The 144179-nt window shown below is 39.0% G+C and overlaps 3 protein-coding genes and 1 long non-coding RNA gene across 8 annotated transcripts in view; 3 read left to right on the top strand and 1 right to left on the bottom strand.

Moving 5' to 3' along the window:
- Window positions 1-28728, top strand: part of LOC120797123 (calcium/calmodulin-dependent protein kinase type II delta chain) — a 113363-nt gene extending 84635 nt beyond the window's left edge. For 2 of the 5 annotated variants that reach the window (XM_040140432.1, XM_040140431.1), the window contains exons 10-18: window positions 1450-1544; window positions 2771-2893; window positions 3124-3207; window positions 3458-3500; window positions 6405-6442; window positions 16590-16638; window positions 24472-24547; window positions 24650-24744; window positions 26366-28728. In XM_040140432.1, coding sequence (XP_039996366.1) covers window positions 1450-1544; window positions 2771-2893; window positions 3124-3207; window positions 3458-3500; window positions 6405-6442; window positions 16590-16638; window positions 24472-24547; window positions 24650-24744; window positions 26366-26598 — 836 coding nt within the window. In that variant the 3' untranslated portion in view covers window positions 26599-28728. Of the gene's footprint in view, window positions 1-1449; window positions 1545-2770; window positions 2894-3123; window positions 3208-3457; window positions 3501-6401; window positions 6443-13131; window positions 13192-15216; window positions 15262-16589; window positions 16639-24187; window positions 24209-24471; window positions 24548-24649; window positions 24745-26365 lie in introns of all 5 variants that reach the window. The other 3 variants (XM_040140433.1, XM_040140429.1, XM_040140430.1) reach the window with 3 other exon arrangements.
- LOC120797126 lies at window positions 18803-19664 on the top strand. Its single transcript, XM_040140437.1, has one exon. The coding sequence runs from the start codon at window positions 18954-18956 to the stop codon at window positions 19644-19646; it is 693 nt and encodes a 230-aa protein (XP_039996371.1). The 5' UTR covers window positions 18803-18953; the 3' UTR covers window positions 19647-19664.
- Window positions 28729-29889: 1161 nt separating the features above from the next.
- On the bottom strand, window positions 29890-121338 carry ank2b (ankyrin 2b, neuronal). The gene is given in 51 exon segments (XM_040140906.1): window positions 29890-32547; window positions 34063-34154; window positions 34417-34605; window positions 36592-36756; window positions 36915-36998; window positions 37639-37731; window positions 39186-40160; window positions 56456-56516; window positions 56949-57183; window positions 57334-57483; window positions 57606-57737; window positions 57892-57969; window positions 58512-59498; window positions 59501-63148; window positions 65862-65883; window positions 66201-66233; window positions 66942-67064; window positions 67216-67341; window positions 68098-68326; window positions 68415-68511; window positions 68604-68808; window positions 69915-70126; window positions 70228-70382; window positions 74308-74532; window positions 76069-76107; window positions 77544-77647; window positions 78693-78780; window positions 79420-79431; window positions 80021-80162; window positions 83055-83127; window positions 83365-83463; window positions 83543-83641; window positions 84297-84395; window positions 84601-84699; window positions 85130-85327; window positions 87012-87110; window positions 87644-87742; window positions 90373-90570; window positions 90700-90798; window positions 90993-91091; window positions 91946-92044; window positions 92293-92490; window positions 93572-93670; window positions 93930-94028; window positions 95427-95525; window positions 102700-102885; window positions 104090-104188; window positions 104410-104508; window positions 109087-109185; window positions 116912-117013; window positions 121086-121338. Coding segments are annotated over 51 exon segments (11502 nt in total). The 5' UTR covers window positions 121230-121338; the 3' UTR covers window positions 29890-32330.
- Window positions 92429-95689, top strand: LOC120797338. Its single transcript, XR_005708498.1, has 3 exons — window positions 92429-92533; window positions 92753-92776; window positions 95435-95689. It is a non-coding gene; the product is annotated as an uncharacterized LOC120797338 (long non-coding RNA).
- Window positions 121339-144179: the final 22841 nt, after the last annotated feature.

Here is a 144179-nt window from a genome sequence, read left to right as displayed (position 1 = left end):
TGGATTTAGAAGTGTTGGTTGGCCTTTTTGGAACTTACAGAACCAGAGCCAGACTAGCTTTTAATTAAAAAAATAACTCACGTGTTCCGTTTCAGCAAGCACCTTACCTTTATCTACAGTTTTTACACCTGTGGTGTCAAATTCAAATAGTTAATGAATTTTCCATACAGCAGTGTAAGACATGGCCAGTTGTGCCTATACGCTTTTGAATTTGCATTTGGACAGATCACCACAGATTGTATATTTAATCTTGTCTCCATATTCCAACAGTAGTTGAATGTCGCATAAAGAGTGCCAGCCCTAAAGTCTGGATGTCATTTCATTTTCTTAACTTAAATGGAAATATTGAGTATTGATAAAGTATAAATTGGTATGTTAGTTTTACAAGCAGTCATGGAACGTCTAATACACCTATATTCAAACTACGACACCTGGTTACAAAATGATACTCAGTTAATGTACTTGTAATGTCTTTTCAAATGACTTTCAAACTCAGATTTTAGATTAATATCTCATTCAGTACTTCCTGCTGTGGTGTGTGTGTGTGTGTGTGTGTGTGTGTGTGTGTGTGTGTGTGTGTGTGTGTGTGTGTGTGTGTGTGTGTGTGTGTGTGTGTGTGTGTGTGTGTGTGTGTGTGTGTGTGTGTGTTAAGGTCATAGGCTACTTTTGGAGAGAAATTAAAGGCCAGATAACTGGGAGACGGCTTGTCCAATAGGGGACAAAAGCCATGTCCCCAATCGGGAAAAAGCTGATCTTTTTGGTCAGTGGTTATGGTTAAGGAAAGTCTCCAGGAAGTGAAGTCTATGTAATGTCCTCAAAAGTGACGAAGGTCAGCGTGTGTGTGTGTGTGTGTGTGTGTGTGTGTGTGTGTGTGTGTGTGTGTGTGTGTGTGTGTGTGTGTGTTGGTGAGCGTGCGCTGCTCTCTAGTTCCTGTACCACAGAGGAGTACAGAGCGCTCCAACCTCTTGAATTAATTATTGCTGATGCTAATTACACACATCTCTGATGGGCTGGGCCACCCGGGCCTGAGATGTCAAACATACACACACTGTCTAAAAACACAGTTGTGTGTCTTTCTACACACCTTCGCTGACTCACTGAGTCCACAGAAACAATGGCTGGTGTGTTGTGTTTGTGGTCAGACCGTCTCATTGTCAGATACAGGGCCTTTCATCTTTTCCTGGCAGGCAGCCAGCCAATCGAAACCCACCATCCCTGGTAACACCAGCAAATTCTCAGGCACTTGGTTTGTGTCTGTTACCACAGTCTATTTAGACATCATATATTTGTCTTTATTTCTCTTTCTTTATTCCTCACTTTATAGACTGTTGGTACAAAGTTAAGGTTTTGATAATTGGGTCATTAAATATGTTTGTTCTTGGAGTGTCTACTTTAAAATGTATTATTGTCAAGTTTAAGTGTGACTGTAAGATGTGTGTGTGTGTGCAGGGGTGATCCTCTACATTCTCCTGGTGGGATATCCACCATTTTGGGATGAAGACCAGCACAGACTCTACCAGCAGATTAAAGCTGGAGCTTATGATGTGAGTTTTACAGTAACAGTCTCTCTCTCATTATATATTATTGAATAAAACATAATACAGTTTCAGTAGGAAAAAAGATAAATACAAGAATCACAACAAGTCAAATATCTTAAACAGTACAAGATAAAGAATATAGATGAAATAATTTTATTTTCAGTGTTTAAGTATTTTTGCACATAACCAACACAGTACCCTAAAACTAGATAACAGAAATAAAGCAGGTGTGACAGGTCAAAAAGCATCGAGGTTTACCTTGGCTTCTTATTAACAAGGGTTTTAGAAACCGAGTGCTTCTGTATAGCTGCATTTCAGAGCCAAGTTAGGCTGATTTGATGTTATCCTGATGGTCTTTTGTATTGATAAGAGGGTCTTAAGTTAGTGAGTCTGAGGACAAGCTGACAAAAGGGACAAGTTTTCTTCCTGACATTTTAAAGCTAGGTAGTGAAGGGAAGTCTCTCTTTATTTCTGACATCCTCTAAGTTGTCTTAATCAGTGATTTTTTTGTTTTTAAACTACAACACTGTATTTAGCCTCTGCATTTATATACTGTATCTCTATAGAACGTGATGGCAAGAGGATGAATGTACAATTCATTTATGAAGTGTTGTGTTGTCATATGCAGATTTGATTGATGAAATTGGTGTAAAGCGCTGGGAACCAGCAACTCTGTTTACATGAACATGTATAACAGTTAAAAAAAAAAACTTTTTCCATCAGTGTGTGATTGCACCAAAGACACATTGGGGATGTGATACCTTGTCACAAACACACACACAACTTGTTTGAAAATGTTTGATATCAATGCCAATACAATATGTGAATTTTGGAACTGATATCAAAACTACTTATTCTGGTAGCTTAAAGGTACCCTATGGAGTTTTTGACCACTATTACTTTTGTCAGACCTCAAGTGGGTTGGCACTCAAAAGCTTTTGAGGGTCAATACCTGGCCCTAGCCCTGAGTACTTTAAAATGGTTGTTGGATGTTAAAGAAAGACACCTGCACTAGCCTTTATAAGAGAAAGAAAACACCTCTTAATTGTTTCAGTCCAAGTGAATGAGTTGAAACAGTGTGTATGTTAGTCAACATAAAGAATGGTAGAACTTGATGTACATTAATCTTACTAAATCATATGTAGACATAACACAGGAATGAGATGCATATTAACACTGTAAATGGTTGGTGGGACATTATAAATGTTTCTGTGACATCTTTCTTCAAACAGTTCCCTTCCCCGGAGTGGGACACAGTGACTCCAGAGGCAAAAGACCTGATCAACAAGATGCTGACCATTAATCCAGCCAAGAGAGTCACTGCCACAGACGCCCTCAAACACCCCTGGATCTGCGTATGTCTCAGACACCCACTCGCATACACTCATAGTTGAGATCCAGGATGTCCTATAGGACGTGCTCATTTCACATCCACTTTTTTGCAATCAACACTGAATCAAGGCACTCTGCTTCTAACAAAAAACTGCTAGTGAACACACCTTTTACTCAATAGTTTTTGATGCAGCTCACACATTGTACTTCACATGAGTTCAGCTAACACCAAACACCATCTTTGTGTTTACAGCAACGCTCCACTGTGGCGTCCATGATGCACAGACAGGAGACTGTGGAGTGCCTGAAGAAATTCAACGCTAGAAGAAAACTCAAGGTAAGTCGTACAGGTGCTACTTTACAAAATGGGTCAATCCCTGTTTTTTTCCCTAGGACAGAATACTTCAATTGCTGCATTATTGAAGAAGTTAAGAGATTAACTCTTATTTTCCTAAACCCTGGTCCAACGTAGCTGATAAAGGCTCCAAAAATCTGTCCAACCCAGGCACCAGAATGTCTAATTATTAACCTTTCAGCTTGTGTAAACATAGTACTCTGTTTTTCTGTGTCAATTTCTCTCTCCATAGGGTGCTATCCTGACTACTATGCTTGCCACTCGTAACTTCTCAGGTAGGACTGAACCAGTTATAATGACAAGTGACAGCTAATGGTCACATTTCTTACCGGCCCTGCTTCAACTATTGACCTGTTACAAGACAGTCCCACATGCTGTGCTTTTCGAAAAAAAGACCGTGACTGATGAGTTTTTTTCCTTGACGCCTCTTTAACTCTGTCTTTATTATATATTTACTTATTGTTTAAGATGCTGTTCTTTTAAGTGCAGCAGTTTTTCAAATGTCCTGGCCTTTAGAACCCATTAAGCTCCATCTGTCCTATCTTATCAGTTGGTATTACTAGAGACTGAATGACCAGATAGATCGATAAAGTGCCATCTTCAGGCCCCTTTAAAGGGCAAAACATTCCAACTGAGTCTAACAGTTGTTTTTCTTTATTGTTTCTCTACTGACTGTTTCTCTTTATGAAAAATGTCAGGCAAGCTTATATTTTTTCATTCATGTTCATTTTATTTATTGTTATCTCTAAACTGTCAGTTTCTAGTCTTAAATCAATATTAGTGCTTAGTATCAGTGTAAACATGCCCTTAGTGTTTACTTTTGTCTTTCTTCCTTCCCCCTCTTGTGTGGTAACTCATGTGTAAGGTAAGAGTCCTTGGTGTAGATGACACTTTTTCCACAGTGTCAAACTACACAGGTTTGGTTCTGAGGCATGTCATATCTACTAAAAGCACCAGTATAGGGCTTTCAGCTGACAGAGTGCATCCATTGGTGGCCATATTGGAGGAAAAGGGCTTCAGCCATCAAGAACTGAGAACATTTCTTATTGTCAAACACTAACATTTCTGATTTGCAACATGATCAGCAACTATTGCTACATTAACATCTGCAATGGTTTTTATGAATATGGATCCAAGTCTTTACATTTTATGAATATAGGCCAGATATTTTCATATTTCAATTTACAGAACATAACAGACCTCAAAACTTGCAATTTAATACTTTTGAAAAAAATTAATTGTTATAGGTATATGTATAGATTTATATGTACAGGTATTTACTTGCATAATATATGTTACGTAAAATTTGGATAGTAATCACTCATGTATATGTAATTAATGACTATGGACCCGAGATTTACATATTTCAATTGAATTTTTTACATACATAGTAAATATATATATGTAATTTTTCAACATAGAACTAAGATTGACACCTTTCAAGTGATAGTGAAAACGTGTTATCCTCAAACAGTGCAATTCAGTATTTAATTTGTAATATGTGTACATACATTCTGTGCACACCTGTATAACTTACTATATAGTTGTTATCGTGTACATCTGTATAATGTTATATTGTAATGTTATAGGTATAGACTACTTGTATAAATGTAGGCCCAGATCTATATATCTACATACTACATACTCAAGATTTTTTATATTTCAGGTAATAGATAAAAAACACAACAATCACAAATTACAAATAAACACACAGTTTACACAGTAAATTATTACCCGGGTATATATATTATTACACAAGTGTTTTATTTATACATTTGTATGATCATTTGGATGATAATTTATCTGTATATAATACATTTTATATAGTAATTTTGTTATATGTATAGACTACTGCTACATTAAACCTGGCAACATGTTTTATTAGGCCCAAACTATATATTTTATTAATTTCTTGCCATAAAAGTTACATATTTGGATTGATAGAAAAAAAAACATAACCATCACCACTCACAATGTTCTTAGATGTTAAGATTTAATTAGAATAATTTAGCTCCATAAATTATGTCATGCATATAAAATGTGATTCTTACTGATCTGTTAAAACTTGATGATGTGGTAATGCAGAGGCTTAAATAAGGATCTTTGTTCGTTGCTGTGAATTCCTTGTAATTCTTCTGTAAATCTAAGTCAGTTTTTCAGTTACTGAGATTTACAAAAACCAACGGTAATCGAACTGGTTGATCACATTTACCATGTACCAGGAAATCCTCCTGAGATCACTCTTGTGCCATTTTTTTCTGGCAGTGAACACCTATCTCCTTAAAGGGTCTAGCATTTGAACATTCCTAACTTTGGCGAACCCAAAAAGACACAAATAAAAACACATGCTGGTTTTGATTCATGGCTATGGCTAAAGAAAACAGTTTAGAAACACCTCCACCTAATGAGATCATTTTGTTTGAGCTCTACAGCTCAGATATTACAGTACCATATACTGTACCTATACCTTTTAACATTTTCCTCCAGTATGGCTGCGAATAGATCCTTGATGTCACTGAAAAGCCGCTATCAGTTAATAAACATGCACATGTCTATGGTTTGAAAAATCACTCCTGCCAATAAAAACCCTCACTGTCATAGAAGATGCACACAACTGTGACACCCCTGTTCTGCTTTTCCTGCCACTAAGAATCATCTTCTCTGTGTCTCTGACTGTCCTTGCATGTTGACTGGAAAGTTGGTGGTCATTCATTGGCCAACAAACCTGAGGAAACAATCACCTCTCACATGATCTCAGCTCACTCTTTCTTCTTCAATTCATAGGTTTTTATGTAGTGTGTATGAGATAAAACACAAGTTCTTGAGTGAAAGTGCGCAGAGAAAGAAAGAGAAGCTAAAGAGCTCTGTTTCCTGGACACTGATGTGCTGACTGCTCAGCGCTGCTACCAGTGTCTCCTATAATGTTGTCAGAGGAATCTAATTGCATGTTACAGACTAATGATTCAGTAAGTTTTATGTCATCTCCTTGCTTAATTTGCATTTTTCTCTTCTAACTCCAATTCTAACAGGGCCCACTTCGAGGTTGCTAGTAATTGGCCAGCCTTGAATAGACATTAGTGCATGTGTGTGTGTGTGTGCGTGCGCGTGTGTACGTGTGTAAGTTGTCATTCCAGCTGGCCACTGATTTCCTTCCATTGTTCTCTTTTTCTCAACAGCAGCCAAGAGCCTGCTGAACAAAAAACCGGATGGTGTCAAAGTAAGTTCAGCTTCCATTTCACTTCTTCACTGCTTTCATTTCTTGTACAAAAAGCTTAGATGTCCTGTACTGTTGTTCTATATACTATGGTATGGTATTATCCCCCTGCGCCTCAGGAGGTTTGGCTTTATTTTAAGTGTTTAAGTTCCTCGAATGCTATAGCATTTTCAGTGAACCAAAGCAATGCTACTGCCTTGGTTAAAAATAAAAGCATGAGTTGCATCAGGGAAATTAGTCTTTCCAAAGTGGGTATGACGTACAGTATTTTCCAATAATGATCCCCCTCTGCATTGTCAATCTTTGTTAGAGAAGGAGGAGCATCTGTTGTCTGAGCTGAGGAAAATGTTGGAAACTAATAAGTGATGATTAAATTATGATTCAAGGGTGGGAGATGGGTTTCATTTCTCTGTCATTCTCCAATTAGCTGCCAGAAGATGAAACTCCTCTATTGACACCATCAAGGAGAGTGTGTGTGTGTGTGTGTGTGTGTGTGTGTGTGTGTGTGTGTGTGTGTGTGTGTGTGTGTGTGTGTGTGTGTGTGTGTGTGTGTACATGTTTTCTGTAGTTGTGTGGACAAGTTTTGGTTTGTAACCATTGTTGTGAGGACATTTTGGTCGATCCTCACAACTTCAAAGGGCCGTTTGAGGGTTAAGACTTGATTTTAGGGTTCAGGTTAGAAATAGGCTTAGGCTGGGGTTAGGCATTTATTTGTGAAGGTTAAGTTAAGGGGCTAGGAAATGCATTACGTCAATGAATGTCCTCACAACTAACTAAGACTATGTGTGTGTGTGTGTGTGTGTGTGTGCGCGCGCGTGCACTCCTCCGCTTTCCACCCTCTACCTCTAAATCTGTCATTCAATTTCACCCTTGTTTAGGATGTTGATTAGCAAGACATTCTCTCTCCCTCTTTCCCCCAACCCTATCATCTCGAGTTTTTTCCTTAAAGGGTTAGTTCACTCAACACACAAAAAAAGTCTCACTAACCGTAGTGGTCCCTAATAATGTGAACATATTCAGTTTTATGGTAGAGTTTTTGAAAAATATGAGCCTGTGAAAATCCTGCCACTAACCTGTTATGATAGAGGTGAGTGGTAGTTTGTTTTTGGTGACTAAAGCTCTGAACACTCAACAGCAACATAGGTTTCCAGAAACAATTATCTGGTTGCAATAGATTAATCCACAGTCCTCAGTGTGGACAGTTTTTATTGGGACTATTTGTGCTGTAGAAAACAGTATCAAATATCTGATCAAAGCAGATTTAATTTATGTGATTTAAAGGTAGAGTAAGCAATTCTAATCTAATACATTTTTTGTCAAATTCGATGAATATGTCCTCATGGTCCACTAGCTGTCTGTTTGTGTGCTGAAAAAAAGCCAGTGTTCCGATAATTCCAGCCAATCAGCACCTAGGGACGATCATTCTCATGCACAGGAGGGCGAATGGGATAAAAGGGGGCAGTGGGAGCAAGAGAGACAGTAATTCCTGCACATGTTAAGTGCTGTGTAACAGAGGAAGAGAGACAGCCGATTAACAGCCTAAAAGGGGAAGGTCTGAGGAACATTAATTGAAAAAGAAGGGCTACGATCAGGCGAGTGGGAAGACGTATTAACTTGAAGCTTTCCAGGGGTGGAGCCTGCACGGTTGAACTGGGAAAGAAATTCAACCCCGGACTTATCTGCTGGGAGCAGCACACACCCTGAATGACAAGCGCACAGAGGATGCTAGTAAATAGACTGATGGGCTGGTAAAAACTTTAAAGCTTTATGGATTTTGTAAAGGTCCACCCGCCCATGGGTATTTGTCCTAGTAGTCCGGATGGCCAGTCCAACTATGGTGGAGAGATCTCCGAGAGTTGAAAGGCATGAAGACGGATGCGGACGTTGCTCTGTTTCTGCTTAACAGATGTGTCAAACGTAGTTTTGCTATGTGTCACAGAGCCAATGGTTCAGTATTGTTTTCGTCCTGTTTGCTGTTGTATGTGACAGCTAATCCCAAATGGTTAGTTAGCAAGCAGGTACTGGTGTCACATTTGTTTGTCCCATAACGTTAAATCACTTGCCCATGGACATGAAGACTGAAGGTGGGGGTGTATTTGTTTGGCCGTTGAATTCAAATATCAAAAGTCTTTCTCCAGAATCACTTACTCCGTCTTTAAGGACACATCATCTGCACATTTATTGAGCTTAAAGTATGTAAATGTACTTAGGTATCACATAATACAAAGTAACAATGGGGACAAGAAAGGGAGAGAAATTGAGAAATGCTAATACCCCTTAAGATTACATGAGGTTATTTAAAGCTGCTTTCAGTAATCATTGGCCACTGGGGGGGCAGAACTTCAGAACAAGCTGACAGACAAACAGCCTTGAAGTTGTTCTGTTAGCATGCTTGGCTACCAGTCTACCTACTCATCCAGCTACGTTAGCATTCATTGTAAGTCATGTTTCTCTCCATCTGATAAATTTAACTCCAATATTCACACTCCTTTCAGCTCTGTTTTGGTCTCCAGCAACTCCTTTAAAAATATCTGGCTCTTTAGCTGCTAAATGTTCCACTATGTTCACCAGCTGGTCTCTAACTGTGTCCATTTGACTTTTTGCTGCTGAGCAGGTAGTATACTGTGGGTTTATCAGAGCTTTTTGACAAAAGAAGCAAAGGTGGAAGCAAAGTTGATGAGAGTGGTGAGATTTTACTTTTCAGTCAGTATGTTGTGAAACCAAAACAATGAGCTAAAAAGCTCAGTAGAGCTGCAAAATAATTTTCTGAATTATTCTGATTTTTCTTGGACTGCCTCTCTTTCAAAGTTTCATGTTGATTTTATTTCCGGTTCTTAGGTATTTCCAGTTGTAACACATTTCCTTTTTATTCAAGCCTGTCTGAATGACTAATGTGTTTTTCTTTTTCTGTTGATGAGTTCCTGTTGTTGGCAGTCTTTTTGTTTTTTTTGTAATTTCAGTCATGCTAATTACTGTTCACCAAATCACTGTTACTGCTTTCAAATGTGTCTGTTTATTAACTGAATTTGGGGTTAATCATTACTTTATGTTATCAACTAGCAATAAAAATGCTAAAGTGATTTTTCAGTCCACTATTGATCACCTATTTAATGGAATTATGTGGGCTTATCTGATACAGTCTGTCATTTTGTTCATCTTCTTATAGCATATGAGCCTCTGCAAAAGTCACTTTGTCTGCATTTTTCTGGGTTGTCTAAATACCTTATTTGAATGGAAAATAAGGTTTGGAAATATGGAAATATGCATGCGAGTGTGTGTGTGTGTGTGTGTGTGTGTGTGTGTGTGTGTGTGTGTGTGTATCTGTCTGTGTAAGTGTGGGTTGTACGGTCAGACATAGGTTAATTTTCTATCTTGTTGTGTTGTGGCTGCTCAATGTAGAAAAGGAGGACGGACAGTACAGAACATTTGAGGGTAGGCCTGAGCTTGCTCCTGCTTGTTAGCAAGACACGTACCGTTGGTAGTTAACAGAAGAAAACCCCCTGTATTTAAATTCTACCACAATGCTGTATAATGCTAAAAGCTGGGGAGGCACTGCATGACTGAACGGACAGTGAAAACATCCCACACCTATTTAGTATGGAGAGAAGTTCCTCTTACCCTGAAAGCTCCTCTTTCAAGGTATCGCATTAATAATTAAAAAGTTTAAAACCTTTTTTCAGTGACAGGTCAAAATTTTCTGATTGGAGTGGGATCTGGTTTGGGGGGAGGGTGTTGGCTAGGATTCATGATTTATGCAATTTTTTATTTATTTATTTATTTAAACCCTTGCTACAACCCTGGATCGGATATTGTTAAAGAGCAACAATCATATTAGTTGGCCAGCTAGCTGTCACTCTGCACACACAGATGTTGAGCTGATCAGCTGATAGTCTGTGAGATGGGACAATGAATGACAAGTGGTCTGAGGTCAGTCTTAAAATTAAACTTTTACCAAAGTCAGAAGCAATGACATCAGTCCCTCCTTTTGTCAAAGGTATTTAATCATTATGAATTTAAGGCATTTACTTACTTAAAAGAACATATTCTTAAAATAACTTCTAGTGCAGCATCTATATCAATCTCAGCATCCATTAACAGTTTTAACAAAGAGTGATGCATATTGATGCTTTGTCATTGGGTCTTTTATTGGGTATACCAATGGTATGCCTTTACCCACAAAGTATAGGCTTACTGGTCTGAATGGCATCTTATTATAAATAACCAGTGCAGGAGCTCAGTTATAGTTATAGTTATAAATAGTTTCTTAAGTTAAGAGTCATATAGTGTGTCCCCAGGCTTATAACAACCATTAGAGATATTAAAGGCTCTAGATTTCTTTTTTTCAGGATTGAAACTTTTTTCAGCATAGTACAAAATAGACAATATCAAAATCTGACCCTTCTCCTTGTACCTTCTGTTCAGGAGTAAAATAGAACTATAGTGGTCATCTTGTTATAGTAATACAGGTAAAACAGTGCTAACGCTTTACAATCATAGCATACTCCTAGTAGATTTTTAGCACATCTGATTGAAGCCACTGATTCATTTCCTTTTCCTCTGTTGACTGGTGTTAACTGGCATGCATTTGTAACTGACCATGTCTATGTGCACACTTTACAAGTCTAGGTTTGTGAAATGGACTGGAGGTTACATAGTGTTTTCAATGGCTACACAATGTCCTGACCTCCAGCTCACACCCCAGTGAGGGCTTTACTCCAGGATGGACCTCTTCAGATTTTCCAACAACACATGTACCCACTCAAGAAAACCAATGTGAAGAATTTTACAGTGCGCCATGACTCACTCAGCTATTGACAAAAACTTCTAGACTTCATCTAGAAGAACGACAATATATCGACACTTAAGTTTATCAGTTATTAGCTGTATCTTTTCTCCAGAGGTGAACAAAAAAAAAAGGAGCAGGAGTTCCCACAGCTTACTAACACGTTTTGAGTTAGTCGACATTTGCACAAACTGTAAAAAAGAAAAATGGGTTTCCATACCATGGTTACTTTCCAGAACAAAGCATAATTATGTTACAATGTGCTGTTCTGGCCTAAATATAGAACAGCACATTGTAACAGTACATCTCTCTCTTTCTCTTTTGTTGTACTTAATGTGTATATGTTCTGTTTCAGTTTGTATTTGTTTGTCTAAATTATAATGAATAAACTGTAAATTAAAAAAAAAAAAACATAACAAACAAGTAACACAGTAACAATCTGTAAATATATTTCAGTCTGTTTGTTTTAAATTAAGCTGTTTGACCTGCTTAATTCTATAGGCAGTATGTATGATAACCTATAGCCTACTAGTATTTCACATAATATTTCTACCATCTTAAACTGTAGCATTAACCCGTGAATTGGCGTCTTCACCGACTATGTTCAACTTTCTCATAAGCAGCAGTGACGCAGATAGCATTAGCAGCAGAAACAAAAGAGAGAGAGACTGTTGAATGCCTAATGACTTACTGTAGGTCTTGTCTATGAATTTGACAAAAGTGTGATGGCAATCAGTTCACCACTTTGGTCCAGTCAGAAATCTCTATAAATATGGATGGATTCCCATTTAATTTAGTACAGACTTTTGATCACAAAGGTTGAATCCTAACTTTTTCTGTGACTCTACAGCTTTTCATTTGAGCTCATTAAAATTTTCATTTATCACGTGAAACATCAACACTTCCACTTCCAAATACCTCCACAACTAATGACATTCCCATCAGCCTCAGGTGTAGTTTGTGTTTAGTGTATATTAGCTAATGCTAGCATGCTAACATGCTAAACTAAGATGGAAAATATGGTAAACATTACTTTTTATAAATCAGCATTTAGTATTGTCATTATGAGCATGTCAGCATATTGATGTTATTAATTAGCTGAAAGCACCACTGTGCCAAGGCTTCACGGCGCTACTAGCATGGCTTTACAGTAGATTCTTAGTCTTATCAAAGTGTAATATCTGAGACAAATATATTCAGGCCATATGGCATGTAATCCCCTGAAACGTTACATCATGGATCCTCTGCTAGTTCATAAACCCACAAGATCAAATGAGAAATTCAGTGTAATTTCATGTGCCACAATAGAGAAGCAGACATTAAGCATCAGTATCTTGGGAAATACCGTATTATCTCAGGTGCCTTATCCAGGTCTCACAGACATAAGAAGCGTCATCAGAGTCAGCAGGATATGGCAACTAGACAACAGAATAACATACTTGGATTTTACTGTGTTACATGCAATAAGCAGCACTCAGTAGAGAAGTCAGTGCAGAGTTTTATCTAATTCATTATTCTTCTACAGAGTAAATGGGTCACTTTTTTCACTCCAGACTGTCTGTCTGCCAGTCTCCATCTAATTCTGTAAGCAGACAGGCCTCTGATAAGAATGCTCCAACTTGATTTATTAACTCGTCCCTTTATAAAGTGTGGTGAATTTTTTTTTTTTTTGGTAAACCATTGAGTGTGAGTAAAGGTGGTTTATTTGCTTACCCTGTTGAAACTAAAAAATGCTGAAGTTTTCTGTGATGGATGTATCATAGAGATTTGACTCCCTGACAGGCACCCGTGTGCACAGTGTTCCACTTTTCCCTCTACAGCAGCTACTTGTGTTAGTGTTTGGACACTAAGCCTTGTCACTTCTGCCCTGTCCCGTCTGTCTACCTGTCTGTCCACTCTGTCCCTCCAGATCAACAACAAGGCCAATGTGGTCACCAGCCCCAAAGAGCCTGTCCCCACTCCTTCTCTGGTACACTGTCTGCCTGCCTTGCTGCCTGTGTGTTTGCATGACTGTCTGTCTGGCTGACTATCCATCTGTCCATACTTGCAGTGAGATCTGTCCTGATTACACAGCTCTGTTGAATTCCACACCTTTCTCACTTTATTGTTGATGGTGATTGTATTTTTCCCCCAATAAAGCTTAAGAACCACAGTTGTCTTCAGTGGATGTATAACATGAGCTGTCTACAGGCACTTCTGGTTTGCTTTATTGCATTGCCACATTGCTGTACATGGGCTTCTCCTTTGTTGTTGATGATGCCTGTAATGGCAATACTGGGGCCATTGCATGTCAGCTGTGGCTAATATACTGTTGCCACAGGTCAAGCCTTTGTTGTCAACTAAACTGGAGACAACACTGGCTTGTTATTGGGCTGAGACTTGTAGAGGTCCAAAGTTGGAGGAGCCACTTGTTTTTGAAGTATTTTGTACTGTTGTAAATATCCATTTCAAAATTTCTAATAATAAACTCAATAACTCAGAATTTGAAGGTGAATTGAATAGATTTCTACAAAGCATAATCTGTTGCTTGCACTCACTGTTAGCACAGCATGTCACAGAAATTAAGCTTAGCGTCTAGATGTTTCGCATTATTGGAAATTCTTTGAATAGTTTTGTTTTTGTTTGTACAAAAGATAAAACAAAAATGATGCCAACTTCATTAGTGTGTGTTAAGTACATAGCTGTAGCTGGAGATGATTAGCCTATCTTAGCATAAAGACTAGAAGCAGGGAGAAAGTTTAAAAAAAAAAATAAATAAATTCCTGGTAACACATTTACAGCCCAGTAATTGACATTATATTTTGTTTCTTTAGTCCATACACAAATGGAAATGTAAAGTTGTCAAAGGGAGTTAGCCAGGTTTGGTACCATTTGTGAGGCTATCACAAAAGTTTCTGGGTTGATGGATAAACTGTAGTTTGTCAAGACTTTCTGTTTGTGTACAGATTGAACAAAGGAGATAAAGTAGATTAATTGGTGAGCTGACACAGACATGAGTTTGATATCAATTTTCTCCTCTCACTGTTGGAAAAAAAAGCAAATAAGTGCATGTCCCAAAATGTTGATGAACTTTTCCTTCAAACATTTAGGTCTGTACCACTGATTCACCCAACAGGGTTCCATACCTATCTAAACCTAGGAAATGCCTATCAGCTAAACAGTACAGTACAACACAAAGCAATAATCATTGTTTACGCAGGAAATGATCAAGACCTTTACTTCTGGAACCCTGGTCCTGGGACTGTGCGCTTCTGTCAGAAAACATGACCATCACTGAGACAGTTCATCTGCAAAACAACCAGCCTTATTCTTAAGGGGCTTTAGTCAATAGATGTCATGTTACACATGTCATCTAGGACACAGTGATACAGCACCAGTGTACAGCAAACAGTTTTGCAATAGCAAGTACTGTACTTGTGAGTGGTAAATTCATCCTGACAACGTGCTTCTGTTACCTTTCGGATTTCTTTAAACTTTTTAGAGTTGTATAGATTTTCGTTTGATGTAACTGTAAAGTTGTATATAATTGGTCAAATATCTGCCTTACATCAAAACCTTTCCTGGTTGTTTTTAGCTTTAGAAAAAATGTTTTTATTCTATTGCTGTTTGCCAGAAAAGGCAATTATGAAGTCTATTAGCATGGTCTCTGTGTTTGATGTAGGTTTATTGTCATCTTGTCAGTGCTTGGTAAAAATTGATCATCGGTGGTGAAAGACTTGATATTCTTTACTCGATGTTCAGGGACTTGTCACAACTTATAACATCCCATCTGTCTGTAACAGTCTTGCAGTATGCTGTAGTGATTCTGTTTTTAGTACCAAATCAGTACCCCCCCCCCCCCCCCCATGGCAAATATGTCAGTTTCCCGTACTTCCTTTACCACTTTTATTTTTTTCTTTTTCTTTCTTGCAAAACACTGTGTCAAACTTTCTTCCTAACTAACTTTTTTTTTCTGCACGGACCTCTCTTTATACTGTTCGCCCTCTCAAATCAGGAGCCTCAAACCACTGTTATCCACAACCCAGCTGACGGAAACAAGGTATATGGCTGATCAGATACTATTCTGAGGCTGTAGTTTGCTGCTGACATGTGCGCCATTTAGAGTAGATCCTTAATTTTGCTTCTAAAATGTTTGTGTGCCAGTGGATGTTCTTGACACTCTACATGTCAAATGAAAAAGCAAGGGACTATGGATTCTGTCAAATATTGCATGCTGTTATTAACTGTTGCACGTTATTCTTTAGCTAAATTTTGGTCATCTATTTTTACAGTTTGTTGTATTGCTTACTATTCTGGATATCTATACGACTGTCATGCAAGATCTTCAGATATTTCAGAAACAAAAGAGTGAGTGTGATCTTGTGCTGTCATTGTCATTATAACATCATAGTCAGTTGTACAATTGTGTGACAAAGGGATTATGCATGCTGCTGGAACATAACAAAGACCGTGTAATACTGTGGATACCAAAGCTGTTCCAAGCCAAATCCTTAACAGAATAGCCCCAAGTCCATCTACTGTGTCTACGTGATTTGCTTGTGCAGATGTGTGGAACTACATTATAATGTATAATCCTTAAGAAGGAAAATTTATGCATGCTTGTATTTTTTTTTCTTTGTGCAGTGACATGATGGTGTTGTAGCTCATAATGTAGTATAATGTGCTTTTTGTGCATAGAGTGTTGTACAATCATACATGAGAACTGTGCAGCTGTTTGCTTAATTCACCACTTTTACCAAAATTCAGTTTGTTTTTTTGTTTTGTGCGTGCGTGCGTTTTTTTTTTTTGTTGAATCAGATATTTGTTCATCCACAAGGAACATTGTACAAGTAATGTGTCATGCAACACAAGATATCAATTTGTCATCATTACTGTCAACACTGTACAATGTTCTCTCTAAAGATTTTTTAACTCCATTACATTCAATGAAAGTATAGTGGTTCAAACCCAAATTGGCTATTTGGCTTTTCATCAGGTACCTCTGTACCAGATATCACCGTACAGTTTTCAGACTCCGCACCTGGACAAGAGAGAAGTGCATCTGTTTTTCACACTGAATAATAAGATGTTATTCACTAAGTTATCTACTCAGAACTGAGAACATGGCAGTGTTTCTAAAATTAAACATCCATTTCAGTTTACAGACCAACTTCCAGGTCGACTTTGACTTACTGTACTTAATGTAGTAGTTCTGACTAGAAAGTGAGAACTACTAGTCTGAACCCAAGTTAACAGGTGCTGAAGCAGATGAATGAACACTGGGGAGTACTGATCTCAGTGGAACTCAAATATCCTGTGTCCTCAGCTTGTTCGTGCTTTTATGTCTGGCTGGTTATACTCACAGGTCTTTTATTTGTTGTTTGACAGGAGTCCAGTGAGAGTGCCAACACTACCATCGAGGATGAGGACGTAAGAGGTAGGGAGTTTCAGACTAACGAATACCATCCACCCTTCTGTTAGCAGGATTACTCCCGTGCAACACATTCAAATTCTATCTTCTAAACTTTTAAACAAGTGCTGCCTTTTAAATTTTTACTTCAGAGTTTAAGGTCACCTTTTTTTTTTCTTTGGGTGACTGGCTCATATTATTACTAGCTTTGGGCTAACCATGTTTTTGACAGCACTCTGCTGCATGAATGCATTGCATGTCGTATTATTCATTTTCTTCAACTGTCAGTTTCATTTCTCATGGTCCATATTGCTTCATTTTGCATGTAATGGCAAGTACCATGTATTTAAACCATGGCTGGACTGACCTACTGGGGGCCTTGCTGTGGGCCCCTATAGACCCTCTATTTGTGTTAATTTATTTCAGTCAGCGAACTTACATGGTGAACTCATGAAATGGATTATTTTGTGAATGGAAAACATCTACAGCATTGGTATTATGAACCCAGATTTTGACCTCATTGCCTCCCACATGAAAACCTCATGTGGGACCAAGACCCTCAGGGCCTGAAAGCACCCATATGTACCCATTTTTGGGGCCCTAGGGCAGGTACTCACTTGGCCCAGTTGTTATTCCAGCCTTAACTTGACTCACTTTTGAACAGCTGACTAGAACCCTTTCTACTCACAAGAAGTGCAAACTTGCAATATTTGTAATTGTATTGTGAGATACTTTTTACTAAATGGCATGTCTCTAGATTAACACCTATATTGTAAACAGCTAGATGATCAGGCAGATATTTAGAATACCGCTGAGTAGCTAACAATCTGCAGAGTGCACAAGTTTCAATCATCACTACTCAGGTTTTAATTCGATGGCAAGATATCAAAACTGCAACCAAAATAGCCTTCAGGCAGAGTTTAGGACTGCCATGTTGGCTGCAGTCTCGATGAACTATAGGAAGTGGCCACAAAGCGGAAGAATAAGCAGACAGACACCTGATCCCCAGCAGATCAAAGGCTGTAGTTAATCAACTAGTAGCAAAACAACAGAAGAATAAAAACAAAAAGAAAGAAGGGGCAGGACCTTTGAGCTTCCATTCAGGGAAGTGAATATTTTAGACATCTTTTCTCATTGTCTGAAGGCTGTGATTGATTTGTGATTGTGTCTCTGTGTCTTCTGACCTTTGATAGAACGGAGAATCTGTCAGACAAATTAGATTTGAAATTTTCCACATTATTAACATTTTACAAAGCGGTTTGTCATTTTAGCATTTTGTCATTCCTGGGGCTCCTCATGTTCATTTCCTTCTCTGCAGTATGTGTGTGCCAGCATATGTGCGTCCATACTTCCAGTAAATACACAGACCCATTAAGGGACATGCAAGGGCCCTTTGTAATGGCCTCCATTGTTATTCATGGTGGTCATGTCGTCGTTCCTCAGTGCTCCAGTAACCTTATTTAGCGAAGCTTTGAAATTGCTCTACTTACGTTAGTGTTCAGTAGCGTGTGTTTTGTTTCTTCAAAAGATTACCATTTTCTGTTCACTTCTTTCCGCTCTTATTTTTTTCACATCCTACTGTAATACAGCTGTTCCTCTGTGTTGCATTAGTGCTCTTTCAGCCTACGGGGAGGTTTAGAAATCTTTGTGAAATTAGGGGAAGAATTTAAGACATCATTTGTGTGTTTTTTTTTTTTTTTAAAGTGTTCCCTTCGTGGAGAAGTTATCAGTGATAAGATAAGTGCAGGAATTGCTATGAGGGCAAATACTTTATCCTGTTTCTTGAATATAATTCATTTGCACCTACATTTATGATAGATGGTTGGTGGCTATGTCCTAAGAATGTCTAATTTCCTCCACACTAAATAGATTTAGTAAAGTGGCTAGCTTCTTCTCTTTGGGAACTTGGTTGAAAGGTGAAATGATGACCTTCATAGAGAGGAAGTATTTGATTGATGAAGGATTGGAAAATATGCTAAATATGCTTTTTTTTTTTTTTTTTTTTTTTGTTCCTTTGGGGGCAGATGAACTAAACAACAAGCTGAAAACACAACGTTTTCTGCATGGTAACAAATGATTAAGATGATAATATGTCTATTATATGATAATAAATAGCTTGTTCTCCTGCCCCCAAGTGGCCAAAAATTCAATTCATGCTGATTTAATAGTGGTGATAGGGGATGTAACCAGACCTTATTGCTGCATGTAGCACTGTAGAAGTTGTGAGTCTGAGCTAAGCTATTATAAATACATTCCTATAGACCTCTCTCTGTACTGAAACTGATGTAAATCTTTTCATAACTCTTTCCGAAACTGTTGGACTGATCCTTTAATACTTACCTATGAGGCTCCTGTATCTTCAACACTCACCTGAGGAAAGGGATCATCTCACATCACTGTTATTCTGTTCACCTGAACATTTTCACTCCGTCCAAACTGATTTGTTCTCAGCTGGTGAAGGAATTGATCTCTTTGAGCGACTTGTCATTTCCTGCTTGCTTTTCATGTATTCTTCATTTCATGTTTTCCTTTTCTCCATTTCATTTTTCCTCTCATTCCTATTGTGTCCATACGCCGATCTACATTTCCTTCCATCCTCCGATCCATTCATCTCAGCACAACCTCCATCCTCCAGTCCCCAAATCTACCACCTGAAGCACTTAGACCACTCCTCATCTCGACCCCATTCCTCCTCCTCCTCTTCCTCCTCCTCCTCCTCCTCCTCCTCCTGCTGGTACTCTCCTAGCATTTGGCCCAGTGGTGAGGAGTGCTGCCAGTACATCCAGTGGGCACTGGTGGCTGCCTACTTGCTTCTCTTCTTCACATCTTCCTTTCTGGTCTGTTTCTCTGACCATCCTACCATATGCCAATGTGGCCCCCATCACACCCCCACGCAGGGGCCCAGCCCCCAGCATGGGGCACCCCTGCCCAGCAAGGGCCCCACCGACTCCCAGTGTAAGTTCCATTTCCCAGGGGGAAGCTGTGAGCTTCAGCTCCTTCTGATATACAATATAAGCAATATTCACATGAAGTAGAAATGTAAATTGTGAAAAATGGAATTAAAGTGAGTTTGTTAACTTTGAACTTGACTTGAAATTGAATGCATGTTCATCACCCTAGTTAGGCAATTGTGGCAGACAACATACAATATTATTTGAATTAAAACAAATAACAGACAATTTTCAAATTTTCTCACTTTCCAGATGAGTTATGAAACATTAGCAAATATATTCCATTCTGCAGTGATAATGGCTTTCCCCTTTGTCTGGGCTGAGCATGCACTTGCCTTTCATGAAACAGAAAACACTTAAACCATTTAGTCTCAAGCAAGATTGTTTTAGTATTCTTATCCCAAACCTCTCTCACTTTTTTTGTGAGGGTTGCTCATAAGAGTGTTTCAAGTCAGATTCACCAAACTCTCTTAACTGTACAAACTAGTCGTAAATCACTCGTTGAAGTTTGTTGAATACCACCTGTTCATGAGTAGATGTGCGTTTGGGAGAGAGAATTATGCTGATGATCAAATCTCATAAAACGGCCATATAATGCTGCTTTTTCTACTCAGTTTGAGGACAGGTTTCATTTGCAAAAATCTCACAAACGTGTAAAAAGAATTTCATGAGCAGACCAAAGTTGTTTATATTGCGAACCGAAACGATAACAAAATATTACCACAGCTGTTCACAGCATCACATCAGAGCGGAGCCGTACCATCACAGAAAAAGAAGAGATATTATGAGAGATGCCAAAAAAACCTGTCTTTGCTGAATCAAAGTGGTTCATGACGTATATGAGAGGTGTTTTAGTGAGGGCTGTGGAGATGGATGGGAGAATATTATACAGTAGGTTACACTGTCAAGGAAAACCAAGGGTGTTTCCATGGACAGATTTGTATTAAAAAACCTGAGGCAGCTGTTGTAGGAATTGTCCTAATAACTGGTGAACTATGTAAGTTGTCATACCAGAAGAGTTTTGATTTTTTTTTAAAAAAAAAAAAAAAAAAAAAAAATACATCAGACTTCTGAATAAATTGAGTCACCCTAATAAGGTGAATATTGAATATTAATTTAGCTGCTTCTTCTTTTTTTAAATGAATTGTGGAAACTTTTGATCTCCAAATTCCGATTTTCTGTATGTAACTCAAACAACAGGTCTGTCCCTCTCATCAATTTAGTTTGTAGAGAATTCTAAATATAAGAACATGGTGAATGTAACAAGTTTTCCTAAAACACACTTACATGCCACTTTAATCTGTTCATACAATTAGTTCTTCCAGGCAAACGTTCAGCTCCTAATTAGACTTAATTAGTGTTTTATTTAAGGAAGCGCTTGATTTTGGTCTGTTTGATGCTGTAATCACTCCAGTAAAAACAAAAGAAAGAGAGAAGACAGGATTCTGGTTTCAGCTTCGGATTCAGAGCTCACCTTAAATCAGCCCTCAGGTGTTTCAGCGCAACAGGTCTCCTTTCAAAAAAGTTACCACAAACTTAGGTAAGTTCATGTGGCACTTGGACAGACTATTCAGGATAAAGAGACCTCTGTAGGACTGGTATGTCAACTGAGCCACACCTTATCAGCTATGGCTGAGTGCAGAACCGGTGTCTTATAGCAGCCTCACAGGTCAGAAGCTGTCATGACACCCTGACTTCTCTTGAGTGGAATTAGTGGGGTTAGTGGTTCTCAACGTTTTTGGCCTGTGACCCCTTAAGATCAAAGGGCAGGGTTTCTTTGTAACTCTTCCTCACAGGTGATGGCCTTAGTTTAGATTATGGGAGTGATTTTTTTTGTCTCCCTTCTCAGATTGTTTCCTTTGAAGGACTTTAAGAGACCTGAAGAGGTGGAGCGGTGAAACAGATTTTTTTTTTCCTTTGAGGTTATTAGTGATAATTATTTTCTTTGTGTGCTCTGTGCTTTTTTTGAGTAGTTTATTGAGGCTTGCTGAGTAACTTTTGTAAGGTAAAGTTTCAAGTTTACTTTCATATCAAGATGTACTATATATACTTAACTGAATACTATGCTTCATGTTAAATGACAGTTGTTACATGGTGCACATTTCACAGACTCCTAGCAGTTAAATTAAACCCATGGCCTTGACCTGTTATGATTTACAGTTTTAGAAATGCTGAGTAACTTAATAAAGAAAAGATGGACTGCTCTGCACCGGTGCTGGGTATCAGGCTTTCCTACTTTTTGGTACAAATCAAAATATGCTTGTAATACAAAGTATGAAAAACTGTCAGGCACTGAACGCTGACATTGACTGTCTGGCCACATTTGTATTCTTGTTCAATTTTTGACTTTTATGTAGGCAAGGTTCTTGTGAGGTTACTTGTTTAGACAACACATAACATTTGAGAGCTCTGACCTCTTTTGTTAGGTAAAATATTTTGTAGAAATACATGTTTACAATTGTTAAAGAAAGGTATGGTCTTAGTTTTTGGTGCAGGAAATCCGTTATTGTACTGGCAATAGTATCGATACATGGTCTGTACAGGAACCAACATTAATGCACATAAGACCCGAGGAAAGTAGCAGCACAGTACATGAGACACGTATTTAGAATCATCTAACCATCACTTCTCCCCGCTGTCGCAGTAACTGGCTCTGTGCTTTATGTCTTTTGGCCCGACAGCTCTGCCGCTGCCAGGGATCACTTTATCTGCTTAGTTTCTTTGTACTTATCACCATCTGCTACATCTGTGTGTGTGTGTGTGTGTGTGTGTGTGTGTGTGTGTGTGTGTGTGTGTGTGTGTGTGTGTGTGTGTGTGTGTGTGTGTGTGGTGGGGGGGTAAGTATGCCAGGCCTCCATCTCCATGCTCTAATAAGAGATCCCAGAGGAAGAGACTATTATACAGCTGACATCAGTTCAAAGAGCATTATTTCCACTCCGATACTGACAGCAGTACAGTATTCAACTGCCGGGGCTTTTCATATGCAGTGACTCTTGTAAATACCGCCGTCCATTCAGTCAAAAACCTTCCTGCTTTAAAAATAACATTGATCGAGGAGTAAATTGAGAGTAACTATCAGTCAAGATTGTATTTTTTTTCTTCTCACATAGTGTCAAGTGTAAACAGCAAACTCTTCCTCTACTGTATCAACATTATTGTGCATTTTTCTGCATTGTTTCCACATGTTTTGGGGTTTAAGCAAAGCGATGGGAAAAGTGCTCAGTTTCTCAAAAGTATTTCTAGTGCAGAGCAACCCTGCTTTCCTTCACGTGTAGAAAACCAAGAAGAAATGGTTATATTACTGCTGCATAAGGACTGAAATGAAGAAAAAAGTTTTGATGCCCAGTTAAGCCATATCGGGGAAATGACAAAATATTAAAAAAATAAAGATTTGCATAATTAAGTGCGTATTAAATTACATCTAACACATTCTAGTTCTTCACACTGGCTAGTATAAACTCTGACAGTTCACCATAAATGTTTAGCTTATTGTTGGCAAGTTAAACCTACAACGTAACTAGAAACTGCACCTGCCAAGTAACTGTAGAAGAATAAAAAGTATTAAATCTCTCATGTTGGAAGGGGCTTTACACAATCAAACCTCAATACTTTTTTGAGTATCAAAACTGTCAAGTGCGAAAACTTGGCACTAAATAATCAAGTTATCTGTGGATACTTCAAAACTGTACCTAACTAGATCATGTGAAAATACGGACGTACTGGTTCATACCAGGCATACTGGCTCACTTCATGGAAAATGCTTCCTATAGACAACCAGTCTAGTGTTGGCCGCAACTCAGGTAGTAGAATAGGTGGTAGTTTGATCCCTTTTCCCTTCTGTTGAAGCATCCCTGAGCAAGACATTGAACCCCAAACTACTTTTCAATTGTGTGTGATGAAATGTCAGTCACTGGCAAATATTTGTACAGTTTTGCAAACTTACCGAGATTATCTCTGTAGACCTAGACAGCATAGTGTTTGATATTGCAGTGTAAAGTCCACCATGAGTGCAAAAGATGAACAGTGTTCTAGCTGTGTCAGACTTTCTACAAAACCAGCCAATCAGAGCAGGGCTTTCTGGGTTTTTCTCTCATCAGAATGTGTAGAGTGTCGTCTTCTGCTACAGTATAACCCGTCGGCTGAAGCTGGAGCTGCTAGTTTTGGTCCTGATCAAAGAGGGGAAGTTCAGAAGGGAACATGTTTCACCTTTCAGCAGTTAGTTTTTTGGTTTTAGTGTCAGTTGAGGGAATCAGTGCACAGCACAAACAGCCGCTGACTGTAAGTGTTCAGCTCGCTGGGAACAACAGTGGACTTGAAGCTTTGGAAGGTAAAATGAATTTAGTTTACTGTGTGCGTGCGTGTACGCATTTTTGTAATCTCTTTGGGGCCTTTTCCGGTATAAACATCGACCTTGTTGGGACCAGCAAACGTGTGTGTGTGTGTGTGTGTGTGTGTGTGTGTGTGTGTGTGTGTGTGTGTGTGTGTGTGTGTGTGTGTGTGTGTGTGTGTGTGTATATGGAAACTTTTCATTCCTTAACGTTGACTACCATTCATCTTCATATTGTAACTGTCAGTAGTGGGTGCCGCAACAACAGGACTTATTCTTTCCATTCATTGTCTCCTAGCTTACCTACTTAGCATGAAAGGTAATTTTGATGTTGTCCATGTTGAACCATGCTGACCAACTTCCTACCAGTCTTTCCTTCATTCACATCTATGCGACAGTTTCTGATTATTTGTGGTTTTGAAAATGATGTGACCCTGAATGTCCTGATGTTGTGATTTTGGATCTGTGTCGTCCTCATGTTCCACATTGGTCCATTACTCTTTAACCTTAATTTGTGCTTTTGTTGATATTCATCAGGGCTTTTGTCTGCAAATCTAATCTAACATTGTCTGTGTCTCTCAGCTCGTAAGCAGGAGATCATTAAAGTCACAGAGCAGCTGATTGAGGCCATCAACAATGGAGACTTTGAGGCCTACACGTTAGTTCAGCACCTCAAATATCTGACAGGTTTCCTCATGTAATACCAAATATTTTAAACCTTTGCATGAATGTAACCTGATCTCTGGGTGCACTATTTCAGGAAGATATGTGATCCTGGCCTCACATCCTTTGAGCCTGAGGCCTTGGGCAACTTGGTGGAGGGCACCGACTTCCACCGCTTCTACTTTGAGAATGGTAAAGAATTTCTGTCTCTGATAATACGATGAAGCTTAGCAGTTGTCACAAACGAGGCATATATTTTTTTAGATTGTGACGATAATGCAAAAGAATTCTAAGCTTGACATCGATAGTACTAGAGCAAAGTTTACTGTTTAAAGAGGCAGTTTTTTCTCACTTACCTCTAGTGATTTTATGTATTTATTTATTTATTTATTTTCCCACTTCAGTACAGCGAGGGTAAATGGAATTTCATTTGTGGTCCTCACAGTGTCAAAACCATGACTTTCAAAAAGACAAACTGAACTTATCTGCATAGTTAGAGACCACTAAAGGCACTGCTAGTGGGGCTCAGTGAGGGTTTTTGTAATTTGGGTGAGCTGAGCAAAAACCAAGAGATAACAGAATAGTTATCACAGGAGCACAGAATTAGAACTTGTCCACAGTCCTCATTTATTTTAAAAGGTGCTTGAGGTGAATCTCAATCTACTTCCAAAGCCATAGACAAAAATATATATTCAAAAATGCCAATCTTACAAAATGCTGAAATCCTTGAATGTAATAACAAGGGATGACTGGTACATTATTCCATACTGTAACTCTCCACCAAATGTAATTGAACACTCTCAGCATGTTCTTGAAATGTATCTGAAACACACCAATAACTGTTACTGAAAACATAACCGTCTTGGCAGAGGTAACAATAGTTTCATTTTATTGTTTGCTGAACTGCAACAAAGTGAGCAGGATAAACCCGTGCAGTTGTCATTCAGTACATCTTTAGAGAGAAGCCTTTTAATGTACAGCTGCAAGTTTTTAGCATTGTGGATTGATCCGTTGAATATTTTCATGATTATTTGATTAACTATGTAGTCTAACTATGTAAGCTACTAAAAGCTCGAGGTGACATCCATTTGTTATCTAATATAGCTCAGTATGCTTTGATGAGAACTAACTCTGATAAACAGTTTATGTAATGGGGATAAAGGAAAATATTTTTATGCTTTTCTTAACGGATAACTGTGGTTTACTATAAGTTGGGTCTTTGTTTTTTGGTTAGAATACCAATGTTCTCACAAGACACAAGCAGTTACAACAATTCAGACAGCTTGTAAACAAACCAAGACTTTAACCACTTAAATTGGAGGGGAAACTGAAAAAGAGTGCACCTGAAGTGTTGACGATAATCCGTTGTCGCAAAGGAAAACTATGCACACAGCTAGAGTTAGCAGGGCAGGTCAAAGTCATGTTGCCCCATCTGTCGCGGCAGTGAAGGTGGTGAGGAAAACGTAAAGCCCGACCCATACTGGCTTGTTGAGGCTGATACTGATGTTGATATTTGGGCATTTACAAAAATCGGATAATGATACATAAGCCGATATTTATTTGTTTTTATCATAAACACATAATATAAACAGACGTTTAGAAAGAAGTGAGCGTGCCCCTGACTCGTTGTTGCAATTCCGTTCAGACCCTGCTGATGTGAGGGAAACCGTTCAGTTACACCTCAGAAATAATCCTCGAGGGAGCTATCACAGCAAGTCATTAGCAGTCAGAATTTCTCCTTAATAGACTTGTAGAGTCTCCTCAGTTTCCTGTTCCACCCATGTCTCCATCCTCCATGTCTCTTCCCCTGCAGCTCTGTCTAAGGGGAAGCAGCCAATCCACACCATCCTTCTCAACCCCCACGTCCACCTGATCGGGGATGAGGCCGCCTGCATTGCCTACATCCGCCTCACCCAGTACATCGACAGCAACGGCATGCCTCGCACCATGCAGTCAGAGGAGACCCGCATCTGGCACCGCCGCGACAGCAAGTGGCAGAACATCCACTTCCACCGCTCCGGCTCGCCCACCGTGCCCACCAAGTAAGGTGGAACGCCGCCTCCTCTCCACCCCCACACACGAGCATCTTGCTTTTCCCTGCGTTTTCTCTTTTCTTTGTGCGAATGTTGATTACATCCTACAAACCTCCACTATCATGTGCTCACAACGTTTCTAGGCTGTGTTTGTTGTGTTTGTATAGTAGTTAGCAGGACATCTCTTACCGAACATCTGCAGGAAGTGTTCATCAACATACATCAAAAAACAGGGGAGTAGAGCTACTGCCAGGAAATACATGTACATTAGTATAAATCACAGTACTGTTACTGTGTTTAATTAAGTCTAACTTTCATGATCTCCAGTTTTAAGGATCTAAAATGGAACAAAATGTTCTGTGTATTTTCTGGTAGGGGTTTTATCCAAATATTAATCCACATGTAATTTGTGTTCCAGTTGAGAGGACGATCTTTGACTACAAACACCCTCCAGCCTACATCAGTCAGCTGACAAGACCCCTCCTACCAAGTATCCATCAAATCCCGCAGCCAATCCCTGCCCACAATAGCTAGAGCGCCGCCCTCTCAGTGTGTTGTTTACATTTTGTCGCTGCTGGACTGAAGATTATTGAACATGTTGGGGGGGGGGACTTCAAGTCTTGACAATATCATTTTGTAGTGAGAGAGTGTGGTGTTCATTATGGCATCTTCCCATCCCCAGCATGTTTTATTACTCTGAGTTTTTTTAGATCAGTATATTTTAAATAGACGTGGTTTTCAGAGGAGCCAGTTGTTCCAGTGGATTCATTTTTAATGGGCTGGTCAAATATGTGAAACTTCCAGTTATCATGTAGTGAGAGTTTTTTCATTTGAATATTGCACATACTGAGAACTCATGAGCTATAGTTGTTGTTTTCGCCTTTTGGCACAATGACCAATATATCACATAACTGCTTTTTACTAATGTATCTTTTCAGAATTGCCATCTACTAAAGCTCAGACACACGCTTGCTTTGTTTTGGTGATGTATAGGTTTTGGTAATTGACGTAAATTGCTCTCTCTTTGCTTAATCGTTAGCAGTATCCATATGAACCGAGTTGGCTAATTTACTAAATCTGTTTTCCGGTTTGCCGTTGGCACTAAGTATGTTTACTAGGAATTGTAACGACACGTTTAAAAGGGAAAATCAAAACATATGTTTTGTTTTGTTTGTTTGGACCTCCATCGTCACAGAGCAGCATGAGAGAAGAGTCTCTTATGATAGAATGTAAAATATAGAGATACATATCATTCTTAAAGGCCATTCTGTGACTCTTTCCAGTTAAATCAGATTTTCATACAATAAGGAGCTAATTATGTGAATTTTATCAGTTCTGTTTTATTTTGATTACTTTTTATATTGTGATATTGATGCTTGTCCATCCACTCGTCATTATTATTGCTTTCCTTTAAGCCCTTTTAACCTTGATCGCGGATTCCTTTTTTCTTAATTCCTTTATTTTACCTACATTGTATGTTCAACTTGTGCAAGCCAGTGCTGTACAGCACAATGTTTTAAACGGGACCAGACTAAGTAGAATCATTATGTTCACACTGACATTAATGACAAATAAGGCTGAACTATTTGGTTCTGGGGTACGTTTCCCATTGATTTTTGTGATCAGGAAATGGATTTTTGGCCAAAATTACTAACTGGTAAATCACCATTCTCTTTTAGTTATTGTTATGTTACTATAAATATGTTATTGTAGTGTCACTGTTTAGTTAAGAGACAGGGAATTGTTGGCATCACTTGCAGCTTTATATTAAAACACGTAAGATTAGGAATTTCTGAAATGTCTACAAAAAATGAATCAGAAAATTTAACTCCAGCACATGGAAAGGAAGAAGTCATGTTCAAAGATGAAGTCACAGGGGTTCACTGATGCTTTATGTTCGGGATATTTAGAATTTTTTTTTTATTTTTTTTTATTTGCCGTGGTATATAAGTAATAACATTACTGAACTGTTCAGAAAACTGTTTGCATTCTCTTGTTTAATCACAATTGTCCCACAAACACCACACTTGGTTTTTATCTTTCTAAGATTCATTGAAATTTTACAATGGGACACTGGTCTATAATGTTACAATGATGGGACAAACCCGATGTATGTTTAAGAAATATCAAATAAAATGTGTGATTTATGCCAAATGATTTGATTTGTACTGGTTTCATTTTGTCTTCTTTCCATACTGTTACAACTGCCAAAGTCTTAAGCTGTGTTTACATTAATGCAAAAAACTTACTGCAGTTTACTGAAGGCTTTTAATGAAGGTGTTCCACAAGGATCAATATTAGGTCATCCGTTATTTGCTATATACATAAATTAAAATTATTTTCCAAATCAACACTTCAATATACACTTCTATGCTGATGAGACCATCTCCAGCCCTCTGTTATTAATTTACAGCATGTTCGAAAATCCCAAAAAAGACAATGATTTCACAAGAGCCAAAACGCTTTCCCGTAGTTTTGTGTTTTCTCGTCTCTCTCCTCTCACTTCCTGTCGCTTTCTGCTGGTATTTGTGCCCCTGGTGCTGCAAAATCTGGATCTGTGACTGCAAACCACCTACTGCCCCCATGATCCTGCTCAACACCCACTGCTTCAATTATTATTTATTAGCATTATTCATATGATGATGGTTGTTATTATTATTATTAATAATACTATTAATACAATTACTAGTCTTATTTTTTATTATTATTACTATATATCTCTATGTGGAACCTGCATTGTGCTATGTTCTTTGCTCCTTTACTCTTCTATTTAAGGTATTTTGAAATCTCATAGGTACAATACGGAATTATATGTATTATGAGTTAGTAAAGCAGATTGTCTTACAAAAGTCATGGAGAACACCTCATTCAAAAAGTTAAAACTTAGATTGTTTCTCCAAATCAGAAAAGCATTATTGATCCCTGCAGGGAAATTATCGACATATTAACAACTGCGTATTAACAAAATGTGAACACAGATTTTGCCATTTGTCTGTTTAAATCATATCACGGGTAAAATTTGCAGCCACTTTGATACAGCTGACATAAAAATAGATGACTAAATGTTCACTTTAACACAGTGGAAATCCACAAGTTTTACGGCTTTGCAAAAAGGAAATTAATATAAAATTGATAATATGCTTTGGAGAAAAGGGGTTAACAATGATGTTGTTAGTAAATTATTTAGTAGTATAATATGAACTGGTATAGGCCTAAAAAGCCTAATCTGGCACTTAAAGATGAGTCACCCCGTCAGCACCAGTTAGACCAACTGCTTTCAGTTTCAGAAAGACACGACTTCACATTTGACACATGTACAGTTTTATTGTTCTGCCATGTACACACTGCAGTTGCTATGCATTGTTAGCGTTTCAGGTTTATTTTTTTAGTAATAATTTGATAAAGTCATACATGCCCGCATAGATATTTGCACTGTTATTATAGTATATATTATCACAATGGAAACAAGATGCTCATTTATCAAATCAATGGTCTGGTTTTGACATTTCGTTTATTCTTCCATTGGATCACACTCAGAGTAAATGGCAAGGTGACGATCGTATTGTTACGTAGGTAAAGTCTCAACTTTAGATGAACACCAAACGTACTTTATCAGTCTGAACGCATTTCAACCGACTTTCAAATCAACAAAACTGTTCTGTCTATGATGGCAAAAAAAAAACCTCATTTGTCTTTACTTGTAGCTTTAGAATACATTCAAAGACACACCCAAACACACACACCACTCTCAGCTCAACTGCTGGAGTATACAGGGATCACAAATGGACGGCAATAAATAAATAAGGAAGTACAGAAGTGGTAACTGATGTCAGTGGAAGTCAGTCTTTGCGTGGATTTCAGGTTGATGTGTCAATCCTTTGATAACAAGAAAAGTCCAATCAACAACAGCAATTAAAGCAAAGCGTCTATATGTTATGTGTGATGGCTAAAAACTTAAAGGATAATTCTGGTGTTAGTCTATATTTTAGTAGTGTCAACAAATCTCATGAAAAGACCAAAACCAACACTGTGTTAGTCCGTCTGTCAGCACTTTCTGACATCCCCACCCTGTCTGTGACTCTCAGCTCCAGGCCCATCGGTTTCCTTGTGAAGACTCTTAAAAAACAGCTCAGAAATATAAAGTTTCTTTTTAAAAAAAAAAACACAAGTCTCCGTCATTTCCTAAAACAGCTGCTCACTGTAGTTTTTATCAAACGTTACTCAGACAAGAGGAAAATAGTGCCTTTGTTGGGGTTTCTGTATCTTATAGCTTCTGTTCGACACACAGTGATCAGACATGACTGAATAAAAACCACGCTTACAGATAATTTAAATGTGATAATTGCTGAAAAACAACAGATATAAATGAAAAGCCACAATTTTCTACTAAATTCTAAAAACGTTTCTATTCTACTGGAAAAGAGCCAAAGGAAAAGGGAAATGATAAATTATAAGAGAAACTGAAGAAGTTTCGGGATGCTGAAACGGACTTTGAAATGTGAAATAGATGAAGTGCACCTTTAAGTTAAAACATCTCCACTAGTTTTAACTCAAGAATGAATCAGGACAAATCTAAAAATTGGGAATAATATTACATATCATGTTCCGTTAATTGCCCCAATACATGTTGATAGTAAAGAAGGAACATGTCACCCAGTGCAACAGTGTGGTTCACTGCGGTGTTGATGTGTGAGGCTTTGATACACACACAGAACTTGTTGGCAGGTGACATCTGTTGTTGGTTTGGGCTTTTATATGGGATTTTTTGGCAATAAGAGAAATATAGCCAACCTTATCCTTTCCAAGGCTTCATGGAGGACATGAATATGAGCACCACTGCAGTTTGAGGTGGGGAAAAGCAGCACGTGTGAAGGTGGAGGGTGAAACACAGACGACAGCAGCTACATGTACAATCACAGCGGGGTTAAGTGCTCGATCGGCATCAGAACATTCCTCATCACTACTTTCTTTCTCAATATACACACTGGATATACACACACAGAGGTGGCAGCTCTGTGACAGGTAAAATGTGAATGCACGACACTTGTTAGGACAGACACATGAACAAAAAAAGGGCAGATGCATCATGGGAAGACAAATGGTGTTCTCACACAGCCTTTGTAAACAGATCAGCAGGTTGATGTTTGGCTGTATAAAGAGTCCATGATGATACACACTTTCACTCCTCCCAATTTGTTCTCCATGTAATATTAATCTCATCTGTACGGTGGCTATTCTCCAGCTGAATCGGTGCATGTACAGCAGGTTTAGGTGGGCTAACGTATTAAATGCTTTGAATTTTTTGGACCTTTTTTCCAGTCCAAGCATTTTTTTTTTCATCTCCTTTATATACAAATGTTTACAAGAGTTCTTCAAGAAGAGGCCTGTGTGTGAGGCAAAAATGTCCGAGATGCCCCCTTTGATTTTGATCCCCCTTTGGTGCGTCATACCTGAACCACACCACAGCAGCCAAAGGGTAAAAAGATGCGACACACTGAAAATAGAATCCGACAAAACCAAGGGTGCTATCTTTGGTCACAGAAAGAGCAAATGAAACACAAGGTGAAGGAAGGAAGAGTGTTAAAGCACAAAATACTGTTCCATTATTCGACAAAAAGAAGAGAAACGATCCAGTGATCAGCGAAGACAGGAGGGAGGGGATCTGGAACATTTTGATCTCAGGAAGCGTTTGTCACTAAAGGCTTCAGTGGAAGATGCAGGGGGAGGATCAGCGGAAGCAGGTGCTCAGTCTAACTCCTCCTCCTCCTCCTCCTCCTCCTCCTCCTCCTCCTCCTCCTGGTTGTCCTCACAGTAGCTTTGGAGCAGTCGGTGCAGGTGCTGCTGCAGGGCGTCGGGCTGCAGGGCGTCTGGGGTGTCGTCCAGACACTCCAGGTGCACGTGCTTCCCGTGGGCATCCCTCACCACAGTCCTCTTCTGGGTTCGTGACTTACGCATCTGGCTTCTGCAGGAAGAGAAAAAAGAGGAGCTAACGCCACATCCGGGCTACCTGACTGTTTACAGGCATTGACCAGACTCCTGTCATCTCTCAGGGGTTAGACGGGCCAGTAATGTCTAGATTTCAGTAGTCATTTTTTTTCTACGGAGATCCAGGGCTGACAATATTTAAATGGAATATTTTTATCAAATTGAAATTGTATTAACCATTTGTGGGCACATGACGTGTGACAGAATTATATTTTAAAAAATACAATTTTCAGTTTAATGTCTCAAAATACATCATTACTACCAGACTGAAATAAAAGTCAGTTGAAAAAAAATTGTGGTTTAGTAGATTATCCAACAGGAAAACACATGATCATTTCTCTTTTCTTGGTGCACACGAATATGGAGTTCAAGGCGCTCAAAATAACTAAGAAATAAATAAGACATTATGAAATAAATAATCAGGTGAATAAATCCAGCCAAAATATGTCATCTATTCACAAAATAATACTTATTTTATTGTTTTTATTATCATTTTTTAAATTAAAAAAAACAAATTTCATTTTCTTTTTTGGTTTGCTGTTCAATCCTTTTTTAATCTTTTATTGTATTGTGTTGTTGTGCGTTTTATTGTCAAATATTACATTTAGACATTTCTGTTTTTTGAAACTTTTTTAAAAAAAATGAAATGTTATTTTATTTACTATATTAGACTATTTCATTTTATAATGCCAATGTTCATCCATGAAGACAAACGGGGCAGAACCTGTTGTGGGATTGGCTGTTGCTTTGGTCTTTGAGTTGATAGAATTTGTCATATTCAAAGTATGAACTAAATTACTAAATATTTACATGTGACCCACAACCAAATGAGCATAGTGAACAGGTTAAGAGTGAACAATCCATAGATACACACCATGCAACTCTGCCCACATTACATATCTCTGTATTTTCATAGTTTTGGTCATCGTTCCTATCAGTTATGACAACATTTTATTTACTAGTTTATTGCTTAAGACACGGTGAAGCAGCAACATCACAAAATATGTCTTTAGAACGGAGTCAAAGAGGCAATCACATGCCCAGCCAGGAGGGTGCACAGAAGTCAGCTATGCCTTTAAAACTGCATGTTCACACACTGTTAGGATAAGGTCAGAGTTAAGTAGAGCGACAATATCTAATGAATATTTACAACAAATTGTGTGAAACATGTAAGTGGAGCAGATAATAAACTGACACTGGGGACTTGTTTAAAGCCACTATGTGTAAAATGTGAAATTTCACAACTTTTTAAAATACTGGAATTAACAAGAATGACCAAAAATACAAAAATTTCCTGACTGTAAAAAATGTAATTCTTTGACAGTCTTCTGATTACCACTTACCCTGCAAAGTAAGAGTTAAAATCAAGAAGTGGAATATTTAGGAGAGTGGAATCACACCATGCTTCCATGTTAAACCTTAATAAATGCCCACTTAATAAACACCAGTATCTTTGTGGTCATTTCTACACACACTCATGCTGCAGTCCAACCTTCTAACCACAGAACCGTCGTGCTGCATAATCTCTTTCTCTACTATATGAGGCAGGGGCGCTTTCCCAAAGCCTCCAGCATAACTCAAAGCCTGGAGGGGAAAGAATGAAGGAGGAGAGAAGGATCAGAAGGAGGAAAGAGGAAAGGCAAACACTGGAAACCCAACAAGGATCTGCTCAACAGTAGTGACTGACTAGTTTTGAATATAGATATAAGCATGTAGTGGAAGCACTTCTAAAGATGCACCAGCACTGCGACATTTTTATATTTCCTCTCATCACCAACAGATAATCTCCAGAATGTATGAAATCACCTCTTGATAGAATATTTTTCCCCAGTTTGGACACACTGACCTTCTCAAAGTCCTCTCTGGCTGAGGGCAGATCTGCAGCCAGCGAGGGGTCTCCTGTCTGTTTCTCCATCCTGTCGCCTCTCACCACTGTTGTCTTGACAACCTTGCTGACTTTTCGACCCTGCACTGGCTCCATCTCAAACTGTGATGCTGTAGCGGCGCCCAGGGCCAGGGGCTCCGAGACGGTCAGCTGGAGAGAAGACGACAAAATGTTAAGGCACCAGCTGTTATGTACTACGTATTATGTACTTTGAGGAATGTTTTTAGTTTTTGGCTGTTTGTCTCTGGGAACTGGCCCAAACTCTGGTGAGGACACCAGCAGGTGGACATTGCTGGTTCGGAGTGAAAGGTTTCGACAGCTACCGCATGAGCTGCCATGACATTTGGTGCAGACATTCATGTTCTTCATGGGATGAATTTGAACTCTGGTGATCCTCTGACTTTGTCATCCAGCGCCATCATCAGAACGAAAACACTTGTTTAGTGCTAATCTGCAAATGTTAGCATGCTAAACTAAGATGGTGATTATGGTACTTGCTGGTCATCAGCATGTTAACATTGTCATTATGTACCTCACATGTAAAGTTGTAAGTGAGGGATTTACAGCTAGTATTTTGTCAACCAAAGCAGAAGATGCATGCACACCTGTAAAATGCTCTTAACGCGATATTACATCATTTTCCCAAATAGTAACAGTTAGCAACATTGGCTAGCTAGTTTGCCAGGAACTTTGGGAACTAAAATAGGGTTTCCAGATGTCCCCATTTTCCGGGGACAGTCCCGGGAAAATGGGGGCCTGCCCCCTGCTGGAGCTGTCCGCAGAAATGTCCCTTTTACCTGTGAATTAAAAACAGACAGAGAGAAAGACCGGGCAGCAGAGCAGACGGGCAGACGTCTCGCGTTGTGCTTGTTTTGGCCAACAGAGGGGGCTGGCTGCTCGCTAAAGCAGCTTCATGTCACTCTTCTTCTACTACTAAACACTTGCTCGCCTAGTTTCAGAGAAAACTGCTGTGTATAAGGACCAGACACTAGAAAGTGTCAAATGAATCCACAACATCGCCACAAACGTCTTTTCAAGTCAGGAGGTAACCCAGGGCTGGAATCAGGGGTGGGGTTACGGGACTTAGCTGTCGTACAACCAGGTGATGGGTGGCTGATTTGTGGCCATACAATATACAGCTGGATGTAGGCTACCATGCAATCTACAGATACAGTGCATCGTTTTTAATTTAACATATTTTACATGCTATTTGTTTACCAGGCGTCGAGAGCTAATGTGGGCCATCTCTGTAACTTGTCTTACAAAATGTAGATGGGGAATATGACTTGGCCTGAGAAAAAAACATTCAGTGAGAAGATTTTTTTTTTTTAAATCCCTGTAGGAAGAGTGGAGAGGAAGGCGAGGAGGAAGACTGGATAGGAAGAAGAGTAAAGGAGACAGAGGAGGAAAGGTAAAGAAATGATCACAGAGCCTGCCAATTCATTATTCTAAACAATAGACTACAAAAATATGGCCAGCATTGGGACTCTGTTAACCAAAGTATTATATTTCGTAGTGTACTATTTATTAATATAATGGCCATTTTCTTTATTGAGTGTTCCATAGTTTACCATAGCTTCACTCACCATGGTAGCCTACTGTATGATTTTCTGACATAGTTTCCAAACGTACTTAATTACATCCCAATTTTATCACTGGGCTTTCACCATAGTTTATTACAGTACAACAGTTACCATGGTCAAAATACATGAAACCGGAACTGTCCCCCCTTTTTTATTTCATAGATAAAAACATTGGATATTTGAATGATATATTGACAACTGAAGTGGAAATGTCCCCGGTTTTCATTTCAGAAATTTGCTCACCTTAAACTACAAATCGAGCTTTACATTTCAAATGTATATATTTGTCTACATACCACACAGATATTTCCATGGATGTAGTTGCAGTGTGTTGAAAACTTTTTTTTTGAGACTTTTTCATGCTTTTTCTAACATTCAAACAACGCCAGCAGAAGAACTCTCTTCGTAACAAAATGTGAACAATACCAGGTGCAGCCTCAGTCTACGTATATTATATATAATTCACCTAATGGAAAGCCAGTAATACAGTTATAAATAAAGTGCTTCTGATTGCTATAAAACCAGATGTAAGTAGCAGTTAGCCGGCACTGACCTCTTTCTGATCTCCCTCACTGTGAAGCACAGTTCTCTTCACCACTCTGGAGACAGTGTCTCCCTCCTCGATCTGCACCGTCTCCTGGTGAGAGCCCTCAATGGTCACTTCCTGTGTCTCCATGCCATCCGCAGATACGTATTTACGAATCACCTTCCGTGTGATCTGGTGAAGGGAGAAACAGAATAACATTTCTGTAAAACCTATAATCTGAAAAAAACAACAACCATTTTCATCATTTACAGTGTATGGAATAGAACTTTGACTTTTAGTGGGATTTTTGGACACGTTGATGTTGCTGACATCTTTAAGTGCTCCCTTACTTTCTTAACTACCATGTTCCCATGCTCATCTGTGTACTTCTCCTCTGTGACAGTCTGTGGTGGGATATCTGGTAGGTTATCAGCCTGTAAAAACACAAAACATATGCAGTCAGTTCACACATAATACAGTCCTGCACATATGGGAAAAAACAAAGTACATGTTATCTACATCAAAAAAAGCATTTCAAGTAACATACGTCACCCAACATTAGTCAATAATTACCAACACAACCAAATCTAAAGTTTATTTTAAAGCCCCTATGCGAAGAATTTTTATGTGATTGTAGCATTTTTCAAATCATTCTGAAAATTGGTGGCTTGCATTGCTGTCTGCCAAACTGTCTTTTTTATACGTGCCTCAAAGATAAAGAATTCTTCACATTGTGGCTTTAATTTTTCCGCATTTAAACTTTAACATCTCTATAACAGCACAAAGAAATTAGCATTACAAAATCAAAGGGAGAATGCTACAAACAAACAACAAACATAAATATGTGGTTTGGAGGTCCTCCAGCACACAGAAAGTATACTTTCTGAATTGCTAGAAAACAGTATTTGATTGTATGTTGAGCAAAGAGAGCAGGTATGGGAGGGTTTGTAGTATATCATTAACCTGGTAGGTCAAGTCCATAAAAAAAACAAAAAACAATAAAAAGCACTAAACCTCTGTTACCCACTAACCCTGCATCACTCCACAATGCACTGGGGCATCATACTTGTTTACCTGAATGATAACTCTGCGTCGGACCACCCTGGTGGTCAGCACCTCCTCCTCTGAGCTATCAGAGGACAGCATCCCTAGTTCCTCTGCTATCTCCTGGGAGACAGCACACAGCCAGTATAGGTCAATGTAACGGGTCTACATTGTGGCACTACAGCACATTCTTCCAGCTGTTCCTTCTTTTCTCTTAACCTCACTTTTATGTTTGCTCGTCAAAAAGCTTCTTTTACAAATGAAATGAGGTAGTAAAATAAAATTGTATGGCTGTACACAAAACTGGCGTGAGATGAAGAGAAGGCACAGTTATGCAAAAACTCTCAACTGAAATAAACATGCAAAAATGGGAATCAGTGTGCAAAATATGGGGTTGTCTTGTATGGAAGATTTAAAATGCCTAAATAGAAACAAATCAAACAAAGAAATAAAGTTAAATACAATACACGCTGTTATAGGTATTTCCTTTATATGTATGCATTTACTGTGTTGTAATTAAAAGAAAAACATCTGTCAAGAGGATAATTATTTAGTTTTTTTGTCTTGAATGAATAGTTTTTCATTGTGACATGAATTTTCTATGCCACAGTAAACCAAATCACAACACAGAAAACACAATGAGGAGGCGCATTTCATTGGCATCCTAATTCACAAATAAAAAAGCTCTGAAACAGCCCTTATATATAGAAAAAAACCTTTGAAAACCAAATAACAAAATTAGGTTCGGAGATTGGTATTCTGCAAATGACCTCACAATTTAAACTTCAAATCTTTTGTAACAGTTCCCCAGTGTGTGAAAGGCACACAAGGTAAGTTACCATTAAATCCCTGTGCTGCGTCAGAAGATTTAAATGCCAATGAGATGGTCTGAGCAGGTGGACACGTAACAAAGTCTACTCAAAATCTGAAGAGTGCTTTCTGCTTCTGCAGCCCTATTCTTTATTTTTAAAGTATTTATGTAAATTGTTTTTAATTCCACAGGCTGTTATGCATCCGTACAGCTTTTGCCTGTGAGTGCAAATTTAACATGATCCATATAGTCGCAATATCTACATTCATGTTAAATATGCCAGGTTGAAATATACTGGCATTTTCCTTTAATACGTGGCTGAAGTAGGCCTACTCTGCGCGGGACCCCTGATCATCAAAGGGTATTTCGCACACTGATGGGACGAACAACAAGCACAAACCAAAAGATGCAAACAGGTGCAGATATGAACAAATAGTTACGTTATTGAATCTGTTCTTTATATCAGCTCGTAAATGTCACCACAGCTGACTTCAGTACATCACACTACCAATGTCAACGACAGCTTTTTCAGTTATCGATGATGCAATATTTAATTCAGCAACTCATCGCAGTTGTTAGATTTTTGTTGTTTTCTTGAACGTTTAAGCACTCATGCACACAAAGGCCCTCATCAGCCTCATTTAGTTCATAAAGTGCAAATTTGTGTGTTTAATCCCCTGAGTCTTGAATGCAGCACCACAGCAATCAGCCTGAACCAGGCAAGACACCAGCCAGTGCAGTGTTGTGCTCATGCTCAACCTCTTACCCTTCCCAGGAAGTCGTCATCATCGTAATACCCTCCCTGATCTCTTGAAGGAAGTTCCTCACACACAGGGAGGTCGCCCTCTCTTCGACACCCCCTTGAACCCTCAGAATCATAAGCAAATTCCCCAAGGCTTTCACTGCCAGAAGAGAAACGCTTATAATCTTCCACTCGGAGGAAAGGGTGAGCAGTGTACTGAGGGCTCTCTTTCAGGAAACCAATATCAGGGCTACTCCCAGGCATTGGGGAAGGTGGCTCCGTGATATGATAGCTAATCCCGTGTTCCAATTTCACTTCTTCTGGGTCAGAGAAGTCAGAGAAGGCTTGTCTGCAGTCAAAGAATTCCAGATCCGAGTCAGAGTGCAGGGGAGACTCAGAGCCCTTACTGAGATCTTTTGGTGGCAACTTTGGTTCTTCTGATCCAAATTCTGAGACTTTTTTCTCAAATTCTGAAAGGACTCTGTTAAAGTCAGGGGAAAACTCAAAGACTTCACCAGCTCCCGACTCTCTCTTTGTGGTGGCTTCAGTCACAACCTGAGCTGAGTCTCTGAACACTGGGGACACTGGACTCAAATTGTTCAATGAGGCTTGGTTACATTCAGAAACTCTCAGGGATTGATGTCCTGAAAATACTGCTTCATAATCTGGTGGCACCAGAAACTGGCTTGACATGGGTGAAAAAAGCTCACTGGACTGTGCTTCCTTAGGGGACAACTCCCACTCTGAGTACCCATGCAATCTTTCAGACTTTACACAGAATATCTTCTCAGGTGAAGGTAGAACTGGAGTTACAGTTCTATGGGTTGTGTATGAGTTCTGTTCAGGTAGCTGAAGGGGAAGTGATTTCACTGGCTTGTCACCAGTGAACAGCACACCTATTCTACTGGTGTCTTGTGTCACTGTTGTAGCAGACAACGGCTTGCTTTTCACCTCATCATCTGTTTGAAACTGTGTTTCCTCTGTTGTCTTTGGATGAGCCTGTAAGTGAATGTCAACATGATCTAAATAAGTTCACTTTAAATCAGCGTACAGGTTGGTATGCACCATTGAAATGACCTCAACATTTCAGCAAGTTAGTATTACTGAACAGTGGCAAATTATCTTCCATCCAACCAAAACAAGCATTTCACCATCAGACAAATAAATCAGAACTGAAGGAAGAGTTATTAGTAATATTAAAATTCAATATTTTCACATTACACACACTTCCACATTATGTGGACAAAGTTTCAGCATTAACGCATCCCATTTTGTTATAACTTCAACAAGACATGTCCTTATGTGTCACACAATGTTATTGCTTCATCCAAGTAGCATGTTAATGAATTTGTGCGATTTGCTAGATTGTCATGCTCTCACTCTTACCCTTTGAGAGGCTGTCTTGCTCTTTAGTTCTCCAGCACTGATGTGTAGTATCTTCTCTTCCTGTCTTTTTATATCTTTAACTGGTGAGGGCTTCAGAGGAAAGTCTTTCCTGAAGTCTTCCTCACAAACAGTAGTTTGTAAAGTTGAGATACTTTCAGCCTCTGATCCACGCTGCATCCATTGATCGTATGAGAACATTTCTGAGTCTGATCCTGTCCTTATTTGCCAGTCAGGATTGGCATGTCCTTCCTTAGACATTGTATCACTAGTTGGAATTAGTAATGGTGACACAGCCATCTGATTTCTGTTAGGTATTGATGAATCCTGCTCAGGTAATAAAGAAGTTGTCACATGACTCAAAAGTTTTGGTTTAGAGATTAACTTATCAGTATCCTTACAACAAAAACCTATTTCCTCCTGTGACTCAACAGTTTGAGGACTCAGTGGCCTTGGGCTATCATCAATCCAACAATCAATAGGTAAAGCAACAAACTCAAAATCTGATGACAAAGACACTGATGAGGATGATCTATCAAAGGGAGTAGCATCTATAAAATAAGAAGACGACATTCTCATAACCTCAGGTACTGGTGAATCAGGCAATAGTTGTCTGAACTCATTGATAGATGAAATGGATTCAGGTGAGGATGGTCTCTCAGTCTCAGCGGCTCTTGAGGATGTGACCATAAGCTCGCACTCTGAATGTGGACCTACTGATTCAGGTGATGATGACCTATGTGTAGTGGTGAACACCTCCAATGATACTGTAAACGGAGGGATGGGAGAGTCTGGAGAGAGAGACCTGTTCTCATTGAACTCAGGCATCGATACTGGAGATGATGCTCTTTTGTCAGCCATTTGCATAGCTGATTCAAATGACATAGGTCTGTATTCAGTATGTGACTGAGATGACAATGGCCTCTCTCTCTTATTATGATCCCCTGACAGTGCAGATTCGGGAGATGATGGTCTGCATTCTACTAACTGATATTCAAGATCCAGTGACAAATAATCTATATCTGATGCTAAAGTTTCAGGTGAAGATGATCCTGATCTCAGGAAGGTTACACATTCCGGCAATGCCATTGTAAATTCAGGTAAGGGGGAATCTGGTGAGAGTAGTCTAAACTCATTAACTGATGTTACAGATTCTGGTGATGATGCTCTTTCCTCTATCATCATGACTGAATTAGGGGACATGGGTCTGTAGTCTATCAAGGATTCTGGTGTATAACATAGATCATCATCCTCTGTGTCAGACACTGATACAACCACCCTCTCATCATCACAATCTGTTGTTGCCTCAGTGGCAAGTTTTTCAAATGTGTACTTGGTCTCTCGGTATGGAGCTGCTTCAGAAGACAAAATAAGTTCAAATGTTGGTGGAGGGGATTCTGAAACAGGTGTGTCAGATCTGACTTGTGCACTTAAAGTGCAAAGAAATCCATCATCAGCTGTGGCTGTTTCTGTTGTAGTAAATGGATGTTTCATCTCTGAGGGTGTTCCTGTGTCATTGGCATCTTGCACATTTTTATATACTACTTTATCGTGTTCATCATCTTGAGCACTCCTTTCATATTCTATTGTGCTGCCCATATATTGCATAAACCCTATTTTACTGCTGAAAGTTCCTCCAGCATACTGAGGATCGTGTATTTGAGAAATCAGCTTCCATAACTCAACATCATGAATGAGATTATGTTCAGCTACAGTAATGGCTGACTCCTCAGGTGAGCTAGGTGCTACTGTTGTTGATAAAACAGTGTTATCAGTGGTTGGTTCAGTGGCAGTTGGGACTTTTAATTCAGTTACTGATGATGTAGATGTCAACAGTAATTCTTCCTTATCTGATTTGATATACTCTGGTGATGCTGACCTGACTTTTGCACAGAACACGTCTAAAGTTTGTGACAAATCATCTGACTCTGAAATTTCAGTGGTTGATATGTCTTTCATATTCATAACATTTTCTACAAATGGTGAGAGAGCCTGGTATTCATCTACAGATGTTCCTGAGTCAGGTGAAGAGGGTCGATTGTCATAAACTTGTGATCCTGGGCTTATAACGATGTATTCTATATCTGAACATGCTGACTCAGGGGAAGTTGACCTATATCCAAAAATAGTTTCAGATAATCCAGTCATTGGAGGCAGAAAGTCAGGTACAGGTGAATCAGGCAAAAGTCTGATTGATGCATTAGACTCAGGAGATGAAGTTCTGCTCTCCAAGAATGTAGGGAGAGGTAATTCCATTTCCAAATCTGACAACACTGATTCAGGTGAAGAGGACCTCAAGTCAATGTGTGATATGGTGGCCTCTTGCATTGCCTGTGTAAATTCAGGAATGGGTGAGTCTGGCGAAAGAGGTCTAGCTTCATCTTTGGATGCATTTGAATCAGGAGATGCTGCTCTGTCCTCAAAAAGCCAGGGGATACACAAATCATTTTCCAAATCGTCATTTGAATAGACTGACCCAGGTGATGTTGATCTATATATTGCTGTAAACATAGGTGGTTCAGTATGGGTGTAATGCGGTATTGGAGAGTCTGGTGACAATCGCTGGAATTCAGAGAAAGACAAGACTGATTGTGGACTATGGGGTCTCTCCTCAACTTCAAACAGCTGAGACATCAGTGGAGCAAATTCTATATCTGATGCAACTGATTCAGGTGATGCTGACCCATAACTACTGACATCAACATATGGAGCTGGTAAAGCTGGTGTGAACTCAAGTATGGGAGAATCAGGTGAAAGTCTTCTGTATTGACTGACTGATGCTTCAGACTCAGGAGATGAAGGCCGTTCTTCTAAAACCATTATTAGGAAAGATAATTCCATTTCCAAATCTGACAACAATGATTCAGGTGAGGAGGACCTCAAGTCAATGTGTGTTATGTAGGACTCTTGCAGTGCTTGTTTAAATTCAGGAATGGGTGAGTCTGGCGAAAGAGGTCTAACTTCATCTTTGGATGCAGTTGAATCAGGAGATGCTGCTCTGTCCTCAAAAAGCCAGGGGATACACAGATCATTTTCCAAATCCTCATTTGAATAGACTGACCCAGGTGATGTTGATCTATATATTGCTGTAAACATAGGTGGTTCAGTATGGGTGTAATGCGGTATTGGAAAGTCTGGTGACAATCGCTGGAATTCAGAGAAAGACAAGACTGATTGTGGACTATGGGGTCTCTCCTCGACATCAAACAGCTGAGACATCAATGGAGCAAATTCAATATCTAATGCAACTGATTCAGGTGATGCTGACCCATAACTACTGACATCAACATATGGAGCTGGTAAAGCTGGTGTGAACTCAAGTATGGGAGAATCAGGTGAAAGTCTTCTGTATTGACTGACTGATGCTACAGACTCAGGAGATGAAGGCCGTTCTTCTAAAACCATTGGGAAAGATAATTCTATATCCAAATCTGACAACACTGATTCAGGTGAAGAGGACCTCAAGTCAATGTGTGATATGGAGGACTCTTGGAGTGCCTCTGTAAATTTAGGAACGGGTGAATCTGGCAAAGGAAGTCTAACTTGATCTTTGGATGCATTTGAATCAGGAGATGCTGCTCTGTCCTCAAAAAGCCAGGGGATACACAAATCATTTTCCAAATCCTCATTTGAATAGACTGACCCAGGTGATGTTGATCTATATATTGCTGTAAACATAGGAGGTTCAGTATGGGTGTAATGTGGTATTGGAGAGTCTGGTGACAATCGCTGGAATTCAGAGAAAGACAAGACTGATTGTTGACTATGGGGTCTCTCCTCGACTTCAAACAGCTGAGACATCAATGGAGCAAATTCTATATCTGATGCAACTGATTCAGGTGATGCTGACCCATAACTACTGACATCAACATATGGAGCTGGCAAAGCAGGTGTGAACTCAAGTATGGGAGAATCAGGTGAAAGTCTTCTGTATTGACTGACTGATGCTACAGACTCAGGAGATGAAGGCCGTTCTTCTAAAACCATTGGGAAAGATAATTCTATGTCCAAATCTGACAACACTGATTCAGGTGAAGAGGACCTCATGTCAATGTGTGATATGGAGTACTCTTGCAGTGCTTGTGTAAATTCAGGAATGGGTGAGTCTGGCGAAAGAGGTCTAGCTTCATCTTTGGATGCATTTGAATCAGGAGATGCTGCTCTGTCCTCAAAAAGCCAGGGGATACACAAATCATTTTCCAAATCCTCATTTGAATAGACTGACCCAGGTGATGTTGATCTATATATTGCTGTAAACATAGGTGGTTCAGTATGGGTGTAATGCGGTATTGGAGAGTCTGGTGACAATCGCTGGAATTCAGAGAAAGACAAGACTGATTGTGGACTATGGGGTCTCTCCTCAACTTCAAACAGCTGAGACATTAGTGGAGCAAATTCTATATCTGATGCAACTGATTCAGGTGATGCTGACCCATAACTACTGACATCAACATATGGAGCTGGCAAAGCTGGTGTGAACTCAAGTATGGGAGAATCAGGTGAAAGTCTTCTGTATTGACTGACTGATGCTACAGACTCAGGAGATGAAGTCCGTTCTTCTAAAACCATTGGGAAAGATAATTCCATTTCCAAATCTGACAACAATGATTCAGGTGAGGAGGACCTCAAGTCAATGTGTGGTATGTAGGACTCTTGCAGTGCTTGTGTAAATTCAGGAATGGGTGAGTCTGGCGAAAGAGGTCTAACTTCATCTTTGGATGCATTTGAATCAGGAGATGCTGCTCTGTCCTCAAAAAGCCAGGGGATACACAAATCATTTTCCAAATCCTCATTTGAATAGACTGACCCAGGTGATGTTGATCTATATATTGCTGTAAACATAGGTGGTTCAGTATGGGTGTAATGCGGTATTGGAGAGTCTGGTGACAATCGCTGGAATTCAGAGAAAGACAAGACTGATTGTGGACTATGGGGTCTCTCCTCGACTTCAAACAGCTGAGACATAAGTGGAGCAAATTCTATATCTGATGCAACTGATTCAGGTGATGCTGACCCATAACTATTGACATCAACATATGGAGCTGGCAAAGCTGGTGTGAACTCAAGTATGGGAGAATCAGGTGAAAGTCTTATGTATTGACTGACTGATGCTACAGACTCAGGAGATGAAGGCCGTTCTTCTAAAACCATTGGGAAAGATAATTCTATGTCCAAATCTGACAACACTGATTCAGGTGAAGAGGACCTCATGTCAATGTGTGATATGGAGTACTCTTGCAGTGCTTGTGTAAATTCAGGAATGGGTGAGTCTGGCGAAAGAGGTCTAGCTTCATCTTTGGATGCATTTGAATCAGGAGATGCTGCTCTGTCCTCAAAAAGCCAGGGGATACACAAATCATTTTCCAAATCCTCATTTGAATAGACTGACCCAGGTGATGTTGATCTATATATTGCTGTAAACATAGGTGGTTCAGTATGGGTGTAATGCGGTATTGGAGAGTCTGGTGACAATCGCTGGAATTCAGAGAAAGACAAGACTGATTGTGGACTATGGGGTCTCTCCTCAACTTCAAACAGCTGAGACATTAGTGGAGCAAATTCTATATCTGATGCAACTGATTCAGGTGATGCTGACCCATAACTATTGACATCAACATATGGAGCTGGCAAAGCTGGTGTGAACTCAAGTATGGGAGAATCAGGTGAAAGTCTTCTGTATTTATTGACTGATGCTTCAGACTCAGGAGATGAAGTCCGTTCTTCTAAAACCATTGGGAAAGATAATTCCATTTCCAAATCTGACAACAATGATTCAGGTGAGGAGGACCTCAAGTCAATGTGTGGTATGTAGGACTCTTGCAGTGCTTGTGTAAATTCAGGAATGGGTGAGTCTGGCGAAAGAGGTCTAACTTCATCTTTGGATGCATTTGAATCAGGAGATGCTGCTCTGTCCTCAAAAAGCCAGGGGATACACAAATCATTTTCCAAATCCTCATTTGAATAGACTGACCCAGGTGATGTTGATCTATATATTGCTGTAAACATAGGTGGTTCAGTATGGGTGTAATGCGGTATTGGAGAGTCTGGTGACAATCGCTGGAATTCAGAGAAAGACAAGATTGATTGTGGACTATGGGGTCTCTCCTCGACTTCAAACAGCTGAGACATAAGTGGAGCAAATTCTATATCTGATGCAACTGATTCAGGTGATGCTGACCCATAACTATTGACATCAACATATGGAGCTGGCAAAGCTGGTGTGAACTCAAGTATGGGAGAATCAGGTGAAAGTCTTCTGTATTGACTTACTGATGCTACAGACTCAGGAGATGAAGGTCGTTCTTCTACGATCATTAGGGAAGATAATTCTATATCCAAATCTGACAACACTGATTCAGGTGAAGAGGACCTCAAGTCAATGTGTGATATGGAGGACTCTTGGAGTGCCTGTGTAAATTCAGGAACGGGTGAATCTGGCAAAGGAAGTCTAACTTGATCTTTGGATGCATTTGAATCAGGAGATGCTGCTCTGTCCTCAAAAAGCCAGGGGATACACAAATCATTTTCCAAATCCTCATTTGAATAGACTGACCCAGGTGATGTTGATCTATATATTGCTGTAAACATAGGAGGTTCAGTATGGGTGTAATGTGGTATTGGAGAGTCTGGTGACAATCGCTGGAATTCAGAGAAAGACAAGACTGATTGTGGACTATGGGGTCTCTCCTCGACTTCAAACAGCTGAGACATCAATGGAGCAAATTCTATATCTGATGCAACTGATTCAGGTGATGCTGACCCATAACTACTGACATCAACATATGGAGCTGGCAAAGCAGGTGTGAACTCAAGTATGGGAGAATCAGGTGAAAGTCTTCTGTATTGACTGACTGATGCTTCAGACTCAGGAGATGAAGGCCGTTCTTCTAAAACCATTGGGAAAGATAATTCTATTTCCAAATCTGACAATACTGATTCAGGTGAGGAGGACCTCATGTCAATGTGTGATATGGAGGACTCTTGGAGTGCCTGTGTAAATTTAGGAATGGGTGAGTCTGGCGAAAGAGGTCTAGCTTCATCTTTGGATGCAGTTGAATCAGGAGATGCTGCTCTGTCCTCAAAAAGCCAGGGGATACACAAATCATTTTCCAAATCCTCATTTGAATAGACTGACCCAGGTGATGTTGATCTATATATTGCTGTAAACATAGGAGGTTCAGTATGGGTGTAATGTGGTATTGGAGAGTCTGGTGACAATCGCTGGAATTCAGAGAAAGACAAGACTGATTGTTGACTATGGGGTCTCTCCTCGACTTCAAACAGCTGAGACATCAATGGAGCAAATTCTATATCTGATGCAACTGATTCAGGTGATGCTGACCCATAACTACTGACATCAACATATGGAGCTGGAAAGGCTGGTGTGAACTCAAGTATGGGAGAATCAGGTGAAAGTCTTCTGTATTGACTGACTGATGCTACAGACTCAGGAGATGAAGGCCGTTCTTCTAAAACCATTGGGAAAGATAATTCTATATCCGAATCTGACAACACTGATTCAGGTGAAGAGGACCTCAAGTCAATGTATGATATGGAGGACTCTTGCAGTGCCTGTGTAAATTCAGGAATGGGTGAGTCTGGCGAAAGAGGTCTAGCTTCATCTTTGGATGCATTTGAATCAGGAGATGCTGCTCTGTCCTCAAAAAGCCAGGGGATACACAAATCCTTTTCCAAATCCTCATTTGAATAGACTGACCCAGGTGATGTTGATCTATATATTGCTGTAAACATAGGAGGTTCAGTATGGGTGTAATGTGGTATTGGAGAGTCTGGTGACAATCGCTGGAATTCAGAGAAAGACAAGACTGATTGTGGACTATGGGGTCTCTCCTCGACTTCAAACAGCTGAGACATCAATGGAGCAAATTCTATATCTGATGCAACTGATTCAGGTGATGCTGACCCATAACTACTGACATCAACATATGGAGCTGGTAAAGCTGGTGTGAACTCAAGTATGGGAGAATCAGGTGAAAGTCTTCTGTATTGACTGACTGATGCTACAGACTCAGGAGATGAAGGCCGTTCTTCTAAAACCATTGGGAAAGATAATTCTATGTCCAAATCTGACAACACTGATTCAGGTGAAGAGGACCTCAAGTCAATGTGTGATATGGAGGACTCTTGCAGTGCCTGTGTAAATTCAGGAATGGGTGAGTCTGGCGAAAGAGGTCTAGCTTCATCTTTGGATGCATTTGAATCAGGAGATGGTGCTCTGTCCTCAAAAAGCCAGGGGATACACAAATCATTTTCCAAATCCTCATTTGAATAGACTGACCCAGGTGATGTTGATCTATATATTGCTGTAAACATAGGTGGTTCAGTATGGGTGTAATGCGGTATTGGAGAGTCTGGTGACAATCGCTGGAATTCAGAGAAAGACAAGACTGATTGTGGACTATGGGGTCTCTCCTCAACTTCAAACAGCTGAGACATCAATGGAGCGAATTCTATATCTGATGCAACTGATTCAGGTGATGCTGACCCATAACTACTGACATCAACATATGGAGCTGGCAAAGCTGGTGTGAACTCAAGTATGGGAGAATCAGGTGAAAGTCTTCTGTATTTATTGACTGATGCTTCAGACTCAGGAGATGAAGGCCGTTCTTCTAAAACCATTGGGAAAGATAATTCCATTTCCAAATCTGACAACAATGATTCAGGTGAGGAGGACCTCAAGTCAATGTGTGGTATGTAGGACTCTTGCAGTGCTTGTTTAAATTCAGGAATGGGTGAGTCTGGCGAAAGAGGTCTAACTTCATCTTTGGATACATTTGAATCAGGAGATGCTGCTCTGTCCTCAAAAAGCCAGGGGATACACAGATCATTTTCCAAATCCTCATTTGAATAGACTGACCCAGGTGATGTTGATCTATATATTGCTGTAAACATAGGTGGTTCAGTATGGGTGTAATGCGGTATTGGAGAGTCTGGTGACAATCGCTGGAATTCAGAGAAAGACAAGACTGATTGTGGACTATGGGGTCTCTCCTCGACTTCAAACAGCTGAGACATCAGTGGAGCAAATTCTATATCTGATGCAACTGATTCAGGTGATGCTGCCCTGTAACTACTGACATCAACATATGGAGCTGGTAAAGCTGTAGTGAACTCAAGTATGGGAGAATCAGGTGAAAGTCTTCTGTATTGACTGACTGATGCTACAGACTCAGGAGATGAAGGTCGGTCCTCAAATAATAACGAGAAAGGTAATTCCATTTCTACCTCAAAATCTGATGACACTGACTCCGGTGAAAAGGACCTATATTCCACGTATGAGATTAAGGACTCCTGAAGCACCAGTCTTAATCCTGGAATGGGGGAGTCTGGTGAAAGAGCTCTAAATTTATTTAAAGACCCAGTTGATTCAGGAGAGGATGATCTAAAATCTGAAATTAACATCAGTGATGTAGGTGAGAAAGGCCTATATTCTGATTCAGAATCAGGTGACAGAGGTCTCTTTCCCACTTTTGATTTTAATGACTCTGGAGAATCTGGCCTATCTTCTGTATCAGGTAGGGAATTAATCAAACGCGCATACTCAATATCTGATGTAGCTGATTCAGTGGATGCTGACCTAAACCCAAGAAACGATGGAAAACGTTCAACTACTTTTGCAATGAATTGAGGTACAGGTGAATCTGGTGACAGGGCCTGGTGTTCATCTCTTGACGCCACTGAATCAGGTGATTGAGGTCTATTCTCATCAGATGCTGGTGGAAATGACCCATCTTCGTACACTATATCTGTATAAAACGACTCAGGTGAAGTGGCTCTGTATTCAGCAGCTGAAACAGTTGGATGAAGTATAGCCTTCCTGAATTGAGGTATGGGTGAAAGTGGTCTCTTCTCAATTTCTGATGTGAATGAATCAGGAGAACCTTGTTTTTCATGAGTGCCAGACTCTGCAGGAATTAATTCTGATGAATCCTCAAGTCCTAAGGAACCTGATTCAGATGAGGACGATCTGTATCCACCAACTAAGGCAAGAGAGTTATGGAATTCTGGCCTAAAGCCAGGAGAAAGAGGTCTATGTTCGCTCAGCGATCCTACAGATGCAGGAGACAATATCCTTGACTCAGTATTAAAAACATCAATATCAAATTGCTCAAGTTCTGTATCTGACGCAGGTTCAGAAGATAGTGCCCTGTGATGTTCAGATTCAGAAAGTGAGACAGAAAATTGCTGTATGGGTGAATCTGGAGACAATAGTCTATATTTGTCCACTGAGTTCCCTGATTCCTGGGAATCTGACCTCAGAACACTCAGTGACTTCAGGGCCTCACGTGAGAGAGGTCTATATTCTGCCTCTGAGTCAGGTGACATAAGCCTACCTGTCTCCTCTGCATCTGAATCAAGGGGAACATATTCCTTACTGGACTCTGGAGAATCAGGGCTGAGTGTACTTGTAAATGTCAATTCCCCAGGTGATAAAGGCCTGTATTCTGACTCAGAATTAGGTGACACTGGTTTCTCTACCCCTTCAATTTTTGTTTGCGCTGCTTGTAGAATATTTGCATCAAATGAATCTGCAATGTCCATACTTAAACCATTCTCTGACTCTACACTCACACCTGAGTTCTCTGGAACATACTCAGTTCTAGTTCCGGCATACTCAAAAACGCCTGTTTTACTGCAAAATGTCTCTCCAACATAGTGAGGATCACATATTTTAGAAATGAGCTTCCAAAGTTCAGCATCATAAACAAGTCTATAGACTGGCACCTGGATTGCCTTTAGAGTTTGACTAAAACCTCCCAGTACTCTCTTTGTGGTCTCCAATTCTTGTGATTCCGGTGAGTCAGGTCTCTGCTTGGATATAACTATGTGTTCACTTGATTGTGCATATTGATCATCTGAAATAACTGACTCAGGAGATGATGATCTATGGGAAAAAGCAGAGACTGATTCAATAAACCCTGTTTTGAATTTGGGTATTGGCGAGTCACCTCTGTATTCATCTCCAGAAACTACTGAATCCTGTGATGATGGTCTCACTTCAGAGCACAGTTGTGATAGAGACATAGCCCCATATTCTAGATCTGAACAGACGTAAACCGGGGATGACGACCTTTCCAGTGTGTTCGATACAGCAAATTCTGGTAAAGCCTGGCAAAAGTAAGGAAAGGGTGACTCGGGGGAAAGTGGCCTGTTTACATCAACAAAATCTGGGGAAGACGGCCTGTTCTCAGAGAATAATAATGACAAATAGGCAGTCCCACATTCCAGATCTGAGGCTATTGATTCAAGTGATGAAGACCAATCCAATCTAGCATTAAGAACTGATTCTGGTAAAGACTGTCTAAAATCAGGAATAGGTGAGTCAGGTGATAGTGCTCTGTGTATGTTTATAGACGATACTGAATCAGGAGATGCTGGTCTGTCGTCAAAAAGAAATGCAATGTTTAAATCAGTCTCCAGTTCCAGATCTGACAATACTGACTCTGTTGACACTGATCTGTGATACACTTGAGAGGGGCCAGAGAAATAGTTTAAGTACTGAGGAATTGGGGAATCTGGTGTTAAAGCATGCTGACTATCTAAAGATCTCCTCGAGTGGGAAGAATCTGGTCTGAATGATTCCAGCACCCTCAGTGGTTCTGGTGACAGAAGTCTATATTCTGCTTCAGAATCGGGTGAAAGTGGTCTTCGGTAATTTTCTGATTGCAAAGCAGAAGTTTCATCTCCAGCTGCTTCATTTGAATTTGCTTGGTAAGACTTTGTTATTGTTTCAGAAAACTGAAACACTCCTTTTTTACTCATTGAGGTTTGTCCTACATACTGTGGGTCATGGATCTGAGAGATAAGCTTCCAAAGTTCTGCATCATATGATAAACTGTAGACTGGCACTGAATATTCTGTTAAAGATAAAGGTACATGATGTTTAGGTATGGAAACTGAAGACTCTCCAGGTGTTTCGTGATCTTTAGGGACATTTGTAGTAAATGCCAATGACAATGGTAGATCATCAGATGCAGTCCCCGGCGACAAAGTTTGATCACATGCTTGTTTCGCTTTATGTGTTTTCATTATAAATTCAGATGATTCATTTTGATATTTTGTAATATTCTGCAGAGGTTCATAATCAGTTTTGACTGAGCTCTTAAATTTTTTCTTTCTAGCAGATTTTGTGTTTTCAGTGACTGGATTGTGCAATTCTTCCTTTGATTTTCCTTCTTCAAACAACTCATGAGATAATTCTTCTGTAATTACATCAGTTGACAAGACCTCAGCTCCTGCTGGTGATGTGACAGTGTCAGACTGACTACCACCAGGCACTACTGATTGTATCTTGGGAGCTTCGGTTTCACTGCACTTTTCTTCTACAGATTTTGACAGAATACAGATTGAGCTTTTTTCTTCAGTTTTTAGCTTCTCTAGATCAAAAATAACATTTGGTTTTGCTTCAAACTGCTTGTCAGTACATGTCTCTTCTAAAACAATTGTAGCTTGTTTTGTTTGAAGTGCCATGTCTTCCTCAGCAGGTACGTCAGTTACAGGGTTTGTTAATGGCCCATAATCACTTATGGATCCACTATAACCAGGAGATAATGGCCTTTTCTCAAAATATGAAAACAATGGTACAGCCTCATATTCTGTATCTGACGACACAGATTCTGGTGATGATGAGTGAAAATTTATAGTAACAGTATGATGCACAAATGGCATATATTGTGGAATTGGGGAATCTGGGTACAGACACTCATTTAAAGTTTCTGATTCAGGGGAGGATGCTCTCATGTGTAACATTGCTGACTGTGGAGAAATTGGTCTGTAGTCAGACATTGGCTCTGAAGAAATTGGTCTTTCCTCAATATCAGACAAAGATATTATAACCCAGCCATCATCATACTCGGATTCTAATTCCAATGATGTTGGTGATTTGCTCTCTGAATCAAATATTAATGGTTCAGGTGATTTTGGTCTGTGATCAGCAGATATGGAATCACACAGTATCTGTGCAGATTCAGATGATTCAGGGAGATGCTTCCAAAAGTTCTGCATCATATGCTGTAGACTGGCACTGAATATTCTGTTAAAGATAAAGGTACATGATGTTTAGGTATGGAAACTGAAGACTCTCCAGGTGTTTCGTGATCTTTAGGGACATTTGTAGTAAATGCCAATGACAATGGTAGATCATCAGATGCAGTCCCCGGCGACAAAGTTTGATCACATGCTTGTTTCGCTTTATGTGTTTTCATTATAAATTCAGATGATTCATTTTGATATTTTGTAATATTCTGCAGAGGTTCATAATCAGTTTTGACTGAGCTCTTAAATTTTTTCTTTCTAGCAGATTTTGTGTTTTCAGTGACTGGATTGTGCAATTCTTCCTTTGATTTTCCTTCTTCAAACAACTCATGAGATAATTCTTCTGTAATTACATCAGTTGACAAGACCTCAGCTCCTGCTGGTGATGTGACAGTGTCAGACTGACTACCACCAGGCACTACTGATTGTATCTTGGGAGCTTCGGTTTCACTGCACTTTTCTTCTACAGATTTTGACAGAATACAGATTGAGCTTTTTTCTTCAGTTTTTAGCTTCTCTAGATCAAAAATTACATTTGGTTTTGCTTCAAACTGCTTGTCAGTACATGTCTCTTCTAAAACAATTGTAGCTTGTTTTGTTTGAAGTGCCATGTCTTCCTCAGGGGGTACGTCAGTTACAGGGTTTGTTAATGGCCCATAATCACTTATGGATCCACTATAACCAGGAGATAATGGCCTTTTCTCAAAATATGAAAACAATGGTACAGCCTCATATTCTGTATCTGACGACACAGATTCTGGTGATGATGAGTGAAAATTTATAGTAACAGTATGATGCACAAATGGCATATATTGTGGAATTGGGGAATCTGGGTACAGACACTCATTTAAAGTTTCTGATTCAGGGGAGGATACTTTATGGCCAATGACGGGTAAAACAGATTCAGATTCATCTCCAGATCCAACTGAAGCAGGTGATGAAGCTCTACTATCATGGTTAAGTGATTCTGAAGACATGAAGCCATATTCTACATCTGAGCATACTGATTCAGGTGAAGTGGATCTCACCCCTATCATTACAATAGCTGAGTCAGGCCAACTGTAACTGAATTCAGGTATAGGTGAATCAGGTGACAATGCTTTATATTCATTTACAGATGCGATAGATTCTGGGGATGAGGGCCTGTCTTCCAAAGGCGTTGATAACAAAAGTTCAGTTTCAAAGTCCATATCTAATGACACTGACTCAGGTGAGGATGATCTACATTCACAAGTCATAAAAGACTCAGCTTGTCTAAATTCTGGGATAGGCAAGTCTGGTGGAAGCAGACAAGGTGCAGTGATGGACCCTATGGATTCAGGAGATGATGATCTCATCTCATTGAAATCAGGGGACAGAGTCACGTGGTCAGAAGATGTAAAAAGCCACTGCTCAGTTTCTGAAATGATAGACTCAGGTAATGATGTTCTGTCCACTATGTCAAAAGTTAATGACTGAGGTGAGATGGATCTCTCACTGCTATAATCACTGCCTACTGATACTGGCCTTCCAAATGGTCTTTTGTTTGAAACCATCGGTGTTAATGGCCTTTCCTCTGCTTCTGATGTTAAGACCATAGAAGTGCCTTGTGGCACACTCAGTAATGGTTGCCCCTGATCAGATGCCACAGCATCACTGGTTTCCCATGGAAAAACAGGGGGTGGTAGGGGAGACAAGGGCCTATATTGAGGTATTGGAGAATCAGGTGTAAGAAAATTCAGCTCATTTACTGACGATGCTGATTCAGGTGACAACGCCCTACTCTCTGTTCGTAATATTGCTGTATCAGTCGCACATTCAGGTGAAGATGATCTATGATGAACTAAGCTATGAAGTTCACAAGTGGTTTCAGATGTGGATTCTGGTAAACAGGACATATATTTGGATGCTTCAATTTCAGGTGTAAACTCTACAGAGAACACAGCCTCATTTTCAGGTGCATTGTGCATTGACAGTGTTTTCTCAGCTGAGCTCATGCAATTTGCTTTTTGAAATATTAAACCTGGAATAGTATGACTGACATCAAAAGAACCTGCTATTTCCTGAGTCGATGCGTCCTGTGTTTGATTTCTGATATCAAGGCCATCTGAAATTGTCGCCTGGTAAACATCAATCTCAAGCTCAGAGTTTGAAACATCTTCATTAATCTTTATGTGTCTGGCAGCTCCCTCAACTTCATCTTTTCTGACTCCAGCTTGATTTGCGTCTTCAGAGGATGATTTCAAAGGCATTACAGACAACTTCTCATTATCTGAATCTATCAGCTCAACATCATATCCATACAGGACTTTATACAGTCGACGTGAAACTTCATCCATGTGTCTTGAAGCCATTTGTTTGGTCTGCGTGGATTCTGTCGTTGCAGTAACAGAAACAGAAGGAGGCCCAGAGGTAGGCTTAGTAGACTGAAGCGTTTGTTCACTTGTTGATCCTTGTGTACAGCATACCTTTTCAGAAACCTCATCAGTTTCTGTAAGCTCTATAGACAGTTTCCTGAAGTCTTGTTCAGCTTGATCACACTCAATCAAGCTATCTCCAAAATCGGTCATAGACAATGGTCGACTCTCACATACACCTGTTCGAGAGCTATTGGATGACTCTCGCCAAGGCAATGGTGACAAATAATGAACATCGTATTCAGAATGGGTAGTTTGTAGACACTCTAAGCTCCATTCCTCTCCCCCCTCTGCCCCCTCATATCCAGCAGACTCATCATCACATGGTTCACCAGGGGGGTAAGGAGGTAGGGTAATCTGGGCACCTAACTTGGGTCCCCCTTTGTACACAGGGTCTATCACATGGGATCGGAGGTCGTAGGGAGAGGTGCGGTACAATGTGAAGAAAGGACTTACTTGTTTAAAACCGCCTGTGTGTACCGAGTCTGTCAATTCCTCATATACTCTTTGTGATGAGCTGCAAAAAAAGAACATTTCAATATTCAGTCACTTAAGGGTGTTATGATTGATTAAAAAAGGAATAGAAGCTGAGTATTATTTCATAATGTAAAAAACTGAATATATTCAACAAAACACTAATTTAAGCTACTTAAACTTAAGCAGCAACGAAAAGCATAATGTAAATTACAGAGCAGGTATTAAAGTGCATCTAAAATCTTAAAAAAGACACCCTTCCTTGATGTCAGAAATCTGTGTCAAACTGCTATTTAGCTATTTAGCTATCTAGCCTGCAAATTAAAGTTAGCAGTGCACTTTTTCTCAGGTGGATGTTTTTTAGCTCATTCAGCAAGCTGAGATGCAGCACAGGTACATGCTTCTAGATAAAACGAAACAGCAAGAAAGCTAATGTGGGTGTGGTCACATGAATTAAACCTTCTGGATAACTTACTATGTTGTCTCCAACTCTTTTTGCAGTTTCTCTTTCTGGGCATTTCTAAGAAGGCCTGTTGCTCTGGAGTCTGTCTCTGGTCGTCCTGTCATCTCGTGAAGTGATGACAAACTAGAGGACAGGTCCTCTGCTGACACCATGGGTACCTCTTGTCCTGAGCCTGGACTCCTACGTGCAGGCTCTGTGCGCCTGCCTGGCCTGGGGCTGTCAAAATCTTCATGAAGGGCAGAGAAACCTGACAAAGGACACAGTGCAGATATTTAGTACATGAAGAGTTAGTATATATGGCTGAATTGTATAGGAAAACAATCAATTAGAACATTACACATAGACAAAACAACCACCAAATCATCACTTTGCTTCAAGTTAGCACTGGCGTGTGCACCTTCACTATGGTCCAGTGCTATGGTCTGCTCAATTTCTGCATAGGTATGTGATGATGTCTCCTCCTGAGTGGACTTGATTATCTTGGTTTCAATGAGGTGAACAATGTCCATTCGGTTGATCTTTGTCAGTCTTTTGATCAGTGTCGTTTCTGTTGAAACAGAAAACAGACTTCAAAGTTCCACTTTAAATTTGAATAAGACCTTCTACTTTGTACTTGTTTCAAAAGCAATAATTCTGAGAAATACTATATGTACCCTTTTTATTACTAACCTGTTGCATTTTTTCCCTCCCTCTCTGCCCAGAGTTTCAAGAGGGCATGGCTCTGGTCTTGCAGTGAGTTGGGGTTTTCAATCCTTAACAGGTTGATCCTCTCCTCACTGAAGTCCAGTTCTTGTGCCAACTCTGTGGAGAAAATAATATATAATAATGATTATGATGATCTAAGTATAAATATCAAATATCTGAAATGATGTTTCTTGAGAGCCTGCCAAACATTAAATGATAATGTATATTTTGAACTTGATAGCTTGATCACTGCTACTAAGGTGTGACTCACCTGTCCAGCTGAAGCCCAAGTGGTCAGCTATAATGGCCAACCGTTGCTCTTTTCTCTCTGCTTCATCCTGTGGGTCTACTGCAAATACCACCAGACAGCCATAAGCGGTCAGAGCCGCAAGGTATACCAAATGAAGTCACATTCACAAACGATATCTGAAAAAATCTTCACTGGCTTTCTTTTTTTGTACTACTGACTGTTTGGTTAATCCTAAAATAAAGGAATTGCAACCTAGGACAAATAAATAATATGCCTGTAAAGAATAGTTGTGATAGATCTTGTAGTGACACTATGATTAAACATGTTTCAATCATTAGAAAATTATTGACTATACATGTGGTTGTTTAGATAATTATTTACACTTTAATCTTTAAGGGTTTTAGTTGCTAAATTGTTTTTACAAATTCCATACAGCCTTTAAGTCAATCTTGAGATTTTCTGTACACATAGAAGGAAAGAGACGTCATTACAAACACATACACAGCTCAAGCGACACAGGCACATAGATTCTCCAACTACAATGGGACTTAATTACAAGAGACAGAGAGGCAGCACCTTTAGAGCTAGTGTACTAATGAGGCAGAAGAGATAGAGAATAGCCCCTTAAACTGGGGGGATACCTTGACTTTGGACTTTATCGTCTGGGATTCGCTGCATCTGTGTCTCAACAGGGTCGTCCCACAGTGGTCTAATGGGAAAGATGTCTCCTGAGGGAGGGAACTGCATCTCAGGGAAAGTTTCTCTTTCTATGATTGCTGGGTCAATGAGACTGCTCTCATCATCTGAGTTGGCGGCTGCAGCCTCTTGTTCTTTCTCTGTCTCTGCCTGTGCCAACCTTGCCACAAGTTTTGCTGCTTCATCGCTTATCTCTTCAAAGAACTCAATGGACTTTTTGCGTGGCTGACTTTTCTCTTTAGTGGGTGCTGGTGAATGAGATGACTGACCACTTTTGCCCCGGACTGGCAATCTGGATTGGAAGCCTTTAGATTTTGCTGACTCAGCACTCAAGGGACGACCCTGTTCTTTTTTAGCAGATGGCCTGGTAGACTCCCCCTCACAGAAACTCTTGGCTTTTGAAGATGGTGTCTTGGTTTTGAGATCCACAGAGGGACCCGCATCTGTCTCAGATTTTCTCCTTGTATCCTTTTTTACAGGGACTTTAAGCTTTTTGTCTTGGGTAGTTTCAACACGTTTGACAGTAGAATCAGGCTTGACACTGCTAGCCTTGATGGGAATTCTAGATTTAGATTCAGAAGTGAAGGACGCCTGTTTTTTAAGAGTGGTTGAAGAAGAAGTTGCATGAGATGGAGAAATAATTGTGGATTTACCCCAACCTTGAGGAGCTGACTTAGCTTCTGTTTTGACTGGAGTCTTTTTAATGCTACTGGAAGCACTTTGTTTAGACTTGCCTGTTGTTTTGGGGGCTTCTATCACTGACTGTGGTTCCTCTGGAGAGGAATCAGAGGACTCTTGGCCCTGCTCAGAATAAACAGATCTAGTGACTGTAGTTTCTGCTGTCTGTACATTTGTTATCATTTGGTCAGGGAAACTTGTGTCTAAATCTAAGGATCCTTCATTTACATTTTTGTCTGTTTTAGTCTCTAGACCTCAGGGGATGTCTGATCCTTTTTTGAAGTTTTGGCTGAAGCTGAAATCCCCATTTTAGGGATTTTAGATTTGGAGGCATCAGCCTTGGAGGCTGGCGGATCACTTTCAGGTGGGGACTGAAGCTGAGAATCAGTTGTTTCTTTTGATTGCTCATCTTCATCAGTCTGAACCTCTAGTGTCAGATTGAGACCAACTTCAGGTTCTGCTGCTGATCTCCTACCTTCTTGCCTGGCCTCTTTTAAGAGAGGCTCTTCTAAAGGCTGTTCACCTATCTGGAAAAAGGCAAAGCCACCCCCCTCTTCCTCATAGCTCCTCTTAGTCATGTCAATAGCACCACTTCGGGTCATCTCAAAGAGCTTCCCTTCTTGGAAAAGAAAAGGGTTGGGCTCACTGGTAGGAGTGCTCTCTTCTGTTGGTGTTCTACCAGGTGTTGAGTCTGGAGTTGCTTGCAGAGACTGACGGTCCACCACCAGATTCAGTATCTTCTGTTCCTCCTCTTTGACACGAGCTTCAAAGGTGGCATCATCTTCCCGCAAGGCAGACCATGAGTCAGTGTCTACCTTTGCAGTGACACCTTTTGACTCAGTTCTGGGAGGTTCCAGTGCTTCATCATCCTCTTCTGTGTCATCATAGATACAGACCTCTGGTTTGAACATTTCCTTTGTTTGATTTGTGGCAACAGTTGCACCAAGTCCAGCTTCTGGTGCTGCTGAATGCCCCTTGTGATCTCCTTTCACTTCATCTGTTACATTGCTACCTGGTTTTAGCGTACCAGTCTGTAGCCTGCTAAAACCTAACTCTTGACAATCCTTATCATCTCCTTTGTTTTCCCTTGACTTCCTTAAGCACTCCTCCTTTTGCTCATCAGTCCTGTTTTCGGTGTTTGATGTTACAGCAGCCTTTTTGGCATTACTGTCTTTATCAGCTTTTACAGATGGTGGGATTCTTTGTTCCTGTGCAGTTTCCAGTTTGGATTTTGACTGATACTGGTCTGAGACAGAGTGAGGTCCCTCTGAAGTAACACTGGCTGTTGTTGTGTTCTTGAGCTCTTTGCTGTGGGATCCGTCATGCAAACCTGCTGAAAAAGGAAAGGGAGGTTTTACTTTAATATGGGGATCAACAAAAAGCGCTAACTTTGATTCTTCTGTGAGCCCACATTCACTTTGCGAAAGCTTCTCACTTGTGGGCTCTAATGTTTCATAGCTGTCATCCCCTACTTTGGCATCTGCTGAGGGAAACAACTCTTTTCTAGGGCTCTTTTTACTCTTCGCTTCTTGTTCCATTTCATCAAATGTTTTTATTTTGGCTGCCATCTTAAACATTTCCTCCTCTGGAGTGATTTTTCTCTTAGCTTCATAGCTGTCTGATGTATCCTCTTCTTCTGGGTCTTCAGGGATGACAGCCGGTTTGGATGGAACAGAGAGGAATGTATGGTCAGGGGGTTTGGGGTTTACCTCATAACTTACCTCTTCAGAACTAGGAGTATCAGGGGAGAGAGGACTCTTACCAGAACTTGTCATCTGAGATGTCTGCTCATAACTGTCATCATCAGCACTAGCCTCATGGTCTCGAAGCAGCCTACCACGCAAAGCATCGTGAGGGAGTTCTGTAGCTTTGGAGGGCTCTGGATGGGTAGAGGATTTACTAGGTGGACCTCGTGTTGATGGGAAGGAAGGATGGCTTTTTTGCTCTACAGGGCTGCTCTCTAAGGAGTCATGGGGGGGTGATTCCTTGGTTGGGCTAGGTTCAATGGAGTCTGGGGACTTATGGGAGGAATTTTCTTCCATGAGAGGACTACCCTCTAGAGAGTCTCTGTGGCTTATTGTCAAAGAGTCATCAGCTAATGGACTGAGAGCATCTGAGTCTTGTTTTAAAGGCAGCTCTAAGCTTTCATGACGTTGAGAAGAAGATTTAGAGGCTGGAGAACCAACTAAAGACAATGCTAGCTGGCGATCAGGGCTCTCATCATCGCTAAGAAAAGTTTCTACAGTCTCTGAAATTCTGTTTGTAAGCTTTTGAGGTTTAGATGGCTTAGACTCACTCCTCCTAACAGATATGGACTCACTTGTAGTGTGGTCATCTGCAGCCTCGCTGGAAGAGACAGGGAGGGTCAATTCTGTAGATAGTTGGTCACCAGTGGCCCCTACACCAGAGTCTCCAGACTTCTCTGTGTCTTTCCTTTCTTTTTTGACTGTTGTGGTAGGTGGTGCTGCAGTTGTAGGGGTCTGCTGTCCAGTTTTGGGAGACAGACACAGACTTTCAGGACTTGTGCCTGGAGTGGCTAAACCCTCATGTTTGTAGCTGTCCTCAGAACTCAGATGAGGGGTTGCATCTCCAGAACTAGCACTTAGTGCGTCTGCCACACCCTCATGTTTTAAGCTGTCAGAGCTGTCATCAAGGCCACCATTTTCAAAGTCTACGGTTTCAGTCAGCTCTGAATGGGCAGCAGCAACTGACTTGGTTTCTTTCTCTCTCTCATGCAGAGTGGTCCCTTTTTTGCGAGGCTTGGAATCCAACGATACTTCTCGCTCTTGAGAAACACGTGAGGTTATTGCTTTGGTCATGGATTTTGACTGGATGGTTTCTGATTTTGTGGTTTTGTCTGGACTTAATGTAGTGGATGTTTTGAGCTCAAACAGCCCAGACTTTCTCTTTGAGGGGTCCTGCCCCGTTTGGAATGCTTGCATCAGTTCTTTAACTGACATGGTCTCCTCAAGTTTTTCAGATTCAGTTTTAGGGGATTTAGGGAGGGGGTGTTTTGATTTAGGGCTTTCTTTGGCTTTTGGAGAGGGTTTGCTGATAACAGGCAATTGTGAAGGCTTGCTTCCAGTGACCTTTTTGCTCTTTTGCTCTGCCTCTACTTTCTGTTGTAAAGCTTTGACTTTGTCCTTTATTGACCCAATGGGAGTTTCTTCAACCACTGGAGATACAGGCGATGCTGGGGCAGGGGCTGTAGGCACACTTAGAAGAGCACCTGCCTCTGTTGATTCATCTGCCTGCCCCTGGTCTTTCCCCTTCCTTCTGACTGGCTTTTTAACATCACCAGCAGTGGTTTTGTCATGCACTTTGGTTGGAGTGGTTGGTTTCGCACTTTTGCGTAGCACAACGTCCGTAAATCTTTCTTGGATGCCTGACTCTTTTTTAGCTTTTGCTTTGGAGGTTACTGGTGCATCCAGGAGGTATTCTTTAAGGTCACCACTGTCCTTTATGGCTTTAGGTCTGGGAGCCCCTCTGTTAGCTCTACTTTCACGTAAGACAGGCTCTTGAATTTCTAAAGCTGCCATCTTTTTGGCCTCTTCTATCTCACTGTCTGAGAGGAGAACCCAGTCCTCTGACATTCTAGCTGCTTTTGCTGCCTCCTCTGCCACCTCACCCTCATATGTTCCACTCCTCAGTATCTCACTGACTTTCTCTAGGTCCTCTTTGACTTTCTCTAAGTCCTTCTCCATTATTTCTAATGGTTCTCCAGAAATGTCCTCAGTCCCTTTCTCTAGCCCACACCCTCCTAAGGAAGGGGATTTCTCTGTGGAGTCTGCAGTCAAGATGGCAGTCATTTTGATCAAATCTTGTTTCATCTCTGACACGTCGGATAGGAGGTCTGGTTCTCGAATCAGCTCTGATTTCAGGACTGATGTCTCCGTCTCTTCATCTTCCATATGGAAGAAGAAAAAGTAAGGAGTAAAGAAAATCAAAAATTCAAATGAAAGAAGACAGACATCGGAGAATATGGTCAGGACAAGATTGGAGCACACTGCAGGGATCATAGGAAAACAAATTCACAATGGATTCTACATAAGGGTATCAGAGGAATTGGACTTATACTTTCATATTACTCTGGGGAACTGTGGTAAAGCAAACGCTAAATAATACCGATGGGAAAGGATATGAGCAGGAAATAACTTGCTTATACACTCAGCACACCCACACTCACAAGACAAAACTATGAAACAAAACTAACATACATAAAAAAACTATACAAACTAACAGTGAAACCAGTTGACCAAGAAACCAACACGTACAATGGAAAAAGGGACAACAAAAGAAACAAAGAAACAACATCAAAACATCTCAAGATTGCTCAGATGTAGGATAAATGTCAGTGTGATGAGAGGCGAAAAGGACTTGAAAACAACTCAGAATGCTAGTTCTCTATCAAAGAAAGCCAGTGATAACTTATACAATATATGATGATTTGCCATGCATTTCATACTAGTACAAAGCCAATTTTTTACTTTCAAAGAATCTAAAGAGGAAGGAGGATCTCAGGAATACTAAAAAGAGACATCTTACAGGGAGGGACATTATTTTAATTAATTTTTTTATTTGCCCTCCAGTCTGCCTTTTGCCTAACTAAACATTTGAAATAAAACTGAAATGAAAAAACTGAAATAACACAAAAAACAGTGCACAAAACCATAAGCAAATGGTGTTTTGAGGGGACATCAACAAAAGAACAAATGAACTCTCATTTACAAACCATTACATATTATAATACAGACACACAAACACACGCACACACATGTATGTAAGTCAAGTTATTTCCATGCAAAGCAAAGGGAAGTGCTGATGGAAAGGTCCTGGTGAGGAGTGAATGGAGTCAGTGAAAAGTTTAGTGCACTGATTAAATCCGCAATTAAAGGATAAGAGGTGCTCAAGAGCTGCTTGTTAATATGTCCCCATTCAATAATGTGGTGAGTTCTTAATCCATTTACACAACTATTGCTACTATGTTCAGTATCTGTATCATATACATTAAACATAGATATATATATATTAATTTTTCCTTTGAGACCACTTACATGGAATTTTAATCAATAACATATAATTCATGTATGTACAGTATGTCTCACGTATAAGATTTATTTTTTATAATGAGATTAATTTAAATGCTCAAGTGTATTGTATTTGCCGGTCTCTATTTGTGTAATTTTCACATTGCTACATGAACAAGGCAAGGAGGTTAGAAGGATTTAGAGTGGGTGAGGAGGTTAACTACTTTTGCTTTACCATTATACTAGAGGACTACAGCTGGAGGAACTAATATTCTGGCCTCTAATTTCCTGAACTGGGTGCTAGCACAATCACTAACACCCTGTTTCAGAAACTGAGCGCAAGTGCACATGGGCGTGAGCAACTAATTTTTGAAATTTAGGCAACCAGAAGTGCAAGAACAACCCTGGCACAGCATGGCACAAAACTGAGGAAGAGGGAGGTAGTACCAGCAGGTGGAGTACAGGTGTGCTTCAGTGATGACGTATCACATCAGCTCCTCTCATCTCCTTTAAAGGTTGCTCTCATTCCCTTCTTCCTTCTACCTGTATATGATGGCTACTGTTATTTAACTAACTGCATGGGACTGGAACTCATACATCCCACAAGAAGTTGTGAAACACATTATTGGTAGTAGTGTTTCATTGAACTAACTCATACTGAGTCTGCCTTAATGCCATTAAAAGTTTTATTTTGATAAATATGTAAAATAAGCAGGGAATTATGCAGAAATCAAAATATGTGAAAGGAGGTATTTTTTGAAAGAGGTCTGATTGTACGCTAAACTACAAAAATGTTTTTGTTCTGTCTCTGGTGGTCTGAGTAGGTAAAAATGCTAGAATGTTTATGCCAGAACAAGAAGCCAAATTTATTGCGCTACAGGAGTTGTATAAACGCCCAGTGGTCCTGTGGGATGTGAGATAAACACCCAGTGTTTATACAGCACAACTGCATCCCTCATTACACCTCAACATAAGTGGTTTCCTTTGGAGCCACTAAAGCGCAATTGAAACATTAAAAAGGCATTGTGACACATGCTAGCACTACTACTGTCTTTTAGGCCAGCACAAAATTAGAGGCCAATGTCACATAAACATCAGCACAGTGTGAATGACTTTAATTTTATGTACATACGTAGATGGCAGTGTTTAACTCTTTCTCCATACGTCCAATCTCAAATTGTTAAGGGGAAAGAGTTAAAGTGAAGAAATTGAGGCGGGTGTGAAATCAGAAAAAAAGGAAAGTAAAAAGTGAAGGTTAAGGCTCAGGAGAAACATAACATTGACATGGGGATGTACCTCTAAGGCCTTTTTGTTTGTGTGACAAGACAAAAATACATAAAGCTTAAAGGGCTTTGATAAGATGTACATGGTCTACAATTAAGCTAAGGGTGAAGCTGGGTTTGTCAGTGTATCAGTTTTGGGTATTCCTCTGCACACTATGTTCAATCACATTAGTCTTCACCCATCCACCCATTCAGTGTCAGTGCTATTGCTATATTAGTTTGATTAATAAAGACATTCAGTATATTTATAGAATAATAACTATTTTAGTACAAGTTATAGCAATAATTAAATAGTAAAAATTCTTACATTTCTCTAGCGTTCCGCTGGTCTGGAAAAAAATATAGAAAATGGATCAACGTTAGTCTTGTATCAACATTTGCATGTACTAAAATGTACCAAACTACTACGACTGTACAACTGCTACTTTAGGAAAAAGAACACACAGGACACATGTAACACAACAGCAGAAATGAGCTATGCCACTGACCACTCACAATCTAATCTACTAAAGTAAATTAAATATATCTAAAATCCGACTACTCTTGACCATGTCCTATATTTAGTCCTGGTGGTAAGACAGTGGACAGGATAGATCAGCAGAGCCAGTTAGTAGAAGAGGGACGGGGAAGCAGTGGCTGCTTTTACCTCTTCCTCATGCTCTTGGTCTGAATCGGATTCCTTTAGGGAGCAAGAAGCAACGAGAAGCAGAAAGATGTACAGATAGAAACAACAGCAACATTAAAGGGAGAAAAAAGACTGGACAATGTATGGTTACCATAGAAAAAAAGACAACAGGTCACTGTGATTTCAGGGAAAGCCAAAGTGGTCTTTAAATCTGCATTAGGCAAAGAGTTTGAATATAAAAATCTTAAAACCTTAATCTTGTTAACCTGAATCAGACTTTTTTTTTGTCTCTTGACCCTTTGGCAAATTTATTTACATTAAGCTTTTTTCCAATCTAATTATAGGCCATTAGCCTATAATGTTGCTTAGTACATCCTTGAAGTTGGTTCACTGTGGAGAAGGTAAATTTCACAGTGAAGAAGTAACCAATACCATAAAGCAATAATGTTGGCTGCTCATAGCATTAAAATAGTTAGCTACTTGGGATGTCAAACATTTATCAAGAATTTATACTTGGGGATACTGAATAAGAAAATAATTGGGGTTACTTTTTGGAACAATGTAATTATTGAGAAGCAGGAGATTAGTATGGATTACAGAGGTATAGGGAAAATAGGCTCAAGATTGCAGTATGGTGCATTTTACAAGCAACCAGAGCAATTAATTGTACTGGAACAGCTAGTTTTACTTACAAGAACAGACGAAATAGGCTACAGACAGGCTCCTCTGTTGTTAAATCAAACAACAGTGTAGTATCCTCACCTTGCAATATGATGGGAGGGTGATGTTGAGGTTGCATATGGCATTTTGGGTGAGTGACCTGTAGTTCCTGGGTTCTTTCATAAAGGACAGACGGCCACACGGCTCCTGAGTGTTGTCTCTGATCTGCAACAGCCAAGCAGTTCAGAATTTGTCTGTTGTTCATCAGAAAAATCTATGTTATATGCAACAAATAAATATGAAGAGTTATCTGCAGTTGCATAAAAGGCTTGTGCTTGTTCCTGTATAAAATAAACAAATAAGGAATGGTGCTCACTTTTATGAAGAGTGCTAGTCTGTTCTCCTTAAAGGCAAAGAAGCTGAAAAGATGATGCTGGCCACTTTTGGTGAGGGGAACAAGGTTTCCAAAGCAGTCTGCATAGATAGGTTTGCCTTCCAGGACCTGAGAAAAATAAAAGGCCGATAAGTACAGCAGATAAATAACAACATATAACCAACAAAAATACTCGGCTGTCATTCTGTTTTTGTTTAAACGCCAGTATTTCTCTTTTTCACCTACCTGCAATACTGCACCCGTCTATCAATAAACGTAGAACCATTGACCATAGCCTTTAAATTTCTCAATCTTAGCTTAGAATTTGATACAGTTGATCTGCCTTAATCAAACAAAACCTTTTCAGTGGTGGTCTGTGATCCCTCCATTACGGTGCCCCTGTAGGTACAACTTCCTTTGCCTAACACCCTGTTTTTGTAGAAATCAAGTGTTTGATGTCTCCAACTTTCTCGAGCTAACTGAAAACAAATCAAACATGTTTGTATTTCATTCTCCAAATTCCATCATCAGTCTTCAGATCAGTCTTGGCTCCTGAATGCAAATACCAACCTTGCATTTAGAAAAACGTTGATGTAATTTTTTTTTCACAAGAGTCGTCCAATCATGTTTCCTCCAACTGAGAAGCATCACAAGAATCTGTTTTTTTTCTCACGGTTCTCTTGAGAGGATAAGTCATGTTTTTAAACCACCGTATCTAGATTATTGTAATTCATTGTACTCAGGGTTAAACCCAAAAATAATCTCAAGCCTTTAGCTAGTACAGAATGCCAATGATAGGCTTTTAAAGTTAAATAAGCTACACCGAGACATCTCTGCAACAATCACTTTTACACTAAGTTGTTGCGTATTTAGTTCCTTTCTCACCTCTACGTCTCGGCTGCGGGCCACCTCAGTGAAGTTCTCCTGCTGCTCCAGTGTTTTATCGATCTTGTCATCAGTCATGCAGAAGCAGCGCAGGCGGGCCTCAATGGGGTCGTGGGTCTTGGCAAAGATGACGAACTTGGCCATGTAAGGGACACAGATGATCTCCCGGTACACCTGAGTGGAGAAGTTGACAGATTCCTGGACTTGCCGACAGTCTATGAGCCAGAACCTAGAAATTAGAAGGGGATAAGAAAGAACCAGTGAGATTAGGTGTTTGTTGGCTGCTACATCTGCTGCTACATTATTTTTTGTGTTACCTAGCAGACACGTTGGTGGTAAAGGAGACACAGTCATTAATAAATGTTAATGGAGTGGTTCCTGTTATATCCTCCCATTGGGCTGGTGTTGTTCCACCTGCACATGGACAAAAACACAAGATTGACATATGAGAATGTGAGCATGTGTCTTTGGTTGGTCTATTCACAGATTCATGTGTGTTATCTAACCAGTGATACTACAGAGGAGTCGTAAGGTGGGGGTGTCTCCTCCGAAACCGTTAAGGGCGGGGTCGGAGTTGCTCTTAGGGACAGGGATGGTCATGGTGATGGGTTTATGGAACTTCCTCCTGCGGGGCTCCAGGGTGACAATGGGGCTGAAGGTGGCCTTGTTCCCCATGATCTTCCTCACTACATCTATATTCACTGGCTGGGCCTGAAAGAATAGATAGCGTATACAATAACCTTACCTTATGTTACCATTACAGATGGTCATTTTCTGATCTAAGGTCATGCACTGAGAATGGTCTCCTGACTGAAATGTTGGCTGCAGTGAACCAGGGCTGTCAAAAAATTGTATACAAGCTATGAAATACAACAACCATCTACAACCATGTACTTCTTGCCCACACAGACCACATTCATACACAAGGTATCGGATTGCCTGAAAGTACATTCCTTTCAGCAGGAAACAGTATGGACCACCTCCAATTTGAGAAGTACTATTTTTTTGATTGGTCCAGCCCTACATCTCCTAAATAACATGACAGCGTTTCCATTCCTAGAAGAAGCACATCAAATATGGTAGGCTGGTATGTCTGCTGCCAAGAAACTTAACGCCCAATGTCGAATATCACTAACACACTGGTTCAAAGGTCAGCTAGATACTATGTTTCAGCCACAACAATAAATGTTACAGTTTATTAATTGGAAGATGTAATAGTGTCTTTGAAAGACTTTTTACCCGAAAAGCAATATCTTTCATCTATCTTTTTTATGCCATAGCATGCCAGCCATATAGATTTTGGAAGGTTGGTGGGTGGGTGAGTTGCTTGGTTGGTCCACAACGTGGACATCTCAACAACAACTATCGGAGGGACTGCCATGAAATTTAAAACAGATATTCATGATCCTAAGAGGATGAATCCTGATGACTTTGATCATCCCCTGACTACCCCCTGACTTGAAGTTGACATTTTTGGTCAAGAATAAAATGTCTCAACAACTATTGGATTAACTGCAATAAAATTCGGTTCAGACATTTTTGTTCACCCCAGAAGGAACTGTAATAATGGTGTTCCCGTGACTATTCATCTAGTATCATCATCACTTCAAACTTTTGCTGTGTATGCCCCCATAGGAAACCTACTTCTTAATGTTAGGATGATTTAACATCTAAATTCTTAATCTTGAGAATAACCTCAAAACTTTTTTGTAACAACTTTTCACAAGAATCTGTAATAGTATACTATTATAAGGTACTATAATCAGACAAATACAACAAAAGAGGTAAATGTATATATTGATTATTTTGTCGATCACCTGCAGTCCAACCCTAATCCTCTTGGTGAGGGCCCCCTCAGGAAAAACTGCCTGCACTTGGGGCACAACAGTGCTGCTCAGGATACCTCCCTCGGGACCAATCAGATTACTGTCCTGCTTGATGCGTGAAACCACTGCAAAGTATTGTGGAAAATCTCTGGTGATGATACGGCAAACGCGCTTCCTTTCCAGCTCCTCTGGTGTATCCAACTCTGGAGGAGGGAAGCAAAGGGCAGCTGTCAGGGACATTAATGTTAGGATGGTTTTTGTCCAACTCATGGTGCAGTCTACTGGTACACCATCAGAGACTGACCCTCATCCATGCCATTGAGTATCTGGTTGAGTTCCTCCTGGGTGTGTTCACAGTGATGCTCCTTCCAGCTTTCTCCCGTCTCACTCCTCAGTATCACCAGCTCTCTCTCTTTCCCCCGTAGGGCAGCGAAGTGGGGGATCTCCACAATCACAGGACTGGAGGGGTAGAGGGCAGGTAGTGGGAGCCAGTGAGTACAAAATATGACAGAAGATAACAGTGTGTGTATGAGTGCCTGGGGGAATTTGTGTCATTTACAGGGTTGTCATACTTGAATTTCGAAACATTTTCAAACTTGATTTAATTTACTTGGAATTGGATTTGGTCGAGACCATTATTCAGTGTTGACTTTAGATTTTCTTGTCTTTCCAAAGATGGTAAAAGATACATTTTTCTGTACATTTTTCATCTTTGTTTCTATTCCTGTCGGTAATACAATAGCTTAGGATTGTTATGTCTCTATGAAGTCTGGATGATAATACTCTCAACACTTGCAACATAGTCACATATGTGACATGGGTGACATAGGACATAAATGATAAAGGAGCCTGACACCCAGGAGTTCTCTCCTTTTCATCTTCTCGCCTTTTTGCGCATGTCATTTACACAGATAGCATTAGCTTCTCCCATGCCAGTAGCCTTGTAACCGACATTTTTGCATGAGTACAAACATATGCACTGTGTATTAGCTATTTTGCTAAAGTTGCTATTGTAGAAGCTTCCATTAAAATACCTTTGAACTTCATTAAAACTTGGATGGATGGACAATGACTCTGTAGGAAAAAACATAAGCTTCCTTGTTCATTTCAGTGATACCACTGCTTTAGACTAGTAATGGTGGTTCAACAGATGGCACAAGCTAAAAATGCAAAATTGTATTTCAGTGTCATGTCATCCAGCAACACACTGCTTTAGCCAATCAAATATGAGCAACTGCACAATTAAGATGGATTAACTAGGAGTGTTAACCTTGTGGTATTGTGTTAATTCTACTGTATACCTTCTCAACATTGAGGGAATTTTCCAGATTTGCACAGAGCTGCTTACCTTGATCACTCACCACATGTAAAAAAGTGGTTGTGAAAGACAAATTTTAAAAAGGTCACAAGCTACAAATAGAAGCAGTGCATGTAGACATATTTTTATATTTATTTTTTCCTCAAAACTTATGTTAGCAATTTCTCTGCCTGTATCTATCTGGAGGGGGTGAATTAGCCCACATTAGTAGAGTGTTTTTGTGGATTGTGTATATTTAATACTTAAGTTTTAAAGTGTAACTTTAATACTTACCTGATGTGCATAATCACAACAAACTAGCAACGACACATATCTATAAGAGGCATGCTACATTAAGTACGTTCAAACATGGGACAAACACAGCTGTTAAAGTAGAACTGCTGATCTTTTCTTGTGATATTTAGATGGTTCTATGGCCTAACAGTACATGATAATATTTTTTCTATTGTTGCCATTTTTTGCATTAAACACTATATTTTAAAATATGTTATTTTAAAGCTAGAACAGCTTTGTATTTTGTTGGCCCCAAATACCGACAGGAGAAATTTCAATATATAGAATTTACATGATATGGTTTTATCCTTAGACATAATTTTCTTTTTCCTTTGTCTCAAAAGGGAGAAAAAAATGTAAAGATTTTGACATGTTTAAGCTTTGTAATTGGCTTTTTTGTAATTGTAAACGTAATTTTCCAGCTAAAAGGAAATAATTGTGAGAAAACTATGAGCAAGACTCTTGCATTCCCAATTAGGGATTTACTAATAGTAACACCACGATTTTGGGAAATTAGCCTGTTGGTCAAGTTAACATTTAAATGACAGGATGAAAAAACAGAGCCAACCACTAAACCACACCATGCAGTTGAATTTCACGTAGTTTCTTAACTAGTAGCAGGCCACAAAACCATTAAATTTCACTCAAAAATGAAAAAACAAACCAAAAAAAAAAATAAAATACAAATTTATCAAGAAAACAGGAAGCATGAAAATGTAAACACAGAAATAGAAAAAGCTGAGCAGAAAAGAAAAGCAAAGTAATGTAACAGAATTGGGATGTCTAGAGGGTAATAAGTACCAGATGAACTGGTGTACAAGACAATAGCACAAGCATGACAACACAATAATGTATGGACACAGTAACATCAGATTCAAGGGTCTGAAAGGGGAAACACTGAGACGGCATCCATGAATTGTTTCATATGCAAAATCGTTGATTTTTTCCACCCTACCCCAGGAATTTTGTCCCTGGCGGGCCGAGCTGGAGGATTCTGCTAACCAAACTCTCTCCCTCATTAAGAGGTGGAGGGGCACTGGGGAGGTGAAGTTTACTGTGTGATCAACCAAGCGTCCATATGCAGCAGTGAGGAAGAAAGAGCACACACAATGTTTTGGTTGGGTGCAAAATAGAAACTTTGGGTACTAATCTGAAATACTTGAGTGAGATTATCACAATTTTTAGTTAATTAATTAAAGAAGAGGAAATTACAAAATATATGATAATATATGATAATAATATATGATAATAATCCAATAAATTTCAAAAATGTAGCTTGCTTTAAAATATTATTTCATCCTGCTTCTTTTCAAAGTTTCCAGAATTTTCATATCAAATATCCCATTCCCAAATCTATTTTTATTTCATGAGAGCCTTTTCCCCAATCCTGACCATTTCATTTCATAATACCCCGTTTCCTCACTCTATCAATCAAGACTATCAAGGGAGAGCCAGTTATGTGATTAGCTGGCTCCTTTCTCAGTCCATTATTGTGAAAAGAAGCAGGATGAAAAACATAATAATGAGCAAAGCTTTATAAATGTATTGGATGTTTCACAATTTCATGATTATAATATTTTTTTTCTTTTTTTTCCATTGAATTATTTATTTCAGAATGTCTAATTAATTAATTAATGAATAATTAATAAATAATTTAATAAATTAATTATAAATTAATTAATTAATTTTGAACACATTGGGTCTCTTTATATGTGGAAGTTTTTGACGCCAGAAAGGACATTTTTGCAGTTGCAAATATATGGTAGGCATGGTTTTACCACGCTCATGCCAAACAACAAAGAAAAAGTGACCATTTACATTCATAACAGGACCAATCATCTTAGGGAAAAGTGAGGCATGTTTTTTTTAACTGCAGACTTTATGGACTGTGGAGTTAAATCATCAGAGATATCATATATACATAATAACAACCTATAATATAATAATAAAAACCTCTGTTATATGAGTGATGGACAGATAATGGATAACTGGATGACAGGTAATTAAAGGCCAAAAGTGGAATCATTTATACATATATCCATTTATATATTTCATACCATACAATCTCCAACATTACCAGCAGAGGGCAGAATTTGGGGCAACATATCAAATCAATCATGGTGCAATATACTGGAAGTGGAGTTAATTTTCAAAAGGTTTCTGCATTACAGATTAGGGATAAGGGTAAAAAGAGTTAGACTGCAGCTTTTATGAAAGAAAATAGGCCATGCTGAAGAACAACGATTGAGAGATCCCTGGCGCTGGGAGAAAGCAAAGGCATGTACAGAAACAGTTTTAGTGAGGCAGAGGCAGGGGAAAATTAATCTGAGAGGAAATGGACAGCAAGTTGTAAGCTTCTTATTAAACAGGATACTAATTAATCAATAGCCTGAATGCAGAGGTAGTGGTAACTCTTTTTTCTGTCTTACCAACGATCTCTCTTACACTGAACGTGAATCTTTAACAAATATAAGCACTTTTAAAATGATGTTTTCCATTTAATTTCAAATGTTTTTGGCAAAAAACAACTATGTAAAAACAAGTACAAAGTGAAAGGGTGTAGGTACTAGTGCACCCATTTTTCAAATCTACCACTAACTAATACTGAAGTGATGCTACCTCTTCATGTAGTATCAATATATTTAAATGCTGTTGTCTGTATGTTTGATATTTTGGACTTTTCTGCTACCTCTCCATTTTCGGTCCTCTGCATTTCCTAACTTCCAAGGCGTTCATTCATTCCATCATCCATTGTGATGATGGAATGAATGAATGCCTTACCTGTAGCCTTACCCGAGGAACTGGGCTCCTGAGGGCCCCACCTCGATGAGCCTGCTGGCCAGGCCTTCGCCCTCAACCATCGGGGGCATGGTAGCCAGACGGTGCCTCTTCACCAGTCGGCACGTCACTCGTGTGGGTGCACTGCACTTCCTGGGTGGGATGATGATGCGCAGACCATTGTGCCGGCAACCACGCATGGCTCCGCCCCTGGCATCCACCATGAAGCTGACCAGGAAGCTGGGGTGGAACAGGAATTATTTCCACAAATTAAAGATAAATATTATTATGCCCATTAAGTGATGAGAATGTCGACACCAAAGCTACTAAAAATGCCCGAAGTGGTTACTAATCCAAAACTATATACACATATTGCTAATGTGAATGTTTTGTGTTGTTGAGTTGGAAGATTTACATGTTTTAAACTAGAAAGAACTAAAAGTTTGAGATTGAAAGTTAATTTTTGGTTCTGGAAAAAACATTTGACGAAACAATCTCCATCCAAGGTTTATTTTCTCGGCTGCTCTGCAGCTTTACACCACGTAACACGGTCTTCATCAGAAAACGGCAGTTGAGTGGAGATTGTTCTGTCAGCTGCTGTTTCTACGGTCCAAGAATGTACTGTAAAGTTCAACTGTTAAGCCAACAGAGATGAAAAAGTCCAAAAAATGCTCTGAAAAAGGAAATGTTTGATCATCTACAGTTCCATGACCACTGAGAAAATTTCATCTGCAAATGAAGATCATGTCACACAGTTGAAAACTCCAAAAAAGGCAGGTCAATGGACCTTCAGTGGAGGTTATGTTGTCAACTATAAAAGACTACTTTTTTAAAATCTCTGCACAGCAGATAAACCCGGCAACAGCAGCTATGTAGGTCGTAAATATCTTGGTGTCTGTTTTCTCAACACTGAATGAACAAGACAAGCAACAGCTCCATAAGTCTTATCAAACTGCATTACGTTTTTCCACTCCATAGCTTTTAACTCTTTGACTTCACTGCCCATGCAAAGTGGCAAATACTGTATGCACATGGATCACAGATCTGATGGGGGGGGGGGGGTATGGATGTGATGAGGTTACATTACAGTATGACTCCATAATACCAAATTTTAACGTGATCGTGCCTGTGTAGTGGCTTCAAAAAAACAAACAGAACAATGATTAAAACACATAAGAGTGAAAAAACAATTGTTATTGAATTCAGCAACACGACCAGTAAAACTGTTAGGAGACAAAGACTGGTGTCCTCCACTGCTGTGGTTTCTGTGGTTTTGTTCAGTATGGTAAGAAAATAAAACTGCCTTTTCTGATTGACAGAGAGGCAGGCAATACTCTGCTTAATGAGATCCAAGGCGATTGTCCTGTATTTTCTAAAATTATTGGTTAAATCTTGTTTAATGCCGAAGCATTCTTCAGAATAAAGTGGAACAATGGTAGGTATGTTAGTGGAAACGCAGACCTCATGAGACATTGTGTGAAATTAACATATATGTCCCCAACTTTCACCGCCTTTTGACATCTCATGTGTTATCATGAGCTGTGTTTTCCCCAGACATCTACAATTTAAGGTTACTTTTCCTTAACTTGCTATATCACATAAGATTATATATCATATTGTTGCCTGGTGAACCCAATTGAAAGCTATATAAGGCAGTGCTGGTTAAGGACAGTAACATACACAAACACCTCTCCACCAGGAGAGCACACTGTGAGGAGAGGAAGAGAATGATGAAGATGAGGAGGAGAATGATGCAACCAAGGTGCAGAAGGTCACCTGCTGTGGTCTCCATGATCATGGCACGGAGAGGAATGGCTAAAAACAACAACCACATCAGACAGAAAGGAATCAAAAGTCAACCAGAAACAACTGAGAGAAAGACGACCCCAGAGAGGAAAAACAGAGCAGACATGAGATAGTCAGAAAAAGGAAAAAGAGGCAGCTTGTTGTGGAAGAGACTGAGCAGTTACACGTTCAAGCAGTGACATGATAACTTCATGATAATTTCAGTTACTGCTTACGTTCACACATATTGAAATCAGTACTTGCACTATTTTTTCAGTTAAGTGCTATTTTTGTAAACATGGACAATATTTTATGCTTCCCTTTGTAACTTAAAGCAATAGGTCACAAGTAGTTCCACATTTTTGAATTTACTTTCTTTCTTAGAGTGAGTTGAGCAGATCGAAATCAATCTCACGTCCTTGCGTCGAGTCAGTATGTGGTTAGCTTAGCTTAGCATAAAGACTGGAAGCAGGAGGAAACAGTTAGCCTGGCTTTGTCCAAAGTTAAAATAAATACACCTACTAGCACCTCTAAAGCTTACTGATTTATATGAAGTATCTTGTTTTTTTAACCAGTACTCAACCAGAAATGTAAAAACAATAATTTGTGGTTTCACAGGTAGTTAAATGCTACAACTATTTCTTGACAGACATCAGTTATTCTCTCCACCCAAAACTTCTGAGCAGTGTTTCCACTTTATGCTATGTGCCAGGCTAACCATGTACTGACTCCAGACTGCTCCTGAATCCAAATGATCATAGTTCGCAAAATGTTGTCTTTAGTTACTGGATGTATACTTATACTATACCAGAATGACAGAAATATGGAGAAAAAAGTAGAGATTTAGAATCTCATCCTAACAAGTAAAAATATATATGCCTGGAGGGAGGACGCACTGACAGGTACATCAAACACAGTATATACACTTATATATGTATATGTGTATATATATATATATATATACACACACACATATAAAATCCTAATTCTAGTAATTTCTTCACTGACGTATAAAGATGCGTAAAACCAGAAGACGATCGCAGGATTTTAGGCAGATTAAAGACGAAGTTCCAAAAGTCAGGACTCATTACAAAATAGAAATATGCAAATATCTTTACTGCAGAGGTACAATACATTTCCAACAGCTGCCAAGTGAGAGAAGCACTTCACTCCAAGCACTAGAGACATAACAAATTGAAGTTAATGAACCAATCAAGAAGTACAATAATTAAAGGTAATTAAAAACTTGACACATGCTATCAGGACATTGATGAGAATGGATTCACTGTTTATGCATCATCATGAATTAACAAGATGTTTCAGTGTATGAATGCATATATTCACACAGTCTGCACATTTCATCCTCTGCCCACATACAGTATTTCAATATGTAAGAGTGTAACATTTCTATAATTTGGTTTCCTGTCATTGTTAGCCATATTTTTCTCCAGTCTAACTGTACCTACCCAGAGTGGATGGGGCTTGAGGATAAAGCCACATTGTCCAGGTTCTCTGTTCCCCAGCTCAGTCTGTATGAATCCCTCTCACTCTCCCTGGCAAGTGATGAAACCTGGAATCCAACAAAGAAACTTTTATTATAGATAAGGTTTTATTAGTTCTGGTTACTGGTGGTGAAACCCAGTGTCCCTTTAAACCTCTGTGGGTCATTCACACCTTGCAAGTTGTATTATGCAAATTGGAGAATCCAGGATTAATGTAGCTTGACCTACACTAAGGAGTCTACAGTCAGGATACTATGGCCTCTGTTGCTTTGTTTTTGGCTTTTTATGCATTTCTTTTAAGTGTACCAAATTTATGGAAGTTCAATACTAAATCACTGAAGTTCCCCTTTAACTTTTATCAATATAGAGTTGATAACATGATGTATAACGGATATGTCTACCATCTTTAATTTAACATCTTCCCATTGAAAACAAATGCAGGATTTTTTAAAGATATAATAGATACATAAGCATACCAGTCCATGGGAAGACAAGCATTCAGATCATTAACTTAAGCAAAATCTATTAATACCACAATATAGAAATAATTCATTATAAAAAAAATTCTAAATTTTACCAAGATAAAAGTATAGAATTATTAGCAAAAAATTTACTAAAAGTATCAAAGTAAAAGTACTCACTATGTACTACAGAAGGGCCCCTATCAGTGTTACAGTATTAGATCATATTATTATATTATTGCATCAATATTATTCTTATACATGTAAACGGTCCTGAATGTTGTCGAGATGGAGCTGATTTTAACTGCTGCACAGTGGACTTTGTTTTATAACCTAATCATTTTTTGTAGGTAAAATCTTAATCTTCATGGTAACTAGTAACTGTATCTGTCAGACAAACGCAGTGGAGTAAAAGTTTAATATTTGCCTCTGAACTATGGTAGAACAGAAGTATAAAGTTGAAGAAATTTGAAATACTCTGAAGTACAGGTACATTAGATACATTTGTACTTAAGTATGGGACTTAAGTAAATATACTGAGTTACTTTCCATGACTGATACAAACAGCAGTATGTCAGAGTTGTGCCACAATGACTATTAAAACCAGAGGTTTATTTAACCTGCGGTGGCTGTGGCTGTGATCATACTGTACCTGCTGGCTGGTGAGCATCTCATCCATCATGCCTTCATGTTTAGGGGAGTAGTAGCTGTAGTGGGTTGGGGTGAAGGACCTGTCTGAACTGCAGCAGAGAAGTAGAAAGCAGTGAAGCCAGGGATGCTCAGTGGTCATGACAATAGCAGACATCACAGCAGGGCAGGAAACTAATTAGGACTACAGTACACTTTAAAGCTCATTTCCAGTTTCAGAAATGAGGACAATGTGGACAAGAGTTACTTTTCTACCCTGGATCTCATGACTTGAATGAATGTCACTTGGGGAAAAATAATATAATTAAATGAGTGGACTCATTACACACAAACTGAGTTTAGGGCTGGATATTGTTCAAAATGTTTAAATGTTACCGCTAAAAGTTAGTTATGCTGTACATTACTGTTGTTTTAACACAAACAGGCTCACCGGAACATTGCAGATATCAAAGACTAACAGCAATGAGGATAGCATTATCTTACATACCTCTTACATTTTATTATTGCTAGCTTAACCGGCAAATATAACATACAGCTAATAAACAAGAAAAAAAACTAAATTATGATATAAAATCAGGAAATATCTATTTGGAAAAAAAAGGAGAAATCACTCTGACTTGTTTGTAAGAAAGAAAAGTTCAATATCCAGCCCCGGAGAGACTATTAAACTGGTTATTACAGTAGTGCTGAAGATTTAAAGGGCCAGATATTTGGCCAGCGTCAGCACATACCTTTGTATTCGACTATGGAGGCATGACAAGGGACACCAACGATGAGGTATGAGCAGGAGAGGGTGCAAAACACACACACACACACACACACACACACATATACAAATACAGGCAGTTAATTGTTGAGTTTATGGTTGTCAAGAAGACAGGTTTTTGTCAGTACACACAGATACACACACACTGATTCATGGTAAAGTTAGATCCATATCCACAGTAAATACTGAACCATAAATTTGAGAGGAACACAGTCAAAAGAAGGACATGATCAAAATATAAATATAACTGGGTCATCGATTATTTTAGAGAAAGGATTATATGCTGTGAAAATTTGAAAAACAACAGCCCCATGTGCTGTAAAAGTGTGTATGGAGCACATTGAATAATTGTTTGTTTCATGGAGCAGATGAGCATTTGTTTGAGCACATGGGTGTAAACATTTGCTTTGAGTCTGATGCAATTTTTTTTTTTTTCAACTACAGAAAATTTTTTTCACTTCCAAGCAGATATTAAATTAGTTAATTTACTGAAGCCAAACTGAAACCCTGGTCAGACTTTCATAATTGCTCGTTAGCTAAATTAAACGTGACAGTGTTTGATGTACCTGTCAGTGCGTCCTCCCTCCAGGCTGAAGCGGAGGTAGTTCATTCCATCCAGATACTGTCCAGGAAGGGAGTCATCTCCCAGCTCCCTGAGGTCCTCGGCCCTCAGATACTCGCCTCCGTCCCCTGTCATCGTGTCATCACCTTGGGAAAGCAGACACAGGGTTAGAGATGAATTCTTGAATGAAAGAGAAACAAAGCTCATTCAAGGAACATTCATTAGTCAGGTTACATCTGATACGACATGAATATAGACAGCAAATCTTCCAACTGCAGTGCTAACATGTTAGCATTTAATAAGTTGAGAGATAACAGGCAATTAGCATGAACTAAAATACTGGAAGAGGACAACAGATGTTTTATCTTTAAGCTTGTCAGAAGTGACAGCTACATGTCATCTTCTCTAGAGTGATAGAGTGCTCTTTATCCATATACGCCTCCCGCTTCATATGGAAACTAACTTAAGACTGTTGAGTGTGAAAGTTCATTCTTAAACTTGGATGTAGTCATCTGAAAAACTAATCTTAACTCAACGTCAACCTATTAGCTTTTTCTTGAGCTTTCAATTGCACCAACACGTGGAGTCTGCTAAGCTGACTAAATGTTTGTTCAACTAAGTTTCTGTTTTCTCACACTAAGCATACTCCATCTAGTGAAGACTGTGAAATCCCCCCCAGAAAAAAAATTAAGTGGACTTTAAATTAAGATTATTCTCTAGAACTAACTCTAAACAGTATAATCCATTTGTATCATACCGTGTTTTATGTCAGTTTTACTTCTCTGCTCAGCAAACCCTCCAGACTTAGCAAGTTTAGCAGCTGCATAAAGACATTAGCATACTAACCATTTGGCTTCTGATTCCAGGGATAATACTGCAGGATTACTGTAATCTACTGTATTCACAAGATGTGATTCTAGTCCAGGACTTTATTGTTGCCCCCTCCCCCCAACAGATGTATGTTATGGCAACATTCTCTCTGGCCTTATTTTATCTGCATATTAGTGATAAAACTCTACTGCTGTTCCACTACTGTACAGCAGGGGTCAGCATGACTATTGGCTGCAGGTTAACCTGGGCCAAAACACTCACAGTTTCATCACGTGGCACTTCTCTGGCACATGAAGACTTTCACTTAGACCCGTGCTCGTAGAAAATATCACATAAATATTAGGCTTTAACAGACCATCCCGGCATGTTAATATGTATGAATGGATATAGTAAATTTAAGGTAAAATACTACTACATTTAAATTAAAGTAATATACAATAAGTTCATGATTTCTTCATGTCTAAGAAGCCCATGAAAAGGCAGTCAGATCAGTATTTGAGAAACTATACTATGTATCATTTGTCCAAAAGGCTATCTCCAGAGCAGTAGATGGTGATGATGGCTTAGCAACACAGGCCTGAGAGTGTAGCGTGCGAGGCTGTATCCATGTGATATTGTGGTAAATGCAGGAAATGAAGCTGACTTTGGCCCAGGTCTGGCAGAAAGCATTATGCTAGGCCAGCAGAACAAGTGACCAACATACTGTAGTTAGACAGAGATGTTCTGGTGCCAATAGCATACTGGCTAGCTGGAGAGGGAAGAGTGTAAGAAGGAGGTAAAACAGATTTTTAAAGTAAAATATATCATTCAGTGACTTATCGTGTTCTTGTTTAGCTGAGCATGGCTACCAGAAAGTCAAGCATTTAAGGCACTGACTGAGTTTCCCTGTTCCTTCTCTGTACTTGACTCCCTCAAAGTAGGTCACTGTTGTATTTGAAGCACACACAATCCACTAAATCTGCCTATAAAATACTCCAATTCCAAATTTGCCCTCAACTTTACAAACAACATCCCTGGGCTGTTACATCTCATGAATCTTGCAATGCTAAATGCTAATGACACTTGATACAGCTAATAAGAGCAGAGCCTAAGTTGAGGTGGGGATTAATTTAGCAGCATTCCAGGGAGTCAGTATTTCCTTATGTATTCTTGAGGGGTTGGAAATAAGCTTTGAAGTGACAACACTGTGGGTAAAGCCTTTCAGGGTTAGTTTTACTGTTTTGTTTGTCTCTTTGCCCAGAATTTTAGCCTTCTGAACACTTTCAGAGGACTAAAAAGTGTAGCTTTCTATGCTAGGATTTTTTTTATTTCTCACTAACTAACCCTGGCTCTCTCCACATGACTTCCCCAAACCACAAATTTATGTATGGACCAAACAAAAGAAATACAGTGTGTTTAGCCAGACTAAAAAGTTTATGGTAGACACAGTGTATGTTAACTGTTTCCCTCTGCTTCCAGTTATGATAAGCTAGGCTCATTGCCTCCCAGCTCCAGCTCCATTCTGAACACAGAGACATGAGTCTGGTATCAATCTTCTCATATGGCTCCTGGACAAAAAGTGAATAAGCGTATTTCCCAAAACTCGTCTTCAAATATACATCAGGAAACTATGTGTATAGACACTTTGAGCCAAAACTGAAGTTTCACTATGATGACGCTCATGAAAGGAATCTTTTTGACTCACTCCCGTGATTTCTAACCATTTTCTCAGAGTCACTGTAATCGAAATATCATAATTAGTATCGTGGCGTCTAGACAAACAGCAGTTACTCTAGGCTGATTCATCATGCATAACACTCCTGGGTAAAATCAGCACAGCAAGTCCTCACACAAAGCACAATGCTGAATACCTTCCACATCCATGGTGTCGTCTGACATATCATCATCATCATCAATGGTTTTCAATGCTGAGGGTGGACAGTACAGTCACTCACTACCTCCTAAAATCTTTACCTTTCAAATTTGTAATTGCAAACATGTTAGCAAACATTGGCCTATTTACACATTCAGCAGAGACACAGCAACATTACCTGATGAATCTAGGTTCAATATTCACTCTCTCTTAATTCAGTTTTGGTCTCCACCAGCTCATGAGAAGAATATCTGGCTCTGTAGCTGCTAATTCTCCATGTTCACTAGTTAGCCTCTAAATGTGTCCATCTGGGCAAGTTGTGTCTATTGGGCCTGTAGTGTGCAACATGACTCACCCTCTTCATCCGAGACATCCAGTACTTCAGTCATGGTCTCTGGCACATTCAGCTTGTGTTTCTCTGTCACCGTCTGGCAGCATGGGAGGAAATGGTTCCCATTAACCATAGGTCATACATAGTTACATAAATCATCTCCCTCAAATGATTGCAATTCAAAGATTCAGAGTTCAAAGAATACACAGAAAAGTGGTGTTCAGTGAGTGATCTGTCCATTGATGGAGCATCATGGCCAGCAGATGAGGAAGCAGCGAAGAGATCTCAATTTAATTTTGAAGTCAGTTAAATGTTGTGGGAGTGTGTGAGGTACCGTTGTGGTAGTGATGATCTCCTCTGTGACGACCCTCAGTGTGTCCACCACGGAGATATAGCCCAGCCTCCGAGCGATACCCAGAGCAGTGTTGCCATTCTGGACAAGAAAAAAAATGAATGCGCGGTGTGTATCTATGTGCATGCATTTGTCTTTGTGTGGATGAGTGTTTACGCACCACAGTGATAGCGTTGGGCTTGGCTCCGTATTGCAGCAGAATGTTAATGATGTGTGTGTTGCCTTGCTGGGCTGCCTGGTGAAGGGGAGTGTATCCATTCTGGGAGGGAAAAAAGAACAATGTGAAAATGTAAAAATGAATCAAGACATTATGTTTGTCCAATAATATGACTTTAAGGGTTGGCTCATCCAAATTACAGAAAAATTATAAGATACTTTAAACATAACAGGCTTCAGTAAAAAGTAGTTCCCATGAAAATTTTCTCAATGCTGTAAGCACCACAAGCTAAAATCCATTCACTTCCATTATACTGGAGTGGAGGCAGAAATCTCGGAGATGAATATCTCAAATTCCTGACAGATAAAACGAAAACTATTTGCAAGAACAGATACCATTTATAGGAAAGTGAGAAAATAGGGTTTTTTTGTAATTTGAGTGAACTAACCACTTAATAAAACCTAAGATTTGAAAAATGTGAGCATTAATAAGTACACCAATAACAGCATGTGCTAGTTTTAGTATTAGTTGTAGTATTAGTCCAATACAAGAGTCCATTTACCATGAACCCCAGTTTTGCCCATCACTTCTGCCCTTCTGTGGCATCAATGATGTTTTTTCAAGATTCTGACAAACTGCTTGTTGATTACCCAAAAAGCTTACAATTCATCAAGAAAGTGAATAATTTATGGATGGTAAGAAGCTGCTATCGTTTGATTATCTGAGCACCACAACCATCTTTCTCTAGCTTCAGTACCTTGGTCTTGGCATTGACACTGGCTCCATTCTGAAGCAGGAAGTTGACCATCTTGGCATTACCATAGTGACATGCTACAATTAGCGGGGTGTATCCCAACTGCAAAACAATAGTAAATCTGATTAAAGTAACCAATCATAATTAACACAAAATTAAATACTTGCCTGTCTAAAATATTTTTAAAAAAACTGTTACTGAAGATGATAAATTCAGCAGAAAGGGAGCTGAAGTTGAATAATGTTATCTTGTTACCAGAAGGTGTAAAGCTACATGCAGAAAATGAAAACAGTATGATTATTCATACTTTGGTCTGCTGGTCGAGGTTGGCTCCGTTTCTGGCGAGGATCTCGGCAACAGTCACTCTGTCTTCCTGGGCTGCCAGATGGAGGGCAGTCAGGCCACTCTGCATGAGGAACACACACAGAACAGTTACTATATTCACAACATATTCAGTCCGTTCTTTTTGTCAAATAACATCATGTAGCTAATCTGTCATTGTGAAGAAGATAGATATTGCCCTGAAAACAGAAGGTTGGGTTAAGATTTCATTACTTGATTGAGGGGTGATTAAATATGTTTGGACTTATAGTATATGACTGCCAGTTCCTGAGACTTTCTTATTTTCCCAGTGATTCAATGGTACTCAAACATACTGTAGCTTTAATGAAGAATAGCAAGGCACAATATCATAGGTGATACACTAACACTATGTCATACTAGCAATGTAATTAATGCAACTTCCCCAAAAACACTTGCTTTTTATGGTAATTCTTCCTGCTATGCTGACTGATTATTGATGTATTACTTAAAACCGACTCAGGTTTCTACAGTACCTTGGTGAGAATGTTGACCTGGGCTCCCTTGCTCATGAGCAGGGCAGCCATGTCGGCGTGGCCCTCCTGGGAGGCCAGATGGAGCGGAGTGACACCCTGCTTGGTCAGGATGTTAGTCTCGGCGCCATACTGCAGCAGAACTGTGGCGATTTCCATCTGGTTCTTCTTAGCTGCGATATGGAGAGGCGTGTAGCCATTCTGGTTCATGAGGACACGGGAGAGAAACTGGTGTCACTGCTGAAAGTTAAATGGGACTGTTTGTTGTTGTCACCTTTTTAGGAATTATCATGAACAGCCTTAGTTTCACTTTAGGTTATTAAATGGAGTTGTGGAGTAATATTGTAATCACCAAATGTTTTGATGTCTGGCTATATTTTCATTGTCCACAAATCTTGTGTGCAGACCCAAACCAACATGGAATTGTGTGTTTATCTCTATGCCATAGAGCTCCATTGTTGTCCTAAGACTGTTAAAACACATCAGTGAGCCACACCGTTGCACTGGGAGACATTTTCCTTCATTACCATGAAAACCCACACTCTGTAGTTTATTTTTAGTCAATCCCACACACCGTCCTGCTGCCATAAATGCTCATTAGAGCACCAAATGTGTATTAATCTGCCACTGAAAAGAGTCCCCAACAAAGATGTTTGATAAAAAAATTAGGAAATTACTGAATCTTACAGTATGTATTTAGAGAGTGAAAAAAGTTCATTCATGACCTTGGAAATAGTAGGTTGACAGAAAATTAAAATAAAAATTTACACAAAGTCCAATTACCAGCTTTTCCTCATCACTTGATCTAAGTAGAGCTTCAGTCATACGATAACAGATGAGAGCATGCTGCCTCATTTTCTGTTTTCTACTGTCATTGATTATCTTCATATTCTTTATGTAGTACTGTATTTATATTTAGCTGTTCACAGAATGTACAAAAAGATATAATATTTGAATTATATGCTTAGATCAAATCAAATAATAAAGCTAACAACAGGTTTGTACTGGAACCCCACATTTAAAAGAAGAAAAGAGAAGCTGAATAAAAACTGTCAGTGGTCCAGGTGGAACTGAAAAATAGAAATAGGAAAGGTGCTTTAACAGTGGGAAATACAAATGAGAGTATCTCATTTGGCCATATTTCATTATTTCAGATTTTAAATACTGGAGGTAGCAATAGGAGGAGACCAAGTTTAAAATAAAGCTGGTTTGAAGTGTTTATGATAAAAAATGAGAAAGCTATTGACAAAAAATCTGAAAAAAAATCATTATCCCATCTCCTGTCAACAAGGGATCACGAGGTAAAAATACTGCTGACATCAGTCAAGCTTTAACCTGCACAACACAGTAAGTCTAATGAAAACCGGTTGGTCTTATTGAGGATTAACTATGCTGAATGTCTGAATATTAAAGTTAAAACAATCTATATTTGTTTACATCATGAAAAGTAATGCTACTTTGCAGCTCCTGTTTCCAATGATGTAAACGAATCCATATGATGATTATAATGCAAAATCTGATGACATAATCTTCTCCTTTTTTTTATGATTTCTATGCAGATTTATGGTTATCCTCAGTTCCACTGATTCCAGCACTGTTTGTATGTCTATGTGTTCCAATTTGACTGTACTGTGTGACTGAATCATGACCCTGAGAAAAGGGGGAGGGAGTTTGAAGCTAACTATTGAACCACATTTTGACCTTCTGGCTACATTGTCAACTACTTGTAAAAGGAAAACAGCTTACGACTGAATAAAGACATGTTAGGATGGCACATTTTGTAGCACATCTTCACATGTTAAACATGTCGAAAAGCTTTCCACTCAAGGCACCGGCTCTCCCGTCAGCACAGTGACTGTTGACAGCTGTTAATGTGGACTCTCACCTTGGCCATGGTGTGGGGGGATGCTCCTTTGTCCAAAAGCAGGAGCGCAACCTTCTGGTTATCGTAATGTGCTGCAACATGGAGCGGGGTGAGGCCGTTCTGTGAGGGATGGACGTTGAGCGCACATGAATTAAATAGCAATTAGTGTAGCATGAAGCCATTAACACCACGTACACACAGCGTCAATAGTATGTGTTAAAGGGGATAAGACTGCAGGTTGAGATGAATTAGTTATATTAGACAGCAAAAGCTGGAAGGATCAGTGGGTGGGTCCTTAATATGATGCAAAGAAAAACATATTCAAAGAAAAAAAACATGAATCTTGATGTAAGAAGGCTTCTGTTATCTGCTTTAAGTTTTCTGGAATAAAACATAGTTAATCCAAACAAAGGAATGGCTGCTTTTATTCAAACTAGGCTTACCGGTGCTCTCGTAGTCAAATTAACCTCAATAAAGAAAAATAGCAACACACCATTTAAATTAACAGGCTTTTTACATTTACATGCAGGAGAAGGGTCACTAAAACATCTATCAGCCCTATAGATAAATAGACCTAATTCCCTCTAATCATATTGTACAGTGCACCTGTAAATTTAAATAGTAGTTCATTATGGAAAACGTTTAGTGCATACCTTCCCAGCAGAATCAGGTGGGGCGCGACGCTGCAGCAGAAGTTTGGCTACATCCAGGCTTCCGTACTTGGAGGCCACATGCAGGGGAGTAAAACCTTTCTGTGGAGAGAAACAACCGGAGAAGGTAAATTAAGAATTATGCTTAAAAACAGTGAAGACAGGATATTTATACACACGTTATCTCAGTTCAGCTTCATCCAAATCAGGTCAAATATGTCAGTCCTCCTCAGCTGGGGTCCTGGCATTTTTTTCTGTCATTGCTTCCTCTGATCTATATATAAATCTGATTTATATATAAATTAAATACTGTAAGACATGATTAAGTAATTCATATCTTTCTTCATCACAAACTGAGCTATATGTATATGCTTTAAGACTCATTTATTTATTTAAGACCTAAAAATGCTTATTCATTTCTCCTCAAAAAATATGTATTTATAAGTGCTTATTGTATTAAAAAAATTGCCCAAGGTCTCAGGGAGTCATTAAAAATATCCATGTATCCCTGCACCTGTGTGGGCAGCTCTGATGGTTTCTCATAAATTATTATTCCATCTCTGGAGGTTGTTTTTGAGCTGCAGTAGCTTTCTAAAAGCCGTGGACGAAGCACAGTCTTGCCTTACATGTTTGTGAGTCAGAGATGCATCATAGTGTGAACATTGTTGGTTAGCTGCAGTGGTCACCTTCAAATAGTCCTTCTGAAGATGCAAAATAAAACTATAATCTTCTCGTAAGGCTCCATGGAACAAAGACTCATAACACAGGATTCCCTGGGGCCTAATGGGTCTGTTTTGTTATTTGCAAAAAAACAATTAAGAACACCCCGTCTGCTGACATGCTGATGCAATTCTAGGTAACCTTAAACCAAAAAATATTCAATAGTCATTTAACTCGAACTCCATTTCACATCAAAGCCAGCAGAGGGGGCACTTTAACTGTTTTAAAAATACAGAGCCAGTCTGGGGCTGACAGAAACCACATGACCAGTGTGTTTATTGCCCAGCCCTGCCCATGGATGGAGCAGTCCTTTGTTTGTCAAACCCATGATTTGTATATCTGATGTAATGAATGTTTGAACAAAACAAGAAAAAAAGATGGAGAGGAGAAAGAAGGACGGGAGGGGTGGGTTCTAAGATTGATAGATGGAATAAAAACAGTATTCTAAACCAATCAAGGGTACTGACTGTTATGAACATGCTTGTATGGACAGAGAGTGTTACGCTTGCATGACAACTTTCCCTGGTTTGGTTTCTGTAGCAACAGCCACACCCTTCCTCCCCAGAGAGAAACCAAGGAGAGAGACATCAAGAGAAGGAGAGAACAGAAACACTGAACCCTGATGAATACTGCAGCACACGGTGCTTTGTCTCCCCCCTCTTACTGTATGAATAAATTAAAGGACTAATCTGCCCTGGAATGGATGCAAAGTGAAGATCTTGACTATGCAGCCTCCAACACCTCCTCAGCAATGATGATAAATCACTTGATTGTGTTCAGGCTTCATGCACATTTCAGTTCAGTTCAGCAGTCATGCATGAAACTGGGTCAAACAGACAGGGACCTACAGATGCGGTCATACTGGAGAGGAACCCATGGGACCGTGACGTAGGCCATAGGTATCTGCATTTTAAGACACATTGTATTATCATCTGTAAATAAGCATAAGCAGCTTGTATTTCAAAATTGCATACTGACTATGAATCTGTTCAAATGTATCTTTATGACTTTGCTGATTATTTTTAAAGGGCAACTCCACTGATTTTGAACATCAGTGTCAGTTTACTACTCACAAGGAGTAGTACTCAGCCTGTGGTGTGGAGATTGAAAGACATTTACCAAGCAAGGAGGGTCTGGCCAAAAAATGTTATCACTTGTATTATGGGACCTGTAGGATCCAGCGTTCTGGAAGCTTGAGGAAGACGAAAAGTCAGATCTATCTAAGCATTTATTACTTTTATTTTGATGATTCTTTCTCTCTCACATTTCCTGTGTTTGTAAAAGTCAAGTACAAAATCCCAGGAGTACCCCTTTAAAAGATTGTTTTTTTGTTGCATAAATTATTTGTTTTATTGATAAATAACACTCATTTTTTTTGTCCTACTTTTATCTACAACCATATATACAGTACTGCTGTGACAACTGAGTTTCCCCCCCATGAATCAATCATTATCACCATGTTTCTTAAGTAGCTCACAACGGACAAACCACACACTGGTTTAGAGAGGACCTTTCGAGTTTTTACGTTACCTTAAGGCCACCATAGGTTCTCCTACACGTATGGAAAGGGAGGGATGAGGGGAGGGGTATTCAGTTGGTTGCAATCTGCAACCTCAACCGTTTATGCCACTAAATCCTACACACTGGCCCTTTAAAAGGTCATTTTCAGTTTGAATTCACAATTTTCCTCTTTTGGTGAAAAACATGCAGAAAGGAATGCCAGGGTGCTCTGATTGTTCCCACTATCTGCCTTTTATGGTTACAGTGTTGTTCATTGATTTTATTTTTCATTTGTCAATTGAGTCTCTTTTTGGTACTTTAAGACTCAGTTCTAAAATGTAGCATTGATGCTTTACGCTTCAAAATATGTAATTTTTTCAGTGACTATCCTCTAACTCTAGGTATGATGGTTGGGGGAGTGGTGAGAGATGAAAACAACTTTCTCTACACAGATCATCGAAGCATCAATCTGAATTTGAATGTTGACACAGATGTGTGGCTCCTCCACCCACCTTGGTGGCCAGTGAGTGTGAAGCTCCAGCCTCCAGCAGCACAGAAGCCGTCTCCACCTGCCCCTCCCTGGCAGAGATGTGGAGGGGTGTGTAACCATTGGTGGTGGCAGCATCAGGATGGGCCATGTGTTGCAGGAGCAGCTGGACAATCTCTGTTTTTCCCAGACGGGACGCGATATGGAGGGGAGTCTGGTCCTCCTGAACACGACACAGTAGAAGAACAATGAACACTTTATTTTAAAAAAAATTGCTTATTCTGCTTAGTGGCAAAATACTTAAGTAAAAAGTGTTCCTAGTTTGTGCCTCTATAGATAACAGTAGTCTCACCCGTGCTCTGGCGTCCACAATTGCTCCGTTCCTCAGCAAACATCGAACCACCTCCACCTGACCTGCCCTGGCTGCCATGTGTAATGCTGTTTCTCCACGCTGTACACCAAACATACGGCAACATATAGCTCAGCAGAGTCAACACACACATATTCAACAGAAATATGCACATACTGAAACTACACTAACACATTACTTTGATAAAATTTTATAAGCACCAAAATTACTTGAGAATTAATTATTGTACACTGTCACTTTCCTGCTCTCTGAATGGGTTGTTTCTCATTACTCACAATGTTGCTGACGTCGGGCGAAGCTCCATTCTGCAGAAGCAGTAGGACAATGTTCAGGTGACCCATGAAGGCCGCTACATGGATGGGAGTCAAACCAGACTGGATACAGGATGGGAGGAAGAAGAGGGACCATAGAATAAAATGACAGTATTTTCAACTGCTCATGCAGAGTGCGTCAAATGAATTTATATGCAAAACAGTATATGATGTTTTCTGGCAATGCCCCGTTTAAAAAATCATGTGCATATAATACTTCATTCCTGCATCATCATCAAGCTTTCCTGAACCTAATTGGACAAAAGCACAGATTCCTGCTGGGTTTTCCCTCAGGTTTTCATACTAGAAAAACATAGTGACCACTGCATAAACATTGCCAAACGTCTAATAAATGACCCACCTAAAACAGCTGTGTGAACAATCTGTGATTTTTAATGTTACTTTACTTTGAATAATAAGTAATACAAACTTCAACACATTAGTTGGCAATAAAATGCACCCTTGTTCATTTAAATACACTCTACCAATGTTAGCTAATATTAGCAAACCTTAGTGAGAAACTATGTGATTCTTCTTTATTTATGCTATTGTTATACTATTTTTTAATCATTAACCAACATCTTGTAATTGTCACTTGTGGCCACATTGGTCACTGTTCAGAAAATGTAAATAGTCTTGCTTTAGCACTGTATGCTAATGTTAGCATCAGGTGACATAAGCAAGTTTTTTAAGCTTCTTGCTTAAAAAAAAGGTAAATATAGAATTTCATATGAATGCAGTAATTATTCAGCTCTTAGCATTTAACTAATATTGTTTTATTACTATTACTACACGTTGGCATATGAATTAGAGGTGAATCTCCTATAAGAATACATCAACCCATCTGGTAGACTCAGTGAGTCCAAACAATACCAAACATTTCTACTGATTTTGTTTCACTCAGGTATGTGAAGTACCTCTGTGATGGCCTGGATAGAGGCTCCATACTTGACCAGCAGCTCCATCACCTTCACACGGTTTTTCTTACAGGCTATGTGCAGTGGAGTGAAACCATTCTGTAGAGGAAACATGGCACACATATACAGTAAAGGATATGGTCTCCATAGGCTATATGTAGCTAGAGTCAATTATTTTTAATGACAATCTCAGATGCATTCTATTTCTAACATTGCAGCTTCAAAATATATATTTTATATAGTGCTATTTGATTATAAATTAAGTTTTTATTTTTTATTTCTCTGCTGTATCTGGTCCAATTTCCACAGGAGGATCATTGCAGTCACACAATATCTTTTTATTGTACCAGTGCCCTGGCGTTGGGGTTAGCCCTCTTGTCCAGCAGCAGTTTGGTGACTCTGTAATGACCACAGTGTGCTGCCACATGGAGCGCTGTCAGGTAGTCCAATGTGACATCATCAACAGGTGCCTTGTGCTGCAGAAGATGTTTGACGCATTCAACGTGGTCACCTTGTGCCGCCATGTGGAGAGGAGACAGCCCATTCTAAAAGTTAAAGAGAGGTCATTTAGTTTGATGGAGATAAAAGGTAGGAGAATATTTTTAATTAATGAACGGCACTTTGAACAATAAACAAATTGTACAGCGGGTTGTGGGTGTATATAAAAACCAAGAAAGAACCCTCCCAGAAACCCGGTTAAATGTGTGAGTGGGGCTCTTAAAGCTGCACTATCAGTACTTTTATACAAACAACAAACACCAAGTGCAACATTTAGAGCCAGTTATTTTTTTCATTTTTTTTTTTCAGGAGTTGGTGGAGACGCAAACAGAGGTAAAAGGAGAGGGCATATTGAAGTTTGGTCAGTGTTACATGACTTCAAATGAATGCTTATGTTGATCTGTGTCTGCTGGATTCATAAATAGGCAACTGTTTGCTAACATGTTACATACTATGTCTAATGTGTCTGATGTTCAAAATGGATGAATGCAGGGGTTTGTTTTTATCTCAATACAGTTGAAATGGAGCATTTTATACTTCGAATGCTTACCCAGAATCAGATGAAAATGTTGATAAAACACAGAGATACTGGTTATTGAATATTTTTAGCCTAGTTTAGCACATAGACTGGAAGAAGGGGAACTGAGGGGAACAGACCTATTCTAGCTTTCCCAAAAGTGAAAAAAAAAAGAACTCCAGAGCTGCCTTACTTACATGTTGTACCTAGCATTCTACTGATCAATACACCCAAGAGTCACCTGAGATTTGGTCGAAATACAGTTCCACCAGTAACTGTACTACTGCATATAAACAGGATGTTGTGGTTATTGTAGCTCCAAAGTAAACTGCTTTTAAAACTACAATGTCTTACATTTAACTCTATTTCACTGTAGACTTCTTAAATAAACAAGGGACCTCTGAACTGGATATATAGAAAAGAAATTGCTATCAACTATGAGGACAAAATTGCAAACCAGTGTATTTCCCAACATGTCAAATTGTTCCTCTAAATAGTTCTTGACTGCACCATGAAGATGTGACAGTTAGTGCCAGTCTGTCTTGTGTTTGAGTACGGCAGCTTCCATGTGGAAATTAATCCTGTAAAAGGGTAATGGACATGCGACACACCTTGGTCCTGGCCAGTAAGGGTGCTCCTCTCTCAAGCAGCAGCTCCACAGCTGTATCATGTCCACTCCGAGCCGCACAGTGGAGAGGAGTGAGGCCATCCTACAGAACAAACACACACACACACACACACACACACACACACACACACACACACACACACACACACACACACAACTTATTCACAAGCATCAATTACAAGCTGACACTGATCGGGCTAGAGACTAAATAACAATGATGTTTTACTGGTAGAGGGAGGAGATATTGTTTAAAAATGAATTCCCTCTAAATGATGTTTAGCCTACAGTTCAGACCTAAGATACTGTAGCTTTATTTTAGTTCTGTTTCTTGTGGTACTCACCCTTGTTTTGGCATCAATCTGAGAACCACGGTCCAATAACAGACGAACCATGTTAGTGTTGCCACGCTTGGAGGCCACATGTAGGGGAGTAATCCCATTCTGCAGAGAGGGCAAAGATGCATTAGGTGACATGTATTTTACCATAGTTAAAAATCCATAAAAATGCAATCTAATAATTAAATAAAATCCCAATTAATATATACCCCGTTCAAAGTAATACACAATTAGCACAAATAAATTTACAGTTCAGTATTTAAATAAAACTAAATAGCTGACACCAACTCTTATTGGGAATTTCTTCTTGAAACAACTAATTATCTATGTCCTTAGACATTTTATTTCAAAATCAAATTTTTTTGTATTTTAATGTTTTCCTGTTCTTTTCAATTCTATGCTGAGAATCTTGAAGTGTGTTACACACTCAACATAGGTTTGCTTTTTTCATTTAAATGCTGTTCAACACTGTAAAATATTTATGTTGAGCAAGCACCCACTTCACCTGCACCTGTTAACGAAACCATATTTTATCCATACTTTCACTTTGGACCAGTAAAGTCTGAAACTGTAGGATGGTATCTTGTCTCATACAGACAAAGGGTTGGCGCATTTTCTTAAACCTTGTAACCACATGGGATTTCAAATCTCTGCAACCTCCTTTTCCTTAGCAGAAATGCTCTGAACTCCAAATATTTCAGTGGAACGAAGTGTGTTTGTATTATTTATTTATTTTTGTTGCAAGGTGAAGAAAGAGCTATTTTTATCCACATTGTTTGCATGGTTAAAAATAGGAGTCTCATTCAAAGCACTGTCTCTGTGTTGTGTCTCGATCCATGAAAAGAGGAGGCCCCACTTGAAGACGGTTTTCTTTGTGTGTGTGAGTGCTTGTAGATCTTGAGCCCACACACAGTGACAAGGCAGGAGAAAAAGGATGACAGCAGTTTTTTTTTTTTTGGGGGGGGGACTAAGAACATTTAAGGTTTGCTTACTGGCCAACACATTTACAAAAATACAAAATCTTCACCAATGTGACAACCCATGAAAATACAAAAAACCAAATCAAAATGTAAAATTGCTCCAAGTTGTAAACATTCCAACTAAAATCCTTAGTAATGTTTAAAAATGAGGTAAAATTTTATTAATTTTGGTTTTAGCACTCTGCTTGCATGATTCCAATATTACTGATGATATTGGTGGTGCCACACATCTTGTGTTAGCATTTTACTAGCATGTCGGTCAGTTTTTACTGTCCCCTAGAAACTTCTAATATGTTGTTTATGACTTACAGCATGTCCCTTGCTTTTATTGTGTTTCTGTATGTTGCCTCAATCTGGTGAATGTGTTTTTCAGTTCGCTTGTGTCTTATTTATTTGCAGTGTTTTTACAGTGCAACCCTAATGTTATCTGAAGTGATGGAAAGACGACTGTGTGTGTGTGTGTGTGTGTGTGTGTGTGTGTGTGTGTGTGTGTGTGTGTGTGTGTGTGTGTGTGTTATCCTACCCTTGCAGTGAAGTCGACTGCTGCCCCTCGGTTCAGCAGGAGGGTGGCCACATTGACGTTGCCATAGTGGGCAGCGATATGAAGGGGGGTGAATCCACTCTGGAAGACAGAGAGGAAAGAGACACACAAAAAGGAGGAAAGAGGTCAGACGTTCAATTCATATCCTTGAACTTTGACCCACGCCTCTTGACTTTTTTGCCTTCCCAGCATGCAGCATTCACGTCAAGCATCACACATGAACGAAAAGTAAACTAAAAACAAGGAAAATGTAAATGTCACCGGAAAAAATAAAAAAAAATCTAAATTTTTGAAAATATTCAAGTCAGTATATGAAACGCCCATACACACAACCCCAAAACACACTCAGACATGTCATTTCCATGCAGGTTTTCAACCACAGAAATAAAAATTTAAAAAGGCCTTACTTTGGCTTCAAAAACCAATTTGAAATGAAAAAGACAGAAACAAACGCGAAACAAAGAGAAATACAGTACACACAGATTGTGGTTGAGATTGACATGAAGATGGACAAACAAAATCAGCTATCCAAAATCAAATTATAGTAAAATCAAGTAAAAGAGCGGGGAACATTTCCCGTCACCAAAGTGCACTATGTTAACTGTACGTAATAGAAGTATTAAGAGTTAGCAATGAGAAAATATATGGGAAAAGTTAGATTGCAGAGCAGGCTGGAGTAGTTGTGAAATTCTTGCCTTACCTTGCCATTCTGTAAGTGTGGTCCGATTTAATATGAAAAAGTTGTTTACAAAAGTGTGAAGAATACAGTGACTAACGTGATGGTTTAAAACTTTACACAGTCAAAAGCTTAAAATGCTGCAAATTAAGATAGCGTGGATGCAACATGCTATTTAATGGCAATTCTTTGGCCAGGCAGGTAATATTTTTAAAAGCGTTATGAGCTTCCCATGCCATTACTGATTAACATCAGTTTGTAGTAGTCAAAGAAAAAGGAGTAAAGTAATATGCCCATAACTCAAATATCTTCTATAGAAATTCATGCATTTGAAATGCTTGATTAGGAAGCTGTTAAGTATGGAAAACCAGGTTTGCCAATATCAAAATAAAATCATTTAATTAATTTAAATGTTCCATTCGTGTGTGCACTATGTATGGAAGAAAAATCTCACTAGCATTTTAATTATCACGTTTAAACATGCATGATTACTGCCAAAAAAAAATCCATTGACAAGGAATTTTCAGTTTACTCCAAAGCAAAACACTCTTATTTATTTTATGTACTATTCAGTTTCTTTTTCATAATAGCAGATACTATTCAATCTAAACATGAAAATTAGATTGTAAAGATGAATTTGAATTATGTTGTAATATTAGCTCAAATCTTATGAAAATTAAATGATTATTTCTGTTTTTAATGGCCATTTTATAGTGGAATGATTCTCCCAGGCCTCTTTTGTGAAATGTTAAGAGTCTGTTCATTTGGAAATGAAAACAAGACATCAGTTTTCTAAATTTGTTTTCCAATTTGTTTTTCAATTGCATTATCATTATGGTAGTGTTATGTTTTGGATAACATTGAAAATTATTTGTCAATAAGGTTTTCATTTTTGGAAGTAATAAAACATTTTCAAACATGAAAATAAAAACTTCTATTTTTGAGATGGAAAATAAAATTTAAACTTGATTAAATGTTTTCATTTTTCTTTTGGCATTGCGGGACTTCCACAAATAAGGAACAGTATTATATAATATTTGCAGTTATTCAACCAATACTGTTTTAAAATAAGTAGATCATAGTGCATCTCTAGAAATCATGCAGCACAACATAAACAGACAAAATTACATGACAGACTGATAGACAATATACATTCATAGCTGTTAAAAAAATTCATCAGCACAGTATTTATCAAACAAAAATTTTACAGGAGTAAAATGTAATCATTTAAAGTACATCAATAAATCGTACATCATAATAATGATGTTGATTAGAGATATTTCTAAATTTATTGAGGATCAAATATGAAAAAAAAAAAATTTCTGAGTTGGTAACAAAAATTAATGTAAACTGAAAAAAAGAATGGAAATCCATACAGACAAAGTATGAATAATAAAGTCCAAACCCAAAAACTAAAGCAGACTGTGTGCAGTGCCTGAGCGCAGGACACATGGCAGTAGCTTGGCCATTCCTATCAGCCGTGCATGGTGGCCTCTTATTATACCATTAAACCAAACCAACAGAAACTGTGGGAACTGTAAAATGAACCAAATGATTCTTTATTTACAGCATGCAGTGCTGTGGAAGTGAAGAAATAAATGTTGGAAGAAAAGAAAAGAGGAGTAACAAAGGGATAGGACTGTATAGTGAATCTGTGGATAATTAAAGGAGCATGTGTATACCTCAGTAGTCCTATTGACCATCATCTGTAGCAGGAGGAATGAGGAAGGGAAACATCAGTTCAGTTAGGCTTGTATGACACTGTGTGATAGTTGCAACAAACCTAATTATAGATGCGCAGCAACCCAGAAGCAGCTGTGCAGATACTAAACTGTCAGTGACGTGGCTGGGGTGGGTCACTCCCATTTACTGTGCTCTGCCAACACAGCTACGGTATGTCAAGTTCACACAGATGTGAAGTCTGTCACAGAGAATAAAGTCTTGTAGGACTGCAACAAATGATTGTTTTTTTATCAATGAATCTGTTATTTGTTTTTGCGAATAATTATTTGGACAAAGTAACTAGCTCATTGCAGCTTCCCAGAATGCAAAGTGACATTTTCATGTGTCTTTAGGTTCTTTCGACCAACAACAATCAATTCATTTTACAGGGTTCAACTTATCACCTAATTGTTGCAGCATTATATACATTGTTATATCAGCAAAATGGCCGCTGAATGAATAATCTGGTCAGTCATTGCTGTTTTGGTGAAAACTAGTTCTCACTGTTCAGAGAGACAGCACAGAATTTTATTAAAGCGAGCCTATTTAACATTTGAAAGACATAGCGACACATTTGTCCTCTTAAAAATGAAAAGCTAAACTCATAGGGAACAAAAGAAACCACTGTTCAGTTCAGCACACTCTGGTATTGATGTTACAGCTTTACTTGCTCTGGTATGAACAGTAGCCTGTGTTGGCTAATGTTAGCTAATGTTAGTAAACTTATTCTTACAGTGTCTGACTTGCATAACTGTACAGCAAGTAAGTTTGTTTAGCATGTTACAGATAAACATTTCAATGGTTTTCTCACAAAATTAAAATAATTAGTAAAGGGAATTTCAACATGCCATTGTCCTGTAATTGCCTCTGCGGCCACAGTGGCCGCTATTCAGCAAAATTTAGATAGTCCTGATTTAAAAGATAATTCTGGTGTATTTCAACTTGGGTCTCATTTTGTAGCTTTGCTCATCAGTTCTAACATTAATAATAGCATTGTACTCATGTTAGTATCAGTCAGGGGCAGTTTAGCATAATTATCTACAAACAGGAAAACTGTGTGTGTGCAAAACTACGGCAAGTAAATCAAAGTTGAAAGTTCAGAATTTACTTGTTCACCTAATTTTCCCTTCCAAATAAGTTTGGCTGTTTGCAACTTGATTGTGTTTCTACCGGTCTTTCTTACCCTGTTGGATGTGATGCTGCCACACTCTGAAATGTCAGCAATTATGAGGGTGAATACAATTTTGCACCAGTGGGATTGATGGCTAAAACTACAAATATAAGACCCTAGTTGTAAAACGTTATTACTGTCATTCAGAGGATTTAAGATTATTTAATAGTGTCTCAGTTGACCACAACAGAACAATCTGACAGCTGAATTTTTCAATAAGAACCTTGGTTTAGTGAACTGATATGTGAGCAGCCCATTTCAGATAGCTGTCACCCGACTGTTTTCCCAAGGTATTGAGTCAAACTGTGCCTTTGTGTAGCAGTAATATGTACATGCTACCATTTATAGCAGCTCTCCCATGGGCCTTCCTTATGAGTCATATTGAGCAACGCTGCATCACAGTAGCTGAACCACATGTGGCATTATATTAAATGCATGCTTATACCCTGAGTTACATAACGGCGTAATTGGTGGATTGTTAAAATACACTGCAGCCACTGTAGAAGCAATACTTAATATTCAGGAGTGTGTAGTGCAGTAAATGGAGTTCTTTTTCATCGTTTTCACTCTAGCCACATCACTCAAAGCCACAATCCGGTATCAGAGAAACCGTCACAACTGAAAACTTTTGTTTCCAACATCTGCGGGTAATTGTGAGTTCTAACCAATACTGGATTGTCGGTTAAAATCCCTCCCATCCCTTGCAATTGGTCGAAAACAATATTAAAAACAACCTCCACCCCCCACTGGTTGCATGCAGCCTTAGATATCACCACCATACAACCTGCAGACAATGGCACACTCCATGCAGTGGACAGTGCTACACTTAGACACTGGTGCAGCGAGGTAGGAGGGGGTGATGGGGGAGGTGTGTGAGTGGTAGCATTTAAAGAGAGAAAGGAAAAAGACGAAGAGACCCAGTTAGTGGCAGGACCAGGAGTGACGTGGCACACACTGAATGAGAGAAAGAGGAAGAGAGACATAGAGAGATGCATAGACAGACTGATGGAAACACAATCACATGATACACAGATATAAAACTTCATACGAAAAGTACATCACGACAAGTTAGAGGTCCTCTGTCATAAATCGTACATATATTTTCTGGGACCCTATTTACACCTTCTGTGATTGGTATCTGGATATTTCATCTGGGTAAGAAAAAATTTATAACAACTCACACCAAAAAAGTGTGATACAATGACATCAGATCTGTCAGAACCACCTCCAGAGTTGACAGGACTGATCAGAGAAGGTCAGATGTTAATAGAAATCTGCATAGTGCAATCACAATAGCACTCATAAGATATCCATTAGAAGCTAACACAAGGTTCTCTTTTTTTTTTTTTTGGTATGAGTCTGTAAGTGATTGTATCACCATTAATAACATTGTGAAGTACGGCACTTTGGCAAGTTATCACATCATGATTGTTTCTCAAGCTTTCATGTTCAGTCAGTAAACTTTTTACTGGAAAGCACCAAACTATATCATGGCGGAGCTGACAACCAGTCACCAGTAAGAGGAGCTTCACTGCGAAATAAGTACTGATTCATTCTGTAACATTGATGATTCGGTATTGTAAATTCTGCTTAAAGATTCAGTGTTACAAATTTGCACTCAACAACTGTCGACTGTTGGTAGGAGAAAGGATGCCACCAGCTGTCTCTTGAGTCAAACACGTGCTTTTTTGACTCAAACATGCACCCCAGATTCTTCTCTAAGTGGGATATGGTTTTGCGACGTACAAAAAGTCCCGCTACTTCTATCTTTGCCCCAGACTGAAAACTAACATAATTCACCAAAAATGTTCTCGTCAGGAAACAAACCTACTAGGTCATAGCCCTAATCTGCCACTGCTGTGGCTAATGTATGGTAACGTTGAGGCAAATAAAACTACTTGTTTAAGTTCTTGGAAAGATCATGGTCATGGTTAAAGGAGGTTTATGAATCACTTTGCCAATTCAAATGTATTTTTTTCAGTTCAGTTCAAAGACAGACTCTTTTTTTCAAAGCCAAGAGATTGCATCATTCATAACGTTTCTGATGGTCTTCAGTTCAGTCATAACTTCAGTCTGTTATTGCTTTAAACTTTGTAACTTTGACATTCAGCTCAGTAAAAAACTAAGCTTTTACAAGCACTTTTTAGAAGGGTAATTGCTCAGCATCCACCTATTAACTATAGAGATATCACTTCATGATTGAAGCTCTTGTGCTCTGTCTGTAAACTTTCTACCACTAAGTCACAGTTGATCTGACAACAGTTCCTTCTGTCAGCAGTTAGGGGGGCTCCACAGGTAAAACCTACTGATTCTTTCTGTGACAATAATAATATAGCATAGTCAATTCAGCTAGAGGATTCAGGTTCAGTCTTAAAGATTGATTCAGACATGTACTGAATACGTCAGGACTGTTGATAGGACAGAGATTGCAAGCAGTGGACTCCTGAGTCAAAGTCAAATGCTTTGTTGTCCCAATTATTCCCCCTGGCCCTCTCTGTAAAGCGTTTTTGTAGCAGTCTAAAAACATCCTGCTACTTCCACCTCTGCCCTGACTAAAAACAGTCATGATTCGCTGCTAGGCCACTAGAAGACACTTTTCAGGATCCAGTATTACAGGGATTCCACCCCAAACTCCTCATAGGTCGAAATATGACTTGCAATGAATTTACAATGTTGAAAAGAAAATGTTGAGTAAAGCTGTACTAATCTGGCTCTGACTTGTCAAAAAAGACCTATGTATGCAATGACATGAAAAAATGCTGGCATATAAAGAAATGTCATATTAATCTGAGTCCAGTCTACTTCTGAGGCCTGGTATTTCTGTTCTATCCAAATCCTGATGAAGCAAACAAAAGATTCCCAGTCAGATGTCTAGTACAAAATGAGTAACAACATTCAAACTGAGGGAAAACGATTTGTCTCTATGAGTAGATATGTTGTCATATATGGGGCCAGAAACTTCTTACCACAGATGGCAACCTTAACAATTCAGAGAGAAAAATCTTTACTTTACATAGAAATGTCAACACTGTGGTTATAACTATCATAACCATGGGTAGAAATGTTTTCTCACACATTATATTTGTGAAAAGAAATCAAGACCCTGGGCAGGCTGGAACATCATCGCTATGGGCTGACAGATCATCATGGTGAGTAGAAACCTCGTCTTCAGCTCAGCCCACACATGGAGATGTCCACACCATTGTACTGTAACATCACCTTCTATGTAACTGTTTGTTGCCAGCTTTCCACCGACTCGCCTACTTTGCATAATGAGCAAGAAAAACGAGACCCTGTTATTATGAGGATATGCTGTAATGAGAACAGCATGATCAGATTGTTGAACAATAAGATAATTTATCCAGATACGGATCACGTTTTAATAGATGTAAATAAGATATTTCCATTCAAAAATTCTTATAGGACCATTGGGTGAACCCCAGTGTTAGCAAGCCAAAACCACTAAAACCAAGAAAGCTTGACTGGTTTTCAAGACTTTACCTTCTTCATTCTGTACCTCAAATTTCACCAGATGCTATTCAGCCAAATGCAGTAGAGCAACAGAAACTCCTTCATTTAGCTTCAAAAAACTCAGTATGGACACACTGGCACAAACACGTAGCACCACATTAGCTTGACTTCCACACATGCCAGCCCTTCCGAGTCAAACAGTGCTATGGGCATACCTTTGACTGGACATCAGCGTTGTGGTCGTTCTGGAGGAGCAGGGCGGCTGACTTGGTGTCGTCCTTGCGTGCAGCAATGTGCAACGCAGGCAGACGGACCTTCCCTTTAGTATCGTTCTCCAGTAAGATAGATACCACCTGGTTGTGGCCCTGCTGGAGGGCGATGGCCAGGGGCGTGAAACCATCCTTGAAAAGGGAAGACAGGGAAGAGGAGGTTGAGGAGAAGAAAGGTTAAGAGGATTAGTGACGTCTCATTTTCAAGAAAACCTTAATTTGGAAATGTTCTGTAAAATCTCCTAAGCAGTATCTCCAAACGTCTGACCTGTTTTGGATGAGAGACATCTAATATGTGCTTATACAGTAAATTCTCAAATAAAGCGGGTATTCAAATAATGGGCATATGTCGAACAATTGCAAGAACAAATAAATTCACTAATTAATGCTGGGTAAAAAACAATGAGGAGGGGTGGAATTACCTGTAGTACAACAGCTGATATGGTAGATTCAGTTTAATGTACATTTCCACAGCAGTGAGTTCATCAGTACAACAGTCGTGTCATATTCACCATACTGCTGCTCTGGGTTTCTCTTTTTAACAGAAATACTCCTTCATTCAATAGTTATACCAATTGCTTTTACTTTACTGTTTTGTTTTGTTTTTTTGCTCGCTGTTGCGCTACCGTCCAAGGAACTCAACACTTACTACATATGTTTCAAATTAAAAACCCATCTGTTGACTTTACCCACTTATGGTCAAAAAATGCTCTTTTAGCCATGCTAGCAGCGGGGCTCTAGGAATGTCACTGTTCACTGTCGGTCCACCACTTTAGTGCAGACTTAAATGTCTTGACAAACACTGGATGGATTGCCATTAAATTTGTACAGACTTTAATGGTCCCCAGAAGATGCTAATAAGTTTGGTGACCCCTTGACTTTTCATCTAGTGCAGCCAGCAGGTCAGTGGAGGTATTTTCCAATTATCCAGTTATATATAAATAATATAAAAGATCATAATTTTTAGACATGCTAGTGGCAGGGCTTTAGGGACAGCAATGTTGGCCATTTGGCGACACCACATTGTGTGTCCTGACAAATAATGGATGGATTGCCATGAAATTTGGTACTGAGATTCATGTCCACAGAGGATGAATCCTAATGACTTTGGAGATCCCTTGAATTTTCCTCAAGTCAAAATTTTCATTTGTCAGATGCTTTGATTTATGACCAAATTATAATGATATGACTGCAAAGTAATGACAATCACATAAGCCTCATATCTACTTTGTGTTCATTGCTAATTAATTAATGATTTGCCAGCGATACAGTATAATGTATGTATGATTCCATCGTACAGTCTGATGAAGTCATCTTAAAAACACAGTCCTCTCACCTCTGTAGCAGTGCTCTGGTTGCCTCCATTCTCGAGAAGGTATCGCACCACATCTAGGTGATTCTCCTGAGCAGCCATGTACAAAGGAGTGAATCCATTCTACAGGACACAGGCAAGTAAACAAGGTTAATGAACAAACTACTGGCCGTGAAAAAAAATCTTAAACACCCAATCATCATCAACAGTAAACACATCCTAAAATAAAACCATGGCCCTCTAACATGATATTAATGCTGAATAATCCAAGAGGTGCCATTGTCAATGACTTTTAAGAGGATGACAGCATTAAACATCTCCAGCAGCAGAATACTGAGGCTCACCTGAGACTGTGCGTTGATGTCAGCTCCCCGTTTGACCAGGATCTTCACTACTTCAGCCTGACCAGCTAGAGAGGAAATGTGAAGTGCTGTATTTCCTTTCTAGATTAACAGAAAACATAAAAGAAAAATTTGAACAAGGACTGATTTCTAAAATAATGATGACAATACAAGCGCCACACGTCATATTAGCATCTTTCATTATGACCTAACCTTATTAAGAGATTTATATCTGTGAGTTTTAAACAGTCAAGCTGTACAGTGAAGTCATGCAATAGTGAATAACGGAGCACTGATGAGTCACAGACTTCTTTTTTAGGAAAGTAAACGCTAATCAATCTGTCACCAATCTACATTTGTGGCTGACAGTAGAATATCAAATTAGTCCACATAGAATAATGTTTTTTTTCTCCAGTTATTATTCACAATGCAACCGTTTTGTGAAGAATAAGAATAAGCAGTTAACAGGCCATAAATACTGTATATCGTGATACTGTGTTTACTACAAGGAAAGAGCTGAACTCATACCTCTGAATGCAGTCGCAGTGAGACCTCCGTGTACTAATTGTATATATATATGCATATAGTTTTGGGGTTATTTGTATTTAAGTATCAAGTATGGATAACAAATAACCAAACTGACACAATGGTTTATTTAATCGAACAACTATTACTACTAACTATTAAATTTTCCCTTATGATCCCTCTGTCACAAAAACACACACTATATGATACAGTGTCACAAATACAGTGTGAATTCTGTGTGTTCTTGTACCTGTGCTTCACTAAAGCCAAGTACTCGTGTGAGTGATGTTGTTAGCACTCATACATAGCATCACATATTTGACCTCTTTGGAAACTTTGGGACACAGCCAGGAGACCTTCCTAATTTAGACATAAAGCTCAGCTGTTTTTGAACAATATTTGACTACACAAACTCCGTATGGAAGGACCTACTAAACAATCTATATGATTGAAGAGGACAGTGTGTGGCTACGATTCTCAGTGATGTCAACAATTAAGGCCTTGGAGTATTTTATTCTCAATAAGTCATGTGAGTGTATCATAATCTGAACTATATTGTTCTCTATATCTCAGTAACCTCAACTTTATCTTTCCTTTGAAATGTACCATGATGCACCAACATCCACAGCTCAAAGTAACAATGACCTTACTTTACTCTTAACAGTGACATTATTCAGTGTCAAGTGAAGGGTTTTTTCACTCATTTCTACTGAAAAAGTTCAGGATGTACAGCAGTGGTGGAAAAAATATTCAGATCCTTTACTTAAGTAACAAGAGTAGGTCAAAACTTAGTATGTGGCTGGACCGCCCTTTATCTGTTTGCTTCTCTCCTACTATCTTTCCTCACATATACAGTTATTTAATTCATCTGAATTTCCAATCATTTACATGTTTTTCTGTTCCTGTTGTCAGACAACAGAACAAGTATGAAATAAGGACTGAAACGCGGCCCATTAAGACCACATGTTAACCAGCAGTCATTTTGAAGCCACTTCCAAGCTGCTGCTCTGCACTGCTAAAATCAGGATTTTATAACTGTGATGTCGTCTGACAAAATCCCCATACAATCACATACACCCAATGATTTCCACTCTATTTATTGTTAAATGATCAGTCAGAGAGAAAGTTAGAAGCTTATTCACATCTGTGTCAGCTGCCGTCTGGTCAATTGAATGAGAGGTGTGCCTGCAGAGAGAACGCCCAACCTCATGCTCTTGGGGATATACTGGTAACTATTATCTACAGAAAGTAGCTAAGATTTGTCCAAAAAGTAACTACTTTTGTCACTAGGTGCTTTTGTGAAGAAAAGTCGCTAAACAGGTCTGAAAAGTCAGTAAATCTAGCAACAAAAGCACTTAGTTGGCAACACTGTCTGTAAACAACCCCTGATGATATATTAGAAGCTGTTTGTGCCAGTTCATTTTTAAAGAGTAACGGCCAATGATGTAACTTCAGCACTTAGTCACGCGGTGCTCGGCTGACCAGTGGTCTAACTGTATCACTCAGTCAGTCAGTCAGTCAGTCAGTCAGTCACAGATGTTTATAGGACCTGTCCCTGTTGCAGTCCAGCCAAAAATACAACAATGTGAAAATACTCAATTACACGTAAAAGTCCTGCATTTAAAATCCTACTCAAGTAAAAGTAGTAAGTATTATCAGCTAAATTTACTTAAAAGAATTAATAGTAAAAAGTAATCTAATCTGCAGAAAAATGTCACCTGTGACTCATAAAATAAGTTACATTATTAGTGATGATGCCTCAACGTATTTTAGCTGCTTGAGGTGGAACTAGTTTTAACTACTACTCTAACTACTACTATTTTTACATAATTATTTTAACATTTACTGAAACAAAACAACTTGAAAAGTTTGTATGTCTTTTTGGTGGGAGAGCTGAAACATGACAAGGAGCCCCAAATAGACAATGATTTTATGAGGTCTGAAAAGTAACTAGTGACTATATCTGATGGGTTACAAATAAAGGACAAACCAACATAAAATGTCCTATAAAGTGTGGTGGATTAAAAAACGTTCAGTTTCTGTGTTTGCAGAACTAAATTTTTAAAATGATGAAATATGCTAACCCATTAACCCAGATACATTAGGTAAGGTAAATGATACCTCTGCAGTTGCTTAACTGCAGTGTGGTATATGTAGTTGCATGTTGGAGCGACACCAACAAAGGTCACAGCACTGGAGCACCCTACTCAGTAATGACTCTGGGCCTTATCTAATTGCAGGAGTTGGAATGATCAGCATTGCTTAACCATCAATCCTCTATGTTTACTACTCCACTATCCATATCACTTTCCTTTAGTGCTCCACTTTCAGCTCAGCTGTATTCTTACACGTTATCTGTAGAAGCTTGTTTTTCTCAATTATGTCAATCCTAAACTTGGAACCGATCTTCTCAAAAAGGAGGTCATGCTGCCGTCAGCCTACACAATTATTTCCAAATACTGTCAATGGTTTTTTTTCCAAAATTACCACCAAAAACTCAATTATGTGTTACTTTGTAGCTCCTACTGGCCTATATTCTATTTCTCTTTCCTTTTCTGTAGCACTCACTCTTACATGATTGTTTGGTGGCCAAAGAAACATTGTAATGGCACATACCATTGCAGCCATCATAAATCACTGTGGATAAGATCAAGAGCTAAATCTTTACAATGTAAATACAATGATTAAACAAATTCAGAACACCTATACTGAATGATCTCGGAGCTACAGAGACTAATTGTCTGTCAGGTGTCAGGTGTCAGCTGAAGGTGTTAGACTCTCACAGGAAAGTTTAATGGTCATGGAGCTGTAGGTGAAGGCTGGTTAGATATCATGTGTCACTTCTGACATAGTAACCACAAAGTGTGAGGACAGAAAATATGCAGCTGAGGCCTGGTACAAGCAGTCTTATTCACCACAATCATTAGATGTTGTGACATATTATGAGTTAATTCTATTTTCTGAAATTTCTATTTCTGAAAGCATGTTTAAAGAGCTCATTTGAAAAAATACATTTGTATTTTCCTGTCAAATGGTTAAAATTTAATTTAAGTATTTTTTTTACCTGTACTTAATGTTACACAACTTTATGCTTTACTGTTGACTGTTTATTGCACACCCTTGCTTTCAGAACTTTATGTTGTCTTTATAAATAGTGATCTCTGTGATGGTTTCTAATCAGTAAAGGCCTGGTCACACTAGCATTTAAATCAGTAATAGTTAAGAGCAAAATCAATTCATTTCCATGAAATCATCACTGTCTGTGCATCTGCTTTGTGCTGTGCAAATCTTTTGCACCCTTGACCAACAGAAAACCCTTCTGACCATGCTGACATATGTGGGACTGGAGAACTGGGTGAGGGTTAGAGTCCAGAACAGAAGAAGGTATCATTATTAGCTGTGGTTCACCATCCACTTTTATATAACTCTGCTCTGCTGGAATATAAAAAACAAAATAAGTTTATTTTGCTTACTGATGAGAAACAATAGTGTAAACTGTGTTAAACTGTGTTAACTTATTGTTCCGTTCACGAGTGAGTTAGCTAGCCTGCTAAATGACAGTTAACTACGCAGCTAGCTAGAGCTATTGGCTATGTCCAAAATACTCCCTTGCTCACTCATTTAATATAATAAATTTAACAGACACTCAATAGTTTGCTCTAGCCGTGAGCAGTATATTAAGACTTCGGACACTTGGGTCATCATCACCTTGTAGCATCACTGACAGGTCACACAGCTATAATTTTTGCATATATCAAATGGGATGCAGAAGGTAGTGTACATGCCATGGACACTACTTAGAATTCGGAGACTTAAATAAAATGACAGAGTGTAACTATAGTTACAACTATAGTAGCAACCAGGGAGTGAATTCAGACACAGCTGTGACTGACTAGGTTTAGCATGTAACTGGCTGGCTAGCAAGCTATTAACACCACCTTTTTTGCGAGGATGTGTGAATGAACCTTGCTTTGTCCCTTCCAGGTGTGACAAGGCCTTTAGAGTGAGGATATTACCAGAAAATGTTAAATGGATGTCAAAAAGTGAGTGACAGATATTTGTAAATTGCAGTATCATTGACCCTCCAGTTAGTACAGCTAACCCCAGATTTTACAAAATCTTTCCAGGAACTAAAGATTAGGTGCTATATCTTACCTTTGTGGCTGAATCCACTGCCGCACCTCTGTCCAGCAGTTCCTGGACCAGATCCACATGGCCCTCCTTGGCTGCCAGGTGCAGTGCATTAAGACCATTCTGGAAAAATATGAGGGAGGAAAGGTTGACTCCAACAAGAAGGGACCAAACAACAAAGTATAAAGACAGATCCAACTAGGGTTTACCTCCCTCTCCAGGTCCATAACTTTCACAGCCTGCTTTTCTTTCTCTATTTCCATCTTTTGATCATAGGAGCGACTGTCCTTCACTCTTACATGTGGAGCTACAGACTGAAATATCATAAGCTGGCTATAAAGTTGGGTCAGATGTTGGTCAGGTTATGCTGTTTTGGAGCAGAGTCAGTCCTGGGAATGAAGTTATAAATAGTTGTGTGCGTTTGTGTGTTTGTGTGTGTGTGTGTGTGTGTGTGTGTGTGTGTGTGTGTGTGTGTGTGTGTGTGTGTGTGTAGGTCAAACAAACATACAGTTGTTTTCCACTCTAAGGTGCTGTGCTCGTCACTCAACTATTACTGTCTTGGTATTGATCTGTGATGACTTAAACAATAAATAAATATGGAAGATTCATTCTGAAATAGAGATGTTTGAAGTTTCAAGTTGTAAATCAACCATGACCTCTATTAATATCTGTGGCAGGGAGTAGGTGGCTGGGGCTTGCTCTGCTGAGAGACAAGAAGCTTGAAAACTTAGAGACTGCAACAAAAATGTAAGTGTCTGGGAGTTTTTCTAAAATCAGATGACTGAAAAACAGTTTACAAGGGGTTTATGGGAGAGGGATGGACATTTCAGCTTACTTTTGGCCTGAATAATAAATGAAATAAACATTACAATATTTTAATGCAAAGTTTTGTTTTTTGCCACGTGGGGGCACCGAAAAAGCTGAAAACACAACATTTAACATATATATCACCATATTAGATTCTTAGTGCCCCTTTAATAGTAGAATAAAACTGAATAAATAGATTTAACAGTGTTGCCCCATTTACAGCCTCCCCATTTTCCTACATGCCTTTGAGTAGTTGAATGGAGGTGAATGTGGGGTTAGTGGTCCCCCTAGTTTCCCCCTCTCCTCCTCCAAGTGACCCACCACCAATTCAACAACCGAGCATCCGAGCACTACGCTGCAGTTTAAAAAGAGCAGCTGAGTCGATAATTAATTTCCTCCCTAACTGCCAGACTAACCCTCATCACAGAGCCCCCTGAGGCCATGATCCCACTCGACTAGTATAGGGTCTCTACAGAGGCACCCTGTGGGATCCCAAAGAAACTGAATGCTTGTTCTAGAATCATCTGACTGGGGAAGAGTTTTCATTTCCTTGAAGTATTCCATAGTTGGCAGGAGTCATCTGTTCAGCAGCATAGCAGAATATATATTCCAGCTAAATCCTTCTCCTTTTGGATCAGGTGACATATTCATACGCCTGCCTGCTCTCAGCTGGCCTTATATCACCCATCACTTAGCCACTGTGTTGGTACAACTACTGCATTTAAAATACTAGTTCAAAGAACAGAACAGTGAACACTTTATTGTGTTTACTGAAGGTGCCCTGTGGTTTGGGTTTTTTATTTTAAATGGAAAGGTAAACCAAGGCTTTACAGTATGTCTATTTTGCATGGAAAAGTTATATATCCTACTGTATTCTGAACTTTGACATTTGTGGTGTTTTTTTAATGTGTTTTTGCAGCCAAGAATCCCTATGAATTACATTCAAGTTAGACGATTATGCACCTCAAGATTTACGTCCAATGCCAATGGTCACTGCCCATCCAAGAAATAGTCTGTTCTTTATGTGCTGAAGTGGAAAGTATGGGTGTGAAGACCTGGGTGTTGGATGGGCATGTAGCATGTCTGCCCCTAACCCTAACCTTCGCAGTAACCACAGCCTTTTCCTAATCATAATCATACCTTAACCATAGTTTATTTGCTATAATCACACTTTTTGACCAGCCATAACTCTTGTGTAGTTGACATGCACAGCTGTTGTAGAAAGAAATAATGTAATGGTAAAAAAAAAAAACTGTTCTTGAAAACTATCCTGGTTTCTGCAGAATCCACCAATCCTGACGTCCTAGTTGGGCAATGGGGTTGGTTTTTTTAAATAAGCTAGGCAATATCACGATTTTCACTTTGCTCAGTGTGGTCTATCAAGACCCAGTTAGCATTTCCTTGAGACAGACATCAGGCTATGTAATACATTGTTTGCAGTTATCTCCAGACATCAGCATGAAACTTACACCTGACTGGACAAACAGACCAATCACTGGTTGGTTACTGCTTCTGCATTTTAAGATGGATGAGCCTGGCAACTACCCTGGGAATTTTGTCAAGTTTCTCCTAAACTATACACCAAAATCATCACTTGATAAATTTAATGGTAAGAAATATAACTGCCGATTTTTAACACCTTGATTATAGAGTTGCTGCAAATCATATCATCCAAACACTGGTCATAATTCTCTGACTGATCCGGCATACATCTGGTTGAGCGTAGATCATTCTATGTGGATGTTTCATAGACTTTAATCTCAATAAGCTGTGGTCTGGTTTTTTGGGATGCAGTAATAGATTTTAAAATATTCTTGCTTAGTGTTGGAACTTGATAGCCTGGTTTCATACTTCAGACAAATCAGTCTTCTTCAGTGATTCAAATAGTTCTGGTTTTGTGCATACTGATGGCTTTTACTTGTAGCAGGGACTGAAAATTGGGCCATTATCCTTCTACATAGTTTTCTAGCTACCTAGCTACTTTAGTTTAAAAAAAATGCCAGAAGAAGGGCCACAAAAATGATGATTATCTGGGAACCCAAAACATAAAGATAATACCTTATTAAAAACCAAGCAAAGAAAAAGTAGTTTACCTATGGAACAAGAGGGGAGAACATAACTCTAACCCCCCATTCCTTTGTGTCTGTTAAACACAATTCTTCATCTCAGAACAAGCTTCAAAAAGTCTGTTTGAAGTAGCACCTGTCACTGTTCTCCCATAAAACGCTAGACAGCAATTTTTCACCTGTGACTATCAGACTGAAAAGATGAACGAGTTCCTATGTCTTTTGTCCCAGAGGACAATACGGGAAGTTCGATGAAGAAAGTTACTTATTCAACTCCATATTCTCTCCATGCAGTCATGGAGGGACATTTTTATCACCCTTATATAGAACATCTATATGAACATCTATAATATGTTTTGATAATCTTTAATATGGAGCATAAGTGGCTGTCACTTTTAAACGCACAACCTGCCATAACCCTAAGGGCCCTATTTATCTATGTGCACCTCCTTGACCGGCCCTCCTTTGACCTTCAGGAACCCACTAAACCCATTATTATGCACCATACCCTGTCCACCCACTCCTCCATCCATAATATCTGTTACCTCATTCTGTCAGCACCTGTTCGACCTGTAATTTTAGTGCAATGCAAATGTAATGTGGTGAAAATTTACTTAAGCACTGGTGGAGTTGTGTCGGGGAGCAACGCGGATATAGCCTAAGCAGATTAAATACAGCTCATCAGCGCAGTGCTACTGAACTATAATCAGCATCAGAGTACAGTAAAACACTCATGCCCATTAGTCACTCCAGGAAAGTTCAATGTCTGTCTTACAAGATTTTTTAAGGAAATGGTAAAGATTCATTTAGCATGCTACTGAATAATATTTTCTGCACAGAATTTACAGTTGAACAAATAATCATATACAGATGTACAGTTATTATTTTGCTTTTGATCTAAACCTGGTCTTCCTTAGTTAATCAGGTACCTTTTTTTAATTCATGGAAAATCCAGTAATATAGGTCTCTTGGCTAGCTGGCTACACCCTTGAACCATTAGCGTGCCTACAGTTGCTATTAATACATTATTAACAAGAGAAGTAATTACTTTATGTACTTGTTTACTTGTGATCTTAGGTTTGACCTCCTTTATTGATTAGCTGCCTTCCTTTAATTCATGTAAAAGCCATTATCATGAGTTTCTCAGCTCACTGGCTAAGACCTGGAGCCATTAGCCTAGCTAAAACACAGTAGCACTAGCTAAAAGTATGTTGTAGGCTTATGGTTAAGATTTATGGTCAATATCGGATTTTCTCTGCCACTTGGAGGCAGAGAAACAGACAAAGCAAACAACTGCCCAGTTAAACATTCAAAAAATGGAGAAACATTAGCATTCATGTGAAGTCAAATTTTTGTCCTCCTGATGAATGGTAGTCCAATAGTCACTCTCCTTTGAGCTCTGTTTCGGTTTCCACCAACTGCTGAAAAAAAAAATATCTGTCTCTTTAGCTGCTAAATGCTCCACCATGTTCCATGTTGCACCATGAGGTTTCATTTTGTACAACAACATTACCAACATATACCAACACATACAGTAGCATACTCGGAGATTTTGGCCTCTGACTATTGACAATAAAGCTTAAAGGTAAAGAGTCAGTCCAAAAAAAATAACTGCTTACAGCTAGTTTGAGATATTATTATAGCAGTGACACAGGCAAGTCCCCTGGGTACAACAAAGCATTTACCGCTGACTAGTCAGGTCAGTACTAGTACTCCATTACTGTAATGGAGTTGTTTAGGTCCCATGGCTGTCTACTTGTGTGGCTGTAAGTTTTGACTGATGTTATGTTTTTTTTGTGTCAAGGTGAGTGTTATGTGTTTGCACATATATGTGTTTGTGTGAGACAAGAATCTCAAGGTGTTCTCACAGTCAAACATCAGTTACTCTTAAACCACCAGTCTGACATCAATCTGTCCATAAGGGGCATTTTAGTATTAAAAAAAACAAAAACTTAATTTTTCATCTTGATGGTGGGCCTACCCAACTTTTAATGTGCCCACAACAACAATGGTTATCATCATTGATCACTGAAGTCAACTCTGAAATCATGTACATGCCAGTTTTAAAACATGTGATTAATGAACATGCCATTTTTGTACATATACATCAATCCACTGATATGACAGAATATCTTTAAATGCATTCATGCAGATATAACCTTTATAGTGATATTTCCAGATGTATCAGAAAGAATCTGACTTGTTTTGACTCCTCCCTTGATGATTCTGTCATTATTGCATCTTTATTCTGTCATTTTGGTTGCAGTTTTTGTTTCTTGGGAACATGGCATATCTTATTTCATTTTTGTTAGGGCCTCGATATACTCTAAAATGAGCTAGAGCTTTCACTGATTATTTGAAATTTGAACTGTTTTTTATACATAGGAAAAAATATTCTGTCTATAGTAATGTGACAAATTCACAGTGTCTTAATGACAACTGATATAGTAACTGCATTCACTGATGCAGTTGAAATCTCTGAAAAAAGCTAGTAGGTGGACCTTGAATTTTTCTTTGTTTTCTTTGTTTTTGTTTTCCTGTCAGATTACTATTCAGAGTCAAGATACATAAATAAATAAATGTTCCTTTGGTCCAATGATACCGATAAACAAATATGCATCTTTTCACTCAGTACAAATCTTCTGGGAGAACCGAAAATCTAAAGAGAGGATAGGCCTTTAAATGTGAAATGGGAAATATTACCTATGCATGTAAATTTACATGGTAACACTGATTGATAAAACAAATATCTGCTAAGCCAGGTACTGGCCATCAGAGATCATTATCACACATACAGATACTGTCTCCCATCTGTAATAATTAGCAATAACTGGCAATGAAAACACAAACATTATGGCCCTTCAAAAATGTCACTTGTTTTGAGGGTGGAAGTTCAAGCTTGACCATGGAAACAGTAATTTGGCAAAAACAAAAAACAAACAAAGAAACAAAAAAAAAGGACAGATTTTTCTAGACCTTTCAACTCCACCTCATGGTCTTTTATTCAGTTTTATTCAGTTCTGATGGGGTTGCAAAATCTTCAAGATTCCAAGATCATGAGTAAACTCAAACTGCAGGCATAAACAATAAGAAGTAACTGGACCTTCAGTTATTATTAATGTTATTATTGTATATTATATTATTATTGTTTATATATATATATATATATACATATGTATATATGTTTTGTCAAGTCACTTGGTTGATGAAGTTGGTGAATTGAATAAAATATTACATATGTTGAGCATTAAATAGAAATAAAAGTCACTCTGTAACAACTATCTCAGCAAATTCTTAAAAACTCCTATTAACTTTTGGACATTCTACTTGACATCGGGCAGTCCTGATTGTTATTTAAATTGCTTTTTCATGTCTGCCCAGCTGAATAACACCTAATTTGCATGTTGATTTTGTTGTCATTCAAAACTTTGCTTAAAACGTACTTGTCAGGGGGATAGACACATACTTTGAGAGAAACACTTTAAATCACAGTAGCCCAAAATATCTTCAAGTGCTCAAATGATCAGGGCATATCAGGTGATACCAAAAAAGTCTCCATGCAACACAGAGCCACCAGCAAATGTTAGCTTTCAACAAATTGTGACTTTTGTTCACTGGGCTGCTACTTATTACTGTTGCCAGCGCAGGACTGTTTACATCCTATCAGCTTACAACACCCTTCTTCATCCATGGCTGGAAGGCTAATGGGCTAAGAGGAGAGTATATAATGACTAGACCTAAATAAAGAATCTCTCTCTGATCAAACAGTCCCCTACAGGAATGTAGAGCCATTTTCATAGAATAATAATACAAAATGTGTGTGTGCAGATTACAGGTGGACAACATGCGCACATTAACACTTAGAATAATACATTCTTTGGATTTTTTTTGAATGATGCTAAAGAATATATTTAAAATATGGCTTTCTTAAAGTAACATTCATGTTTGTGAACCAGTTATTTGCTAATTGTTTCACATTTGAACCCCTCTACTGATTGGTTTAAGAAGAATTAACCACACAGAATGTCCTCCATCTGTGTGCAGAATTCCAGTGGCTCAGCCAGACTTTTCTCCTGTGTTAGATTAGCACTAACACAAATGGAAATGGTCGAGCAATGACAGATTAGTATGAAGATAACTATCACTCAACACAGTGTATGCTAAATAGTTAGAAAGAACATTTGACTTACTTAACAGGTAAGTTAAAACTGCACTAAGAATTTTTTTTATAACAAAAATGGATCAAATAACTATAAGTAATGTGCTCAAAGAGAATTATCACCAACTCTGCAGTTCCCCTCAGCTCTTTTTCCATCTTTCAGTTCACTGTTTTCGTTTTACAGCCGGCAATTTTCACTCACAACACCATTTCCAACAGAAGAAGGGATCTGTTTTAACCAGAGAAGCTCTGGTAACCCCACTGTCCATTACCTGCTCGGTAGCAAACAGCAGACAGACACAGTCAGAGACCAGCTGGTGAAGTCAGTGGAGCATTGAGCAGCTAAAGAGCCAGATATTTCCCTCAGGAGCTGGTGGAGATCAAAACAGAACTAAAAGGAGTGTGAATATTGGACTTGTGAGATGGAGGCAAACATGACTTTGAATGAATGCTAACGCTCTGTCTCTGCTGGATCTGTAAACAGGCAACTGTTTGCGATATATTGTTTTAGGATATTACACATATGCTATAACAATTTTGATTGGTGGTAATATGTCCGATCTTGTGTTTTAATTTATATTTTAGCTTACTGATGTATGCTTGTTGTGAAGTCTTCCAACATGTAAGTCCCATTTTCTTTGTGTTGCTACATTGTTATTGCTGTTATTGTGTGCCCTCCGCAAGGTTTCCATTTTTTGCACACTTCCATCAAAATATACAGTATGTCATTTTTTTGTCCATATTGTACAGCCCTAATTGTGTGAGTTGGAGTGTTTTGGTGTTGTGAATGATGCATGTAATGTTATGCATCTCCTACCTGATTGCAGGTGCTAATGTCCACTCCCCCTTTCAGATATTCCAAAACCTTGTCGATGTTTCCTGCTCTTGCTGCTCGCAGGAAACTGGTGTTACTATCCGACTAGAAGAGACAGAGACGTAATACATTTTTAAAAACAATCTACATAAAATCCAAACCAAATTTACATTTAGTCACTTGCTGTCAAAAGAATAGTAATCACATAATTAAGCCACTGTGTTTGAATGAGTCAAATTTTTCTCTAAGCTATCTCTAATTTGATTGCTTTTAAATGAGAAGTGAGTTATTTTCTTGATTTTGTTGTGAAAAGCTGTTAACGTGACATAGAATCAAACACAGCCAGACTTTGACCAAACACTCTGCTATGCATTATGTCAGTACTTTTCAAGAAGAATCTTATTTGAAACAAATGCAAGAGCCTCAAAGAGATGATATGAGGATGAACAAAGTGCACAAGGTTTTTCTGAGAGCTCACCGTTTAAAATATCTGCTCTGATAAATTCCATTCATCTATCTGAAGGTGACACACAAAACTGGAACCTTAACCCAAACAAATAATTTGTAATTAACCAGGCTTGAGTGGTTCAGATCATATTTTTTGATCGAGAATATACTATTTCTCTTGGTAATTTCACCTCTAGTAAATATGACATGCTGTATGGCATCCCACAAGAATCTGTTCTTGGACCTCCTCTGTTTAATCTTTATATGCTTCTGCTTCTGGTTCTATCATCAGCAAAGAAAATAAACATAGTTATGCAGATGATACACAACCCTACAGTATTTTCCTTTAAGAATAGACTCAGGACATCGTTAGATTACCTTAGTGAGTTAACTTAGCTCAAATAAAAGTTGTTATTATTTAACAATAATAACTTCTACTGTTTTATCACTCTGCACAACTCTTGGAATTGCTTTTGTATGACACTGCACTTGATAAACAAGATCCATAGTGGCATTGAAAAGAATATCACAATAAACCATTATCTGCAAAAATTGTACATCTATAATTAGACATATACAGTATCTTTCCTAAGTGCACAAAAATATGTATGTCCCTGGTTGGGGAAGGACGTGTCCCCTGTCTGTTTTTGGATGCTGAGTGAGCTGCAGTTGGAAACAGACCAGGACTGTAAGGAGGCAGAATGATTCAGCATTTTTCTCTTGGTACCTTCATTAAAGGTAAATCGTGGCTCACATAAAGCTTTTGTTCAAACCTCCCAGCCCTCTGGTCCTCCTGTGGAAAAACATTGTGTGATGCTTATTTTTACTGCATTTAAACTGCCTTACTCCTTCCACAGGGAGGTCAGAGGTCAGATACAGATATACTGCAGCACCACACTGGAATTGATGGGGCTTCACTACCTATCAAGGTAATGGTTTGCCTAAAATTTTCATTAGCAAGCTTTTCAATAATGACAGAAATTACATCAAGGTTTGGTCCGTCTTTTCCTTTGTCACAATCTGTCACCTACAGTGTCAACCTGCCCTCATTTTCACAGAGACCCAGCACTGATAGTGTATAAAATGAGAAGTGACACTGCAGCACTGATGTCTTCTTCAGACCCATACAAATAGCCCTGGTCTGATGCTTGTGGCTGACCTGCAGTCAGCTGCTGTCTGGCTGCTGCAGAGAACTGCACTGCATCACTCACACTCACAGCCAACGGAGCTTTCTGTTTCACCGATACAATCACCTTGAAGCAACCATGCTGGTTCTGATGGTTTTACAAAGTCCATTGATTTGTATGTTTACGTTAAAGGGAGCCATTGATTTGTGCCGATGCAGTATAAGTCACGTGGAAGGACTTGAAGGGTCTGAGGCCTTGAACTGGTGGAACACAAGTCACAACTCTAAAGGGCAAAAAACACCAGCAGGTTCTTGGCACACAATATCGCAACTTGATGCGGGTCAACTGTCAGGATACAAGACTCTTGTATTTCCAGGTACTGACATGTATCAGCTCTTCAGAGAAGCAGCCGTTTTATCACATTTGCTCTCTGGTGTCAGACAACTGGTCACCTGATTGGGCTGTAATTTGGGCATTTGTGATCTTACAAGAACTTAAAATTAAACACACATGCATTTGCCAGATCAACACCATATTCTCAAATGTTTTTTTTTATATTTATTGAACTGGTATTCTATACTGTCAGTATACTGTATACTGTTATACTGTCACAGTGCAAACTTTACATGTTATATGAGAGGGAGCTTTTCAGGTTGTCCAATAATTTCCACAACTGAACTTGGAAATAAAATGGCAACACTTTATTTTACAAAGCCACAATTTCCTAATAAGGCAGTTTCCTGGGAAGAACTATTTCATCTGGTGCTAGTTAAAGTGAAAAAGTAGCAGTTTGTAGTATAAGAAGTGGTAACATATCTAACACTGTTTTTATTTTACAGTGCATTATATTACTTATATCATTATATAATGATACTATGTTACTACTACATTGCTGATCATGGTTCAATTGTATATATCCCATAGCAATTTATTAATACTGTTGAGAGTGTGAATATTAATATACTGCATATATACTATATATAATGCTATATACTTAAATAAATGTGTATGTACGGTATATATGTACTCATTATTCCCACCAATACCTTTATATAAATATACTTATGAACCTATATTTAACACATCATGGCTGCTGGAATTCTACTACAGGATTTCTTTCATTCAAATATTTGCACAATTCTCTTATCTAGTCCAACATATTTTTAGGTAAAGTATATATTGTATTCAGCTTTTTAAAGTGTCATCTCACTAATTTCTTTAACTCTTGTTCCTAAATGTCTTTAAGCAGTCTCACTCACAATAAAATGGAAAATACTACGCTGCGAAGTCCTGGAAAGACTTGTTCATGCAGCCTCATCCATGTTCTAACAGACTTAACATTGTTTTCTAGCAGCACTGCACAAAACAGCCATTTCTACAATCAAGTCGGTCTGACAATATCGTCACTTTTCCCTCAGAGCTGCAGAGTCACATTATGCAAGACCTTGCCCATCTTTCAGCAACTGGCAGGTTGCCATAGTGACACTTAGACCAACAGGACTCTCAGACAAGTGCCACTTCTGAATGTAAAACACTTAACACTGGAGAGAAAGGGAGAATTGTGGCAGCCAGCTTCCTACAGAAATTGTTTCATAACTCCTGGTTATAAGGAGCTTAGTGAGTTTGTCACTCTCTTTGATGGGGAAATGTTTTGAATGTGCAGTGCAGATCAGAAAAACTGCTCTGAAAGGCTTACAGTTACATGAAGGTCGTGTCTGGGTGAGTTGGCAATAAATAGGGACAGAAATTTAAAAAAATTAAAGGTAAATAAAGGAGCCTATTCGAGCTCGAAGGTCATTGCTTTTCCACCTCGTTCACCACTGTTAAATAAAGAACATTTCAGAATGGAGTTAGGATAAGTGAAATAAAAAATATCCCCAGTGCCAGGGACTGCTTCAGTATGTATCTATCATATGTAATTTTACCATATGTGCCCTTTCTATAAGAATCTGTCCCTGTGTATGTTCCTTCTTGTGTCTAGACAACCACATTACTTCAGGACATAATCAAACCTGCCAAGCGTGACAAAGCACAGTCCTAAAGCTCCTCTGCCAGCACATTACATCAAACATTCATTTACAAAGTCACTGCCTTCATCTGTGGAGTACAGGGAGCTGCATCAATAATGCAAAACCATCCCCTAAACCGTCCCTAACACACACTCTGTGAGAGACTAGTTCCCAGGCTGGGAGCATCCTCACCCCTCCCAGTTACCAGGGAGACCAGCAATGCCCTCTCTGCAGGTAACCATGACAATATGGCTTTCTATCTGTAAGCAGAGCTAGTGAATTAAGCAAAGAAAACATGAGAGGCATTGAGCAGCCTATTAGGGCATCAGTGTATCACTCACATGTGAGATATACCTGCTAACACATTGATTTTCTTGAGTGATACTAGCACCAACGGTGACAGTCAAAGCTACACACTTTTGGAAAACTATCATTTCAAATTTTAGGTGCTTAGGTGTTAGAATGGATCCAGATTCTGCTGATATCTTCGTTAAGAATAGTTTTGATTATAAGATTGAATAATATTACCATGGGCAACCACTCCTAGCACACATGCTAAAACAAGACAAAAAACTTAACTCAAGGTCCACTTACTGGCTTTTTCCAGAGTTTTCCAGAGCATCTCAATGAGCCCTCAACAAGCAAAGGAGTTTGCTGAGTTGTCCTGAGCCCTTTTCTGAGCACTTTTAGGACCTCTGCGCTGGCTTGAAATAAGTGTAAAAGTTCATTCTTGACCATGGGAAGAGCTGTTTGACAAAATAATTTTAACTAAAGGTCAATGAAAGCCGTGAGATGCAGTTAATAACTGTAGAAAAAGGTTGTAAACTGACCTTGAGTCAAGATTATTATGTCAAACTACTGCTTCCAAGGTCATGAATGAACGTTCATGCTTAAATCCAACAGATGCTTCCCATGACAAGCACAGGTGTAACTAATGAAAGTTGGCTCACTACGCCAAACGTGCAGCGTAGCAGAGCCCTGGAACTGGAACCACTAAATGGAAACAGCCCTCATTAGTGATATTATTTACACCTGAGCTTTTCCTGCTATGGCAAAATGTCTGCTGTAAAAAGCTTATGAGTGGTAGCTTCCATAGCAGAGTTCCCATAGCAACTTTTAGTAAAGAAAATAAACTTGGTAATAAATGGAGACTTATGATACCACGCATTGTGTTGACAAGTCAACACACTTCTTTTTTTTCTTTTTTTTTGTTTTACCATATTTGAAGTTCACACAGAGACGCACGATGCGGAAAGAAGCAAAGCTAACATCATAAAGCTGCAAAATTCATGGCTGAGATATTTTTGTGAATATTTAGGTCTTCAAGAAGGGAAATGTTTTTAGGTAACATGAACTAGGTATGATATGATATTTTGCATATATTGAAAACCATCTTCAGAAAAAAGCACAGGAATATTCAAATACGGTTTAGAGATACAAACAGTAACTGTTCTCTTGTACACAACAAGTAAACGAGCTGTTGGTGAAGCCCAGAATAGAGAGGAAGATATAAAAACCCAGATATCTGTATAAGAAGTAAGCGGACTGAAAACACAAGGGAAAAGACAATGACCTACTGGTGTGTAGTAGGTAAGTATTTGTTTTTATGGTTAACATTTGAATAATATTATCTTAATGTTTTACATATGTTAGCTCATTTTTTTTTATGTCTAACCAGTTAGCTATCAACTATCAACTTTTAAAAAAAAAGTTAATACTTTATCAATCCAATAAATTAAGAAGTATATGCGAAAGGGATAGCACAATACTTTTCTTTTCGCTAACCCATCAATAACTTTTCAAAATATCCACCTACACTGGGAGACGTGGATAAACTGTGGAATTCAGAAATGCACAGATATTATAAACCATAATTCAGTACTTTCATTTCAGGAACTAAAGAATAAATATAAACTAAGAGACAAACTTTTTTTTAAGTATTTGCAATTGAACTGGATAAAAAAAAACTTTGAATTGGGGAGCAGAGTTTCAACTGAGACAGGGGAAATTCTAAATAAAAGGGATAAAAAAGACGATTAGTTGGTGCTGTATATAATATTCTTACTGTAGCTGAGAGCAATGAAGAACAAAATATATACAATAACGAATGGAATATAGATCTTGGTATGGTAGATGAAAAAAAAGAAGGAATGTTCACAACTCACCAACAACATTACCACTAATGAAAATATACGTCTAATTCGGTATAAATTAATGACAAGAATATAGTATAATAGAGACACAATTCATAAGTTTAGCACCAGGTCCTCCAATCTGTGTTTAAAATGTGACACTCAGATTTACTCCCTCAACACGCTTTTTGGTAATGTGAGAAAATTAGACTTTAGCGGATACTGAAAGATGGATTACAAATTATTTTCACCAATAATTTGTGTCTTTCAAAATGTGGATAAAATAATACTCAACATGATGGCAAATTCTTTTTTTGGTCATTTGTCTATAAGAAGCTCATATTGCAAAACTTGAAAAATAACGAAAATAACGAAACCTTAAATAAGGAAACCTGTTTCATCTTATGTCATCTTGCTTGTAGTGTGTTTGTGTGTATATGTATGTGTGAGTGTGTTAGTGTGTGTGTGTTAGTGTGTGTGTGTGTGTGTGTGTGTGTGTGTGTGTGTGATAATTAGGTATGTGTTAATGCAATATTGGCTATAAGGTACTTGTGAATGAGCTACTGAAACCGGGTCAAATCATGAAATTTGATTTCTTGAAGAAACGACGATTATGTTATATGTTGGAATATTGAATGTATTGTATTTAGACCCTATACTCTCTCAAATTAAAAAAAAAAGGTTTTAAATCCCTTGAATTTAATATATGGTATCTACTGTTGCTACCTAGCAGCAAACAGCAGACAGACAAAGTTAACTACCTGGTGAACATAGTGAAGCAAAGAGCAGCTAAGGTGCTGGACTTTTTTTCATAGGGGTTGGTGAAGACCAAAAGAGAGCTACAAGAGGAATATATAATGGATTTACAGGAATGTTGGCATTTTGACGGGTTGAACAGAAACACAACAAACAAATGCTAATACTGCTCTGTATCTGCTGGATGTCTATGTAGGCAGGTGTTTCCTAACACATAACGTTAACCATATCAACTTTTGTCAGCCTGAGTTCTTCTGCCCTCTATTGGTCAAATATGATTAATGTAGCTAAAAAACTAGAATGGCACTTGGTAGAGCGCATACCTCCGCCAAGGCCAATGTCAAACAACATACGCCAGACCTCAAAGAAAAAAATTCTAATTCATAGTAAATGATCCGCATCTGCTCCCCAAGTTTAATGGGTTCTTCCCTGACCAAGGCCCCGCCCCTCCTACGAGTTCAGTGAAAAATCAGTTCAGTACCTTTTGAGTAATCCTGCTGACAAACAAACAGACAAGGGCGAAAAACATTACCTCCTTGGCTAAGGCAATGAACAGTCATGGTAAGTAGGAGTTAAAGTATCTACCAAAAACTCAGGCTATCAATCATTAACTTTACAGTTAAGCAGCACCATAAGTATAAACTAAACCCAATTATAACTTTAAACTATCCTAAACTTAGGAATGGTTTAAAAAGGACGATGAGCCAACAGAAGAACAAGATTAGGAACAAACTACATACACATACACACACATAACTTGCAAATGCGTCCTTGTTGATTTGGTTGAAGGAGCACATTCCATTCCTAGCTGTCAGGACAGGATAACAGTATCTGTTTACTAGCAACAGCAATACTCCCATTTGTGCTGGTTCTGTTTGTGTGTGTGTTTCTGATATTAAAAGCTCCTTAGCGTTGCCTTGCACACATAGATTACAACAGCACTTAAAGGAACACAACCAATATTCATTGGAACCAACCCCCTTCACCCACCCAAAAACACACAAACACACACACACACACACACACACACACACACACACACACACACACACACACACACACACACACACACACACACACACACAGACACACACGCACACACCAAATAAAAAGCTGCTTTTATTTCTGGCTGGAGGTGTGAGGTTTTCATCCCACAGTGACATTAATAATATAATGACAGACCTTCATGCAGTGTGTAAATAGCCTGTTCACCACATTCACCTTCCCTGTGTTTCCATCCCCTTCATGATCAATGTCAGCTGACCTGCATACAGCCGTACCAAGCCTTGGAAGACAACTTGGAAGTGGCCCTGGGCTTTTTCAAGTCGATCAGAGCTACCTTGTGGACCTAGTAGCATACAGTCCATCAGTTCAGGAACTGGAGGATTATTTGTTCCAGCTAAATTTAGATGGAAATGCATGAGCGCGAGCATACATGTAGTGGTTTTATACATCTGTACCATACAGCTACATCATATATGTATGTGCTGTGAACATTATATACATATGCATTATGTAAGGAATATTATGCAAGAAACAACCTCCTCTCTTACCCAATATAATTCATTTTTAACACTATTCTGACATAGAACACATTGCCAATATGATAAATGTCCTGGTCTGACATATGACAGGACTTTTAAAAAATTATTTTAATTCAATGCACAGCTATTCAAAACTAATTAAAGTGTTTGCAGACAGAGAAGCTCAATAGGGACTAAAGAGTACTATCTGATCAGGGTAAAAATTTCACTTCTAAAGTAAAAACTTGACATGTTACAAGCTGTATTTACCACTTTTTAACTCATAAGTAAGAGAATATGATAGGCACTTTAAAGCTGCACTATCTCAGTGTGAGAAGGGGTCAAAGGTCACAGGTCAAGACATAGAGCTCTTTCAGAATAGATAGAAACAGAGGGTGGGTGGGGTTTCTTGTATGGACCATGTTTGTGCACTTGTGTGCTCCAGACTCAAATATCTCAAAAATTTCAAGATATATTGCCTTGATATTTTGTAAAAACAGTCATTATCCCCTGAGGATAACCGTTCTCTAAATATCCTATGGGGTTAAGCACAACATTTTGTACAGACATTCATGTTTCCCAGATAATGAATCCTACTGACTTGACCTTGATTAGACGTGCTAACTTCACAAAATATGGAAAGACCAAACGTCTCAAAAATAACTTGTCACTATTAATGTACTCCTTTAATGCTTATTGGGCTGATTTTGAAGTTTCCCCATATCTATAAAACCTAGAATGGAAGCATGATCACTTGTTATAACTTCAAGAACGTGTTTTTATTTCCCCCCTTGATGGGAAGCTAGACTCTGAGCCTACAGGTGGATGCTGGGGTGGAGGTGGGGCTTTAGAGATGGTGACAGCAGTGGGCAGTGGCCTGTCTTTCAGGTGGGCGGTATGTGTAGGCATGAGTAGAGCACCGGTGGCTTAAGTATTCCACCATGATTAAAAGGGTGTGTTGGATATGTGTTACAGTGAGAGGAGAATGTCATGTGAGTGTAGTGGCAGACTCGAGTTGGGGTACCTGCACTGCCCATCTTTGTTTCTCTATCACAACCTCACATGGGATGCAAATTCATCAACAGCAGTTTATTACTGCAATAATCCATTCACATGTTTATCAGTCAGTATAAGAGACTGGATAACTGTGTTAGAGACAGTGCTGAGCCAGAACACTGATGGCAAATGGTGTGACTTCACCACACACACATGCAATCACTCATTTAGAGACAGCCACACTGTTTGTCCACCTCAGTAATGACGTTCAGCTCTATTTCACTGCTTTGCAGGTTCACTGACTTTCGTCTTTGTGTTTCTCATCACATTGTCTGCTGTTTGGTGCTGGGCAGGTAGTGCATAGTGGGTTTTTCAGTGCTTTTCCACTCAAACAGCAACCTATTGCTGAAAATTAGGGTATTATAAGTGGTGAAACTAAACCCAACACTAAATATTTATTATTTACAGTATTTACAGTATTTGTGTATGTGTGTGTCACACAGATCCTGACATTAAATAATATATCCGAATCGTTGATGTCCTTTGATGCACTGAAATGTGTTTAAAACCTATATTATGAGCACAGTATCTACAGTGTCTATGCCCAACATTGTCCAGTTGGCTTAACATGCATTTTAATTACAGTTGCAAAGAAATTGTACAAATACAGTTTCCAAACAATAGGTACAGTGGGGTATGGCTACTGTTGTGTCATCACAGTTTACCGTGTAAATTATTTCTCCAGGCAAAATTGACAGAACTGAAACATTTACTTGAATGCTTACAAAAACTTGTAAATTTTTTTTTGTGTAATTATGGAGAAGAAATCTCTATATTTAGTGATACCCGATATAACAGCTGCTTTAAATGAAAACTGCAAAACTGTCCCTATTTATGTTTAGGCTCAAAATATATTTATCAGTTAGAATTCTTCCAAATAGTTTGAGATACTCCACTTACAGGTTTGCAATTCATGGATATGAAGAAACAAGTTCCAGTATCTAAAAAAAAACATTAGGGCAGGTCAACTGTCTCAAAAATGTCACATAATTCAAGAAACCTCATTTAGACACAAACAAAATATTGTTGCCCCGCTGACATATATTTTTATTCTTTGCTCTAGGAAAAATGAGACATTAAGACTGAGCACCAGACTAAATTAAAGAGACATTTTTGCCTTGAATTCCCCGTAGCAGCAAAGCAGTAGCGGCATTAAATTGCTTTTCAAATTAAATGCAAGAGTCCACATGCTGCTGTGCAGGGATACTTTAGTAACAAAAATGTCACACTGGCCTTTAAAGGGAGAGGAGAGGGAGCACCATCCCACTCCTTTTCATACACACATTTACACACAAATACACACACACTTCTGAAAAAGCTCAAACCATAAACACCTGGGTAATTTGTCTATGCCTGTTAACACCTATTACAAGGTACAAATCGGTACTGATTCTCAAGTTATAACAGTGAGTCTAATGCAGTGTACACCATTTTCTTTGCAAAAAGAAAAATGTATCACCTCCATGCAAAGGTAGTTAATGTGAAAAACTAAAGAATGCACTCCAGCTGAGCTACAAAGAACACTGTCATCAAGATTGTGACCAAAATAAAAATAGCTCAAGAATTAAAAGGAAGGGCTGATACTGACTTCCAAGTTTATGCCTAGAAAAAGTTACTCAAAACCTTCTCATCTATACAAATCTCCCAAAATACCCCAAAAAGAGCACCTCAGGAGCGTCCCAGTTGCCTGAAATTGCACTGTGTGTGCTGCACCTGCCAGTGTAAGCTCTTACCAACATCAACGGAGGCTGCACAGGAAAATGCTCCACACAATAGTACTCTGGCAAATGATTATGGTCCAGGTTAAACTGGCTCCCGGCTGTCCTAAGGCCTTTGTCCGAGCCGCACACCTTACACATGGCCGTGTTGCCCATGATGCAAGGTATTCAAGTCTATCCCATCAGAACGTAAAGGAATCTAAGTGAGCATTTAATGAGTCTGATAATCCACTCTCTTCCCTTGCTTCCTCTACCCTCCCCCTAAAAACCTTACAGGCTACCATCGGGGGGGGGGGCGACCACCTCAGTCCTAACCAAACCTCACTTCCCTTTGGCCTCAGCAGGGCTCCTGTCCCTGTTCACCCCTTGACTGGACTTGTGTCCTTTTACTACAGCCAGTACAGTGCTAGCTCTTCCTCTTTGCTAATTCCAACTCCCTGACCAACAGCTCTCCCCACCCCACCACCTCCCATCCCAGCTATTTTTACACCCACCGGCCTAGCTATGCATGTAAAGAGAGAGGAGAGAGAGGGTGGTCGGCATAGGGCAGCATGCCAAAACAGGAAGGGGGAGGGGGCATCACAGACAGTGAGCATGGACTGATATGAGGCCAATATTTTGTGCTCATATACAAGGTTTATCAAATTAAGCACATGAGCTCAAAAAGATCCCTAAAATTGATGCTTAAACTATCCACTGAAACTGAAAATTGAAATAAAAATCCATCAGGTGCAGAAAGTAATTTTGGGGCCAATGCCAATGGCTCCACTGTTGAAACTTCTTATCAATACATTTTTAAGTTTTTTCACATTTATGTTTTAAAACACATCAAGAAACCAGCCAGTGCAGTAAGATTATATTTAAAGTATAAAGTATTATATAAAAAAATCAACATGTTTTAAGGGTTTAATTGTTTTTGATTTTATTTTAGAGATCTTCATTATTCTTCTTTTTTGTTACTACACAGATACAAGCTTTTTCTGGGGCACATCACATGGTTTTCATCTACAGATGGAGTTTGCTCAGTTGTCATGGATATGTTATGAAATTATCCATAGCACTTTTAGCACTTCTAATCTGTGTTGGGGTAAAGGTTTAACATGAAATATCATTCTTGATCTTGTAAATAGTAGTAATCAATCACCATCCTTGATGAAGACGGTATGATATTGTTGAAAGGCACAGAAAAAGCTACTAAGTGGACTTTGAGTTGGGGACTGCTTTGCCAACATTCATTTCTATTGGAAACAGGTGATATGGTAACATGGTATCAACTTTGCAACAAAATGTGTAAAAGCTGCAGTCTGCAGCTTTCCACATGCAAACATGATGTGGGTGCTAGTCTTCGGAGCTTCTAGTCATTTGTGCAGAAGTTTCACTATGTTGCTATTGGTGCAACCTGATAAACCTGACCAATGATTGTCAATATCAGAGACCATCTTTAGTTACAGTGAAAAAGCTGTTATATGGTCATACAGATTACAAAAGTGATATATGAATTTGAACCTTTTGAAGCCACATTTTGCACCAATGTGGCCCTTGCCCCATGTACAGCTATGACAGACTGCCAGCTCAATGAAAAGTTACATGAACATGTAATATATGTGTTAAAATATCAGAGTTTAACTTTATGTCCGAATTCATCACAACAGCTTAATGATTGAAAATATTCCATATGTTGGGGGTGGGGGTAATCAGTAAAGAAACCCTAGTACATATACACATATTGGTAAATAATACTGTCAGTGTAAGTTCCCCTGCTGATGCCATGTAAGTGCGTTGAGTTGCTCCTTTAAGTTTACATGTACAATCAGCGTAACCTGCCTCCATTTGACCTTTTCAAAATGCCTTCACCCACACTGAAACCTAAGCCCAGATTTTTACTGCATGATTTCTGAACACATGCTGCAGTGCTGCGCTGTCTTTAAGGGGAACTGTGTCCTTTAGTAAGGAACAGTACAGGGGAAACACTGAATACTTGTCACTATCTGGCATCAAAGTCTTGGATATTGGCACAACCAATGCTATAGACTAATTAAATCTAGAAATATAATTATCAGTACTGGTGGTTATGTTATGAGTTGACTCCTACTGGTGACTGGTGTTCAATACTAGGATTATACCAAGCTTTTCGCACTAGTCCAGTCCCCAAGTGACTTTTCTTTCGGATTGTGATCACTAGACTTCATCTCATGGACTGTTTAAAGGAGACAGGCATCGTGTTTTGCTAATGCAGATCTGTGTCAAACTGTAGCCCAGAGCGGGGCTGTATTGATTCTGCTGGACTGAATGCAAATTAAAGTCATACAGGTCTTTTCATTGCAATTGATTGGCTCTCAGAATTAATGGTATGCAGTTTAATAAGAGCTTCAGACATCAGGTCCCTACTGTTTCTACATCTCGGTGTCCGTCTCATCCAGGGTGAGATGTATGTTTGTATTCACTCCATGTGCATATGTGTGTTCTTGTCTGCTGACATCAGGGAGGTTAATGTCCCCATTCTCTTTGCAATCTTCTAGGTCACAATCCACACAATCCTCTTACTGTTGAAAATATCACCCAAACAATTCTCATTCACTGAATATGTTAGTGTAGGGAGAAAGACTCCTCATTGTTGAGAGCATCAAAGAAACCATATTAGAAAGCAGCTTTGGAGTTTTCTATGAATGAATGAATATTAACTGAGTAAGCAAACACAGGATTAGCACAGTTACCATATCTGACAAAATAACAATACACTTTTAGAAAAACATTTTAATGAGAAGAACTGAAAACCATCTAAACATATACACCAAGGACCTCCGAAACTGAGTAATGTACAATCAAAAACAAAACAAAAGGGTTCAAACCTTTCTTGATCAATTAAAAAAAGCCTCAAATTAGTTTTGCATTTCGAGGGATCTGGAATTTTATTCATGCCACTAACTCCATTATTATCTTTTTCGCAAACAGAAATGTATTCACTGACTTGCAATATTTTTCAGATAGAAAAATTTTATCTTACTGACAAAGTCAATATGATTACTGAATTCCAAAAGATGATCTATAATAAGACCCAAACTTTTTGCATTAAAATAAGCCTGTTTTGCCTAAATTTAAATCAACATAAAATTTAGTCTTTCTTAGAATCAGCACCTAGAAGTACAATTATTGTTTTGCCATTGTTAAATTCCGAATAGTTTTCATACATCCATATTGTAGTGCTATTCAACCAGTCTATTTACCAATTTAGACTGTTGGGGTCATTTGGTGCTTGCCAATATCATCCATATAGTTTTGAAATATTTCACTGTGTTTTTGTACAATTTGGCCTAGCGGAAGTAGTTTGGGTTATGAGAAGTGGTGCTATTATGGACCCAGTTCCAAGTTTGGAAGATACCTTGATTTAGCTGAGAGAATAAATGTCCAATCAAATCTCCGATCTTCACACTTATCTTATAAGCAAATATTTAAAAAAATTACGAAAAAACAAACCAAAAAACAAAAAGTAGGGAGCCATTTATCTAAATAGCAAATATATTAAATATCAGAAAAATATTAGAATCTATTGAGTATCTGAATGTATACCTTTGAACTTTTAGCTATTAAATACTAATTCATTTATGATTTTCATTGCTCAGTGTTGTTCTATAAAGATATGATAAGGGATTCAAAAGGTTTCAATTATAATAGGGAAATTCCCTGCTGGAATCAGGCTAAAACATGCTACTGAACCCCAACCCAAACCAAAGTATGTATAGTCAAAAAAGGAGTGGACCAAGTGTAGAACCCTATGGATCACCATATGGAAAATAATGGGAATAGCAAACATCCTCACAAATATGTTATAAGTAATTCACTTTTAGATCTAAGTTAGAAGCAGGTTAATCTTAAAAAATGAAAAATTTCAGTGAATCCAAAAAACCTACCAGTATTTACTAGTTTTCTATCTTTAGGTGGTGGAAAGTCTTCTCAGCTAATATTTAGACTATCATGGGGAACATGTAGTATTACTAAGAATATCATGCCAGAGTGAGGCTTGTTTGCAGATTTTACAGGCTGACACCTCTGAGCTGGACAATTTCTGTCTAATCTAATCTAATTTTCATCTCATTCCTAATAAAAGACCTTATTATTAGGAGTGCTATGGGTTTGCAATTTTATAGGAATTAATGGATAATTACAATTCGGACCCATCATATTGGATAATTAATTTTGCTCAGATAACATGTTTAGTAATTTTCTGTAACTTCACAAAATTACATAAAATGTAACAAAATGGTATAATAGTAAAAAACAAAAAAAAAACAACCATTCACTGAATGAGAAGACATACTGTAGACATACAAACTTAACCTTGTCAGCCTGATGGTGATTACAGCATGTGTAACCGGAGTAGCCAGTGAAAGGCAATTTTAAACACATGCACATTTGCACACAGACAAACAGGGCAAACAGGGAATTGATTTGCACTTTGGTTTTAAAGAGGTTTCCTATATTCTAAATACAGTATCTGAGACATTTGAAGTATAATGAAATGTAAATATGTTGTGGGGGCAAAGGGAGGCAGAATAACGAATTCCAGGTGAGGTTGTCTGTATTATGAAACAAAGGAGAATGATTCAAATTACTCCTTTGGTATCAAGCAAAAGCAGAAATGAGAATGTATTCTATTCCACCACAGAGACATATGTTTCCGATCAAGACGTTTGCAAAATGTTTGTTTTAACAGAAGCTGCAGTGGCTACAATTGGCAGTTATACCGGCACACTGAATTTCGCTTAATTTCCCAGGATTCCCTTACTGAGAGAATGTGGAATGGGCAAACTCTGGAGGGGCTGTTATGTCCTTCAGGGGAAGGGACACGTGACTGACAGAGGTAGCTGAGCTAGCACTTACGCTAGCATGTTTACTGCTGGTTTACCTCCACTATTCAAGAAGAGTGTAAGTTCATATTGTGTAAGGAGGTTGGCTTGCATTATTTTTACATTTGAAAATATTTCCACTGATTACATTTCAAATAGCAGTCAGAGGGTACTGCTTTATTAAAACTAAATAGAGGTGAATGAATAAAGATGAGCAGCGGCTTGATTAACAAGATTAACCACATTTCTCCCCTTTGCTGTAGAGAATTTTTCTCATTTTCCAAGGACAGCTGTTATATTTCTTGATCTTTAAACTTATAGTAGATAAGCTAGCAAGGCTACCAAAAAAGTAGCATATTAGCACCTTTGGTTGTCTTCATCAATCACGTGTAACTGGCACATAAGAATCATACCGTTAGTAAAGTCAATTACACAGCAATACCTATCTAAAGTTAGCTAATATTAGCCACAATTAGCTACTGATCATACCAGACCAAGTAAGGCCGTAGCAGCAAAACCCATAAGTATAAGAAACTGAGCAGATTTGTATTATGTTGTTGATGGGCTTTTCATTTGTAAGCGGAATAATGTGTTACGTCTCTTCTCAAGTTTTAAGTCTTTTTTAAGAACAATGACATTTTAAGGACTTATTTACTTACACATGTTTATGCTAAATGCTAACACAGTCACCATTTAGCAAATACTCACATACACACGCATACCATTCCAGTTCAGTTTAGCTCCATCACTAGCCAAAACACACAATTAGATGTGGCCTTCACTTTAAAGGTCTTTTTAGTTTCATTAACCTTCTCCTGGATGTAATTTACTTAACGTCTCTTCCAATCTCCTCATTAAAGAGCAGTCATCTGCCAACACACTCATCCAATTAGGGTAGCCAATAGATGAGGTCATGGGTGTATTTGAATGTGTGTGGTTTATAGTAACAATCGTCAAACCTGGACCTGTACAGGTAGATCACACAATTCTCTAAACTTCTTTTCTAAACACGAAATTTACAATTTTTCTGTATCCACAATGCCCACAGAGATCCCCCCTCCCATCCAGTCCCACAGAAACACACCCTCTCCTTCTCTCTCTGTGGGTGGGTAATCCACTGGGCGGAGCAGGCGTTGACAACAAATGCTTTTAATCTGTGCTCGACCATATGGCTCGCTCGCCACAGGAGGGAGGGGGTTGTTAGGTGAAGCCACTTGTAACGCTTTATTTTCCCGCTATGAGGGGGAAATGTGATGACTTGTGTGTGTACAGGAGGTGAATGAAAGGGTTTACAAGAGAGGGTAAAAGGAGGAGAGATGTTTTAATTTGAAAGTTTAGGGGGCTGTACTGGAGCAGCTAAATGCTATTAGGGGTAACACATCCTACAAGTTGGGGGGGGGGCTGTCATTCATCCAAGCAAACACAAATCTGGGATTTAATATTTAACATACTCCATCAAGCACATTGGTGCTACATGTAGACATATGTATTCATCAGTATTAAACATAAGAATACTAAGTCTCAATTAGAGAATTATCTATCCATAAGGAACAGGCTCCGCTATAACACAACTGCTATGGAAAGACGAAAACATGAATTATAGAATTTGGAGGCCAGGTTGCTATGGAAACACAGATTTGGAAAAGGTTTATGCATGGATTTTTCCTTAGCTACAAAATAGGAGACTTGCAGAAAATGGCTTCTTCTGTGTCAGACCTCAGTAACACTGACAGATCTGTCTGCTATTAACTGAAAAGTGACGGGAGATAGATGTGCTGGATGTCTCTGTTTTCCCAAACATAGGACTGACAGGTGGAATTGGGAGTTGAAATGAACATATTGCTTTGAACAGGCTACAGAGTTGGTAAAAAGCTTATTGAGACCCCATATGAATTCTTGTTATCTCAATTCTACCCATGTTATGATCACATCTCAACATGCAGATTAGGTAACTGAAAAACATTGCATTGTCCTAGTTCAAGGGAAGCAATGCAAGATATTCTCAAAGGAGTGCTACAATGTGCTACTCGTGACAGACTGAGACTGATGAAGGCTTCCCTGGGCTACTTTTTTGTAGCCTTGTAACCTAGCTAACATTATTCATACTGTAAGAAGGTAACAGAGTCAGTGTAGAAGCTTTCAAGCACATGACCATTGTTTTGCAAATTGTAATGGTCCCTCAAGAGTCAAATGTGACTATGGGCTCAACTTACATTTGTAGCTTTTTGATGTGCAGCCTATGATAGCAGGAAAAGCCGGAGTGATCTTTCAACATGTTGGACCGATTCCCTGCTTAAAAGGTGCTCTATGTAAGTTTTTGCTGTCGCTAAATAGCCAATTTTAACATTAACAGCTGTTTACTTACCAAGAGCTTCAGCACCAGTGACTTTGACCTTGAGTTCAAGAGACAGAACACACGAGACTGGCACTACACTATCATTGGTACTGTACGGTACGATGGGCCAGATGTTGGAGAATTAAGCAATAGTTGTAGTCCTGGAGCCCGTGTGTCCAATCACAGATGATTGCTAGGGACTCCCTGCTGAGGAACAACAGCACTGCCTCAACAGCACAGCTGCTCGCCTCAGACACTGACTGAGTTTCCAGCTGACCTACACCAACCCTACACGTATCATTTAGGGTCATGATACATGACTGAGAGGAATGTTCACAAGAAGCACTGACTGCCAGGAGCAGTTCTGTTATCATTATTTTCATATATTTAATAATAGTGTGCATATTTTTCAGCCTCAGTAACTTGTTTTACATCTTAAGTTGTTATTTATCTGCTGTTTTTTGCTCTATCCAATTATTATTTTTTCTCCTAATCATTTAACATTCATCATGTCTTATTTTAAAAATAACAGAGACAGTTGCTGGATTTGTTGCTTACAAATCCAGCAACTTAATGCCAGTGTAATACTAAATTGCTGGACATCACCTTTAAAATTATATTCCAAAAAATAAAGACATTTAACAAAGAAATTTCTTCAATTCTACTAAGAAAATGGTTGCTCATTTAAGAAAAAAGAATTTACTTACTTCATTTGGATTAGAAATGTGTAGTTGAAAAATATTGCTACAATCGTGTCACTTCTGCAGACTTTTCCTTTCCTCAGCCTCAAGTGACAAAAAAATGACTTTACATAATAGAAAATCCCTGTATTTGTGCTCATTGATATGATTAAATGTACAGCAGGTGACCAAATAATTGTCATAACTTGAAACAATAATTTTTCACAGTCCAAAGTGTAGGGATACAGAAATGCAGAAATAAATAAATGAAGATATGTGTAAGTTGTCTTTTTTTAAATGTTCAAGTGTACTGTTGTCATCTGTCTTTAAGAGGCTCTATGATACCCTGAAGGACAAACAAACAATGCTGGTGCCTGGACTGGATCCAGTGGGCCAAATTAATCTCAGTGAGCCTCTACACCAGCTCTGTTTAATTGAATTGGTGTGATTACAACAATGTTTTAAGCCTCACAACCTTAGCATGGCATCTCAAAAACACACAGAGAAGAAACTGTTTTGGAGGGATGATGAAGTTGCCTAAAATAGCATGCCAACCACCCACAGAGCTGTATGAGAGATAAGAAGAAGAAGAAAAAGGAATAACTAGACAGAGGAATGATGCAGATGGAGATGAACATGTGAAAGCAAAAACAAATACACCCCCCCACACACACACACACACACACACACACACACACACAGCCTCCAGGTAGCAACAGTAATATCACACTTCTTGGCACCACCTCGCTCTGCCTGTAGCTCAGACTCAGTACGTTTCAGTCTTGACACAAAATTCAAATTATCGCCTCTCACCCCACAGCTCCATTGTCTGTACTTCCTCTTTGTTGACTTAACTGCCATGCTTCATCATTGCAGTTTTCCATCCATCCTCTTATTCTTTGTTGTAAAATTCCATAACTCGTGTTGGTCTTTTTTTAATTAAAGCTGAACTAATCAGTAATTTTATTAGACAGTGGGTCAAATGACAACATGTAATGGGAAAGGTGTTACTTGTAGAAACAAAGCCACACCACCCCTCAGCTCTACAGAGTTTTTTAGCCTCTTTTTTCTTTTTGTTTTGGTTTCACAGCCTGCAATGTCACTGTTTTGGTTCATTCTCATGGCTCTCATCAACCTTGTTTCCAGCAGACAGCCATTTTCAGTCAAAAAGCTCTTATAAACCCACTGTGCACTACATGCTCACCAATAAATTGCAGACAGGCACATTTAGCAACTAGCTGGTGAGCACTGGACTATTTAGCAGCTATAGAGCTAGATATTTTTCTCAGGAGACCAAACCAGAGCTAAAAATAGAGTGAATATTGGACTTAATTCTTCAGGCAGACAGAAACACAACTATAAATGCACTCAATGTGTAAACAGGTTTGCTAACATGCTCGGCATATCACCTTTCAGAGTAAGAGATATTTTCTAACTTATCTACAGTACTTTGCTGCTAAGGGGACATGCACAACACTAAATTCTTTTTTCTTTTACAAATACAAACAAGATATTTTTGAGCACAAAATAGGTACAAACTGCATACTCTTCTCTCTTTCCCCGTATTTTTTTTTTTTTTTAATTTAAATTAGCAGGCTAATTTTTATTTGTTGTCCATGGCCACATGTTAAAAAAGCACCCAAAATATATATGCACAAGATAGTACAGAAATATCCAAAATATAATGTGATCACAAGAAACCTTTTTCTTTTAGTAGAACTATCCGAAACTTGTAGAGAAAATGTTTCTTCTACAGTCCACTTAGGGGCTCACTACTTTGCCATTCACTCATTCCAAACACCTCCATTATATTGGGGTGAGGCATAAATCTCAGAAACAGATATCCCAAAACCTGGACAAGCAAAACCAAAACTATCTGCTATCTGGCTAGATACCACTAGAAGTAGTTGATAAAATACAGTATTTTTTACCAGGTGGCGCTATCTCTGCTGCTGTACGCCAGAGATGGTTCTAATGTCAAACCCCAAGGGCCAAATTCCCAAAAAGTAAGTGTAGTCCATTAGGATTTAAGTAGCTAAATCTTGACTTCTGTGAAAAGATGTTCAGCCAGACAGCTTTTTTCCAGGAGGAATTCTCTCTGAGGCTAAGCTCCTTTCGGTGATCTTTCCCCCTTGCATAACTAAGCCACACAATCATCTGCGAAACTGCACTGCATTTCCAACTTTGGACCACATCAGTGTGAAGATAGTGTTTGACCTGCCCGGCTGGTATCAAGTGTTTTTATTTAATGCCAACAAATCATCAGATTCCACAATCCTTTCACAATCTGTCTGTCAAGATCTCATGGAGACTCAGATAACTTAGACTTTAGGCCTCCATAATAAGATAAAATGTAATTACAATTAAGTATAGAGATGTTTAATTTAGAAGAAAGCCAAAGTCGCAGCAATTAAACCATCACAGAATGTTAATCCTTCAAGAATTACCCAATAACCACCTCCCCTTTCTACATCTATGACTAATACTGATGTAATACAGTGCTATTAACCACCCTGTCGCTGCACTTCCAGGGTAGACCTGCTGTTATTCTCTATAGTGGATTCTCCCTCTCTTGGTTGCCATGGTGATAGGATTGGTATCTCTCCTGAGCTGCAGTATCCCATAGTACCAAAGCAACCAGATTATAAATGCTCTAATCCAGGATTTTGCCAATCCCAGTTCAGCGTCAAACTGTGGTGCATACTCAACATCCATCAGTGTACCATGTACCATCAGTGGGGCGTGTGTGTGGCAGGCTTAAGTGAAGATTTTGAGGTGGGGGGCATTGTGGACCCACAGGGAGGACATTTCTCAGTTTAGAATAAAACAACATTTTGTTACCAAAATGTTTGTTTCCTGCAGCACCAAACCAAGAGTAGACCTTTCTTGGTCAGTCACATAAATTAGTTGTGTTTTGGGACAAGCAAACATTTTCAGGTTTTTGTGTGACTGCTATACAAATAAAGTTATTATATCATCTCATCATTAAGTATATTTGACAACAAGGAAAAGGCTACAGAAATAAATGAAAACATTAACTTGTAAAAAGTTTAAACAGTTATCAGAAAAGATTACTGTAGTAGAATGACTGAAATACAGAAACAGACTGTGAACATTGACATGGAGTGTACAAACATTCTGTTTTATAATCCAGCAGATCAGAAGATAGATCCATAGATAGATGGAAAGAGGAGGTGAGAGGGGGGTGGTGGAGGCAGAGATTAACATCTCTGCCACAAACATCTCCCCCTAAATTGCATCAGCTGAGCATCCAGCTGTGGCCTGAGATTAAATGGACAAAAAAACAGGAGAAGGGCTTTGCCAGCAGGACAGCTAAATAATGTAATGCTCTAGGGCTTGCACCGAGGGCGGTGGGCTTGATGGAAACTACACCCACTATAATGTTAGTCCATGGGAGAACATTAACTCAAACTCTCTCCAATGTGACTTTTGTGATCAGATTCCATACTAACATTCCATGGAGAGCAAGGCTGAGACAGTGTGCCACAAATTGATTTTACATCAGGCTTCTGAACCAAAGTTCAACTAATTTTGAGCTTTGAAACCAAACAGGTTGACCTCCAAACCTCACGTCTAAGGGAATCCTGGCATTGACAGGATGTGAAAGTTATGACTGTTTCACTGTAGAAAATAATGGAGGAAAGGTTTATTCCATGTGTCTCTGCGTTCCCAGTGTTACAGTATGTAACATTAAGGCCTCAGCATGCTGCAAATGAACTAGGTTGTACTGCTGTGTGATGTTTTGGGCAGCACTGCTGCTGATTGTGGCATAGTGGCCACAAAAGATCACGTGATGCTCAATAACAACAATGATCATTACAAAATCAGTAGCTGTAAAAAAGATACATTAGACAATAGATACACAGCCAAATCTCACTGATCTAAGGAATCAGCAGCGAGTTACGTATCCATCCCATCAACGTCATTTTCAGTCAACACTGAATCTGCGGGGGTGGGCAGCCGTGAACACCAGATGTATTTTTGAATTTGGAGCTGTGGCTGTTGATTCAGAGTTCTGGAATAAGGCTTTTCAGAAGGATTTCAATAAAATCAGCCATAGCTTTAGTCCTTTTTTCCATGATGGTGCAGATTGCAACTGTGGGTTACAAGTCCCAAACAAGGTTCAGTGACCCACTGAATCTACAATAGGTCAGACAAGCTTTTCTTGGTTACCTTGACGCTGTTGAAAATATTTGATATTTTCTGTTGTTAAATGATTTCCACTTTTAGAAGCTCCACTTCATCAGACATACAGTATATGAGAACAAAGTCCCATCCAGCACTCCAGGCTACGGGAAATAATTACAGTAATGCAAAAAGTACAACTTTTGCATGAAATGCTCCTGGTTGTCAGTGCTTCTTGTGAACATTCCTCTCAGTCACTGCTGCCCACATATTAGAACGAGCTAGAAAGGTGTGCGGAGACAGAGTACCCACTGGGACACTCAAAGGGGTTCTTATGAGTCACACACACAGTATGATGCTGCACCTGGTAAATGATTTCAACCAAATTGTCCATTTATATCCCTCTCCGTCCTTTCCCTACAGCTTTTAATTGTCACTAGAGTAAATATTGTGCACAAAAACCATTATGAATCACTCTTATATTTCAATTTGCATCATAAACTGTATATCAAGCTTAATAACAGAAATAGCTCTAAATAATGTTCCAGCTGAGGTCCATTTGCTCAGAACCAATAGCTAATACTTTGAAAAGAATAAGACTGAAATTCACTTTGTCAAACACAAATGCCCACAAAAACAACCACGACAAAAATGGCATAAATGAATTACTCCCGCATCGGGGCCCTACAGCGGATTAGTATTAGACCATCAATCTCCTGTTACACTTTAGAGATAGAGACAGAAACAAAAAGAAGGAGCCAGAGAACAGAAAGACTATGGCAGGGAATATATAGGGGGTAATTATGTAATCGTTCAATTAATTTCAATTAGGCTCTGGCAGGAGCTTCGGAACATCTCCTGTGGGTCAGTCGATCAAGTAATTAAGTAGGAAATCTGAGAGCCAAACAAGTTTGTGAGATAAGATTTCAGTTGAACAGCTGGCACTGTAGTCAAGGTAACTGCCTCTGGATGAGAAGTTACATTTCAGACTGTCTCTTCAAATACAAAGACAAGCAGCAGAATTCTGGACTGCTGATGGTGGAATACTTGCTTCATTGTCTTGCAAATACACAAAAAATATGCGTGTGTCCAGGTTTTTGTTTGTTTTTCCTGTTAGCTGCAATGACACAAACGCTGACTTGTTAAATAGGATTTGTAAATACCCTAATAGCACACACCTTAACCAGGATATACAGAGGATATCTAGCTGTATATACTATATGTATGTCTGTATGATCTGTTTTCTTTAATGTATAACACATTGTATTTGTATCAGCTAGTCTTTCACAGCCAACATTTTTTAATGGGCACCCCTACATTATCCATACTTGTCAATGGTTAAGTTTAGGTGAATAGAACTACATTATGAAGGTTAGAAATAGATGAGGAGCATCTGTGTGTAATAAAATATCAACACCAACCTGCTTCCGCTAATAAAGGCAATGCTTATATGCAACCTACTGCCAGCCTCCACATCCTTACATTATGTTGCACCAAATAAACATCATCCTATCCTGTTATTGTACAGTACCAGGTGTGGTGGCAAGAGGGCAAAAATAAAAACAATACTCTTGCTAGGGTAAAGTCAGCTAAACTGCTCCTTGGTTTAATACTTAGTACTACCTTAAGCCCCATGATGTCAATTATAGAATGATATCATACTGAATTTCTCCTCATTTCCCAAGCTTGTCTGGAGTCAGCTGCTTTGAAGACATCATCATTTAGGTGTCCTGACTCAGAGTGAGTTTAAAAGAGCTACAAGTAGGAAACGGCTGTCTCAGCCCTGTTTGTGTTGGCCATTCTGCTTCTGTCTCCCGTTATACTCCACCCGCCCTCCAGATGTCCTTGGACTTCGCTCCTCTTTCCAGATCCACCTGCTCACCTGTTTTCCATTTCCAGTCACTGGAACTTCCCCACCTACCTACACACCTGTTCCTCATTTCCCTCATCTGCTCCCGTCATTTATGTTTGTCAGTTGACAGATCTTTGCTCACTATTTATGTTGTTTATTAGTGATGTTACATGACAGGTTGAGGCTTTTAAGTATGTGTCGAGTACAGCCGAGCCTTTCTGGTGAAGCGCGTATCGACGCGAGTGGCTTGGTTGTATTTGCAATGGAGCCACCAAGGAAAAGTCAGCTATTCTCTGTGGTCGAGGATAAAGGATTTAGTGACTTTGTTCAAAAATAAGATCCTCCTTATATTCTCCCCACAAGGCAGGTTTGTAAACTATGTGTGCGGGAGTACTATATATTAATCTGAACAGTTGACAATAAAGCATTGACTTTTTTTTTCAAAGCTGTGAGGGCCATGGTGGGGGCATGGTAAAAAAACATCTAAGGAAAAGGCCAAAGCCCAGGTGCAGAAGGTAACTGCTGTGAGCCTCACATCCCAAATCAACATCCAAAAAACACAATCATCTTAGTCCCAACACAGTTGAAGTTATTTATTAATAAAAATGAAATGTTTTCCCAAAATCATTCTCCATTATACATCTTCATTCCTGACATTGCACGGTGACTACTCACTTTTCACACTTAAGTTAAAACACAGATATTGACCCTAACGTCTGATATTCATACATTTGATGCATGGAAAATAAGTTGATTGCCTTAACAATACTTACTATGAGGTTATGCTTGAAATAAAAAATACAGTCATGGTTTCCTCATACTGATATTTAATTTGTAATATACAGATGTTTGTATTTGTTTGTATTTTACATTCTGGCCAGTAGATGTCGTACTGTCGTACTGAAGCATCAAGAAATGAACCTTTTCTCGAACCACTTTGCTGGAATGGTTCAGTGCTTCATGAGGCTTCATCTCACCTTCACTACGGTTTACTCTGTGGACCCTTGTTCTTGTTCCCTTGCCTGTTACCAGTGTTTTGCTACCTGTTGTCTGTTACCTGCCTGCCTGTCCGCCTTTGAATCTATAAGCCTGGTCTTCATCACTTCTTCAATTAAAGTACTTCACAATTAAAGTACTACACTCCATGACATGACATGCCAAAAAACGGTAAGAGACAAATAGAGTCAAACTCTGCAAACTGACTCAGTAATAGTAATGTCTATTATACAACAATAGCTAACTGGTTTGCTAACATTAGCTAATGTCTGCCACCATGGACTACTGGTCATAACAGACCAATTCCAGTTTTAGCAGCAAAACCCCTGAGTGTACTTAGCAATGCTGAGATCTGTTTCCATTTGTTGATGGAAGAATGCTTAATTTTAGCTTTCAAAAGTTACATTGTGCTGGTTTAAACGAGAATTAATTTAGCAAAAGTAATTCATTATTGCAGTTCACAGGCTGTTTTGTAGCTGTCGTCACCATGGAGAGTCGCCGAAATCTTGGGTAAAGCTGACAGAGATACTGGGATACATTTGCTTTGGTCGATTTCAGGACAGATAAAAGGTGAATGCGCATTTCACAGCTGAGCAGCATCCTGCCATACTGCAGATGTAGACAGCAGGGAGACAGAGAGAACGAGGAAAGAGGGAGAGGAAAAGCATAATGAAGGAGGAAGTGTGACAGGGACCATGTCTGAGAGAGACAGACAATCCAGGAGAATCAAAGAAGATGAAGGGTTGCCTTCTTGCAGCTTTTCTGGGTGTATTATGCCTGCAAGGGATAATGCACCTGTCAGAATTGCACTGCAGTGCTTGAGCAAGTACAAGGGAAGACAAAGCAGACTGAGAGAGACAGGGAATAAACAATCTCACGTAGGGAGAGTCTTAAGACCTAATTGGAATGGATAAAGCTGAGTCCTACTTCAGTTCTGTCAGATGACAAGGGGTCTGTGAGGTGAATAATAAGAGACAGACGGGGTTTGGACAACAGGTGAAACAAAGTCGGTATATCATCTCAGTCTGCAATTACTGCATAGATTACAATGTGAGAGATAGAAATCAGGTTAAAAAGGCTTAATTTCCTCATGTAATAAGGTGGCTGTATCCTCTAGCATATCTCTGCATGGATACATTATTGTACTGCATCCACTGCAGTATGGTGTATCCGCTGTTTCAAGCTGTCCTTCGGTCATATGGGCTGGCCTCTGGGCCAAAACACACAGATGGAGACCAGAAACTGTTCAGTGAATCTTTTTCTCCATTGATTACCTTCATGTGGACTTAAATGGCCAAGCTAGGCTTTACTTGATTTTGCCAGGATAAAAATGACTATAGGAATATAGGAATGTTACAGTGGTAACAGACTACACAGGCTCCAATGTAACATAGTTACAACTGCATAGCACACAAGTGTCTGAGGATGAACTATGCACTCATGTTAGCTAAACAACCAAGCTAATAAAGGGGAAACCTACATTGTTACATTGTAGGTCAATTCTGTAACATTGTAAATTATAGTTAAAAATGAAATGTCCGTCACAGGAGACTTGATTCCAATTTGAAATAGAATAAAATAGTAAATTAGTTTGTTTTTAGCCATATCCTCTACTCCAAAAACACACTTAACTGCAGCTTGAGAAGTTAG

The sequence above is a fragment of the Xiphias gladius genome, chromosome 12, assembly GCF_016859285.1.
Source record: "Xiphias gladius isolate SHS-SW01 ecotype Sanya breed wild chromosome 12, ASM1685928v1, whole genome shotgun sequence".
NCBI classification, from domain to species: domain Eukaryota; kingdom Metazoa; phylum Chordata; class Actinopteri; order Istiophoriformes; family Xiphiidae; genus Xiphias; species Xiphias gladius.
The sequence above is the reverse complement of the archived record's forward strand: the minus strand, read 5'-3'. Positions and strand labels throughout refer to the sequence as shown.

Excerpts from the sequence above, each read along its gene's own strand:
- LOC120797126 (XM_040140437.1), top strand. The coding sequence starts at position 18,954 with ATGAGGCTCCTGTATCTTCAACACTCACCTGAGGAAAGGGATCATCTC.